Here is a 121,532-nt window from a genome sequence, read left to right as displayed (position 1 = left end):
ATTGGCGCTGCTTTCGCTCTGCCCTGTACCGTGCCCTGTCCCTGTTTGTCCTTCCCGCCGTGTGCCGTGCCCTCTCTTTCGCGCGCACGCGCTCGAGCGTGGCCTCTCTCGAGATTCGTTGCTCGTTATTGCTTTTTTGGGAACTTTTATGTTGTTTATTTTCCGTCTCGCCACACCGAGAGCGCGTGTGTGTATGTGCGAAGAAGTAGAGCACGCAGAGCGTGAACGGGGCAACAACAGGAGGAGCAAAAAAAAACTGTGCGGAAAGCATTGAATGAATAAAATTATATGAAAGAAAAACTGTGTACACCGGGAGAGCAACTTTATGTAGGGAAAATAAAAAAGGAAAGAAAAAAGGTTATCGAGTGAGCGGTGATGAAACGGAGTAGGCCGGAAAAAAATGAGAGTGGAAATTGCATAGTGAGAGAGCGAGAGACTCTGGGGCGTTGCGTTGCGTGTGGTGCACCAGGCAGTCCTTGTCGCTTGGTCGCGGGGCCCGAGAGCCATTTATCGGAAGCCAGAGCAGCCCCCCCCACCCCTTCGAAAGTCGGCTTTCGATCTCGGCATAAGACCTCTCGGGGCATGCCGGAGACTAACAAGAGCACGAGCAGTGTGTGTTTGTGTGTGTGTGTGCGGCCTACGAAGGATTATTAGTTGTTTGCTAATATTTTTGTGATCTAATTTCCTTCCCCTCCGCGAAGCATTGGCGATTGTAAAAGCGACAAAGAATGGGGAAAAACGAGCAAAATGATGTGATGTGTGAAAGTAATCAGCTTGAGGTCTAGTTCTAACAGTGTGCGCGAAGTTGCAGAGTGCGTAAAGTGTAAGTTCATAAAAGCGAAGCGAAAAATTAAACAAAACGGTCGCTGACGCTGATAAGCCGGCTCCCTGGGGTGTGCGAGAGAGAGCGAGAGCACGGATTGCCAGAACGTGTGTGTGAGAGAGAGAGAGTGTCCGCGAAATACGCAAACCGCATTCCCGAGCAAGCGAGAAGAGCCCATATTCCCCGAGCCCGTCGGTCGGTCTCGCTCACTTGCACGACGCTCTTACAACTCGCTAGCATAGCAAGCATAGCAACAGAAGCAACAAAAAGGAAGGCAAGAAAAATACAGAGAAAAAGCAACATCAACAGCAGCGACGACCGTTCGCTCAGGTGGAAATACCAACATCAATAGCACATCGAAGGCGGCGACGACGGCGACGAGTGCAAGGAATAGCGGCAGCAGCAACACCAACATCAACATCAGCAACGGCAGCAGCAGGAAGAACGCACCGATTATGGATATCAGGGTGAGTTGTTTAAATGACAGTTTTGACATTTACGCCGAGTCGAACCCGAGAGCGTTGGAGGGCGCAGAGGTTACTTTTTGTGCACTCGTTTCATACGTTTAGCGGAGGGAAAAAAGGGTCTCCTTGTTTGAGGCGTAGCAATAACCAAAGTAGGCATTGTTGGGAATGAGCCCGAGAAAATGGAGGCATTCCACTAATTAGACATTTGTCTCCTCTTCACGAGCGCTCAGCGTTTGATACGCCATTTTGGCGATTGGGCCCCAAAAAACAAGAGGCTCATTACAAGATGCCCGACACCCGATGTGATTCACGGATAATGCGCAGCCATTATTTGCAACAAAGTTGGGCTGGGCGTAATCGGCAGGTTGTTGGCCAAGCCAATCCGCCCAATCTGCGGGGTCGCTTGTTATCAGCTTCCTTTCTCGTGAGAGAAGACCTTCTAATGGCTCACGTCTTATCAACTGGCGGCTTGGAATGTGTGTTAATAAATAGAATAGGCTACGTGAAGAGGTGAACAAATATTTTCCTTTCTAATCTCTCCTTTCTTTGTAACCTTGTCAACCTTGCGGGCGCGCGCGAACTATTGCTTCGCGCACACAATTGAAACCAATATTAAACAAAACAATTAACCCCCGAACGCACAGCATGTTGTCAATATTCGGCTCCCTTTCCCTGCCTGAGCGGTCTGTTCCCGTTGTTTCTTATACCGAAACTGTACGCCGAAAAGCCACTCGCTCGGGCGACGACGCGGCGCGGCCAACAGATGAACAGATTTTTATATTTTACACCATCGAGACACGAAGTAGAAAAAAAACAAGTTCCTTCTTCTCGCTCTGTGGGCTTGCGGGGCGCGGGTCAAGGTGAAGAAACAGCGGGGCCGACCGCCGTCGCCGCCACCAGCTCGGGGTTCTGGTTGAGAAATCTTTTCCTTGGCCTTGGCTTGGCTCCTCTCTCGCCGCCTATGTTCCGAGTCGAGTGCTGCTGCTGCTGCTGCTGCTGGTGTGTGCCGCGTTGTCTAATCATCCGGTCGTGTTTCGTGCAACGTGTGCCACCCGGGATCGATGTGTGTGCCCCGGCTCTGTGGGTTCTCGAAGCCCTTCAACAGCAGCGCCCAATTTCAGTGCCCGTCATCTTCGTCCATTTTGATGAACTTCTACCGGCCGGGGTATCATTATGGAACCCCGTGGAATGCCGTTTGCAAGGGCCGAATATATTGAAGGCTAATCTTCCTTTCTTTGCTGTGTTTTAATTGATAAACTTTATTATCGATTTCACTTGATACGAACATTGCGTTCTTTTTGTTAAGTAAATGCGCAGCACAATGGTCGCTACGCAGCGCGCCCCGGTCATGTTGTTGGTCAAACGGGTACTTCGTCGTATATCTTTGCACTTCCGTTCGCGCGGACCCTTTTTCTGGGGTTTGTTTTTTTTGCCCAACCAGAAAAGGGCCCTGCGCTGTTGGGAATGGGCCGTTTAGCGATCTGTTTTTTCGTAGTTCACTTCTGCGTAGGGTTTGTACAACGTACGTCATCATTCGTAAGCAGAACCGGAATTATTCGACAGAAAAGACTGATGCTTTTTAGAGCAGTTCCGTTAGGGCCTGATTCGCATGGTTGAAACATTTTTATATTGCTTTGTTAGAATAGCATGGCATAAACATAATATTCTCGTAATGTCTCGTAATTGGAACGGGACAAGTTCGTTTGTCCCTTCGCTCGCTAGACACGCGGCAGCATCTTGCGCTCGAGTAAGAAGAGACGAGAGCTACAGTTGCAGCAGAGCGCAGCAAGGGGCCGTCGTGCTTAGGAAGTTATTTTCAGGATTCGACAAATACAACGCGCCCCACACAACAGCCACACCAATTGCAACAACTTTTTGATCGAACGCCCTGCTAGTCGCCGAGGGCCATTGCACAGTGAGACGGCACGTCGGCTGGCGCTGGTTAGAAAATGGATGCATCAGTCCAACAGAAGGACAAAGAATGTTTGAAATGTAAATGTAACAATCCAATTTCGGATACGCAAACGCAATTCACGTAACGAAGTTCTGCTGCTGAAGCTGCGGTCTGTCGATGGCAGGCGCCTCCGCGTTCTGCTCTTTGTTTCGCAATCGGAACGAAATAATTGATGGCGAATGGCATAATGTTGCACATGAAATGTTGTGTGGCAAAAGCCACTTAATTATTAGCTTCCCGGGAAACCACTGCCGGGGTGCGGGTTGAAAGAAAATCAGTAAAAAATCAGTCCATTGGCCAACAACAAGTGGTTTAGAGGTTTAGTCCGCGTCCTCCGCTCTCTCTCTCTCTCCGATGTCACGCGCTGCGGAGGTAGTTAGCCACCTCGAATGCAGATACACATTTTTTTTCCAAATGTTTGCACCGAAAACCGACCGAACCGCGCGTCCGTTTGTGGGGGGTGGCAAAACATAATCGATTTCATTGCGCGTTATGTTCATTTAATTACAGCCAGTGCCCAAAATGTCCTGGCGCGCCGGTCGTTGGGTTAATTTTGAACGAAACTCAAAATAATGCAATCAGAGAGATTGTTCAGAGATGGGAAATGTGTAACGGGCGGCCAGAAACACACGGATATCTGTTCCATTGCGCGGCGCTCCTTTCTGGTCTGATAAAGGTTGAAGGCCACAATGTCAGAGGCTATTCGTGGCTATTACAAGCGCCGCATACAAACACCGCGTTTTTTGCGGAATGGTTTTATTACCAACTCCGGTCGATTATTTGCGCCTCTGGTTCGATACTTTTCTCCACCGGTTCGGTGCCGGACCAAAATGCACTTTTATGCCGCCCGAGAGACGGCCAGCGGGACGAATGTGCCGACCGTTAAACGGTTGCTGATGAGCAGAACAGAGCCAAACCCGTATCATCGCGCGGCACAGAGGATCACCGACGACGATTCTGCATCGCGCTCGCGGTACAAGCCCGTGAAATGCCCGAAATGTGGCAAAGAGAAAGGACTGCTGCGAGACCCGTGGGTCGGCCGTCGAGGGGCACTGAGCCCTGGGCCGGGCACAATTCACAACGCGCCATTAAGGGTCTTTTGATTTTCAATCTCTGCCAACCATCGGTGGCATTCGTTACGCTTTTTTTATCGCCGTGATTTTATGCCACACTCCGACGAAAGTATGCTAAGCGAACCGAAAGGAAGAAAGGAAGACACCGCGCACCGCGCGGGTCGTCCAGGTCGTGAGTCTAAGAAATGTTTCTCTCGCTTCTCTGAACCGCCGTAGAAGTCGCCGTTGCTAAGATGCGGCCCCCTTTTGCGGTCTTTTTGCCAAATAAAAGGCTGTTTATTGCACACTTCCTTCGGGTCGGCATATAGCGCTGTGCGTGACCAATTAAATCGTACGTGTGTGACGAGAAACGGAGAGCACCGACCAGGAAGAGCGTGTCACATGGCTAAACATCTTCATCTTGCGCTTGATTTTGCATTTTATCACGAATGATACTTTTCACCCGATTCGAGTCCGCGATGATTCCCCGGCTGACGTATCGACTCCCTTTCTCACCGATGATTTAACCGAGCGGTGTGGTTGGCCACCACCCCTTGGGCGCGGGTATGAACCGTGTGCCGTGCACGACGACGAGCATCATGTTGCGTCCACACGATGCGGCGCGTTCTACGCGGCACTTGCGGGTTGCTTTCGGGGGTTTCCGGAGTGTGTGGCTCGCGGTGCTGCTGGTGGTGGTGGTTATTGTGCCGAGTCTTTCACAATCTGGCGAGGTCAAATGAGGAGTAAATTCATAAATTGATGCTGGTATGGCAGCAATTTGATGTGGATGTGCTGCGCTGCTGCATGCTTTTGGCCCTCTGCGAGCATGATGCGCACCTCCTGCTCCTGCTGGTCCTCGGTCGGCTGGCCTCGGTTTATCCGCTCCGTTTGGTTGTGTGCCGGAGAGACGTGCGCGGCTCTGTAAAACTGTAAAAACGGAATTATAACTCTACCATGACGGCTGCGACTGCATTATTCCTTACCCTAAAAACGGGGCCCTAGCACGACCGTGGAATCTTTGCGGTGCCCCGAAGGTTGCAAAGTGATGTCACCACCGATTCTCAATCGTCACAACATCGGCTTTTTGGTCGGTCCACATCTTTATCCGAATAATCATCGTTTTGCTATCGGTTGTTTAGTTTGACATTTATCACGTTTATTAGACGCGAAGAAGGTCGCGCAGGTGCAATACGGCAGGGCAACAATAAAACACTGGCCACCATTCACGGGGGGATGGGAGCAAAAGCGTGATGAATGCCGCTACATTCACAACTCCGTTCCGGGTGCGGCAGTAAAGGCAGTTATCGGAAACATTAGGTTGACGGAAAAGAAATCCATTATTGTTGCGTGAAATGGAAAACATCTTTTAAGGTGTTTCCGATGGTACGATTTGGGTTTTAAAGGTAACTTCATAATGCCTTTCTCATAGAAGTCTTGGTTTTTATTGGTGAAAGACTTGTTAACACCCTGTAACTGAATGGACTAAACAAGAAACAGTAAAAGACTTATTTTTTAGTGTCACCACTTGAAATTGTTTGATCAATACTTACGCGAGACCTCGAAGACACTAGGGCCATCTACCGAGCAAATAATGGATTTCTTTTTCACAAACCTAATATGTCCCGGAACAGAGTAAGTCTGTCGAAGTGTGTTTAAGAACTTCACATCTTTATATAAGCTAAATGGGGCTTCGGTTCGATTCATAGGAAAACCGGAAAAAAAAATCCCGTTGGCGTTATTCCGACCAACCGGAAGCCTACGATTGTTACACGCCTCAAAGAGGATAACGGGAGGACCCAGCAGTAGTCAGCGTGAGCAAAGCGCCCCAGAAAAGCGGGGGGAAAATGGCCTTTTTAACGTTCCTCGGTGGCTTCCGGGGGGGTGGTAAAGTGAGAAATGCAGCCACCAGGATGAGAGGGAAAATACTTTTGATTCTGCGCTCAGTTTTTCCAGTTCCCCCCGGCGCGCCACGCGCCACGGTAATGCTTTCGATAACTTCCGCTTTTCCGTTCTCATAAATAGTTTGGGGGTTCTTCTTACTCTTCCTTCTCTGTCCTTCCAGCGCTCTCTCTCTCTCTGTCGCTGTCGTCCTTGTGCAATGCGTGTACCGTGCCACGGCTGTGGCCTCTGCGCAACGGCGACGGATCTATTGCTTATTGCTCGTGCTCTTTCTGGTCCGTGGCCTTCGGGCCAGCACACACACACACACGCAAACCGTCAGCAGTTGGGTCGTGGTGGAACCCATGGAATTGATACATTTTCCTTCCTCTCGCCCCGGGTTCTCTCGTTGGCTCCCCGCCGGTCGGTCGTGGTTCAATTTGGCTTTCGGATTCCTATGGAAAACTCGTTTCGAGTGCGCGCCGAGTTCGAATGGAGCCGCTGCCACCACCGCCACCGTCGCCGTCGTCGTCGCCGAAAAGAGGATGTCCCTTCGAATGACAGCTTCCTGCTTCCGGGCAGCAAAGGATGAAATTCGCTCGGGAAATCTGGTGGAAAATAAATCAATAATGCACACACACAGCATATAGGGGGCAGGCAAAGGAACATATTAAAGGGAAACGAAGGAGAATAGTGTATTTTTAGCTCACTTTAAGAAACCTTCGCTCCTCCATTGTTGTGGTCAGTCTGGATTTCTTTTTGATTTCCTTTCAAATAATTCGTGATCGAAAATAATGATGGGCGGAAGAGACGAGACCCACTTGAATGTCCCAATCGCTTTGAGTGTGTGTGTGTGTGTGTGTGCAAGACCCTTCAACACTTATCCCTGGGTCTCCTGGATGGTAATCGTAACAATTGTAAAACATAAAATTTGTTAAGTTCACGCAAAATGAGAGCAAATGTCACTTTTTGACATTCCGTAGCTGGCTGTCAAACTCTTGTACTCTACCTTCTTGCTTTTCTGCACAGCAAGCTTTGGTTGCTTTTTTATGCTTCTGAAGAAAGCACAAAATAGACACTCGAGCGGAATGGAAGGTAATAGGCCAGGGAGCGGAGCCCGGGACACGGCCAAGGCACCAGTGATGGGATGTTTGCGCAGAAATCCATTTTTTCGGGGTTCCATTTTGCTGCCCCCTCGACAAAGTTTGGCGCAAGCCGGCGGCGGTTGGGCGGATGGGCGGACGGGCGGAGGACGGGTGGCTGTGTGCCGAGCAACGTAACCGTTGCTCTACTGTGTGTGTGTGTTTGCCCCCGACATCCATACTTTTGACTTTATTTATTTTCCTATGCTGCCATTCTCTCGCTCTCTCTCTCTCACTCTCTCTCTGTTTTATGTTTTTTCTTCCCTCTCGCTTGTTTCGCTATCGCTCACACGTCTATTACACTCGGTTTTATGAATCTCTCCCCTTCTCTTTCGCTCGCTGTTTGTTGTTGGTGCCTCGTTCCCGCGCGCGTGTGATGATAAACGGTTAAAGTTTTCGGTGCCTTCGTTCGCTTTTCGGAAAACTCTCCGGCTTCTGCTGCAACATAAAAGAAGAATTCATCTATCCGTCCGTTCGTCCACAACCCCCCCCCCCCGGTTGTGGAACACATTTTTTTTTTTCTATGGCTGGTCTCCATTCTAAGCGGGGGAACACGAATGCAGCTGGCTCGTGTGGTGAAACTTTTCGAAAATTGCTTTAATATTTTAATGCGATCGATTTGTGGGTGTGTTTGTTCATTTATGTTGAGAGGGGGAGCCTCAGTTATGTTACTACCTGTGGCTGTTTCTTAGCGGGGGCCCCCTTGCACTTCTGGCCGCGTTTTCAATATCGATTACAATCCGTCTTGTAGAATGTGTGCATATTAGCCTCCGAATAGAACAGAATTAGCTTGGCCATCGAGTATGATCGATTTAATTAGTTCAACTGCAAAAGTTAATATGCAGTAAACTGAAGCGCGATCCCGCGATATCCCGGTGAGACACGTGACTCCGCCACATGAACATGGTCAAAGAAAATAAGTCAACTTTTGTGTACAAGCCCTTCTCCGCGCCGGTGGCGCCACAAACTTTTCGGTAGCAACTTTTGGGGCACTCCGTGGCGCAAATGTTTTTCCCAGAGCCATTACGGGGGCTCCTTCCAGCAACTTCCAGTCCCTCGCCGAAGCCGAGAAAATCCTCAACGACAAGCAGCAGCACCCAACCCATCTCTCTCGACCAGATGGCATTTAATGTTTCACCGTATTTTTTTATTTTGTCGCCCATCGTTGGCCTCCTAAAAAAAAAGAAGGATGATAACATTACCGTGCTCTCGGTGGTTGGTCGCGCAAAAGGCACGGCATCGTCGTCGGCACTGGCTTGGCTTTGCACCACCAGATCGGATCGGATCGGTGCTGTGCTCTCCTTCGTATCGATTGTGGCAAAATTATTGTAACCCATTTTCTTCGCAAACCTTACGTTTTGTGTAAAATTGTCAGGAATTGTACTCGACAGTTTCGTTGTGATTAATGCTAAAAACTTGTGAACACGTTAAACTTTATATTTCAAAACTAAAGCTATTAAAAACTTATCATCAGATTAGAAAATTGTGCATTTGACCATTATCGGGGAGTGAAGAGAATGAACTCTAAAAACCATAATTAATCAGTACGTCGATAAAGCAAATAAACGTTCAATTGGTGTTACGGAACGGAATAAGGTTCCGGATTGTGTGAAAGTTTATGATAATTTTAATACCTAAAGCAACTCCTTCTTAAACTTAAACGGCTGCCGTGTCCGTGGAACTGGCAGCCTTTTTTGGGTTGAGAATCACTTTTGAAGAGCTTCTTTTTTAACGAAGCAACAGTTCAGCTCTCTGTCGTCGTCATCGTCGAGCAACAAACACACAACATTTTCGGTGCGCTTATCCTCGTCCCGTTATTCCGGCTCCGAGGACGAAGGATGCACACGTACAGTACGTACTCCGGTGCACACTAACAAGGAGCCTACCCACACACACACACACACACGCCAACATCGTTGCGCTCCAGTGGGCTCTGGTTTTGACGTAAAATGATATCGATTTTTCCAATCTTCGCTCCGGTCGCGCGGCGCTCCAACACGGTCCGGAAAACTCACTGCTGCTGCTGCTTCTTCCTTAACTTGCGCGCTCTGTGGCCCCGGCCTCGTTGTGTAGTTGCCGCCTTTCGTCGGTCGTTCGGTGGGGAAAACTAGAAAACGCCGACGACGACGACGACGAGGACACGGCGCGCGGTGCGACACGAGGAGTTTTGTTTCCTTGTTATTCCGCACACCACACCAGTGCGCCTCTCTCTCTTTCTCTCTCTCTCACTCTCTTGTCTTTATCGGTGGTGGGGACCCCGCCCGACGGGGGGACCCCATCGCAGCCCCCAGCCGTTCGTTCGTCGTCTTTCATTCTGATTTTGCACATTTTCCAACACAATTTTCCATTCGATTTTTTCTCCAAACTCCGGCGGCTCCTTTCTTTCGCCGTCAGCCTCCGCGCTTCACTTCTCGTCCTTTCGACGTGCCGTTGTGCTGTTGTGTGTGCGTTGTGGGTCGGGAAAATCATTTCGTTCAACAACGGGCCCGCCGTCGTCGTCCCGCAAACGGCTTTAGGAGAGAGTTGGGTTTTATATCAAATAAATTTGCTAACAGAGCGTCGTCGTCCCGGCCCTGGCGGCGGCGACACTGTTGGACATTGGCATAAAATTGTGGCAATTTGCAAGAACAATAACGCCTCGCGGGGGGACACGGCTCGTGGCGTCACCTAATATAAAAGTAATTGTTTCGAATTAATCCCTTTTTTTTGGGACGGTCTAAAATAATTTTTTGGGAGCCACCATTTTCCTTCGAACACACATATTATGGCCACTTTCGCGTGCTCAAGTAATGTGTGTGTGTGTATGTTTGCCGAATGAAACGAATGGAACACGACACGCGACGCTCTGGAATGGATGGATTATTGATTTATGTTCACACAAAGTCTCTCATACACCCACTGCGCTCTCCGACTGGCCAGGCGGAGCTGGCGGGTTGTGGCTGCTGCGGAAATGAAGCGAGGCGCACGGACGGGCGGGCGGGCACTCGGAAGTTTTCCATTACCATCTCCCGGGTTCGGGTGAATATGAATTCAGAGATTATGTTTCCGAGCTTTGCTTTTCCGGTGCGTCCGGAGTTTCCGCGCAGGATGGGATTTTTCCAAAAATTGTTTTCCACAACACACACCGGCAGGCCACCGCCCGCGTGCATTTTTCGCTCCCCCTTCGCACCGGGTCACGGTGTTTTCCAATTTCAGTACACCACAGCGCGCACCGCACACAAAAAAATAAGTTGCCGAGAGTTCTCAGCGATTGAATGGTTCGTGGGTGATGGCAGCCGTTTCCCCTTTTTTCCCTCTGGTGGAAAATGTACTCTTTTATCCCATTTTGTCGACCGGGAGCCGGTCACACGCAGGTTGTGGAAATCGCGCGTGCAAAGAGGAGGAAAATCATCACACCCGGGCGCGCACTTCCCGCTTCCGCTTGTCGGTCGAGAGAATTGATGGTGAAAAGAAAACCTTCATCTTGACGGACACTAATCGGAACTGGACGTTGTGTCTTTGGGCATATTTAAAAGGTTGGGAAGGCGTCTTTATGAAAGGTGCATTCCGGGAAAACTGATCCCAAATTCGAACATCGAAAGTCTTCGCCAGAAGAATGTTTTATGAAGGAATCAATAGTTTAGTCACTTTAGGATTGCAAATTTCCTAACTTCTTAAAGTGTTTCTTCATTCAATTTCGCTGGGCTTTTGGGGTAAGATCACTGTAATACAGGTTAAAGCAAAAGATATCTGGATTCGGCTAGGTTCGTTAAAATATCATTAACCAATTCCAAGAACTGCCTAAACAAATGCTTCCATCATCAGCATTGAAATCTATTTTCATAAATATACAGCCACTGAGGGCAATAGATAACATAAAAAGTTCGCTATTAATTAAATCAAAATAATGGTTGTGCCACATCAGAGCATAACATAATAACATAACATAACAGGACACACATGTTGGTGAAGACGGAAAAAGGTTCTTGGAATTTCGCCAACTATCCATCTTTTCACCCAACGTTTTTTTTTTATTGGAAGTCCAGTACCTTTACAAAGTTTCGTTGGATTGATATTTCTAAAAATTATAATCAGAGCGGAGTTATTTGACATTTCAATCTTTGGATCGTGATGGAACACCCTGTACAAACAGACAATCATTCTTATATGTCTAGACGAAGGTGAATTCCGGCCAAACAGCAGTACGATAATCGATTCACGCTTAATAATGGTGTGCGTTGGCTTGACCTTTAGCTCCAAAAGAATCCACCATCTAATGATCGGATTTCGTTGGAACTCTTCGGAAGTTAAAGTTGCGCTCCAAAGAGGCTCCCCTTACGTTTGCACAATTGGACACTCCTAAGATAAGAGGTCATTTGCAATACATCACCTCGTGGGTTGCAGAGTTAATCTACTTGAGAAACAATTGTATAATACCCTGATAAGATAAAGTTCTTATTAAAATCTCTTTCCGCTCTATCGCACTCCGTGTTTGAGTGTAGTATTTAATGTGTAAACTCTACCTGGCTACCTTAGCACTACTGCGCTGACCTTAAAGCCAATTTCATCAGCCTCTTCCCCTTAGGTCTTGTTGCCGCTGCCGGCCCACAAGACATTCCATCCCCAGTTTGATAATGCAATAAAGCGCGCTGCACAGGTTGTTGTGTTTTTTCCCTTGGCCTTCTGCCCGCTTCCGCTTTTCTGATTCTCTGAGAAACAGCACCTTTCAGGTTGCCGAGAAGCTGCCGCATTCTGCAAATTCATGCAAACGAGACACCCCTGCGATAGGAACGAGGGGCGCGCTAGGCCAGGCCCGGGTTGGGCTGGCTGGGGTTGATCGAAGTGCACCGAAAACCTGTCGACCTTTTCCTCTTCTGCGCTGTGTGTGCGCGGGAGTCTAGGACACTTTGAAGGCGGCAGGCAGGTGGTGCTCCTGTGGGGAGTTCTACCACCCATTCGCACACATCCCTCCGGAATGCCATCTACTGCTTTCTCTTTATCTTTCGCTCGCTCTCTGTCTCTCTCTCTCTCCGCCCGGGTATCGATCGAATATAAAGCGGACAAAAGCGAAGTGTAGAAGAGATGTGTTCTGTGGATGCACTTTTCTGTGCCTCTCGATGGCCACCGTCAGTCCCTTTATGTGAGCAGGAGCGCGGCGGCAGCAGCAGCCATTACATATAGTTTCTTTGCTTCGATTTAAATTTCCCAACCCAATGCTCTCTCTGTTTCTTTCTCTCTATCTCTCTGTCTGTCTGTCGACGGTGTGCGGCGGCAGGTCCCCAACATGATGCTCCACATGATGCTGGCTAGAGAGTCACCAGCTCTGCGTCTTCTCCGACGTGTGGTGTGGGCTAGACTCCGACCGTGGGCTCTCGGACAATGATTCCGGAGGCCGCGGGACCGGTTCTGGGTTCTGGAACGATCTTCTGCCATTTCGCGCTCGAAATGGGCTTTGCCGCCGGCGCGGCGCATTATTCATCGAAAAGTTTGCACGTGCAATTTCGGCTGCCAACAACACCGATTCCTGCCGCGATGGCTTTGATTGTCTGTCTGCGAACACTGCAATGCCAGCTTTAAGTAATGCCCTGTTCGAAGGAATCGATCAGCAGCTTCTCGAGGGACGGTGGAATTTTGGCAATTTCCTAATGCATTGTTTGGTTTGAACTTTCCAATTTTCCGTACGAAACAGTGTTTGATAGCGCCAGATAGTTAGATTGTAAATTGCGAGTCCGTGGACCTTTCGTGATCCCCAAAATATGCTTATTTCCACGCATGACGGCAACGTCACAACACTTCCCCTATCCGTTTTCCATTTATTATTTAATCCGCTCACTGTTTGTGGCCGACCGGGCGCGAGTCAGTGCGCCCCTGGGGCTGTTGGGTGTTTTTCCCGGTCCCGGTGAGATACAAAACTAACAAATCGAACTCCGCCGAGAGAGATACTTTGTGAATAAAATGCGTTCGCAAAAAGCGAGAGATATTTTCGCAGAAAATAAGATTAAATTTATGTGTTTGGTTGTGGCGATTGGCGAGAAACATTAGTCGCACACCGATCCGATGGCCGTGTCCTGGTGGAGGTCCGAAAGAAAGCGTAACATCATTTTTAACAAACGATAACCCACCAAACAGAGAGAGTGAGAGCGAGGAGAGGCTGGGTTGGTTGGTTTGGCTTTGATGTTGTTGCTGGCAAACCCTGGTCGCCGCAACACATTGCGACAGCAGCAATCAGCGCGAATAGCGAATCATGTCGCTTCTCGCGGCGACCCAGTCCTCCCACCCACGATTTCCCACGCGGCCGCCGGAAACGGTTTCGGCAATAAATAAATTTCATTTTCAACGAATTTCCACGAAATCGATTTCCAATGCAAATGAGTCTCGCGCTCAGTCAGCGGCTGACTCTGTACTCTCTCTCTCTCTCTCTCTGGTTTGGCGGTGATTTTCGTGCTGTTTTTCTGGTTTCCGATTTTGTTCCGAAAACGGAGCTTACACCACGCGTGCCCCGGAAGCCCCGTTAAATGACCGATACAGGCTGGTCGAATCGGATCATAATCATCCGGCTTAAAACATCCCCAAACGGCGTGTAGTCTCCGGATCATGGGCACGCAACGCCTCAAGTTTGTTAAAATCAATAATGACACTCGGTCGGCTCTGGACGCGTCGCGCCGCATCCCGGGGAATATGTGGTATGGTGGCGGCCGGGCGCACATATTGCCTTCGTCGAACCAACCCAAATCCCTACAACCCGATGGCGCAGCGAGAGAGCGAGAGGCTGCCCGACGGAGAGACAGAGACGAGAAAGAACTGAAATAAATTGAAGCAAAAGAAAAGTATGTACGGCAGCAGCAGCCCGGAGCAGGGTCCGTCGTCGTCGTTGGGGCCGCCGCCGGCAGACGAGACGACGGCGAAGAGTCGCTGGGCAGAGAGTGAGATGAGATGAATGGTGGCAGAAAAGATGGGTCGCCTTGCTATTTCGCCAGATGAAATGGACAAACCGGTGCAGAGTGCGGCGCGCGGAAAGGGAAGAAGTGCATCGCCGTCGATGCACTCTCTTCTCCTGCACGGATGCAACACACGGATCCGAAATAGAAGGCGCGCACTCGGGGCGAAAGCAAGAGGCCCTCTTCGTCGTCGTCGCCATCGTCGTCGTCGTCGGGGCTCCGTGCTTGCATTATTATTACTTTTTCTGTTATTTTATTTTATGTTCGGTGCGAGTTCTTCTGCGAGGCGGGTTTCCACCTGGATTGCTTCGGGAAATGTCCGCGTCCGCGTGTCCGTGTGTGTTGGTGCGCATTCTTCTCCGACTGGTTTCGACTGTTTTTGGAACAGAAAAACGATGGGCAAGACGGGCATTTTCACCTTTCCGGAGAGAGGAAGTTGTTTTATTCCCTTGCCGTCATCATCGCGGATGTTTGCGCGGCGGTCATTATGCTGTGACCGAATCCCATTCAATATTCAAGGTTCCCGGTCTTATCGGCTAAAGATTGTTTATCAACTCCCCAGTACAGTTTAAATGTAGAATAAACGTGGTGACATGAAAAAAAGACCAACTGCGCTAGAAGGAACTGTAGAAGGACAAACGACACGATTAATGTCCCAACAGAACGGCGGGTAGCGAGAAATGGAGAACATAAAAAATGGAAGAAAACTTTAAACCCATAAACGTCGATTGGTAACAAGAGCGAGCGAGCGAGAGAGACAAAGAAAGGGAGGGAAATAGAGAGCTAACGAAAGAAAGAGAGACGTTTTATCAGCAAAAAGTGTGATGGGCGTTAGGTGCCGCCGTTGGGATTATGTTGAAATTTTTCAATCATGTTATCGCCTCTTTAGGGCCCCAGAGAGAAAGAGAAAACAAGAGCGCAGGAGAGTTAAACAGAGAGAGAAAGAGAGAGCCATTGCTGCTATTTACCCGGGTTGAACACGAAGGGATTAGACCGCTCTGCGGATCATAACGGGGCGATGGCCACGATGGAACGATATGATCGGGCGTGTTGTTCTGTGACGCGCCGCACCAAACGGCGGATATGCGTGTATTTAAAACAACGAAACCCAACGATGAATTGGGACCCTCAAATTGGATCAACCCGTTTTGGAGACCCTTCATTATCGTGCTTTTCACCGAGAAGCCCACAAACATTATGCTCGGTACGTGCGCACACTCAGCGCAGCGATAAATAGTCGTCGAAAGAAAGTCCCAGCACCACCAACGTATTGTGTTTTAAGGCCCCCCCTAGCCGAGAGGCAGACCTTCTTCTGCCCTCCGGATGCCGGGGACCAGACCTTCCGGCGAAAGACGCCTCTTCTATGCACACGAACTGGAGCATGATCTGATGAAGCGCTTCACTCTCGGCGAACGAGAAAGGAACACAGATGCGACAGAGGGGTGTGTGTGTGTGAGCAGGCGGACCCTATCAGTTCATCAGCAGCAGCAGCAGCTCATCATTATCCTCCTGGCGCCCACTACCACCCTGCAAGGCCCTTGGGGCCAGATCCATCCATCCATCAGTGGCGATGCTCGAGCATTATTTGCACTGGAAACGATATTGAAAATGTTTTCCCAATTTCTCGGCCCCGAGCGCCACTGGAGCGGGAGATATGAAGGAGCTCCGATGGCCCTCGAGCCCTCCCCGGCAATCTAAGGCGGAAGTGTTGAAATTAGTTGTTAGAGAAAATGGACGGACCAATCGACTGGTTTGCGAAACACACTGGCGTGCACAAGGGTTTTACTGCGGTGCTTCCCGAAAGATGCCACAAAACCGTTTTAGGGTGTGTCTCGAGGTGATGCAATTGAAAAGTCGTTTAAAAATGGCTCAACGGCGGAAGCGTGCGTGTGTGTGTTTGCCGCCATCTTATCATCTCGCATCACGCGCGGTCGTCTCAAAGCTCTCCGGTGAAGAAGTCATCATCATCCGAGTAACGAAAGGTTAGCTGTGGTCCCCCGGTCGGTACACGCGGAACTTGTTTCGGAACCGAACGATGCTCGCGTTTTTTGCCACTGCTTTCCGCACCGGGCTTGGAGAGGACTCGATGACTCGTGTTACGATCTCGCCACTTGCTTTCTACCCGCTTCGGAACGCTTTCCTCTGCTCTTTGGCCTTCGCTCGCGGCGGGGACAACGCGCGTAATGTCGTTATGCAGAGCAATTACATTCCACGTTGAGCTCTCCGGGACTGGCCACGAATGCGCTCGGCGGCGAAATTATGCGTCCGCTAAGAGTTAAATAAGTTTGCACAGAATGTTAATCAATGAGCAGCCAAAGCCATTTGCTGACAACAACGTGGAATTGAGGTCAACAGTTATGTTGCGCCCAGCGTGTGGTTTTGATCCGGGAGAAGGCTAGATATTGAACTGACGGACACTACTCAGCTGTCACTACTCTCAGTGTGGCCGCCAAAAACAGTGATAAGATAACCACCATTATTTGTACCATAGGAGAGGCCTAGCGAAAGCTACGGAAACCGGCAACAACAACGCGTTGTGTGTCAATTGTGTTGTTGGCCGCGGGTGAGACAGAGAACCCACCAGACTAGGCGCGCGGACATAAGATTCTGACAAAGAACCCCCTAAACACTCGGGGGGAGCACCGACCGAATTCTCTTATGCTCGGCTTGGATCCCTTTCTGTGTGTGTGTGTGTCTAAAAATAACGGCCCCCAGCACATTGGAGCATTCTCTCTCGCGCCCTTATCGTTCCGCCTTACACCCCAGAGCATCGAGTAGTAGTTTGTCGATTATCTCGCGCTAATCGCGGGGAGTAACTCAATTACATTATCTCGAGTGCGCGGTGTTGTTGGTGTTTTATTGGTCTAAAGAAAGTGAACATCTAATATTTTTGATGAGTCTCTTTCGAACTTTAGTTTTTAATTATTAACTGTACGGCAACCCTACACAACAACGTGCGCAACACAACCCTGCCGCCAACTGACTGACAGCTGCTGTGTTAAGCTCGCGCCCGCGAACCATCACAGTAGTCTTTGCACCTAAATCGGTCACGAATTGGAGCAGCCATTTTGCTGTCTGGTCCCCCAAAGACGTAATTTACAAAAGTTTATCCCGCGTGTCACACCCGATTGCGCGATAATAGAATATTTAAGGTATTTGGGGTTTGACACCGAGTGTCATCGTGTTCGACATCTTTTTATTGCAGGCTAGCGATGGTTTTCGAGGCCGCGTGCGAGGCTGAGGTTTACACCGGAATTAAATATTCATCTTCCACCGAACGACCCGTCGACGCATTTTGGACTCGACTTTCTCTTTCGTTGTCGATTCGAATATGTTGTGTCGCGCTTTACCTTCGATGATGGTCTTCTGGCGAAGACCAGAAAGTCCACAAAACTTGAATCCACCCGAAGACTGGTTGACATATGGGTGTTCACCTTCGCAAAGGTTAAGCCCAGGCGGTTGGCCAGAGGATCACCACCAGAACCAGACCCCGGACCGGGTCGAGCACTCGGATCTGGTTGTTGTGCCGTATCGCTTGCACATTCATTAGGCTTTAACTTTGAACCTTTTATAAGGTGTGTGAATTAATTCTTGCCGTTTTTATTCGACATTTGTGACCTAACTACAACAACAAAACGTATGACTACTTTCATGAAAGTATTGTCCGTCGTTAGCTACTACTTTCTGCCATCTTTTAGGTAGTTCTTTGATGCCGTTTCGATAGAACTTCTTATCTTTAGGAGTGATCTACTCAGAGTCCCATTTTTCAACAGTTTCATAAGAAGTTAACTCCTGTGCTGCCTGTAACGGAACAAATACTAGTCCGAAAGAGCAACATTTGGACATTTTAGAGATAGGTTTTGACCGGTTTTGCGATAGGTTTTGACCGGTATCATGTCTTTTATCCCATTCTCGATGTTTTATGGGCAAAGCATTGCTTCAAATGCATTAATTGTTGTCGATGGGATTGTACATCAATAATTTTATTAGGTTCTGAAAGCTCATAGTGTACCACACCTTTCATATCCCACCATATGCACAGCATAACCTTTGCGCACTGAATATTTTGCGTTTTTGCTCACCAGGCCTTTTTGGGTTTAGAATTCTTGTAATAACTCCCCTTTTCATCATCAGTGACAATTCGGTACAAGAATCCTTGTTTTCTGCCGTTCAAGCAGAATTGAAAAGTACTCCCAGCTAAAAACACTTTATCAGGAACCAAACTCGACATTTTCGGATGCTTAAAACAGGTGTTGTTTAAACTTTTACCAAACATTCTATACTGCGTTAGATACGTAATGACAGTAGCTATCAAACACATATTTCATTTCAAAAAATTTGTTACATTTAGTGAGTAACGCCCCATCTATTGTAAAACGGCAAGAATTAATTCACACACCTAAAAATAATGCGAACCAGTTTTGTTGCCCTTCTTGTAATGGTTGCCTCTAACTATTGCTAAAACTCTGTGTCACTTTGTTGTATGTTGTGTCCCGGATTTTCTACTCTTTTCGGGTGCTTCTCGAATGCAGACACTCCGCGATGGTGAAGAAGGTGAACAGAAAAGAAAGTTAAACGCGCGTGGTTCAGCCGCCGGACCCGGGCTGGAAACCGGGTATTTATGTCGTATATCCGGCGGACTTCAATTATTCATATCTTCTGCTCACTTTCGTGACCCAGCACCACTAGCGGGAACGAGACGGACAGAGAGATAGAGAGAGATGGGCGGTCGGTGGTGCGTTACTATCGTTGGAGCGAAGCGCAGGATCCGGAAATCGATTTAACGAACTCAACAAACGTTACCCATCGCGCGGAGCTGCACTGTGTCCGCTGATAGCAAGCGGGGAGTATCTCTAGCCGGCCTCTAGCAAGGCCTACTAGTAAGAGAGAAAGAGAGAGAGCGAGCGATGTGGCGGATTCTTTTCCGTTGTTGTTGACGGAAGAGAGGAACGTGAAATACGAGGTTTGGCCGCGCGCAAGATTACGCCCAAGACTGGCGGCGGGCCAAGGGGGCGGCCAGGGTGTAGCCCCCCACCAATCATCGAGTGGGTAAATTGGGGTCCGTATTTGCTTAATTTGAATATTTTGTTCAACAACTACGCTCTTTTCTAGTACGCGTCGCGCGCGGGCCTCTATTGTTTCGAGAGGGCCTTCACTTGGAGTGGTGTTTTTTATTATTTAACAACAAAATGTTATCAACGCGACAACGACGACGACGACGACGAAGCCGCGTCACTATCAGGCGTAGAACATCCACCGCCGGATCCAAGTCGGAACGACACTCGCCAAATGGTGAAATGGAATGCAAAAATAATGAACCCATTTATTTGTTAAGAACTTTTGGCTCTAGCGCGCGCCCCGTTGTTGCTAAGTTTGTCACACACTGGCCACCCCCCTGGAGAGGGGCCGGACGCAGGGGGGGAACGCTAGTAGAAGCTCACTGGCGCACTCCCGGCTCGGTGTTACATAAAGCCGCCGCTGCCGCCGCCGCGTGTAGCATAAACCCCGAGAGTTGTCGAAGGCGAGCGAGCTCCCTGGTTGAGCCGAAACGAGACGGAACGGCCCATGGGCCCGGGCCTGGCATGCGTCAAGCATGGGCAGAATGAATGAATAGAAAGTGGAAATGTAGGTGACGGCGGTGGTGGTGGTGGCCGAACGGAGGGCGTCGGCCTTATGTACGCGTCGCGGCCGTGTGATGCAGGTATGCTGCTCTCTGTGCCTGGTACATAGAGGGCAAAGAGGCCCGGCCCGACACACACAGCACACATTTGCACATGATTGGGAGTGGAAATTAATGTCCAGAAAGAAGAAGAAGAAGGGAGCCGTGTGTGAAAATTGTTTGCGGAAAGTGCAGAACTTTTGCGCCCGTCGTCGGGTTTGATTAGGATCCACTTTAAAGTGGTCAAGAAATAGAAATGTGCGGTGATCAACTCCGAATGATTAATTTGCTAGCCTGTGGCCACCCAATCCCTTCACAAAGTCACAACATGGCCGCTGCTGTTTAATGGAGAGCATCATTTCTGAGGGTTCGCACCGAAAATGGGACAAACAGAAAGAGTAGTCATGCTTTATTATGTATGCGAGGCGCGCGCACGCCGCCCGTGCCGAAATTTATTCACTTTTGGCAAGTGGGCAGTCTTTCTTTTAATGTTGTTCCTTACGCGCGCCGGGCCTTGACAGATGCGCTCCACCGTCGTCTCAGAAATGGTCACGAAATACTCTCGGCCGCCGTTCGATTATTTTGCTCCGCTCGGTGCGGGTTATTTTCGATCGCGGGGCCGTGTCGCTGCTTTGGGTTAATGCTATTTGTTTCTAGCTTTGCACTTTTTTTTGGCAACAGTTCCAAACCATGATGATGATGATGATGATGATGATGGTGGGTTATGTTCGGTTCGGTCGGTTGGTCGGTTGGCCGGGTTGGTAGAATCGAGTTGATCGGTTTCTTGCTGCGTTCCTTTCTCCTCGGACTTTGTGTAGGGTCGTTATGCTGGGGCCCGGTCGTCGTCAGCGACTAGAAGAGAGCGAGAGAGAGACAGAGCGAGCGAGTGAAAAAGAAGGAGGATACAAATACCATAATAGTGAAAAATGGTCCGCCTTATGGTTCATTGTTGGCAAGTGTTCGGTGTGTCTAAAGCGCCGTTTGTGTCGCGTTGGGTGAGAGGGTGTTTGTGGCTTTAACATGGCGAAGGTTGCCGAATGCGCGCTTTTGATGTGCTGAAGTGCCTGTTTTTGGATAACTCTTAGGCGCCCTTCTCGAGCAATTATTTGCACAAAAAAATTATCGAAAACTCACTTACCTTAAAGGTTAACGATTGGCTACTTTTTAAATCAGGATTATTCAATCATTTATAAATCTTTAAAAATGTTATCCATTGCACGCTTTTTATATAAACCTTTAGATACACCGTTAATTTGTTACATGTTCTCACTTTTCCCCAAAAAAAAAAAACTATCCCATTTCCCTTCGCCGAAACATTTTTCCTTTCCCTGGACGGACTTTCGGAACACAAAACCGATCTGATTGGGAAACATTTCAAGCATAAATGGGAAACACAAACAGAAAATTAAATCTTTTCGTCAATGCGCCCCGCCACCCCAAGTGTGGCCGCGGGGCGTGTGGTGACGGCGCGCGCGAGGAGCCTGTAAATGGACAGAACAAAACCTTGAAACCTTGAATCGGACGCGCACACACACGCACACGGGCGTACGCGCTAGAGCGAGAGGAGCGAGAACGATTCGTCGTCGTCGTCAAACAGAGATTACTACCAAACGTGGCAATCCGCATTTCAAACCAGCCTCCCGAGATCGAACCAGCGAGAGCATGATGATGATGATGATGGCCAAAAGGGCAAACATTAAAAGACACACACAAAAAACCTGCCGCTGCTGCTGCACCGTTGGGAGCGGAGCGCGAGGAGGAAAAGGACGAAAGGCCCAGGGGTGTGTGCGTGCCTGAGCGGGATAGCGAAACGAAAAGGAAAACAAATCAAACGAATAATGCTCACTCTATCGTTGGCGCACTCGGTGTGAGAGAGAGTGAGAGAGCGAGTGTGCGAGCGCGTGCTTATGTTGCTCTCACTCTCATCTCATCTCGCGCTTATGATGAGATGTGTGATGAGCTCGCGCTCGCGAAGAAGAAGCGTTTTAAATCGACAAATTGGCTCTGTGATCCTCTCGAGGGGGTTTTCGACCTAACAAATAAGAAAAAGAGCAGAAAATGGAGGTGCCCCCCACAGCGGTCGCCACCGCCGTTGCAGGTGCGAGAGTCTGCGGCGACTAATTTCTTTCGCAATGCTCACTACTGGGTGATGGAATTTACGGAGCGTTTGGTTTGTGCGATTGAAACTTGCATAACTTCCCCCGGTTACAGTAAAAGGAGAACGGCATGTTAGATAGGATTCGATTGATAAATACACTGTCAAAGTCCTGACTTCCAACGCTCGCAACCCGCGCACGGTAAAGCATAAACAAACTCCCTGCGATTATTCGGTGAAAAATATTCTCATCCACAAACGGGTGCGTAATGCGAGAGACTCCGTGGTGGTGAGGTGAGAATGAGTTGGAAAATGAAAAATTATTTGCCGTAACTCAATAACCGAAAATAACCCACCACAACACAACACGGAACGGTTAAATATTGATAATTTGTGAGGCACAACCAAAAGAAGAAAAAAACGGTGAAAGGTAACACTTCTTTTGGGTAAACAAAGTCTCTCGCTTCGGGCGCGCTCTAGAGATCCGTTCTCGATCTCGATGAGGTAAGCAGCGCCAACAGTGACTCACGGTATGTAGCAAAAAAGGGTCTTTTAGTGCCTCTTTGCCTAGCCCCCACCCCCCGAGGTACGTCATAAAGGGACTCTTTAAGACCCGAGCATGTGCGCTGCCTGAACCCCGAATGCTTATCAACGGCCACTTTTATTGGGATGTGGCGAATCAAACGTGTAAGCCCCGCGCAACACCAACCTCGGTGTGACACCTTTTTTCAAGTTTAAACCCCTATTTTCACTACGCGGCTCACCGTTCGCGCCTCGCCTCCCACAGGACGGTGTGGTTCGTTAGTGATTTTTACGCAACCCGCCCAGAAACGTGACACTTTGCACTTTTCCGTCGAATGTGAGACATGTGCACACACACACCGACCGCGAATGCACCACGAACCGCCGGTGGCCAGGGGTTGGTGCGTCGCGGAGGGGACATGGAGACTATAAAAATAAACCACCTTTTAGAGAGATGCTGCTGGTGGTGCATTCTCGATGATCAATTTTGTTGCCGTTAGACGGAACGAACATTTTACGGAAAGGTTGAGAACATTAGTGGCAATTTATTTTAAAGTAGTTAATATAGGGTTATTTATTTTCTAGTTTAAAAAATGGACTTTAAAAAAGGCATTAAGTTTTATGATTTAAACGAAATGTTTGTGTATCATAAAGTTTGTAATTTAAAATGCTCTCAAGTTGCAGGCTTGTCAGCATAAGCACGATATTTTGCGTAGCCCCACAAAAAGTGCCCCAGATGCGGCTATTTTGCTTGTTTTGGTAGCTGCCAAGTAAAAAGTTATCCTCGTCGCTGAAGAAAATTTTGCTGAAAAAATGAGCTTTTTCGAATCCCCATTTTTGTAGTAAGTTTTAATAATTGTAACACATTGTTCTGTTGTTGAGCGATTCATTTACTACAATGGCAGACATTCAACTAAAAATTTGACAAAATGTAAAGTGCCAGCCCTGTTATTTCGAAACTACGAAATGCATAAGATATTGTAGTTAATGTCTAAAGGTGACGAATGAAGGTGAATCTTTTGCATAAAAATGGAGTAGTAAATAATGTTAGAAGACGCTTTACCAACTTTAGAGAGTAATTTTAAACCACTTTGTAACTCTAACTAACAGTTTTGTTTGAGGTTGTTCTCTGTTTTGCTACCTTTTGATGATTTTTCATTTTCATTATTATTTTTCTACGTGTTTCGCCATTTGAATGGTGTTTACCTATTTCATTTTAAGTTATCAATATTCTTGATATACTTTGTAACTCCCCTCCCCCGCGTGTCCGGCGTTTGTGCAAAGTTGCACTCGCTGCCAACCACCACCTGCTGCTGCTGCACCACACACTTCACCAACCGACCGACCGAATGCAGCGCTACATTTGCGTGTAGCAGCGCCGTTTGGCCGGATTGTTGTTTTGTGTTGTTTTACGCGAGTCTACCCTTGGGCGGGGGAGCGTCGTGGGGCGGGTGCTTGTGCCCTCTTGCCGCTCATCGACGAAGACACACACACACACTACACTTCGCTCGCGCACGTCTCAGGGTCGCGCGCGCGCTTCTTGCTGGACCCTCTCGCTTTCTGCCTTCGATTGGCTGGTGGAGCTCCACGCCGGTGCCCCGTTCCGGCCGAAACCGAGAGGGGCCTCTGGTTACGCATTTAAGACCCCATAAGGGATCTTCTTACGCGAAGATGACAGAGAGATAGAGAGAGCTAGCGATATAGAGACGGCGATGATGACTCCTCTCAGGGGCGAGGCGGCCCAGGCAGGCAAGCCCCCTTAGCCACGGGTGATGAGTCTCTGTCTCTCGCTGTGTGTCTCTACCAATATGTCAATTTTTTAATGAAGGTTAGGAAACAGGAAGAAGAGACCCACCCAGAGAGACTCGTGAGAAACGATGACACTCAAAACGTAAACGGGTAAATCTTAATTAATCGAAACCACCTTTGGTTGGGTTCGGTTTGGTCTTCCTTCTTTCGGCAAATGATTCATTGTTCCATTGTTCTCCGTCACTTTAGTTCCACTCGTTTCATTCATTTTGCGATGCTTTTTGACGATTTTCGTGAAATTGTTTCATTTAAAATTCATTCCATTTGTTTGAGTTTTTGCCAAATTTATGTGTTCATGAATTTGCTTTACCTTCCGTGAACAGGGACACCTCACAGAGTTTCACTTTTTCTATATTATTAATCAATTATGTAGGCTCTCCACCCAACATAGGCATGCATAATGATGGGCGTCATGCACGCCTTGGGCCTTGAGCTTTTATTGTCCCTGACTCGCCTGTTGTCCTTCGAAGCATCGCCCCCAAAAACGCATTGCCCTCACGCGTCGCCCCGGATAAGAACAATTTAAAGCCCAGCTTTTATTGACGCAATTTTCTCGGATCCACACCCGGGTGAGAGTTGCAGTGGAGCATGTTTTGTTGCGCGGGGGGTCATAAATCAGGGCGAGTGCAATCGATGCAGTTACGGCTTTAAAAAGAGACCGAGAGAAACGAGAGAGCGCCCGAAGGGGACCACCGTAAACGGGCGAACGATGAATTTCCAGAAACAATCCGGGCGAGAAATAAAATCACTGTGACGCGTCAACAAATCAAGCAACAAATGACCGATTCCTAGCACACACACACACACACACAGTCACTCGGAACATGCAAATTGCAACTTCTGCCGCTGGCCGCTGGCTGGTGTGTGGTGAAATATCGTTTTTTCGCTTCACTTTTTCTTCGGCTTCTCTCGTTATGACTTCTCGCGGCCGTCCGGCCAGGATCGATTATGCATTGTGGTGGCAAACACAATTGTTTTGACTAATTGGCGTGTTAACGCGCTCTCTTCCGCTCTCTTTGGCTTGCGTGGCATTTAATTGTAAAATTGCTTCTCGATAATGGATGAGTGAGATCCGCACGGACTCGCCCGGGCGGATTATGATTACAACCCGGGCCGCCCGCCAAGCTCAGTTGGTCTGTTTTGGTGTTTGTTTGCGTTGCGCGTGACGTGTGTCCGTCCGTCTCGGGGGCCGTGTGTTGGTGCGTATCGTATCCGCTTCGTTTGTTCGCGCGGATCGCGGTCAAGGGTCCAACTGATAGTGTTTCCGTTCCGTTTCTCTTTTTTTCCGCGAGCATATTAGGAAAATCATGTTTAATGAATCGGGTTTTGTTTTGTTGCGGAATTTTTAACTGTTTGAACCGGTAACCGCTTTGAATTACAAGTTTTTGTTGTAGCTTCTGGAATGGTGTAATGTCACTAATGAATACTTTCATGAGCAGTTTCATGCAAATGAAACGGCTTGCAATGTTTTCATTGTGTCTCATTTCTCAACTCCAAGTATTTTCCCGCTTCAAACTTTATTAAAAGAATTTAAAAATAATTGAATTATTGATGTAATTGTTTAAAGTTGCTCGATCGCGCCACCAGAACCGATGCGCCGACTGATTTATCAACCGATCAGACGGGTTAACAGTGAAACATTGCTCACCGCAGTTCTTGGAGCAGCAGAGCTCCTCTTGCCCGCACGCGCAGACCCGCCAACGTGGCATTGCAACATTGTCTCGGGGTTCGGTTCGGCACCAATAGTTGCTCAAGAGCTCACGATCACCACCACCACCACTATCGATCGATTGCGTGCCTTCGGGCCGCGGACCGTCTGAGACGTTGATCGACCATTTTCAACATAACTAGCGCCGTTCTAGGGTAAATATTAATTTATGCGACAAATCGCCATCGATCGGCCGGAAATTGGATGCCCTTCACTCGTCCTGCGTGGTGATGAGATGCGCCCGCACAGATGATCATTTGCCAATGGTACGACGTCTGGCTGGCCTTAAGACTTAATGTGTCACAATTAGTCTTAGGAAAGGACACACACCAGGGTAGAAGTAGACCCGAATCTTTAGCGCGCAGCGCGCAGTACGAAAAGACGGCAAGCAAATGTTCTGAATTTTTAAGGGGCGTGAGACCGTCTCTCTCTCGAAAATTGAAGAAATAAAGAAATTCCGAATCGCAAGGTAGGAGAACTAGCTCGGTACACGAGGTACAAGGAACTGTTAAAGACGCTTCAGGACTCTTAAGGAGGTTGATAAATGAGCGTGTTCGGAGGTAGAAGAAGATCTCTCGATGCTGGATACGATTTAAGGAATGTCTAGACATCGAGTCCATTTATCGATTCCTACATTTTGTTGTAAAAGCAAAGGATAATGACGCGTGTAATACCCTGAAGCGATTAATCGTCCGAAGGGATTAATAAATCGTTTCTCGCGCAGAGTCTTTGCTCTGCCCTGCCTTGATGGCCAAGATTCTCGGCGCCAAGTTTTCGTGGAATCAGACTGTGATCTGTGACGAACTAACAAATAGCCTTGTCAAGCGAAAGGTACACAAAACTCCCTTCGAAGCTACCGAGGTAACAAATCGGGCATTGAATTTTAATGTACATCGAACTGGAGCTCAAAATTGGGCTGTGTCCATCGGCGACGAGGACTACGACGACGCGTACCCGACGTGCTTCTGAGGGTTAATGGGTTCTCGTAAGCCATGGGGTAAACAGTTACGGGGCCGTGGCTGAATTCTTATAAAATAAGCTATCCATTTGGCGACCACCAACAGTTGGCCCTTTGACGCGCCGAGGATGCGTCCGCCGCTACTAGCTGTGCTCTGCTGCGGCGTTCTGTGGACTCAGGGTGCGCCAGGATACGTGATTTCGCGTCGTTTGTCACCGGGCCAGCGAGAGCTGACCAGCGCCGAAGCCACCGGAGAATCATCGGAGTCGGAGAATTGGTACGATGTGGCAAGCGCGTCCGAAGAAGAAGCAGAACAAGAAGGAGTGGACAGTGTCCGGGCGGGTCTGCAGCGGTTGCGCGCGGAAAAGATGATCCTGCTGGAGTTGTACTATCTGGTGAAGGTGCTGCGGGCCTACCGCCGGCCCTGGACTCCCGCCAGTAGCCCTCTGTTGGAGCAGACGGTTGCCCGGTTGATGCAGGACGATCTGCTGGAACGGCTGGAGCACACCCTGCGGCTCGATAAGCGGCTACGGGTGCTGCAGCTTATCGGCACGTACGAGAACTCGGCCCAGGAGCGCTTGGCGAACGACGAACGGTTGCTGCTGCCGGTGTTGGTCCGAACGCTGCGCAAGGTGCTGACCCTGAAGCATCTCGGCGGTGGGCTGCAGATCAACGACAAGGACGATGTGATCGGTGGGCTACAGCGTGGCAAGCAGAGGCAGTGGCGTGAACTGTGCGACGCGCTGGAGGAAACACTGGTGCTGACGCGTCCGGTCAGTGTTCCCAGTGGGGGGTTCCAGGTCGACAGCGTGGGCAATCCCTGGAGTGTCAATCCCTGGCCTGAAGAAGTGGGCCATCCGGAGGGCTACCAGTGGGCCGACGTCCTTGAAGGTGGCCACACTAAAGTTCCGCTCGGGTGGAGTGATGCTTCGAACGCCGAATGGGATAACCAGCAGCCGCTGGAGCACCTCAACGAAGTGCCCGATTTGGACGGCCTCGTCGGTGATCAGTATGAAGTGCACGACGGCGACAACATTCCACCGGACATGACGCTCGCATCGGTGTACGATCACGATCATCATCTGGACGGCGGCGTAGTCGACGAAGAGTCCGGCTCGGTGCCGCCGATCGGTGAAGATATGGTGCTACAATCGGTATTGGATCATGGCCACTCTCTGCGCGAACTCGCATCGAAAGTAAAGGAGGAGAAGGCTCCCGAGGTAGACATTCGGATCGGTTCAGATGACGAGCGGAAGCCTGATGAAAGCTTGGACCCCTCGGCGGCGGTGGCTCCCACGGAAGACATTGGCCCTCTCATAAACAACGAGGACGAAGATGAGTTTGCCTGGTTGTACGAGAATCTGCCCGAAGTGGACGGAGGAGACGAAAGCGTGACAACTGAAAGTAGCTCCTCGTCGACGGAGCCGACGGCCGAACAGCAGTTTGAGCTCGACGCGCAAGCAGCAGGACTGACCGCTGATCTAGAGGGGCAGGACCAGACAGCGGTCGGCAGTGGCGAGGACGAACCCAAGCACATCGACGAGAGCAGACGATCCCGGCCGAACCAGCAGGTGCCGGTGGTCATCATTCAGCAGCCAGCACTGCAAACTCCAGCGCCGGTAACGGTCCGCGTTCCGGTCCGTGTTCCGGTTCACGTACCGGTGGAAGTGCCCGTCCGCGTTCCGGTGCCCGTTCGTCCCATCTCGAACTTTTCGCCGGTGCCGGTCCGCGGCTCGTCTGGTGCGGCCGCCCGACGACTGATTGCGGTCGAGTTGGACAAATTTTTGCTGCTCGTCGAAGAGCTTTCCGAAGTGAACGGGCTGGCCCGGGAGTTTGATCGGTCCGATCGACTGCGGATGATCGGATGGGTCGAAGAGGACTACTCCCCGACGACCGGGCTCGATCAGCGCTACTTCATCGATGCACTCACCAAGATGTTGAAACGCAAGGAGCTGCGGCGGGGCTACAACCGGGTGTTGCAAACCCTCGATTACCTCCAGTCACAACTCGATTCCCGCGAAAGCACGCGCGCCGAGGATGACTACTTTGCGCGGAACTACGGCACAGGCAGTAGCGACGGTGATGGTGATGGTGCGGACAGTCCACCGGCACCGGTAACCGAAAACGGGATCGATCCGCGAATGCAGCCGCCAGGAAACGAAGAGGGGGAAACGGAAGAGCCATCGGCTACTCTAGAACCGGACACCGCGAGGATCGCTGACGACTTGCCGAAGGAAGAGGATTTGAAAAGTAAAGACGACGACAGCTAACGGCAACGGCACTACGGTGGTGCAGCGGAAAACGACGGAAGTCGACCGGCGGAGGGTTTCGTACGTGAAGCGCAACTTTTGGAAGTGGATCGGGGCGCTCGTGGACAGGGTCGTGTCTTGACAGGATTTTGATGTAAAATGCGGAATGTGGAATGTAAATAAAAGAATTGAGTAAATAAAAGAACAACTGAACTGAATTTCCGCGGGCTACGTATATTCGATTTTCGATGCTACTCATGTCACTGTCATGTTGACAAGTGATCAGTCAATTTTTGACAGCTGTTTTGCTTGCTCGTGTTTTGATTCATTTTTTGATTTTTGTCTATTCCAAAAAATGGATCAAAGAATCTGTATCAATTTTTGTATTTGTGACTTTTATGAAATATAGAGTGCAGAAGCATTCAGAATGTTGACTGTGGCCTATGTTGAAGCTATTATGACCTAAAGCAGCGTTTATCGGTGGTTCAAAATGTTCCTAGAAGGCCGAGAAGATGTGAACGACGAAGAGCCAAATTTCGACGGTCGTATGTGAACAGTTTTGCCTACAGTTTTCTACGATTGCATCATGAGTTGTTGCCAAAAGATAGAACGGTCAATAAAGAAGGTCAACAAATCACAAATAACACCTGCAAGTTATGCGCCATTTGCGATCCGTCACAAACGCCCGAATTTGTGGAAAGCCCAAAATTGGCTCAAACATCATGGTTTCTGCACGAATTTTCGGCCAAAACAACACACTAATGATGTCAAAGCCACGCTATTCCCCAAATCTGGCCCCCCTGTGATCTTTTCTTGTCCCGGAAACTGAAGGGGGCATGAAAGGACGATGCTACGGTAAAATTTAGAAGATAAAGATGTCATCGAAGGAGCTGAACAAGATCACAAAAAACGGATTTTTTTAAGTGCTCCGAGGATTGGAAAAAGGCTGACACAAGTGTATAGTATCTGCTACAGATTACCTTTAAAGGGTACAAAGTAAAAATTCATGACTAAACCTATACACGAAGTCACGATTATTTTTTTTAACAGACCACATAGTCGCTTGTAATGGGTCGAATCAACAGCGGGGGTTTGGGTTGGGACACTACATGCCATAATTCAGGTCTCGATACCGTCCAGCAAGCCGATCTAATCCGATTCGCTATTTCTCTTCTCTGTTATCCTTCAGGTCGTCGGTGGACCCTGCGGCTACCATGGCTCGTACACCTTCTACAAGGGTCTCAAAGTGTCGTTCGGGTCGTCGCACGGAGCGGAACCCGGAGCGGCCTGCGAGAGCAACAGTACTGCCACCAGCACTACCTCCAGCAATGGCACTGCTTCTTCCGTCGACATTCCTAGTAGTGGTGGTTGTGGTGGTGGTGGCGGCGATGGCACAGAACCGGAAAAGCCTTCCGAACGGACACAACACCACCAGCGGGAGGATAAGGGGTCGCCACAGCAGACCGAAGGTGCTGCGGCTGGCGAGTGTAGTAACCAAACCAATATCACCGCCGCCACTACTATCAACAGCAACAACAACAGCAACAACAACGGTGTTATCAGTAGTAATGCGGACGCCGCCGTCGGCAGCAATGTTAGTGTTAGTAACGGGAAAGACGGCGGTAGTGGTGTAAGTGACAATAGCAGCAGTAGTGCGTGTGTGAACGGGAGTGGCAATAGTAGCAGTAATAGTAGTAATAGTAGCAGTAATAGCAATAGTATTAGTAGTAGCAGCGGCAAAAGTCAAAATGGCAATCAAATGCCAAAAGTGAAACAGATGCAACGAAAATGTGTTACCGAAGCGTCGGGTGGCGGCGGCGGCGGCAGTGGCAGTGGTGGCACCGGTGGTGGTGGTGGTGGTGGTGCTGCTGCCAACGGCACCCGCGGAGGCAGCATTAACAATAACCTGTGCGGGGGCATGATGGCCCCGGCATCGGTCGATCGAGAGTAAGTATCCCGATTTTAAACATTCTTTACAAAGTGTTTTCCACTCATTCTTGGGATTCGTATTAAACCTGGGCTGAGATGGGTTTCGGGTGTAAATTTTCTTGCTCCCCCCCCATCGTTAAAGCGGAGCGCGACTCCTCTGCGTAACCCTCGCCCCTCGTTCGCTCGAAAAAGGGCTAGTTTTCTGCCTCATTAAACCTTTCACCGAGCGGGCGCGCCATCATTCGCTAATCGAACTCTGGGCTGTGTGAAAGACATTCTCAAGTGCATAAATCAGACCAAGAGAGCGCTAGGCGGGGTGGTATGCGTGTATTTGGCCCCCAGGATCTCGCCCCCTTATTGTCGACCAACGAATTGTGCGCAATGCTGTTGTGGGGGCCCGCGCAAACACACGTAACACATGGGCCGGAAAGTGCCGAGTCTAAGAAAGAAAACGTAATCGCCATCAAGAGCCACACAATCATTTTAAGAACGATTTATCTTTGCTTTTAAATAGGCCCCTGAGGACCACTCGAAGCTCAAATCATGTAGTTTTCGAGTTCGATAGTCGATGTGTATTACATCACGCACATCCCAAAAGATCGAGGCCCTAAGATTTCCACTGAGGTGACGATCATTTTATTCGGAGTTTCTGCATTTCAGTTACAGTCTTAGGCGTGGACGTGGACTATCTGAACATTTTTCCGATACGCATTTTCTGAGAATATGTTGTCGCTTTTCTGAGGTGTGTCTGAGGCCGTCTAAATGTTCGGGTTTGTCCATAACCGAACATTAGTATTCTTCGCGAATACGTTGGTGATAAACTGACCGTCTGTTTTGATTGCGCACGTCGGAAGTAATTGGTGTAACTTATCGACAGTAGACTTTCGAAGACACTTGCGCGAGTTCATCAAGTTCAATCGCTCGAGCCGAGGGAAAGTTTCCGGCAGCCGAAGAAGGTCATCTTCATCGTACTATAAAAATCAGGAAAAATATTATTAATATTAGTTGATAAGAAGATCCAAATTTTAATACCTAATTCACAATGATCGCCTCATACGATTCACTTACTTGATAACGGAGGCGCAGTGTAAGGCGGCGAACTTTGTTTCGAGGAACGATGCTGGTAAATAATCCGTGTCTAGCAACCAAGTCTAATTCCAAATACCCAAGATACCGTAACCGGTCGATTCCGGAGAGATAATCGCGCGGTACCTGAAAAAGAAAGACAAACCGAAATTACATGGCACTGGCATGACAATCGATGAGTCTTCTTACCTTTCCTGAATATGTCAGACACAAACGAGTGAGTTGTAAGAAATTGATGCAAATGAAATGAGCGGCCTTATCACTCATTTTGAAAGACCCTAATTCCAAACACCTCAACTGCGGTGCAATTTTGAAAACATCCTTGAGGAATTCAAGCGTGCCTTCGTGATCAAAGTCTATCAAATCAATAGACAAAGATTGGAGCGAGGTGAGCGGTTCACATCCGAGAAAAATGGATGTGTCCAGATTTTTCAACCTTAGATGCTGCAAGAAAACACAACATTGAATATGATTACGTTGGAACAGAAGGTCATACATTATTACATGCTTACCTTCAGCTCAGGCAGTTGCGCCAGTGATTCAAACGATCCTGGTTCACTGTTTCCTGGTTCAAAATCACGAAGGAAACCTATGATTTCTAAAGACGTCAACTTTTTACTGTGGTTCGTGATGTCCTTAACTAAGGTTTTAGACAGGTAAATGTCTTCGAGGCGAAGAAGCCGCAAAGAGGCGTTTCTTCGAAAAAACTCATGGAGCTTAAGTAAAGAGTGTCGTTGAACGAATGTTACATATCCATCCCAACCAAAAAACGATCTTATTGACAACTCCTCTAGAAGAGGGAATGTTATTTCGCAAAAGCAATTCCATGCATAGTCTTCATGGAAAGTAACATCAACTTGCTGTAACTGGCCACTTAAAAGTCTCCACTGTTGCAAATGGTACACAGAACAATACATTTGCAGACTTTGTAAAGAAGGGGCGATCGTATGCCAGGGAAGTGCACGTTCTGGAGGATTATAGTCGATCACCAAGTGTTTTAACATTTTCATAACCGGAAGCGGTTTAGTCTGTTTGTTCCTTTCGTCGGGTTGACCATCCATCGACAAATACTGAAGATTAGGGGACCCCAGCAAAATCGATCGTAACGATGAGTGTGATAAAAAAATGTCTTTTATACGCAATGAGCAAACATTAAACGCTTGGAATAATTCTTTCACGTGCGCAGAGCACTTTTCAGTTTGCGTGACTTCAAGGTGGCGATATTTTCGGTTACTGTGGAGCAAATCCGACCATCGTTTGCACACGGACGACGCGTCCTTCAGGTCGTACACGTTGAGGTGGTCAAATATGACCTCCAGGAGCTAAAAAAACTAGTTTTTGAGCAACTTTACTTAAACAAATCACAAACCAGAATCACTCACTTCGTTTGGTAGGTCGTTTATCGTCGGATGCTCCATGATTATCGCAGGAATTTTTACCATAGCTGGCCGTTTACGTCGCCTTAATGTCGGCATTTTGTGGCACGTGGTATTTAATTTGACTAAAATACTGTTCAACTTTTCTTTTTTACGGTAAATGTATTACCGTGTGTATTTTTACTGTAAATAAAAAATAAGCTCAGAAATTATCACCTCAGAACGTCCTGTTCCACTTGTAGCTTCTAAATGACAGGACAGGACAACGTGAAGTGCTTTTTATTGTGATTTTGGAATATAAAACCCGACCTGTAAATCTATCTTGACCCGACGAAAATACGAAAGTAATTATCGTAACAGGGTATAAATTATTATTTTAGAATTAAGCTGGTACCTTAACATTACAAACCTTACGGGTAAGGTTTATTCTAAAATGCAAGAAATGAGGTTGTCCGAATATGCGGTGTTGGTTTTGGTCAAGTATCATGTTGAGTCGAGCTGAGTGGAAAGCTTATGGCAGTGTCAGGTAATTTGAAAGATTGAGTGCCGCGCCTACTTACCTCTGCTACCCAACTAAAGCACCACAGTTATCGCAACACATTACCAAAGCTGGCCCTGTAAACCGTGGCAGTGATGCGGAAAACGCGTTTTTTTGTCAAAGTTGGTTTTATTCATCTACGAAATCTCTTTCAAGAGCGGCACAATCTGTCCAGCGCCACTCTAGTCCATTGCAATATCTATTTTATTAAAACGATGAATCTTTTGCCTCAAAATAGGCCTCGGTTTCACCCATTTTCTCTTCATTCGATTGGTGAGTTAACTTTTTAACCGGTGTGCATTTTTTTTCGTTTCTTTGCAATTTCGCTCTTCAAATGCTCTAATAACGCTATATTTGCTGTTGATGGTATTTCCCTTCTCAAGATAGTCGTTGGATATTACACTATGCAAACATTCCAAAATATCTAGGCCCTAAGCTTTCCACACTGAGATGACGATCGTTTTGATTCCGGAGTGAAGTGATGAATACACGTTCCACCTATTGTCACATGTCGGAGCGGAGTCCTTAGAACACTTTTCAAGCCCTTACTTCACTTGAAAGTATTTTCCCCTTCGAGAAGCAGTATGAGGAGAATATGATGAAATTTTAACAACTTTCTTTCGAAGATTAGTACCAACTGAAAAAGCGATGAATGCAATAAGACTAGCGCCATTTGCGTGTTAGGCTGGGGACTTTTCAGCCCACGTGTTATGATCCCTGCAAAATCCGTTCGTCAATGGGTGGATTGGGCAGTTTGTTACTGGACGCGAATTTGTGCCGATTCAATCAAGTGCTGACGATGACGATGACGATGATGACGGTGCATGCCACACAGGGGGGTGCGCCCACATCATTACGGAGTGTGATGGGTTTGTTGGGAGCGTTGTGGTGAAAGTCACAAATTAGAAACGCGCGATACGCGTCGAGAGAACCGTTGGATGTAGGATGTTCTTGTCTGTAGCCGTTCTTTGTGTCAATCTATTTAAAGTATTAGAAAATGGGCAGCGGTCTTGTCTGACTAGTTTTCTTATTCCTTGACCTTTTCGATTTCTCTGACGTTTGTTTCATTGCTCCAGCTACACGTTCTTCATTTTTACCAAGTGAATTTGTAACTCAAAACAGTCAGTTTAACGTTGTGCCAATGTCAATCTTTATTTTTCGTATCTGTTCCGGTTCATTTTGCATTGGGCCATTTTCGACGAATATGAACATCTTCATTCCAACGCGCTGGAAAAACGTCGTTGTGATGCCCATTAACTTGTGTGCCCCGATCGTCGTTTCGGATGGCCGGTCAATTTACCGGTATTGGCTGGCTCGACCCTCTGTGTGTGTGTGTGTGCGCGCGCCACGGAGAGATGTTTACGAGCTGTGTCCGAGGAGTTATGCTAATTAGACCATAAATGTTGTGTGATCTCTATGCATTCGGATTGTGTTCAACCTTTTTTGCACCAGGGGGGCACCACATCGGCGGGATCTTCGTTCGGGACCCCAAATGGGGAAACTTCTTCTTTGCCAGGTATGTCCAGAGTTCACCCGAGTTTCTCCCGTCTTCGGACGCGTTATTACATCTCTCGAGAACGCGGCCGATTGGTGGATGGATGATTTACTTTCGCATATGTGCTTAAGTTGTCGTTTGTCGCTTCACCAGTCGGCTCAAGAAGACGTGCCAGGGGGCAGTATCGAGCAGCTCTCCGCCACAAGATTAAAAGGCGACATCATCACCCGGCTCTGCCGCCGTGGTCGTCCCTCGGTGGCCGTCTATCGATTTGTTTGTGCTTCGTTTCGCGCGAATCGCATTACTCCCTTGTCCACTTGGTCCTCGTGTTTCTGCTGCTCCGGATTGTCTGTGTGTGTGTGCCGTGGCCTACATACAGAGCATCATCTCGCCACGCCACAATGTTGTTGTTGTAGGTCCGTCCGTCCGTCCGTGGTGGTGATTTATTGAACACACTGCTGCACACGCATGCGACGAGTCGATTTCTGTTTTTCTCAATCTCTGGAACCGATCGGCTTTGTCGTGTGCCGTGGTGGTTGTCCTCTTCTTTTGCGTGAATTAGTTGCGTGAACTGTTGGAGTTGGCACAATCGCCAAAAGTGGTGCGATAAGGTGATTTACTTTGGGGTCTCTCGCTCACTCTCTCTCTCGGTTGAGTTATGTTATCGATCATATGCTGGGGCTTTATTTCAATGTGCGACACGTCCAGCGCAACACCACACAGCGCAATAATGGAATGTGCAAACAGCAGCATGATGTTTTGATCGGTGCTTTGTTTTTGCGTCCTGTTGTTTGTTCTACATTTTTCTCATTCAATCATTTATCGCTTTGTTTCGGGACGCTTCGGGAGTGCGTATTTACTGTGTCGAGTGCGCATATTAGTCTTACAACGTGGAATAAAACATGGTTCTATGTGTTTTATGGATTTCGAAATAATAATTAACAAAAATACACATCATATAAATATTATTCTTTTAATAATAAGTTTAGTCGCTCGAACTTTATCGTCTCTCTGGCGTTGAACTGTATCTTGACCTGTCCTGTCCCAATGTATGCTACCTTCGCCAACCAACAGCTGACCTAACTAGTTACAAAAATGGGTTTTCTTTTATCTCTTCCATTCTTCAGGGCCATACCTGGCCATACCTGGCCAAACAAAACTTCTCAATCCGGTTCTTCGCCGGGGAATTCGTTTAGTGAACGGAAAATTGATTGCTTCTAATACGCGGTCGTTTATGCTTTTTTTTTCTTGGTTGCAGAAATCTACAACCGCTGGTGCTGGCACTCGGCGACTGCATTCCGGTCCGCCCGTGGTCCGACTCACCGATAGCGTGCCTGGCCGAGTTGCGGATGGTGTGGCGGGACCGGAACGAGCAGTGCCTGCTGATAGCCCTGCGGCTCTACTTCCTGCCGGAAAACACACCGCTCGGCCGCAACTGTCACGGCGAGGTAAGTGCGCCCTGCATCGGTTCTCTTAAATCATTTTCCAATCCAAGCTCTCACGCAGTGCGACGGGGAATCAAAGCGAAATCATCCCCCCACCAGCTCCCTCTGGGCTTGACTTTGAGCATGATCACTATTTGATGATGAATATTTTGCGCTTCGGATGTGAGAATCGTTTGCAGAAAAACATTCGCTCTGACGAATGAATTCGGTATTAAGCATTTTTGGACAGCTCCATACTGCTCTACCACAGGGTGGTTCAGTTGGGGCGTGTCCCACTCTGTCCGACAGTTAGAATATGAACGGTGTGCTGGGTCCACCCGTTATGGCTGTCATTTCACGCATTTGACGTTTAGCAGTGGCGAGTCGTCAAAGCAACCATCGGCCAATCTAACTCTGTACTGAGTTGCTCTCGTGAAGCTGACGACGTGGCGTGTAGTACGTGAATTCGGTTTTTGCCGTCTACTTTACCGTCTACGGGACTACACCACACCCCACCGCAACGCAAAGAAAAGTTCATCGCACCGTTTGAGGACAATCGAAGCACTAGAACCGTGCGTGCCGAAAATGTGCTATCCTTTGCACGCACACACGGGTCTTTTTCGAGTTGGTTAGCGTCTTTTTCTCTCTTCCCGCGCAGAGCAGCAGTTCTTGCCGCGACATCTTGCGAGGCAGAAGATCGGATTGCGTTCCTCCCAGCAGCCCCCAGCGACCCGAGAACAAGATGTTCGTTCCGGTTTCTTTGGCCTTCTTTCTCACACATGCTTTCTGGCCATCGAGATCGAGTAGGCACCGTTTTTTCTTCAAGCATTAGAAACATAACCTCCTCGGAACGGAAATAATTTATGCAATCATCGGCGGAGGGTTTTTATTCTTCGCTGGAGTTCCAGGCTGTGATATGGGATTTTTACGATCGCGCTTTAATAATTCGAAGCCTATTAGACTGTGGTGGCCCTTCTTTTTTGCCACATGGCCCCCCGCGCGAACATAATTCCTGGCAACAAAATTGGCAACAACAAGATTAGTTAGATGGGTATTAGTTTATGCGCCTTTGACTAGTCGGGGAAGGTCTTCTTGGGCTACATCGACTTGCCACACTTGCCGCGTTATGATTTTTGATAATTGAAAATAGGAACCAGTGTGAGTCACGAAGGCGTGTCATAACTGCGCGCCATCAATTACGTCAATAGGTCTGGCTTCGTGTCGATGTATGACCGCTACTTTGTCCACGCTGGTGGCTGGTGATGTAAATCTGGACCCCGATAAGTCGCACCGAACGCAAGTGGTTCTCTGCTGCTGCTGCTGCTCTGCGGTCCGGATCCCGGGCTGATGTAATGCTTCCCTCACATTTCGGAGTGTGCCTCTGTGTCGTCGTATATGTTGTCGTCGGGTGTGGGTCCCGTGGTGGTCCTCGGTCCCGGGTAATGTTGATAAACTTTTGCAAATCGTACAGTCCCCGGTACACGGAGAACGGATGGGGCCCTGATAACGGGTGTTTCCTCTTCTTCCGTGTAATTGCTTTTGGGATTGGTGTTGTTGGTGTGTGTGTGTGTGTGTGGCGCAAGCCAGGCCGGGGTTGAAGGAGGTAATAAACATGGGCAACATACGATGCTGCTGCTGCTGCTGCTGGCCGCCGTGTCTCGTCTCGTCGTGGCCACTTTGATGGAATTTGCAATGAGTTTGGCCGGGTGTTTTGCTTTTGTGTTTCCTGCCTCTCTCTTTCTGGCCTTCGGGTTTCTTGTGTTGGTGGGGTCGGACGGAGGGGGGCCCTAGGCACACAAGTTTCGTTTCTCATTATGAAACCGTTAAACAATGCCCGTCGACCGACGTCGGATTGCGCATTTATCAACCAATAAACGACCTCGAGAAACGGTATCGGAACTGCTGCCGGTGCTGGGGCCACGAATTTGAAGTGGTGTTAGCGTATGCCCTCAAGTCATTGATTGGAAGTGATGTGTCTAGAATCGATATTTTAATTATCAACTATCTTTTCACTCTTTTGTGAGACGTTTAACACATTTTTCTTGTTATTAACTGACCCATCTACCTACTAATTGATTAGCTGATTGATACCCATTATGGTCTTGGATCACAATCTTTATTACAACAAGTATTTACCATCCCGAAATTGCCCAACAAATGGATTATATCACGTATCTTTTATTAAAATCAAGTTATTTGCACGCTGTGGAAGGTCACATATTTGTTCCGGTTAAGGGGTCCGCCCATAAAACACACCGTTACAGAAAGCAACAAAGATTAACATTGTCCTTCTGGTGCAGGCCACTCTGCGATTGTAGCCGGATAAGAAGCCAATGGAAAACCCCCTGACCCCCTTCTCAACGTACCGCCATTGTGGAGGGGCTTAATTTTAAAACGAGGTGGTCATTTTGTCACTTTTTTGAGGTCAAAATTTCTTTTTCGAATTCATTTCGCTAAAAATTGTACAACTTTGCCCACCGTTGTCGCTGGTGGTTGTGGTGTCCACATTAAAGCGTTGAGAGCGCATCATCCGAGCCCCGTGGACAACAATGCATTAGATAAGGGAGGGACTGAGAAGTGCTGCTGCGATAGAAGAGACCCGGACACCCGAGCCAGAGCGAGGATAATTTATGTTTGCCTTCCCCGTTAGGGCCACCACCGCTGGCCGATGAAGGTGAGCGATAAGAAGGCATTCACTAATTTATTATCGCATTCGCAGTCATTCAGCTTTTTATGGCCTCTCCGGGCGGGCCGTGGCCGTGTGGTGTCATCCGGAGAGGAGCTGCTATGCTGATAACGATAATTGGGTGTTGCGGGGTGGGGGTGGTACGGTGTACCCCTGCATCATGTGTGTGCTGTGGGTGCACTTCTTGTCATGGCCTAATAAAAACACCGATCCGCGCTCTCGGTGCAACGTCGGGGAAACTGGAGTTGATAAGTTCCTACGCTCTGCGGCCGGGCAGGCAACGTATCTGGACCCCGCCCGGGGACTATTTTTAACCTCCGGCCCAGGCGAAGTACAAATAACGTAGTGAAATAAATGTACCACAAACCAACAATATGAAGCAGATCAACAACAGACCCCCACTGGTCGAGTGTGGAGTCATTTTGCATGTTTTTATTGACTGGCGGCCGGTCGCGCGCGGGTGTGTTGGTCGCGCGGGGCCGACGGAGATCGCCTTCGGCTCTAATTATGGTGGTGCGTCTTGAAAACAAGTTTTTTATCGTGTCAGAGAGAAGACTGGTGGGGTGGCTCGTCTAAGAGAACGGCTTGTGACATAAATCAAATTTGCTGTGCGAATAAACGCTTTTATTTTGTTATTTTCTGCCCGTCGCACGTCGTGCCCTTGAAGGGAGAACAGCGAAACATCGATCGCGATGTATCATCGTGCACAACAACACACGTTTTACGTCCTGTTGTTCTCTCCCTCCTCCATATTTGTGGTCAGTTTTTCCTGTCTTTTGCGTTCATAAAATGCCTCAGAATGTCACATTAAATTTTGTTCCTGCTTCCCGCGAACGTGACCGATTTACTTTCGAGAGCCCGCCGCCTCACAAAAGAGGTGATTCTTATTCGCTCGCCGTCGCGCCGATGACGTCAGGCGGCAGGCGTGACGATGACGGTCGGCAAAAATCGTAAGATTCGACATTGCAGCTGAAGCAGGAGACGTTTTCGCATTTGCCATCATCATTGAAGGTGAGAATGGTTCGGGTCACTGTTTTTGACGTTTGGCAGTCGCGCAACGCTCGGTTCGGTGTGTGTGTGTGCGTAGCAGGCTTTGCAGTGCAACCTTCAATGAGGAAACCTTGAAGGTCACATTCATCTGTTGAACTATTAAACTATACGAAAAGTGTTCTCATCATAGAACGAACATCGAGCCGTATCGAACTTCATCTAAGTGTATGTTGCAACAATTTCTTTCTTTATTCGGCAACATTGTTAGCGAAGGTTGTGCCACAGCGCCCCTCTCAACCAACGGCAGCGTATTGCCATTTAGCAAACATTTTTAAGTGCATTATCCTAGCACCGCGGGGCGCGGCCGCCGCCGCCCCCGGAAGAGCGTTTAATTATGGATGAGGATGAAATTGTGTATGATAATATCGAAACCACCAAACCCAGAGCTCTCAGGGCTCTTTGGCCGCGAAATATTTATGATGCTGTGCGCCCGCTTGCGCGCGCCTGCTCCTTCGCTAACTAATTTGCGTCATTTAATGTTGTGTGAAATCGAAAGAGGAAAAACAGAAATGCATCATAAAATTTAACGCAAATTAATGCCACTGCGAGCGCGAGCGCGTGAAGGGAAATGCCGAAAATATCGGAAACACCAGCGCAGCAGCCCCCCAGGAGAAGGATGCGTGTGTGTTCTCATGCCCTCTCACTCTGTCTTTCTCTTTTTTTTTGTGGGGGACCGAGGGGATCGGTGAAAAAGCAACACTTGCTCTTGTTTCACATTGTTGCCTTGCCTCTAGCGCCGCGCGCGGTGGTGTGTATGTCGGTGATGATGTTCCTCTCGCACCCCATCCGGATTTAAGCGGTTGTTGTGGGGTGGTAGAGGGTGGGTGGGGTGGTTGCACATACCGCGGATTGTGTGATTATCGTACCAAACGGGTGTTCGAGAGAGCGAGAGCGAGAAGAGCCGATAAAGTGGATGTTTAGCGGAAGAGAGCGTAGCGATTTGAAGAAAGAGAGAGAGAGAGAGAGAGCGTACAGGCGTGAGTATTTAGAGAGAGAAATATCACAAGTGAGAGAGAGAGAGAGCGAGACAACCGTGAACAATGAATTTGTCTAAAATCTGGTTTAGTTCGCAGCCGGAGCTGTCGAAAGGAAATGAATAAAAAGGAGGTGTTTGATGAGATTGGCTAATGGCGGCCGCCCAGAGGGTTTTGGGGTTGGGGTGTGGGGGGCTGTTGGCACACATTCAACGATCGCCGCCGCCTGCTAAGGACCCCCTTGAGTGTGTGGACTGTTTTTGAACACAACACAGACCGCTCTCGAGTCACGGGAATAAAAGTGAAAAGCGAACCACTCTCGGGGCATATGCTGTGAAGGGAGTCATGTTTCGGAGCGAGAGAGCGCGCACCAAAGGGAGCATTAAATTGGCCCACTGAAAGAATTGTCCGTTTGCCCTGAAAAGGTGCTGGAGAACATATTTCGCGTTTTATTATTGGCCTTCGGTGCTGACCTTTTTCGTGGGCGCGCGCAGTGAGTCGCCTTTTGCTACAGCGCCCCACGGAAACACAGATATCTGGCCAATTTAATTACGCTTTTAACACCGAATCCCTTAACCCTTCCGCGGGGTGGTTGTTGCTGTGAGGTGAGGTCACCGCCGTGCGTGATAAGCAGAGCGAGCCGCGTGCGATGAGCGTGAGAGCGAGCGAGTGAGCGAGCAGTGAGAAGAAGGCGCGACGTATTTCACATGTTTTGTGGCGGCGGCACACGGACGATACGATTCCCCGGGCCTGCGGGGCACGTTTTATGCTTTCCTCCTCGCTTTTTTTGTTTGCTTCTCTCTTTCATCACGGCCAATGATGCGTTTGAATGAATCAGAGATGCATTTGTGTTTAACATTATGAAACTGATGACCAACTTTTTGGGACACCAAGAACCAAGGGGCAGAATAAGAACTGATTAACGAGACTAGCCTTTTCGTGTTTCAATCACCATATAAATCGCTTAAGCATGATCAATCTCCGGTCACCGATCGGGCCGACCCGCCCCCCCGGACACAGTGCAGTAAAAGTGAGAGCCAACTCGACCCGCGATGGCCAACATCAGCATAATTCCACCCAGCGATAGCGATCACCACTCGCGCGTGTGTTGGTTATGCTTTTCCACACTTTCACATGCTGAAACCTGCCTGCCGCCGACTTGTTGAACGGGCGTAAGATTGATCGCGCCGGTGGCCGGCCGCGCAGGGATGATGGTGCAATGCTCCGTGGTGAGCAGCTAATGAAATGCGTTAATCAGCGTGCAAGTTGTTCCTACTTTTGTGCTACCTTTCCTTGTATGGGCCACTTTCCTTACTGTGTTGTTCGCTCGCAAGTGAGAGGAATCGAGTTGAAGGCCGCGCTGCCAATGCGACATGCTTTCGGGTCACTAAAATGGACTACTAATATAGTGACAACTACAAAAAGAGGAAAGAAAAGTGAACTACATTAATCCATGCGATATGATGAGGATCAAAACGTGACTGATTTAATTAAACGTTGCTACAACATGATAAGCCGCCAGCCAGCCACACTTGGTCATAAAACATTCATGGGGTTATCTTATCTGGGGGAGAGATAGGAACAAGTATTAACACTGTAGAGTATATTTCCATTCACAAATGCTCCCCACCAGGTTAGTATCAGCGCTTAACCCGGAGGTTTAAATGATACCGAACGACGTGAGGTGAGTCGTTATGGGGGTTGCATTCTGTTGGGTCTATTAATCAGGCGCAAGAGAAGCGCGTGCGTTGTCCGACTCGACCTGTGTCCGCCACTGACGTCCAATGCGTTGGCCTAAAGACACGCAACAAACACACCCAGCAGCAGCAGCAGCAACAGCAAAGGCGTATGATTTAAAATCCCGAAATGCGGTTCGAGCGCGCGCGGGGACGAAGGAAGGCAGACACGGACGCGGGGGGGCACATTGGTCATGGTTGTGCTGGCCCCGAACGAAACATACCGCGTCGCGCCGCGCACCACATCGGGGGGTAAAGGAGCGAGAAACGGCAAAAAATGCTGATCAGCTTCTGTGTTAGAAGGAGCTCTCTTCTCGCAGACGAGAAGAAGTACTTGGTGGTGGCCAACCGGAGGCGGACCGTTTTTTTTTTGCTGCCACAGTGAAGGCCAGCAACGGGTTGAGAAGTGTACGAGAGAAAGAGAGCGAGAGAGCACAGTTACCCACAAACCTCTTGTCCGTTCTTGTCCGCCATGTTCCGATGGTGCGCTGCTCGGAGGCCCTTGCAGGGAGGGAAGAACTAATTTATTGCGCTTTTCCGTCGTTTCCGGCGGCCTCCTGCCGATTTTCCCTCAATCTCTCTCTCTCGCTCGCTCCGGAGTGCCGGGTGCGCTAGAGACACGTTGCATTTGCGTCTCAAGACGGGTTTACACGCGGACGCGACAAACGGGTGGTAGATGCATTACGCCAAGATGAAGAAGAAGCAGTATGCAGCTGCACATACGACTGGGGTTGGCTCACTCAGAAGTAGATAACGAATTTTGGCACGGTGCCAAGCGGGAAGGGCAAGTAGGAGGTGGTGCTTGATAACACTTGCTGCGCTGATAGCGACGACGACGATAACGAGGGTACTATTTATGTGGATGTAGGTTATCGGCTGGCGAGGACAGGATTTTAAAGGGTCGTCATGTGTTTTCATAATTTGGGGTTTCAACTCTCTTATCTCCGTGATCGCTGGTCGACCGCTGGAGGGTTGTTACGTGTCCCGTCCATCGAGATAAGATTTAAATCCATAACGCACGGTTAACAGGTTTTTCTAGGGTCGAGATTTGAGAGAATGACCCAAAGCCCCGAGAGGGCAGCAGGATGAAAATGTCCAAATCGTACAAATATAGAACAATTTAAAACGAACGATCGATAGTAAACAATAGATAAACAGATAACATAAACATTCGATGAAAGAGGGTAAACAAACAACGTGCCCCGTGCGTCCAACACTTGATGTAACGGGAAAGTTCAGGAAATGGTCCAGAGGCGGACCCCCGGACTCGGTCGGAAGGTCGGTAATTTGAACGACGCTCGCGCAACGGATGCTCTCTAACTTTGACGTGTTCCTTCTATCACACTCCTTGCGTCGTGGGCCGTGGCTGCATTTTGTCTCCTGTCTCTGCGCTCGTTTCCGACATATGCTTTCCACCGAACCGCAGAAGTTCACGACCAGCTCGGAGAGAAGAGACCCCCCGGCGCGGCGGGTGATGATAACAACGACGACGACGACGAGGACAATAATGCACACAACTTGTTCGTGTTCGCTGCGATTTGTTGCCCGCGCGATGGATGACGTGCCCTCGGGGATGGCAAAGTAAACATTCCACTTCTTCGGTGTGTGTGTGCGTGATATTGATACTTTTATGCTCCGTTACATGGTGCGCGTTTGGCCCTTTCGCTTGCAATTGTTTGAAGTAGTGCGTGGGGCCTACTAAGACGCTGGGTGGCGCTGCGGTGGTGCGCTCGTTTGACAGTCTTACATTTCGATGACGTCACCGACTTTGGGTCGGTTCTTATTCTGAAACCGTTAAGTAATATTTAATTTAATAACAAACGGCTATTGAAGGTCTAAATGATAGGCATTATCATGAGCATTGATTAAACACAATCATTCTGATAATTTAATAACTCAGTGGAAAGCAAAAAGATGTTTAGTTCAAGAACACAAACGATGTTACGGAATATGAGGAAGAAAAATTTACTTTAGTCATTCAAAAATGAATCAAAAATATTATATAGGGCGTGTGAATGATAGTTTTGCTATATTTAGGGATCATTTCATACCAAAAATATGTTTTAAACCTTGATATCATCATCGTTGACGTGCATGGCTATTTTTGGCTTGTGGATTGCTGCACTGTCTTGTCGTAGGGTAAAACGTTCACCAATAATACTTGTTCCTTCTTGAGTGATTTTTGTTGATTAGGACCCCAAATACCAAACCAGTTCAACTCATCATAACGATAGTTGAGTCATACCGAAAATTAATCACTTCAGAGCAACTTTTCCCGCAATAAGGGATGTTTCAAAACATACCGATAGTAAAATACCGTTCGTTTTGGTTGGCCTTGATTAGGTGCGGAACAAGGGCCTTGTTTTGAAAACAAGCCAATATTTGTCTACATTCCATAGACTACAAGGAAGGGAGCTCTTTACCTTCTGATTTTAGTTGTTGTCGAATGTTTTAGGCGGGGATTGAAAAGTGTTTTTGGAGGACATATTAAACTCGTTTTGATGTTGAGCTGTAATGTAATGACTGACGACCGTCGTTGCCATAACCCTTGATTGTTTAACCGATTGCTGGCTCACTTGGGTCGAATATTTTTGTAATATTATCGGTTGTTTCAAGACTAAAACTCATATTAGGGACCATTCGACATTCTTCTTCCGTTAGTTTACAATATTTCACGATTTTTTGCCATCTTACAAGCTGATAAACAACATAATGTCTTGTGAACTCTTCACCGTGCGTTTCTCGGCCTTAATTTTGCATTTTGAATATCAAAACGTCCTAAAAAATAAAGTTATTATTGCTCATAAATATCAAAATCTCCTCCAGTTGCTTTAATGCCGAGCAAAACGAAGGAAATCGGCGTGAAAAGCTAAAACCTTGAAGCCTTCAACTTCAACGAAACTCGTTTTCGCTATCCTCTGTAAATTTAACATTCAAAACACGAATATGGGAAGCTGATCTGGAAGAATCTGCCGTTTGTCTTAGGCTTCGGCGTCGTCGTCCCCAAAGACACAAGCTGGGGGCCAATGTGCGTCGCCAGCGGCGGCCAGGAAACGGCGTCATCGTGCAATTTTTGGGTCAAGGCGCAAAAAGGTTTATGTACGCGCCGCGACACAAACACTCCCAGGGGGGGTTTGACGGGAACCGGAACGACCGAGGCAAGCGATCCCCCTCTGATGCACCACTGCGCGGAAAGGGTTTCGGGGTAGCAGCGCTCAGATGTCAATATGCCGGTGGACACGACGTGGTGGAAGTGAAACATTCTAATTAAGCGTGAAATTTTCGCCAAACACACCGGCCACGTCGTCGTCGTCGTCGTTGCCGAAGTCTTTGAGGTTAAGGTTGCGGGCCGCGCGATGGTAACCAACCATTATTACCGCTTCATCGTCGTCGTCGTTGCCGTTAGTTTTCCACAGTTTCACTTGCGTGTCTTGCGGGGCCGGTGCTGTGGGTTAGTAGCGGAGCGTGTGCCGATTATTCGACGAGCTCTCTCGGTGGGGGATGTTGGGGCGACTCCGCGCATAGATAAAACCGAGGCAGCATACCGGGGAGCATAACAACACATTAACGCGCGCCCCCCTTGGACAGGGGGAAAGAGAGGCCTCGTGGCTTCTCGCTCACTCGGACGGACGGACGACGAGTGGCCGCTCAAGTGCTGCTGCTTTTCGCTTTTTACTGAAACGGGTTTTTAATTGTGGCGCAATCTTCTCGCCGCCGCCGCCGCTCGCCTTGCCCACCGCACGCCCCAGAGAAGGGTTGAAGTTTTCTATTTTGCACCGAACAAATGATCGCTCAAACGTCATCACTTCCATCGCGGTGTGTGTGTTCTCTTTTAAAGGTGTAGCGCGGGTTTTTTGTTCCTTTTTGCCGTTTCGGTCTTGAGGCGCGCAGAACAGAACCGCGGATTGCGTTCGCGGATTCTTCTTGGTGTCTCAATTTCGCGGTTCGAATCGGACGCTTGCGAATGGATACTTTGTAAACGTTTTAATTGCTTTTAACTTGTTAATTAGACTTTAATTGAGGATCGTATTTAGTCTCCCCGTTTGGTAATGTTTGATTTAATGCCAAACATTTATGATTGATACTCCAGCTGCTTACACAACGTATTTTAAGTAATGTTATGTTAATTACATTCGTAAAAAAGCGATTCTTCGGCAAATAAACCATTTTTTATCGTTCCGTTATCGCCTTCCGGCAACTTTTTAATAAATCTTTCCGTAAATCGCTCGCTCCAAACACACACGGGTTTACCATACACTCTGGCCCTTCTTTAATGGCCTCCGGGCGGTGCGAAATCAGGAATGCAAATACCATAAAAAATGGGCGCACAGAGCGAGAGAGAGACAGGATCAAAACACGGAGATTTGCACTAATGATTAACATTCGCCGCCGTTGTCATTTGCATAACTTATCCGTTCTCTCCTCATCGATACCCACAACAACCCACATACCGCCGTCGCCTGTGGGTCATCCGGCGGATCCATCAAACCGCGCGATGGTCGTCGCACACACACATTCGCCATGGAGCAATATAATGTGCGCGCTGAATTCGTAAACATATTTTCATTGCCTCCAGTCCAGTCCGTGTCAGTCCATCACACAAAAAGAAGGAACACGCGGAACATAAAACCCCCCAACCCGGGTTGCCCACGCCCGTTGGCCATAGGGCAGCTCTCTCAGAGAGCAGCCAAAGAGCGAGCGATATTATGACGAATGTTCGACATCCCGTGCGCTTTTCGAGCCGTGGAACGAAAAGGGAACTCTAGTAGAACTGAAACCCGAGGTCCCGAGGGAATCATAATTGGTTTCTTTTTTTCGGGGCTTTTGGTGACGATGGTTTTGTGGGCGCCTCCGATGTGCGCGTCTTGTTCCGCGGCCGCGGGACAAGACGCGCACGAGACTCGCGTTCGGCTGGAGCGGAATGATTTAATGCGCGCTTGCCTCGTGGTGCGGTGGGCGGCGGTTAGGGTCCCTGTCGTGGGGCGGTGGTGGATGCAAATATTTATTGTGCGAGTGTTACGATTGTTTTTTGTTTGTGTCTGATGCGCGTGGGATTTTCCGCATACCTTCCGCGCGAGCCCGTCTTGAACGCCTCCTTTTATCTAAGCGCTGCACTTTGGTGCCGTTTCGCCAAAGAGAAAGAATCCCCCCTGTATGTGTGGGTTGCGGTGCATCGGGAATGCATCGAGAGTGTGTAAAAATAACTGCAACTGCGCGCGATCTTTTGTGCAACTGATAGGGGCGCGCGGATGCAACGCGGGCAGAGAGCTCTCGCCACTCGCTGCATTTAAACTAACATCGTCGTCGTCGTCGCCGTCTGGGCCCGAAAGGGCGACCGTCTTGCGGCCATCGATTGGCCCCAAATGTTTGCCACTAAGAGCAGAGTGAACTGTGAAAATAAAATGAAACATTACAGTAACCGTCTCGCTTCCAGGTCGAGAGTCCCGAACATGCGAACGCCCGGGACTTTGATGTTCCGTTATTTTCCCATCATTTTTTTTTATATATTTTCTTGAGGCCCTTAGGCAAATGTGGTTTGTTGTGGTACTGCCATCTGCCGCTGTTGTTCGATTGAATGTGAGGGTTTATTTTTAACATTTTACGTTTTGCGAGTGCGTGGAGAAACAATAATATCGGAGCACACTGTTTCGGTGGTATTAAAACGTGTGCAAATTAGATCATCATCTGTCGATCGATCCCTCTATTGATTCTCTCTGAGACCGAGAGAGCCCCAAGCCGAGGGCAGTATTTTTGGGTAAAAAGTCTACAGTTTGAGGTTTATGTTTACTCAACTGTTGTTTGGGCGAAGAAAAGTTTGACTAGTAAGAGTTGACAGCAAAATGGCCGCCTCCAGCAAAATCCACTTTCAACACGCACCGTTCAAGTTCCGCACCAAAAAATGTGGCCACGATTTGAATTTTTGATGTTGCTTCACTTTTTATTGGACGAATTTTCCTGTCCTGTTTTCCTTCCTTGGAATGTGGGTTTTTACAGCTTACAAAATGTGTCCGTACAGTCAGTAACACTGCAGCTTTTAATGGGTTTTGTTTTCTCTAAGTTTGTGCTCCTCCGGAGGGAGTTCCGTGCTTGTGTGTGTGTGTGTGTTGCTGGCAACTGTATGTGTGCCGCGGTGCGTGCGCTAAAAGTAAAAGTTAAAAAGACGAACCAGACACACGAACGATAATGTTGATGTTTTTCGGTAAATCGTAAATTACGCGCCCAGCCCAGCTTTTTTCGGCCTCCGTGTTCTCCGTGACCGCGGCGCGGCGTGGCATGTGGAAGAAAGCAAAACGGGGTCAGCTTTTGCTCTGTTGTGTGCCTGTACGTATGTTGTTATCAGACACGTGTGCTCGACGATGTATGGGTTTTGGGAAAGTTTTCTGATTGAATAAGGAAGTGAGGTGTGCTTTTGCGCTGTAGGAAGAAACCCCAGGAACTTATTAAACAGGACCATAGTTTCAGCTTCTTCATAGTCTGGCTCCAATTGATTGGAATCTGTTATCAAACGAAGCATTTCCCTTCAACTTCCTTTCCTGTTTAGTTCGCCTGTTTCTCCGCTTAGGGCGCGTACTGAGCTATTTCCAGCTATTTCCAGCTATTTCAAGCTACTTCAAGCTACTTCAAGCTACTTCTTCCTACTAATCCCGTGTCCCGTGGCGCGTGTCACTGTACTTTTCCTTTTGTTCTGAGCATTTTCCTTTTCTGTGTGTTTGTGCAGGGCCAGGTTTCTGGTTCTTTTCCATTTCTCCGCCATGGACATTCACTCATTTTCCCAACCGCCGCCTCCCAACACACTACCGTTGGGCGCACGTCTTGGCATGCAACAGACAGCGCCCCCCCCCCCGGCCCGGCGCAGGGGAAAACTATTCGGTCCAGTTTTTTTTCTGTTTCTTTCGGTCGCATGTTTTCCACGTCCGGAGGCCCCACCCGGCAGGAGGACCGCAGCGCCCCCTGACCGACGATGATTCGCGTTCATTTTCCAATGAACGTCGTGTCTCGGTTACGACAGCGAAAGTGGACTTCGTCGTCGCCCTTTTCTTTTCCTCCCCGAATGGCCATGGCCTCTTGGTGTGCGGAAGGTGGGTAAAAGAGAGAGATTGGTTGAAAGAGAGAGAAAGAGAGAGAGGGGCCCGTCGCTAGGTGAGCACAAAACTGTGGCCCTGGAGTTGGCAGCATCATCAAGCGGATTAAGAAGTATCGATTCGTCGTCGTCGTCCTCCTTTGCCGACCGAGTTTTGTAATGTGATTCTTAATTTGAACAATTTAATTGATAACTGTCCGAGTTTATCAGTTGATGAAAACACCCAGCTAAAGAATTTGAATAAATAATTTTTTCACTTCCTGTTCATTTCCTTATGGACATTTATTCTTTGTTTCAATAATACTAAAATTTTTAGTAGGTTTTCCAAACAGTAAAACGATTATGTGGTGTTTACTGCAAAGAGTGTACGCGCGATCCTTTCTTCGCGTGATGGGAAAGTGTGTCAATGAACCGACGGCAAGCCAGTCCCCCAGCGTTCCGAGCCTGAGTTTAACCGAACTCATTTTAAATATTCAAAACACTGTTTCCGCAGCTACCGCGGCCGCGCGGAATACTAGGACGCGTAGGTTGGTAACAGCAATAAAAAACGCCATTAAACGCCATTCGCGTTTTGTGGACCAAATCTGTTGCCTTTTGATTTGTCGAATTATATTTGCCGACCATATGATGTAACGTTAATCAGTTTCGAGTTAACTCGAATGGATATAAAATAATTTTACATTTTTATTCGCAACAATGTAGCAACAGCATAAAAAGCGCACTTCACCCAGGACAACGCGCGATGGCACTGCGTTGTGTAATCCGTCTCCGCCCGTGACGGATCGGAAATCGATGGTGCTCGGGGTCGCTGTATTTATTTGCCAATAGAAGGGCCCTGGCGTGAACTCGAGCGGCCCAACAGTGAGAAGACGACAATTAAGCTGCCATTTAGAAACGATATTAGAGATTTGCTTTGCGCATTGACTCAACTCGGAACTCTCTCTTTCGGAAGGGACATACTACGTAGAAAAATGCACCGACCGATCATCATCGAGTATCGAGTGCGTGTCTGTGTGTGTCTATAATTAGATGAAATTATTTGTGTTTACTCGCTCACTTCTCTCTCGATCTCTCGATCATCATGTGTTTCGCGGTTCGGGGCCCGAATCCACCCTTTGCTTTTAAGTTCCTCAGTTTTATCGGAAAAATGGATCTAAGTACATAGATCCATTTTTGGCCGAAAGGATTGTTGTTCTTCCTCTGTTCCTCTGCCAGCCATGATACTCGACACGAGCTGGAAGTCAATTGTCCAGAGAGAACAATTTGGAACTTTCACTCGGGTAATACATAGCAGTAACCCCAAAATTAGTTCTATTACATTGTGTTATTCTTTAACGGAGTTTTTTCCAACGTTTTTGTTTTCTTTGCATGTGTTTTGATTAAATTCAACATTTTATGTATGATGATTTATCGTTGCTCGGAATCAGTTTTTTAAATCATACAGTGAATTATTAGTGTGATAAAAAGCCAGAAAATATCCAGAAAATAATGAAATGACCACAAATACCATTAGAATTTTTAGGGGGTCGCTTTGGTTTTTGCGGTTTGCGTCTTGGCTTAACTTTTCGCTAAGCGCGGTTTCGGCTAGCACCCGCATGGGGGCGCTGCTACAAGTTTGAATTAATTTCGATCGTCCGTTTTATGTTGGGTCACTCGATTTATTGGGCTGCTGTGGGCGAATAATAGTGGAGCGGGGTTAATATTTGAGTTTGAGTAAACATTATTAACAATTATTAACTCTCTCTTCCGCAGGACGAGGTGCTGGCGATCTCGGACAAGGTGATACTGCGCGCCGAAGACCTGCTGAACTGGATCGTCACCGAGCAGGAGTGGACCTGGGGCCTGAAGACGCTGTTCAACGAGGGCAGCGCCAAGGACTGTCTCCTGACGACGCGCCATCTCTGCAAAAACTCATCCCTCGACTTTGGTGACATCGACCGGGAGAAGCACTCAGGTTGGTGGCGGGTGCATCCTTTGGGAGTTAGATTTCGTTGTCGCTAGCGAACGACCCAGCACCATCGGTGGTGGTGGTGCCGGTGACCGCCGGCTTCTCGCTGTTGGACTCGTACGCATTCTCCAGCAGCTCGCAGCACACTTTTTCCCGGTGATGGCAATCGTGGCTGTGAAGTTGCAGAGCACAAATCAATTAACCATCCGTGTTCGTCGCTCCGACAACGACGACGCCGCGACGCTCGGCTATAAATACTGGGACCGACCGGGGAGATGACTTCATTTTATCACGAATTTGTTTTTGGCCTCCCGAATCGATACACACACACACACACACAGGCGGCTCTTACTTGGAGAGGTAGAAGATGTTGCGGGGCACCCGGCACCGGTGGCGCAGCATACACTCGCACTGCTTGCGCAGCAGTATGTCCTCCTGGACGATCGTCGTCACCTCGTACAGGTTCGGGCCGATCTTGCGCTCGCCGACCGCGTTGTAGAAGGTGCGGTGGCGCGGCATCGGTAGCGCGTAGCCGGCGTAGATGATGCTGGCCATCGCACCGGCCGCCGCTTCCTCCTGCTGGTGGTGGCCGGCCAGCAGCGTCAGCAGCGACACCAGCACTAACAGAAACCAGCCGCGCTGGCAGCAGGGAGCCACCGCCATCAGGGCAGCACTAGAGAGAGTGACACAACCGCGGGCCGCGAACCACAAACACACTGCGCGGCGTTCGGCACCGAACTGACCCGGGCTGGGGCCGACGGGCCGCGAAACGCTCTCCAGACTCTCCGAAAACATGCGGAGGACGGTTTATGCTGCTCGGTTTCGTTTTCATGCCTGACGGATGGCGAAAAGATCACACATTTCACTGCCGCGCGAGATCTTTGGCTTGGCCTTGAAATGCTCGATGTATGCTCGCCCACCCGCGGGGTCCCGGTGGCCCACTTGCTAATTTCCGCGGGGATTCCGCACTCCGAAACGAGCAGAGAGACAGAGAGAGAGGTAGAGACCTTCGACCGCTAGAAGACCGCACGGAATTGGAAGCATGTTCCCTATTTGGCAACCGTCCGTTCCGCGCTGCGAGCGCGCGTGGCAGTCACAACATCGCTCCTCCAGCGACTGCGTTGTTGGTGTGTGTCTGTAATGGGCCACGGAACCGAGTGCTTGGTCAGCAAATTTTTGCGCCATCGCGCACCCCAGAAGTCGGAATGTTTATTTAACGTTTTGGTGCGGGAAAGTGCGCGTCCGATGGTGATGATGATGATGATGGTGATGATGGGGTTTACGACTGCGACTGTGTTGACCTAGAGACCCGTTGAAAGATAAGTCGGCGGAGAGCTAATGAGAATGAGTGGCTGTTTAGACAATTGCCCGGCGATCCGCCAAACCTTCCCGTGTGGTGTAGGGGAGCGTGGTCCAGGACGGATCGTGGGGTTTCGTGCGCGAAAAGAGCGATCCACTAACCTCAACTATTGTCTCTCTTACTTTTAGGTGAAAACTTCTCCTCGAAGGTGGCGGTACTGAGCTTCTCGCGGTACTGTCGCTACCGGGCGATCCTCAAGCGGCTCGAGGGTGTTCAAGATGACTGGCTACGGAACGTGCTGGTCGAAACACTGGGCGGCTTCGTGGCCCCGTCGCCCAACATGCGCATCATGTTCTGCAAGGAAACGTTCGACTACCCGGAGCTGGAAACGCACGAGCTGCTCTGCAACCACCTGGCGCCGAAGCTGAAGGGGCGACCGCGCGGCAAGCGGAAGAAGACGCTCTCCGACTCGTCGCAGTACACCAAGAAGGAGGGCGCCGGGTCAGACGAGACCGAGTCGAACGAATCGGACGTATCGGACTACTCCTACAGCAAGGTACCCGCGCGACGACGGCCAATCCGGGTGTGTGTGATCGCCCTAATGCTTCCTTCCTCTTTTTAGGTATCGCCCGGAAAGAAGGTGATCGATCTGCAGCCGACCCCTCGCTACAATCCGCGGCCATCGCGAGGCTCGTCGCAGACGAAACAGGAACCGCTCAGCGTCGTCATTTCGGCTTCGGCCGGCACCGTCAAGTCGAGCGCGGCCCATCACAACCACCACCAGCAGCAGTCGCCCGCCGCCAACCACCTTTCGCAGCGCAATCGTTCCAAATCGTCCTCGAAATCGATCGTCCCGAAACCGCCGCCACCGAAGGCGAAAACGAAAGCGACGGCCACCGCTGGCGGAAAGTCCGGGAAGAAAGCGGTGGCCACGAAGAATGGTGGTGGCGGCGGAAGAAAGGCGGTGGCCCAGGAGGACTCGGACGAGGAAGAGGATGAGCCGGACGACGCGGACGGTGAGGGAGAGGATGAGCGTTCGCCGCCACCACCGCCGCGACGCGGCCCCTCGAAGGGTCGCGATCGATTGCTGCTGCTGCGGCGCGGTGCTGCCGGTGACGAGCATGCGGTTGGTGACGACGACGACGGGCGGGAGGAGGACGAGGATCATGACTACGAGGACGATGACGACGACGAGGAGGAAGAGGACGATAATCTGTTCCGGGTGAACGATCGGATGGGCATCACGGAGCGGGAGTTCCTGCAGCGGTTGCAGGAGTTCCTCGACCCGCGGGCCCTCCAGTACGCGGACAGCCAGGCTTCGTCGCTGAAAAACGGTCAGTACGCGCCGTGTGGAAGGCGTTTCCATTTCCGGCATTTTTTAACCATCATCATCCTTCTATCTTCCAGTGAGCCTGTACGCGGTGTACGCGAAGGTGCAGAAGATCGGTGGGTACGGTGCGGTCACCGATAAGGACGTGTGGAACCAGCTGCTGCAGGGGACGGGCGGTGAGAATGGGGTGCTGAGCCGGCGGAAGTACGAGAAGATTGTGTTGCCGTTCGAGAAGCACCTCCGCGAGCTGCTGGCGGCGGGCGACGAGGACAGCGGTGCCGATCGGAGCATGGTGAAACGGGAGTCGGTGCTGCTGCTGCTCGGGGACGACGGGGAGCTGGAAAGCAAGATCCGGATGTTGCGCGACGTGAAGGTGGAGAAACGCGATCCGGACGAGCGGCATCAGCCGCCGGCGTCGCGCGTCCTTCACTCCTCCGGTCTCGATTTCTCCGTCAAGCGCGAGCTGGTGGAGAAGGACGAAGGGCCGCCGGTCGGCAAGGGTAGCCCACCGAATGTGCACCTCGGCATGTCGCCCGTGTCCGTGCCGCTGACCGTGATCGTGCGGCCGAACCTGGACGAGAAGGATCAGCAATCGTCGCAGATACAGATTAACCAGCCGCACACGACGATCACCGTGCACCAGACGACGATCCATCCGGCGCACAACAACCACCACGGCCACCATCATCACGGCCACCATCATCACCCGCTGCTGCACCACTCGGGGGCGCAGGGCGTGAACCATCAGCCGGGCGGCCAACTGAGCGGCCAGAGCCCGCCGCAGCACATCACCAACCAGATCCAGATCACGAACCAGATCCAGATCCAGCAGATTACGGTGCAATCGAGTGAGAAGGCCAACGGGACGACGGCGGCCGGTGGTGCGAATGGTCCCGGCACCGGACCCGGTTCCGATTCCGGGGGGACGCCCCAGTTTAAGTACAGCTTCAAGCAGGACAAATCGGGCCAGGAGCTTAACATCGAGCCGGCGGCGATGGCAGCGAAATCGGCCACGGCCACCACACCGCTCGGGTCGCCCTCGGAGGCCCACTCGTCGTCCTCCGCCTCGCTCAGTCTGTTCCCGCAGCTCGGCAACCGGCCCGGCACGGATCCGGATCTGACCATCAAGGAGGTGTCGGTGTGTCCGACCAGCGGCACCCTGTCGATCACCTCCAGCGCCTGCATTCCGACGTCGGCCGCCAACAGCAGCAGTCTGCAGCCGTCGAGGACGAGCTCGCTGAGGCACGTGCGGATGAAGAACGATCGCAAAACGGGTGCGTCCGCAAACGCCGGCGATCACCATCACCATCACCACCGTGGTGGTGGGTTGCTGATGGACGGAAGCTTCCTGAACTCGGGCCCGGGCCAGAAGGGGGGCGCACCGTACGAGAAGGAAAACATTCCGCTGCTCGTTGCTGGATCGGCCAGTCTGTTCGGTGGCCAAAGCCTGACGACGATCACACCGATTCCGGCGAATCTGATGATGGCCGGCGGTGGTGGCTATCTCCCTGGGGGAGGCGGCGCCGCCGCAATGGGAGGGGGACGGTCCGGATTTGAGGACCACATGAAGCAACAGCACGGGGCGGCGTCTTCGATGATGCACCCGTCGATGGTCGGGCCCTCCGCCACGACGGAGGTGATCGACCTCGTCGATAGTGACAACGAGAGCGATCAGTCGCCGACCCAGCAGGCCAGCAGCAGGAAGCAAGCGGGCCAGGCGATGCGCCCGATCCCTTCGCTGCTGCCACCGATGAAGAAGCGCAAGCTGGACATTTTGCGCGAGGGAGGCCTCGAGGTGACGCCGATCTCGAACGGCGCTAGCATCTTCTCGGCCATCAGCAAAAACGCGCAGCAGCAAGCGGCGCGCGTGGCCCCGAACCCGATGCGAATCAACATTACGGCCGAACTGAACACCGCCGCTCATCCGGGCGCTGGCCCGGAGCGGCGGCCACCGGAAGGCCGGCGTGAGGCGGCCCGGAAGTGCATTCCCACGCCCCTCGAGTTCCAGACGCACTGCATGTACACGCGGACGGGCAAGATCTTTGGCGACCCGAAAGAAGTGATGCCCGTACGAGCACCGGCCCCCATTCCGGAGCTGCTCGATCTGACCGGCCTGAAGGGAGCGGTGGGGGGCGCTTCGAACCTCTCGTCGAAGGGTCCTCCCGGGGGTCTGGACTTCACTTCCCGGCAGAATCGGACGGTCGGAGCAACAGCAGCCTCGTCCGCAGCCTCGCGGACAGCTTCCAGTCTGCAGATCACCCTGGTGTCATCCGGGCCGCCGAACGGGGCTGCCGGCCCGAGCGCCGTCGGGCTTCCGGCGCCCTCCGTGCCGCCGCTGATGACACCGCTCAACATTCCCGTGCCGGTGCCAAGCAGCCATCAGCATCACCAGCAGCAGCAGCAGCATCAGTTCGCGGCGTCCCAATCCGCGCCCTTCGGCCATAAGAAACAGAAACCGTACGAAATTGTGCCATTGCGAGAAGGCGGCCTGCCGGTGGGTGGTAGCGGCGGTGGCGGTGTTGGGTTGGTGCCACCGTCCAGTTTGATGCCGAAAGAACCACCGAACCCGCCGAAGGTTACGATCGGCCCGTCGTCCTCGTCATCCTCGTCGTCGTCGTCGACGACGACGACCAATGGAACCACCACCAGCGGCACCCTGCCGCCCGGAGCGCCCTCGTCTAACTCGCTCCTCGAAACGGGGCTCATGCTGGCGAACCTGCAGAAAGCTAACCCCGTGCTGGTGGCCAGCATCCTGTCCTCGTCGGGCCTCTCGAAATCGTCCATTCCGGGCCTCACGCAGCTGCTCGGCACGCTGGCCGATCAGCCGCCACTGGCCGCGCCAAAGAAATCGCAACGACGGCGGTCCAACTCGCAAGCGGCGGCGGCCGCGGCAGCGGCAGCATCGGCCCTCAACGTTCCTCCTCCTCCGGTGACGGCCGGTGGCCAGATGGCGCCATTCTCCATGCCAGCGCCACCGGCGGGCTCGATGTTGGGGCCTCCTCCGCCCGGTTCGATCGGCTCTCCTCAGCTCCACCATCCGCCGCAGGCCGATTCACCGACGTCCACCAACTATCCGCTCAGTCAGCAGATTAAGCTCCTGCAGCAGGTGCAGCTGCAACAGCAGCAAAAACAGAAGGAACTGTTGGCCCAGTTCCTTCCGCAGCCATCGCCCCAGCACCTCCATCAGCAGCAGCAGCAGCAGCTGCATCATTCTGGTCATGTTTCACCCGTGTCACCATCGCTTCCGACCAGCGGTGCCGGGGCCGGCTCGCCGCTACCCGGCACCCCACCGCTGTCGCATCCCTCGCCACCGACGCTGTCACTAGCCCCGGTGCAGGTACCGCGACTTCCGCCCGGCGTCGTTGGCCCGTCAGCGGCGGCTGCAGCCGCAGCCGTACTCGCCGGGCTGCCACCGGGAGCGGCCGCGGTGGCCGCAGCCGGCGGCTTCCCGCCACCGTTCGATCCCCTGTACCTGCAGCTGTACGCCAACTCGGGCCTCTACCTGCAGAGCCTGCCGCCCGAGCAGCTGCTGCAGCTGTACAAGAACCTTCCCCAAGGCATTCCAATCACCAAGAGCTAGTCGTCCGGCCGGCGACCATCCGACGACGGAGGCGGCGGTGACGACGGAAGCCCGATCGTCACTGGCTAACGGGAATCGTCCACCCCACCCCGAACTCCCCAAGTTGTTACTCTCAGCCATCCGACCCCGCCAGGGCGGGCTAGGACTTCCTCCGCGGAGAGGCCGGCACACTCTAGGCTTAAGGGCTGTGGACCACCGGTGGTGTCAGGCGAAGGCCGTTTCTGCGGCCATTCGCTACTCTTCTCTGCCTTTCCTTTTTTTCGCGTTCACTTACGTTTTTCCCTCCTTTTTGTCGTTACGTTTCGCAAGCCTCTATTATTTGTTCTTTAAGCGATGGGACAGCATGCTGCAAAAGGGTACGATGCACGATCGGTAGACAATTAGACGCTAACGGTAGCTGAAGTGAGCGGGCAATTTGCTGTGTATACAATGTAACAAACCAGAAACGATGAGCAGCGGGGCGACAGTAGCAATAGTAAACTAATACCGAGGATTAACGGTCTCTAGCGTGTAAGCATAACCTACGGAGATAGTGTGTGAAGCAGCATTTCAACGGAAGGAACTCGTGAACAGCGATTGAGGTGCGCGCGGATATCGGCGGAAAGCGGAACTCCCATCCTAACCGATAACAGAGTCAAGTAGAGCCAACCATGGATCAATGCATTACCGAGATCCCGGCGACCACGTGGAGCACACCGAGTCACAACATTCGGCTGCAAACGATATTAGCCCCAACCAACCGCAAGTGTGAGTCCGCGCTGTTCAGCAGATCAGTATACACCGGGGAGGATCGTTCTCGATCCTCTGCAGCAGTCCCCTCGTGTAAGTAGCAGGAGCGAGGGTGGCCACCAGTTGTCTATTTGTCATATTGTACGAGTGGATAATACAAACAAAATATTGAAACCAAAAAAAAGATCGTTTGGATGTTTGTGTGTGTTTTTTATTGTTTCAGGACAACACGTGTGTCGATTTACCGGCCACGGGAATGGGTTCACCTTCGTCCAGCGATCTGTTTCTTTCTCTTCGGAATTCTCCGTGCAACGATCTCATCAACGTACGTGGCTAGTCGTTCCTGCAGAACGAGGGAGAAGATCAGCACCATATTCAGCCAATATACCATAGCATACCATACCATATTGAGCACCGTTATACCTCTACAGTTGGTACCTAGTAGCCTGTCTTCCGGTTTGTGTCACTCGATATCGATCGATTCTCTATTGCCAGCTACGATTTAAGGAATCTCGTGTCCAACTCTTATGAGTTTTATTACAAAACTTTATCTCCTTCCGAAGCTGCACCTTCTTTCCGCTCCGAACGTATTTCAGTCCGCCTTTCCATCGTCAACGGGATAGAATCGTCGGTTGTCGCAGTCTATTCTACACGAGGGCATCCATTCGTGTATATTTTCGACAACAGAATCAGACACCGCGCAGTCTATGAGGGTCAATCTCTTCAGCAAAGGGAAAGTGTCCGGTATCTCGTAAAGATCGTCTTCCGTTATGTCCTCTAAATAGTTAAGCTTTGGTTATGAAAGAAAAGGGGAAGGATTTATTCGGTTAAACATCCCTTGGTTGGTCTCTTTCTCTCTCTCTCTCTTTATCATATAATGCACACTAACCGAACGACTGTGGAATGTGAAGCAGCGAACGTTGTTGGGATGAATGATACGAATTTCAATATGGCCCGTTAATTTAAGTTCCTGCAAATGTACCAATCTATCAAATCTGACTAAATCGTCTGCTAGTGGCGGAAGCTGAAAAAAAAGGAACTTTATATCGTCGCAATCTGGATGGAACGTCTGGTAAAGGAAAAGAAAAGATAGAATTAGTGCATTTGTAGCTACCATTCACATTTCAAATTACCTCACGATCGATGCACAGTTCTAAGCGTCGAAGACAAGAAAACTTCTCGCAGATGAAGTGTATATCATCGCACGATATGGATTCCGTGATTTTCAAACAGCTCAATCGTGGCACAACTTCGAAAAGGTTCTCGAGCAGAACTTCAGGATAACCTATACGCAATCTTACTGATTCGAGCGAGCTCATAGGTGCACGAAGAATCTTCCTATTCACCATTCCTTCTAATGAAAGGTGCTGCAAAAAATGTTATATTCAGTAAAATATTCCTTTTCGCTTTTTATTTGCTTACCTTAAGATGTTTTAGCTGCACCAGCGACTCCAAATGTCCTTCTTCCGGCATTTTCACATATAGGAACAGATACGTCAGCTCAGGACAGTGGCGAGTAATGATTTCAACTAGTTCTGCCGAAATCAGCATGGAAAAAGAGAGTCGTCGAAGGAATGGGTGCCTTCGAAAAAAACCATGACTTGCGCTTGCGGCTGTTTCTCCAATCGGTTCAAAACGCAATGTTCCAAACATGTCCAAATCCTCCAGAAATGGGAACGTTAGCCCGAGAAAAGAATGCAAATATTTTTTATCAAAACAGTTTACTTGTACGAGTTTCAACTGTCCACTCAGTATTGTCCATGCTGCCAGTTCAAGATCTGTCGTGCAGGGCATGTTAAGACACTGTAAATTTAGAACATTCGTACGGATGAAACTAAACAGCTGTCGCCGATTTGGGCTCTTTAGCTTTGGTAAAACTCGGTAAGGTGCATTTTTTTTGCGGTGTCGTCGATAGCCATAAGTATCATTAATCGACAGATGTTGTAGTGCAGGAACTTCCCGCAGAATCGGTCCTAATTGCTTCGAAGTTACAGCAAATCGAATGTCCAACATTCGTACGTGTGGCTTTATCGTGTGCAGTAACCGTACTAAGCTTTCGAACAGATCATCGTCCCGCAAACTAGACGTTAGACGAAGGTTGCGATAGTTCCTTTTTGTGTTGGTCCAAAATGTAGGATAATAAAAGTTCCCCAACGCCACACGGTCCATCCTGCGCCCAGAAAAGGTAAGCTCTGACCAGCGACGGCACACAAGGGACGCGCGCTTCAGCTCGCGCACATCGAGATGGTCGAAAATCGTGCATAACATCTACCGAAAACAAACACTTGTTAGTCAGTTACATTTGCTTGAAATTGTGAATCACTTACTTCATCGGGCAAATCGTTTAGATTCATTTTTTTTACGAGTATTCTCTGCGCAAATACGATTTGTGTTGAAACGATCGGAAGCGATGCCGGCTAGATCAAAACAGTATTAACCGCGCTGTCAAGAATGAATGTCAAAAAGACAGGATTACTCTATCGTCAGCTAATTGGCTGAGAGTCAATGGGAATTGTTAATTATGTAATGTTTTCCAAATCAAAACAATTATTTTAGCTGTAAGTTTTCGCTGCCAAATATTTATTAAGCAGTTTTGGATTAATTACTAGACGGGGTCTGCTAAGATCATTTCCATGTCTATGACTACAACCCTGGAGTACGGTCGCGCAATCCTGTCTTTTTGACATTCATTCTGACAGCGCGGTTTTTAATATAGTTTGGATCTAGCCGGTATCGCTTCAAAACAACACAAATCATTTTTGAGCAGAGAACATTCGTGAAAGCCAACATTCCAACGAGAAACATTCGAGAAAAATGAATCTAAACGACTTGCCCGATGAAGTAAGTGATTCACGATGAAAAGTAAATGTAAATGACTAACAAGTGTTTGTTTTTGGCAGGTTTTATGCACGATTTTTGACCACCTGGATGTGCACGAACTGAAGCTAGCGTCGCTCGTGTGCCGGCGTTGGTCCGAACTTACCTTTTCTGGTCGCAGGATGGACCGTGTGTTGTTGGTGAATCGTAATTCCAAATGTGAATTTTTTATTTACTCCAAAAGGAACTATCGCAACGTTCGTCAACCGCGGGAGTACGATGTTAAGATTGAAAGCTTAGTACTGTTACTGCACACGATAAAGCCACACGTCCGAATGTTGGTGATTCAAACTAGTATTTCTTCTCAGGAATTAAGACAGGTTCTGTTGGAAGCTCCCGAACTACAACGGTTGTCGATTGGTTATATAAATGACCATATATACAGCGGAACTTGGGCGCCTTTCCGGCTTTTACAGGAGCTAAAGAGCCCAAATCGGCGACAGCTGTTTAGTTTCTTCCGTACGAATATTCTAAATTTACAGTATCTTAAGATGAACTGCAGGACAAATGTGGAACTGGACGCATGGAAAGTACTGAGTGGACAGTTGAAACTCGCTCGTGTGGAGTATATAGAAGGAAAATATTTGCATTCTGTTCTTGAGCTAACGTTTCCACTTGTAGAGGATTTTAAATTGGGCGTAATGCAATGGACTTTTCATATTAGAGACCAAGGGATGCTTTCACGCTTAGGTGGTGCTTTTATTCGAAGACACCCCTTCCTTCGCCGGCTGTCCATCTCCGGTATGATTATTTCGGTAGAATGGGTTGAATCTATAAGTCAACACTGTCCTGAGCTGACACATCTAGAGCTTTCTCTAAATGATCCGAACGAAGGATTTTTGGAGTCCTTGGAGCAGCTGAGTAAGCTGAAGGTAAGCAAATGAAAGGCAAAAAGGAATATTTTACTAAATATGTTATTTTTACAGCACCTTACATTGGAAGGAAAAGTGGAAAGAAATGTTCTTCGTGGAGTTATGACGTCGCTAGAATCTGTTGAATTGAAAATGAATCCTCATCGAGTACTGCTCGAGAACCTCGTCGAAGTTGTTCCACAATTGAGCTGTCTGCTAATCAAGGAACGCATACCTTGCGTTAAATTTCAGTTCATCTGCGAGAGGTTTTCTAATCTTCGATGCTTAAAAGTAGACTTCGATAATGGGGTAATTTGGAACGTTGGTGGTAGACCCTCATTGCAACAAATGCGCTAATTCAATTCTTTTGATTTCATTTACCAGCCTTCACCAGCAGATGACTCTGTCCGATTTGATAGATTGGTACATTTGCAGGAACTTAAAATATCGGACAATATTAAAATTCGTTCCATTCATCGTAACAAGGTTCGGTTCTTGACAATAGCCCGTAGATCGGTAAGTGTATATTATATCACAGAGAGAGAGAGAGAGAGAGAGAAAGAGGGGGCAACCAAGATATGTTTAATCAAATAAATTCATCACATTTCTTTCATGGCCAACCGCTACATCTTCAACTATTGAAGATAACGGACAATTATATTGGCTGCATACCGGAAAAGTTCCCTTTGCTGAAGAGATTGTTCCTCAAGAACTGGACGTCGTCTGATTGTGTTGCCGAACGGCTACATCAATTGATGCCCTCGTGTATAATCGACTATGGCAACAAACGCTTCTATCCCATTGACGATGTGACTGCGGACTGAAAGACGTTCGGTGCGGAAAGAAGGTGCAGCTTTCAGAAGGAGATAAAGTTTTGTGATTTGATTCAAATAAAACGACCCTCATGTAATCTCTTTCAATACAAATTCCCCTCGACGGCCTAAGAAGACTTTGGGGGCTTCGTTCGTCTACTCTTATGCATTCGATTTGCAGCATCAGCCTCTCGGAAGCGGCAACGACGGCTTCGTCAGTTTCGGACCTCGTCCATTTTTAGATACGTGTATGAGTAGCGACAGGTATTGTAAAGGTGTATAACCCTAGCTTCGGCACGAGATGGGATCCAAGTAGTTTCTTGCTATTGTATTACACACGGTGGACGAAATAAAAACAAACCAAATTGCGAGCCTCACACGCCGACGACCGCTTGCGGCAACTTGAAGAGACCCAGATGCCGAACAGCTTTGGCGGGAGGCTTTTCGAATTTCAGCTAATTAGGTTTTGGCGGCAAACTTAATCGCGGCTCCATCGTCAAGAGGTCGCTATGCTCGGCACACAGTCTGTTCTTGAGGGCGCACCGCGGCAGTATGAGGATTGCAGCGCTGACGACTTTCGTTCCGATTTTCGGTCTCGGGATTGCGGTGGTTCACGGCATCAGTTCGGTGTTTGGCGAGCGGCTCAATGTTGATTCAGCAGTTGATTTGTGTTCCTATTTTGTCATCATCCTACCAGATACCCGGGGCGAAGGCAGTGCCGCGAAACCGGGCGCCTTCCCGTTCATGGTGCAGCTTCAACGCCACTACGTCATCAGCTACCTGTGCGAATGCGGCGGCGCCTTGATACGGCCCCGGTGGGTGCTAACGGCGGCTCACTGCAACCCGTGGCGGTCAAGCGAGCTTCAGGTGCTGGCCGGTACGATCCGGCGTGACGATAGGCACGGCGGACAGCGGCGACCGGTGGTTCGCTTTTGGGCGCACGAAATGTACGCGTTCGGGGGGCAGACCGGCCCGTACGATATAGCACTAGCGGAGGTGGACGAGCCGTTCTCGGTGGACGGGCGGCAGAGTGTGGCGACCGTACCGCTGGCCAACGCGGAAACGGTTGCCAGTCCGGGGGACAGCGTTTTCGTGCTGGGGTTCGGAAAGATCGATGCCGACGATCGATTGCCCGACGTTCTGCAGGTTGTTGAAGGGCGCGTCGTGGGGAGGGAGAACTGTAGCCGCGCCCTATCCGTCGGGGCGGTTTGTGTGGGGGGTCCGCGGACCAGCGCGTGTCAGGGAGACTCCGGTGGACCGGTGGTGGCGATCCGACAGGGCAGGCTCGTAGCGGTTGGACTGATCTCGTACGGACCGTGGAACTGTGGCGTTGGGCCGATCGTTTGCACCGACGTTGCGGCATACGGCGACTGGATTGAGGCGACGATCGACCGCTCAGCGCAGGCCGAAAACTAGGAGAACCTGACGAACGCGCCAAATGAACGTGTGTTTAAAACTGTTCCTCAAAATGCATTTTATTGTAACAACTCCTTCTCTGTACTAGACTAATATTAACGGAAACGAATGTTTTTGGCCATTTTCAATCAAACTGGTTCGGCACAGGGTGAGTCTTTGAAGCTTCTTCAACTTCAACTTCAAGCTTTCAGTTCAACAGAACGATCTCCGATCCGATCAGTCCCTTTCATGACATAACATGAGCTTACAGAACTTAAATGCAAAAGGACCCTATTGTTGGCCACAGTTTCACTGAGTACAAATTACATTCAAATCTGAAGCAAGAAAGGGTCTACTATTGGGGGTCTCAGAACGCAAAAAATTGGGTTCAATACTTTTATGCTTATTTGCCACTTTGCCTGGGGCGATCGTGTTGATGTCCCAGCTGGTGACCTGAAGTGTTGACCTTTGAATATTCAATTCAATTTGAGAAAGAGAGAGAGCGGAAAAGGACACTGCTAAGTGGCGCAATTGAGTTGAGGGGGTTGATTGGCTGCGGTGCGCTCTGTTTGGGCTGCGTGCTGCGGTTGGGTTCCTGGTTACGGTCTTAAAAATAGGTTAAAAACGGTCCACAAAACATCGGCAGCAATGCAACGAAAATAACAAACAAGTGACGCGTAGGTGCCGCGGTATGAGGGCCGGACATTCCGTTCAAATAAACGAATACCGCGGTTGGGTCGTTGTTGTGGTCCGCTGTGTCGATTCCTCGCCAGGGCCACCGCTCATCGTCGCCGGGTCGCCCTTGATTGGTGTCGACTGTCCCAGGGTCGGTCCCTGTTGCGCGTCCACCGAAAAAGAGAGCAAAAAAAAAGAACGTAAAAGGATAAGCGGAATCTGCGGCCACAAATAAACTGGCCACCGGGTGCGCGTTAATTAGGTTCATTATTTGGAACACAGTTTGCCCAGTTCCCCTGTCCGGTAGCCCGCCCCTCCCGTACCTGTGCGTACGCCGCGAACGGGACGGAACCGTTCTTTAGCCCATCGCCCGTCGTATCTGCCGGGTTGCCGTGACTGGCAGGGCCAACTGGTGCGGCCGGCACGGTCGCCAACGTACCGGCGGTGGGTTGATGGACGCGCGTCAGGGCGAACTTTTGCTGCTCGTACGTGCGGCGCATCGCGAGCGCCCGGTTCCGCTGCCAGCGGAAGTAGACGAACGTGGCCAGCCCGATCACGGCGAGCGTTACGAGCAGGATCAGCAGCATCAGGTTGCTGTTGGCGGCGAGCAGAAAGACGGGAACGCAACCGACGAGCAGCAGCAGGATGATGGCCAGCGCGAAGAAGATGCCCGCCTTGTAGCACCCATAGTGCTTCTCTGGTTCGTGGCCGAAGTGGACCGGAAAGTAAGATTTAAGCATTAATTTCTTCCTAGTTTCAGTTATTGAAATTACGCTCCACGATTGATTAATCGATCGGTCGTTCCACTGTCGTTCACAATCGTTCATCATCAAGATCGTCAAATCGTGTGGAATCGTCAAATATCTTCGGGTCACTCAAGTGGTCACAATTTGGGCCGGAATTGGAAACACTTTTCTCGAGCGTGCGGCCAGTGAACGCGCCCCGCACAAAACCTTCCAGGAAGATGCATGGCGCTCTGGGAGATGAATCAATTTGAGCGACTAATCGTATTACGGATTCACACAACATTAAACCCGCCGCAACCGTGGCGCGAATATTAATCAACATCAAATTGAGTGAAGAATGTTACCTCTAAAAGTGACACCGTCCTGCACAGCACACGGTTCTTTTTACGTTACTTCAAAGGCCGGGTCACTCGATGCTTATTGGCTCGACATTTCGTACGTCGCTGACCGAACATATAATTCGTCCTTCCCGATACCCTTGCGGCCCCTCAATCCGTACCAAACCGAATGCCTTCTGTCCCGAGCGCCGCTAAATCTACATAAACGTCCACCGACAACGACCGCTTCCGACGTGTCCGGGTGTGGCTCTAATTAAAAGCCATATTTTGTCGTCGGCCGGTGCGCAAGCTACCGGTTACCGGGGCGGTGGCGGATGTCGAATTACAGAAGATGTCCTTGTTTTTTTTTGCTTGTTGCTGGCCCACCAACGACGGGCCAGCAGAAGCGAGCATCCCATTAGCCGCTGACCTGCGGCTAGAAGTCGTGCAGGTCTATCGATCGGTCCGGCATCCGGGTGCGAACTCCCGTTTCGGCGAGATTCATGCTCACCCAGACGTCCCTTTTCCGCCCAAAACGGACCAAATTTATTCTTTTCAATATTCGCAGCGTCCTCCGGTGCCCTAGCAGAGGATGCTCGTGTGAGCGAGGTTTGCTTCTCTTCGTTTTTCGCTGGCCAACCAAGGAAGGATCAAACGGACGGACGGACCGGAGTGTCGGCGGGGGGGATGAGCTTTTAATTACAACCAAACTTACATCCGGGACATGCAGCCGGTGTGCACAGTCCTTTTTCGGGGCGACGTGGCTGTTCGGCGGCTGGTTGAATGGTGTCCGAAAACTGGGTAAAAGTCTCGAGCCCGGTTGGATTGCAACAGGATCGCTAGGTGAAAAGATAATCGAGCGAAACGGAGGGAAGTCGAGCCCCAGAAAGGAATCATTCTTTGCGAGCTACTCCCAGGATGCCGGCCGTTGTTCATTTGGTCTGGTGGGCAAACTTTTGCAACTATTGCAACTCCACCACGTTGTCGTAGTTGTCGGTCCGTCCGTCCCAGTTGGAGCAACAGACAAGAAACGGGATAATTGGTGTCCTTTCGTCTATCGTCGTAAAAAAAACGGAAATGGCTGATGAATCGCCGACATCTGTTGATTTACGTCCGTTCCGTTTGTTCCGTTAGTAACCCGTTCCGCGCGCGGAGGAAGAACTTTATCGACCACCGGAACGACGCCCACCACCGTTTCCGTTCTTGGACCGACCGGGCGAAAAGGGCCGCAACGGGCAGATGAATTAGTCGTTCATTACGGCTAGCAAAATGGCGCATTATTTAGTCGTCAGCGAGCCGTTGGTAACTTTTTTTTCGGTGGAAGGAAAAGTAATTTTGTGTTAATTTCGATCACACAATGAAGGTTTTTCTTACTTTGCCGATTAAGTTTCGATCAGGGCCCTGTGGAGAGTGTTGTTGTGTTGGAATTTTGCGAACGACGACGGTACCGGAATAGCTTACATAATGTGTACTTTTTGTGATAATTTGCAGATAAATCTCAATTAAGAATGCTACATTTGTAACCAATTATTTTAGATTTGTTCAACAAAACTAAACAAACTTTTACTAAAAGGTGACAATTTCCAGAATGAAGTATGACGTTTTAAACGTGAAGAAATTAGTGCATTTAAATCCGAAACACTTGAAGTATCACCCTGAAGAATCATCGTTAAATGGCCGATTTTCTAAGTGTTTTTAATTTCTGTTTCGTCTCCCTTTTTCGTTACATGATAAAGTTTTGCTTTGAATCATTAATTTTTGTTCACAATTTAGTTTCTTTCTGAACGGTTCCCAGCCGTCCCCAGTTTTCAAATAGTGGTCACCGCACACGAATTCGAAGCACTCCATTCGAAATCGAAGCCAATCGCCAGTCGATGAGATAATGACCAACATATGCCGGGTCCGGTGCTTACAGCCCAGGGCCCCCTATGGGTTGGGCCCAAGACCCAAGGAAGATCAATTGGACTGGACTCAGACCGCTGCGACGATACATGTTGTCGTGGCGCAATGTGGCGTTAAATTTGCATTCTCACCGCCGAGCCGAACAAGACGCTACCGGGGCCGGCCGTCGTCTTGGCGACTGCAAGATGCCGTTTGGCGTGCGCGTGTTGGGATTATGATGACTCTGCATCGGCCGTCGGCGGTCGGTGGCGGTTGACCGACTTTCAGGGGCACCTGACGACCCCCCGACTGACTCTGACAGTTGCAACTGGAACCGGTACTAATTTCGCTGACTACATCGGGGCCACACTGGGGCCAAGTGGTGAGGTTTCGGCGTCATCAGAGTGCATCCGACCGTCGTACGACAGCGGGAATTGGTTTGTGACCGGGAAAGTCGCACGCCGCTCTGACCTAGAGACGGATGCGAGACTTGCGACGAGCGGCCGATTATCTCGTTCCCCAATTCCCAGCACCCGTTGGAGACCGGTGGAGTTGGAATTTATTGGATAACGAGAATCGTAAGGTGGCCCGTGTCGGGCTTAGGCTAGGTTCGGTTTAACAAGTTTCTAATCAGCTCCCTCGCTCCAGCAGGCCTCAAGCCAAGAGGAATTGCCGGCTCCGCGTGGTTGAAGGTTGAAAAGTAGAACGAAAAGGAAGGTTTACGGCGAAAGTGTGGGTTCTGCTTGTCACAGGGCACACGATTACCAATTCATTTGACGGTGTAGTGTCGGCTTCGTGGCCGCTAACAGGTTCTTCTTCACTAACCGCTTTACACTATCCAGTTCTTACCTGTCACGTTGGCACTGTCCGAACCGTACGGATATCGGTGACCATCGGCGCGGTCCGGTTCGCCGGAGCTGAAGGAACAACAGGACACCGCACTGGGCATTTTACAGGATGCGCTGTCGCCGACTTGTGTAATAGAACTCGAACTCGATTCGGCCGGCTGGCCCGCGGCCCTGGAACACGCTTCGAACGTGTACCGCACACGTTTTCCGCACACGCTTCAGCGCAGGGCTGTTGATGTTTGCAATTAGCTGGCGCCGACACTGACACTACTGACCGTTGGCCGCCCAAAACTTGGCCGGGATCTGTATGGTGCTTGTAGTCCACCGGGAGCCGGTTTTGCTATGAGAACGCGAACCAACAACTAACACCTTTCGGGAAGTCCAATTAGTTCGTCGTGTTTTCTCAGGCCGCTCGCGCCGCTAGTCCGGCCGGTAAGCATAGAACCACATTTCACTGCCAGCACCCAGCCAGCCACTAACCGCGGTGCCTCAGCCGCGGATCAATTCAACGGTCAGCTAATTAGCTTTTTGGACGGGATCCGCGGATTCGGACCGTAAGTTTTGTAGACCCCCGATGTCCGACCCGATTGTCCGCACCATGGTACTGCGTACTTTCTACCCCCCAGGCACACACACACACCCCCAGGGCTGCTTTGGCAAAACTTTGGCACTTTGTTTGGACGGTTCACGCCATAGTGAGAGGCCTCCTCTGTAGCTGTTTCCACTTGACGATCGCACGCTATTTGAATGTGATTAAAGTCTACGCCACGCGGCACAACCTGACGCGTGGAACCGGCTGCCAACACTGGACCAGAGCCGCGTCCTCGATTAGATAATTCCCGCTTCCCCGCCCCTGGGGGGTCGCCTTGATCGTTTGCGTGTCACCTGCGAAAGGCCATTATCCAGCCCACAGCTCGCTCTCCGGGGCTCTCCCTGAGCCCGTAGCAAGACCAGCGCCGGGTTCTCCGTCGTGCTCCGTCGTTGGAGCCCCTCGGGCTCTCTCGGTCGACGCTCTTTTAGTGTAGAAACCGAAAGAAACTAAAACTCGCGGGGCCTATATCTTGAAGATCGCGCACGATCTCTAACAGCTGACGGGTCGGAATAAGCGGCGCCCATTCCCGCTCTCTCTCTTTTGCTCAGCTCCCGGGGGCCATCCAGAAGTGCGCCGGATACTGTTGACGTGGGCAAAAAATCTGAAAGTAAACGAAACGGCTCGGCCCCGAAAACGCCTCCAGGGTGGCTTGGGACGAAATGGAGAATGGAGAAAGAGTTCCCTCCCGTTTTGGAGCGAACGTTTTACGCACCTTGCTTTTTGGGTTAGAAGGGTGAGTGCGGAGTGAAGGAAAACAAACTGGCCACAAACACGATGCCCGTGGCTGAAACTTGAGCTACCGTGGGGGCTGGGCGTGGAATGCTACGCAAACTCGAAACCGGAGGCCACGCAACAACTCGGAGCTGTGTTCCCTCCGGGGGGTTGCAATGTTTGTGGGTCCAAATAAATTGCAATGCACCGAATCCCTGCTTTATGCCAGATCTGCTAAACTAGTTTGTTATTAAATTGTTTTGAAATTTTCAAACTTTGTAGCTTACTGTAAAATCGCATTTTTCTGTATGATTCAGACCTGCACGCTCAGCAGCAAAACAAGAAATTTCATCTCAACCGAATTCCACGATTCCAAACATAACGGCGTTTAAAGCTCCGGCCAAAGAGGTATGTATTTGTTTCTCTTTCGCTCTTGGGTAACGCAGCCCTCGTTCGCGGATTGGGTCAACAAACACAAGATGCCCACACTCAACCCGACACTGAAACGGTAGAACACTGGCACAGTGAGTCGCCGGTGGTCGCCCCAATCTCGTACGCAACTCGCATCATCTTCCGCTTAAGTGGGACACCCGGTAAAAAGGGGGTTTAGCAAAGGGGTACGGGATTGTAGGGAGTGACCGGGAATGAATGTAGCATAACTTGGCATAGTCAGTTTTTATTTTATTTCTCACAAATTTCACAATTTTTACATCGAAGTTACTGTACGCTCGTCATTAATAGAATAACCACCCGATACAACCGTTACTTAGGGTGAAAATGAGGCGCGACTTAAGTTAAACCTAGCGTCCGTAAGGGTTAACACTAATCCGAAACTTTATGAACAGAGCATAAACCTTTTGGAGATTTGTCTTTTAATTTTGAAACGATTTAAGTTACCGGCTATTACATTATAATTAATTACATCCTATTAATCGACTTCTTACGCCTTATAATTAGGACCCAAGGGCAATACTTTAGCATACTTTAAAGGAATGGCTTTCTGCAGCGTTTGACTTAACCCTAACCTAACCTACCACATGTCGGGTCCACCGCGTGTTACAAGTTTTCGGCCTGGTTCGGTTCTATCGTTACCCGAGCGTACGGACTGTTTTCGCCTACCTTGCGCAGCTGCACATTCGAAGGTGGCCGGACTGCACGCACGATCAGATAGATGCCCACCCCGACGCCGACGACGAGCAGGATCGCCAGGATCACGTTAAACACGGTGTAGACCCACGACTGTTCCGCCCGGCACTCGAACTGGTGCGGTTCGATCGTACCGAACGGTCGGTGGCGCAACGTACTCGGCTTCAGGCAGATCCCGACCGTGGTCAGGTTGTGCATCTCGCGTAGCCACCTCAGCTGACAGTCACAGCGCAACGGCGCACCACGCAGATCCAGCATCCGGACGTTTTCGAACGCGAACGCCAGCGACCCGTTCAGCGTCCGTATGTTGGTACCCTTCAGGATGAGGCGCTTCAGGGCGGTGTCCGTTTCGTTGCGCACCACGCCGAAGGTGTGCGCGTGGATGACGGAGAGGTTCCGCGAGCCCTGCAGATTGAGCAACGCCAGACGCGGCAACCCGTACAGCGAGTACGCTTCGAGTGTGTACAGAATCGGCATATCCTGCATGACGAGCGTTTCGAGGTGCAACAGATGGGGCAGGAACTTGGGCGAAAGGCTCCGGATCGGCGTCCCACTGAGGTCGAGGTACGAGAGCTGTTTCGGTAGCCGGGTAACCTGCTGGAGTCGGTTGTGCCCGAGAAAGGCCTTCTCGAGACCGGCCCCGTTCGTGAGGCTAATGTCGATCAAGTTGCAGCGCTCGAGCTCGATCGTGGCGAGGCGCGTGGTTACCCCGAGCCGCAGGTACAGGTCGGTCTCGGCCGTCCGGTTGAAGAACTCGCCGAGGGAGTTGTTGGACAGCACCAACCACTCCAGATGGATCGCACCCGAGAAGGCGTTCACTTCGATGGCGGCGATGTGGTTGTGGCTCAGGTCGATCTTCTTGACCAACCCGAGCCCGGTCAGAGCGTCCGTGCCCAGGACCTCCAGCCGGTTCCAGCTCAGGTCTAGTTCGAGCAGGCTGCCCAAACCGGCGAACACCTTATCGGGCACGGTCGCAATCTCGTTGTGGTCGAGCAGCAGATAACGGAGCGCTTCGCCGATGAGCCGCGGAATGCGCGAAAGGGAGTTCTGCGAGAGGTCCACCTGGACCGTTCCCTGTGGTAGGTACTCGCGGCCGTCCTCCGGCCAGAACGCGTCCGTGAGGTTGTGCTTCCGGCAGCTGATTTTCACCACCAGCTCACCCCAGGGGGGAACGTTCTGTAGGTCACAATCGCAGTAGCCATCGCCTTCGGTGTCGGTCGGATCGAGCAGTGGATTCTCGAAGTTGCACAGATGCGACACCGCCTGCTGAGGCTCGACATCGTCAGCACGCAACCTGCTACCAGCGAGCAGGAGCAGCAGCGAAAGAACGCTCACTTTGGTCCACATTCTTCGGATTCGGTTCCGTGACCAAGAACGTTACAATTACGTCACGCCACCAGTCAAATATTGGCAAACGGTGTCTTCGGCAACGATTCGCGTTTGCGTTACGTGACCACTTCACGGGTCACTTCCAATTAGTTGATGTTCACCACAGTTTACAGGCACTGTTCGTCACTTTGCTTCGGAGGTCCTTCCAATTAACTGTAACATTTTGCGGACCTACTAGTCGAGTCTTGCTGCATGAACTCTGAACACTATGCCCACGAGGTGATAGGAATCGTCGATGCAAACCGATGACATATCGTTCAGCGAACGGCCGGGAACCAACTGGAATTCTGATAAACTAGCTCACCCGGGCAAGGGGTGACAATTTGAGGATTGCGATATCACCGATCCGTTATCTGGAACCCTAGGCGGCGAAAAAGGCGACACAAACACAGAGCCACACGCCGCCGTTGCACTTGGTCGTTACTTGGTCGCACTGGTTATCAGGAAGTAGAGGCAGTCTTATCAGCCCAACGTATCGCTAGACTGGCTGCCAGTGTGCAGCTGCTGAAGTACCGCCAATTACTTCTCGAGGTGTACCTTCCTTTTGATCGTTGTACTGTATTGCGGAGAAACTGACTCACGCCGCTGCAGATGGCCAGTAGACGCGCCCGAGTTCCGGGAACCGATGATTCCTCACGTGAAGCTGCCTTGACTGTTGAGTTGTGGTTCCGGTGATTTATCGATTCCGATGAAAACTTCAACCCCAAAACGGGTGCTTGAGTTGTGTGTGTGTGTTTGTGGCCTCCATAGCTTCGATTTGCAAACACTAACACCGACTCATCTGTTGACCCTCCTGAAAGTGAAATTTGAGGTCTCTTATCAGTGGGGCCACACCTTGAGTCGCTTGTTTACGTTTCTTGGCAATCGGCACGAAATAATAGTTTCGACAACTCCAGCGCCAACAAACAGTGAGCTGTTGAGAATTACCTTGGCAAAACCGGGCACTGGATGGACATTCAAACGGTGACACTGCTTCTGAGTTAAGCGCTTCCCACAGATTTTGCTTCATTTCCATTGATTGCACAACGCCATTAGTGTCGTCGCCGAGCTTTTCTGCCGGCCGAACCGATAACACACGCCCCACGCAACAATGGCTCAGCACAAAACTTGTCAATCTGGCAGCGCACAAAAACGTGACCGATTGTCATAGGCCGAAGCGTCCTGATCGGGACACGATACGATTGATGTTAATATTGGCCTGCTCCATCTGTGAGCTGTGTCGAGGTGAGTTTTAATAGGTTACATAAATAAGCGAGACCGAGACAGAGGGGGGAAGGGAGCAGAAAAACCTCGAATCAATCCGGTGTCAGTAATTGGAGCACATGGCGGTGATTGGACTGACAAAACATGTCCTGTTCGGTTCGGTTCGGCTCCGGTGGCTGTGTTGCGCAAGAAAATGGTGCCATCTTTTGTGTCCCATCTCTGTCAGAAAAGCCGGTTACACTGTGGGTCTCTCCCCAAGGATCAACACTACGACGTTATAAGAGAAGATCCTTCCGCTTGATGAATCTTGCTTGACATTCGATATAAACTCATAAATCAATCCGGGGCCTGTCTCGGTGTCGGTGAAAGAAAAGGACATCAATGGCCGCTCTGGTAGTTTGTGGACCCTAGCCCCCCGTATGGGGCGAGGAGCGGCAGTGGTCGGTACGTAGGTGCACTGATGAATAAGCGCCGGGCATGTTTCTCCGGATAATGCCATACAACCGGCCCTGGCCTCGACCGTCCGTGTGCAAGGATTAAAATCCAATTATTAATTACTTCAGCTTGTTCGGGCTTGTCTATGCCTCGGGCCCCACCGAGGCTGATGTAATCTTTCATCCCATTGGCTTTGATCGACCCCAGTGATAGTGACCGGCAATCAACACACACACATGCACTTGGGCCATAGAAGGGACGACAACGATTTGCAAGATATGGTGTCCTCCAACGTGATCGGGCGATACTGGGGCCGGAGCAAAATAAATCAATGAAAAGCTTGCCGCTTGTTTCTCGGGAAACACAAAAAGGACCTGTGGGCGGCACCGAGAATGGGAACCGATTGTCATAATGTCATCGTCGGGTTCCTACAGTCTGCCGACAGCAACACAAACGATGCCATCAATTGTGACTGAGCAATGATATGTTGAGAATAGAAAGTGGTCCACAGATTGTGAGCCATTGTTTTATGAATTTTTAGTACTAATATTTATGTAATGGCTTCCACGGTTTCCGAAGTCCGAAGAAAATTCAAATGAACATAAAAAAATTAAAGTCTTTTCGAGGGCTAATAAAGATCCACAGTTAGTTCCGGGTACTCCAGACAATTCATCACTGCGAACACCGAATCTTGGGACGGAACGTTTCTGTCGGGCTTCAGCACGCGCCGTCTGGCCACGTTCCGTCCCAAAAGTCCCCAGTCTGGAGCGCCGGCACGTTCTCGTTGAGCCTATGTCCTTTTTGGGTGAGTCTATGCTATGAGTGGCCTCAGACTGAGACATTCCGTTTGTTGTTCAGTGGGTTTTTTCTTCACCGTGTGAGGGCGTTGCCTGAGCTTTCTACTTTCTCTGGGCGAGCGTCCCGTTTGAAGCTGTGCACCGATGCGAACGGCAATGCAAATAGTGCATCTACAGGGATGCGGATGTGTCTGGCTTTTCGGGAGCGATTGTTGGCAGAAGACCGAGACAAACCGGATGCCCAGTCGAGGCACACGTTGCTTAAGGCTTCAATCACGGTGCTTGTGCCGCGAAATTTCCATAGATGACTGTTTAGCGACAAAATCGCTCTGGAACATCCGAAATTGATGCAAGCATTATTAATTATTTCCGCCTCACCTAATGCCATCCAACCTTCTAGCCCACGGTAAAAATGCTCAAACAGTGAACAGCTCAAAATAGCGAAAAGGTAAGTTCCCGTTCCCCGACTTGCAGTTCCGGTTCCGCTGCGAGGCAGATTGCAAGATCGCAGGTGATAAATGGTGCACTGCAATGGGTTTGTAGCGCCACTGCTTCTTGACGCCGGCTTGCAGTGTGCCAGATGCATCGTCCGCCGGGTGCTGACTCTGTTGCAGCAAAAGCCCGAGCACCGAGAAACCGTTCCCTAATCCCACTGCATAATCACAGCACAGTGGCACCGGCATGTATGAAGTTTGCTATCTTGCAGTGTAGGGTCAGTAAGTGGTTGCTGTGTGGTTTTGGCCGGGGACCTTTCCCTTCCAGTTCGGTTCCGGGCGGCAGATGATAAACGAAGCCGCTTATTCACGCCACCGTTCACTGCGGCCCGTAGAAATCCGACCGTTCCGACTTGACATTTTGCATTTCCGACCCGTGGGACCCCACCGTTGCCGCGGAATGATGTTATTCATTCATAATCTTCAAGGTCTCTTGGTAAGGGCTTTTTACTGCGAGTGCTTTGAAGAAGTGTTGGCAAATGTTGGTTCCCTAGACCTGCGCCCGCCCGGAAGATAGTGCGCAGTGTTACAGGAAACTTATTTTAACCCGATTTTCGAGGGACCCAGGGTGTGGCGACAGGATTTATGAGAGGAAGATTTATGATTATGATTATTGCAGCTCAGCCGTTTGCCGTGTGACTTCCATTTATCAACCTGGGGGGGATGCCGGCAGTGTCTAGGTCCTTTCGAGCTGTGACAGACCCTTGATGAGCTTCGATGTCGTCGTCGGAAATCCGTTTTTTTGTTCGATTTGCGCGACTGAAGTTCACTTTATTCGAGGAGTACACTGCCCGGACCGCTAGGCTGGGCATTTACTGGGACCGAGTTACAGGTTTTGATAGTAATCGTGGTAACACTCGTACGCATGGAACGCAGTCTCGCACGGGTCTTCCTTCTGGACACCGCACTTGACCAGCATCTCCTCGATCTTGGCCCGCTCGTAGTCCTTCTCCAGCGCCGCGGTGATGTTCTCCAACTGCAGGAACCCTTCGCCGTCGATGAAGTTTTCCTTCTCGAAGAAACACTTCATGAAACATTTTGCCGCACGATCGTTGGCCGCCCCGAGGTCGCCGTCGCGTAGCTTAGTAATTGACGCCACATCGATGCCGGTTTCGGCCATACACTCGAGCGCGTAGATGCTGACCATTTTCTGCTGGCGTAGCGTAAACGCCTTGTGGTGGGGTTTCGAGGATTTGAGGAACATTGGGTTATTAGTTACCGCGCGCGATCGATGGCGACTGCATTGAACTTACATTGATTTCTGCCAGCAGCACCAGCGCAGCAGCAGCCGTGAGGGCGTGGACGAAGAAGTTCATCTCGGAAGAATGCGTGTGGCCGGCCTGTCGGTTGAAATCCGTTCTGATAACCTACTGACCTAATCCGAGGCGTTTTATACTCTGGAAACTACAGCCAGCCAAGTGCCGATGGAAGGGAAGAGGCACCGAAGTTCCCCAGATGCATCCCCAGCCAGCTGACTGCACTCTGGTACCTGGGAATCATTAATTACTGCACGCTGCTGCACTGCGAACCGGTGCGAAGGTTTGGGTATGCACGAGCATGAGAGCGATCCGTCCGCAGCAACAACGGCCAGACCTCATTTCGCATGCATTCGTTTTGCATTTACAAAACGGCCTTCTGGTTTCGGTGCGGCTCTGAAGGGTGTTCCGGTGGCGATACATAATTGATCGGAGTATGGACGGAATGGAAAATCGGGTTCGGCACTGGCTCTGGCTTTAATTGGCGTGGAAAACAATGGTGCAGCGCGTTGGGGTTTGGACGACTCGGTGGCTTAAAGTGTTGGTTATCGGTGCAAGATTTACTTTCAATCACTAATTAATGGTGCCTTTAAATACGTTCAATTCGAGACAACATCAAGGGATGGTTTCAAAACTTTTACAAAACTTTTGCCCTACATTTGTTACAACTTCTCTTTCGCGAAGGTTTTGGGCAAAAGCACCCAATTTGGGTAAGACCATCAGGCAACCAGACTATGCAACGAGGGTTCGCCTCCAGACCCCCTCTAACTGATGATCTAACTCTTACGTAAACGCATCATAGTTCGACTTTTCCCATTCTTTGCACTTCAGCGTTGCGACGCTCATGCTGATCGTCGAATGGCTCCGCTACCGATGCTCCCGGTACCCGGTTGCCGTGGAATGCTTATGCAAAAAATGCTGCACATAACAAAACAACTTTGCCACAATATTATCGTTGGTGGAGCCGGGCTCTCGGCCACCAAAGGTCCTGCTTCGGGTGCTGCTCCCCTCGAACAGCGATGCATTAGACCTTCTGAAGGTTGTCAAAAGTGTCGGTGGTTGAAGCAAAACTTTCGTGGCCCCCGTTGTGTAGTCTACAGAGAAGGTGGAATGCATCGTTGGGCCGTTCTAAACCGTGGAGGATGCACCATAACAATGGTAAAGGTTAAGTTGAAGCGACTCACCGAGTTACGGTACAAAGTTTGAAGAAATCCTTGACTGCGCGTGTTTGTTTGTTTTACTGTTTATTTAAACTTTAAGACCACATTCGGTTGGAAAATTATCGTGTACATTAAGTCTTTGTATTACTTTTTAGAAAAAGGTCGTATAGTTTGACCTTCCGTTATTTAAAAACTGTGTGCACTTTTATCATCAGCTGCAAATTAGCACAGATAAGGCTAAGATTGGCCGCTGGTAAAACTTCCACGGTAAATGTTTCACATAAAAACAGCGAGGAAAGTATTTGAACTTGAGACCACCACAGAAAGGTGGCATTCATGAGCAACTGGCATTTCACTTAACGGACCCCTTGGCACGCGACGGTGGCCGTGGCGCAGCATAGGGCTCGTGCCCGCGTTCGTTCAAGGGCGGCCTGGCGGGGAGAACTGAATGAATCAGCGCGAAAAATGTTTGCAGCGCCCGCGAAAAATGCCAACCTCGGCCGACCGGGGCGGGTCGGCGATGGTGGCCTATAAGTATCGTTGGCCCCGCCGTCAATGGCGCTAAATCCGTACGTACGTGCGCCCCCGGTAGAGGTTGTCAGGTTGATTAAATCATTCTCGCACAGAGATGCAGATGCACGGCACGGAACTAACCCTCATCGTAACCCTCGTCGTTGGGTTGCTGCTGCCCGTAGGCCCTTCGGAGGTAAGCAATCATGCGGCCGGCATACCGGGCTCCCTCTACAAACCTTTCCATTTCCCGTGTTTGTAGGCCGCGCAACTGGAAGCGGACCAAATACGGCGCATCCACCAGAATGCCCGGGAGTGCGTCAAGGAAACGGGCATACTGCCGAAAAATGCGTTCCGCGTGCTGAGCGGTGACTTTTCCGTGGACACCCTCAAGGCGAAGGTTCGTAGTGGAGGGGTTGGGATGTAGTTTCGCGGGCACATCCGTTCGTTAGTAACCCCTTTCCCTCTTAATTCCCCGGGCCGCAGTGCTTCGTGAAGTGTTTCTTCGACAAGGCCGGCTTCATCGACGACGACGGTGCGTTCCAGCATGACGTCATCCGGGAGAAGCTCACGGTGGGGATCGAGGCGGCCAAAGTGAACGAGCTGATCAAGAAGTGCAACGTCGAGGGCACGGACGTGTGCGACACGGCCTTCCAGATGTACAAGTGCTTTCTGAGCAACCACAAAGTGCCGAAGGAGCTTTTCCAGATGCGGAAAGGCATCGGGCGCCGCAACATGCAGCAGTGACAAGGACTCTAACGAGTACCTCTGAGTTAGTTTAGAATTTAGCACGCTAGCGAAAGTAGGGTAATTTATTGAACAAAACATATCAAACATCGATAAATTCTTCAATCGTATTCTTCTGTGTGACCCTTTGACACCTTCTCCCAATGGCGTGGCCCTCGGAGCGTGAAGCCATCGAATCGAAAAACTCATTCGAATGCACATGAAAAAAAACCCGGTTGGTGATTTCGGGGCGTCCTGTTGACTGCTTTGCTATAAGATATCGGAAACTATCGCGCCGGAAGCAGCACTGCAACACCGGCGTCCTGTCCGGGTGTCCCCCCGTCGACACCCGTGATGGGTGCGGTGATGTTCGAAATGGCTTTCCACCGAATGCACCCGAAAGCCACCCGAAAGCACACTTTTATTTTCCTTTGCCAGAGAACTCACCTTTCCGGTGCCACTCCGATCCGTGGGAAAATTGATAATGTTATTCACAGAGTGGAAAAAACCAGGAAAATTGGACGGACAGGCGCATTGCCGATAAGGTTTGCCGATCTTTCGGTGGTGGGCGAAAAAGCGAGAAGCAGAAAAACGTGACATTGGGCAGGTCGGCTGTGGACCGACGACAGCTGCATTGCATTGTTTGCCATTGCGTCCGTTGTTAGCGGTCGGATATTTGCTTAAAACAATAGAGGGTAAGCGTGACCGAGCGCAGCCGGGGTGGACGGAAAGGACACATGCATGCATGCTGATTTGAGGCTCCCGAAAATTGGCTACTGCCCGGTAAAAAGCTACCGCAAACCAAACGGAACCAGGCGTCTCCATCTCGGAGGACCCACAAAAATCTTCAGCCGCTCTTCAGCCACCTTCAACACGTCAGCGTCGGCCCCGCAGCGTCCTTACAAAGGACCCTAGGCGAACCGGCAAAAAACTCCGCCATTTGCCGGGTGGGAAAAGTGCATCCTTTTGTGTGGTGCAAAACGTGACCCCACGTGTTTTTGTTTGGCTTTTGGCCGCCGGATCGAAGCGGGATGTGCGTTCCGGAATAAGTATGTGCCACCGTACCGGGTCCCCCGCAACACTTTCCGACCTTCTCCGGAAAGAAAAGCGGGCCCTAAATAAGAAGAAGATGAGCTGCCCCAAAATGTGTTCCTAATTTGAGTGACTCGTTTGTGGCGTGAAAGTCTCACGCTCCGAGCCAGGTTCGCCTTCGGTTTCCGCCCCCAGGGTTCCGGTGTGCACGGAACAGCTTCACCGGAAATTGGTACGAGGATGCGATCTCCAAGATTGCGTTTCTAGTCCGTTTTTTTTTTCATTCCGGGCGCGCCCGGTTTTTGTCAGTCTCTGTTTGGTTTCGTTCCGTGGCCCCTTCAGGGCGGAGACACGGAAACTGCACAACCCAAACAAACTGGGAAAATGAAGGGAACATCACAGACACACACACACACACACAGAGGGGTCGGGACAGGAAATGAAAGTTGAAATGAAAAGCGGAAAGCTCGATGACAGGAAGCGCCATGAACATCTGCAATTTATTCAAATTTTATTGCCCAACCAAGCCGCTCGCTGGCTGGCTGGCCCCGCGGGCCATCCCCGCTCCACCCCGCCCCACCACGGGGTCAGGTTTGTTCAGCTTTCCTTCGCGTGTGCCAGAGCCATCGGCCCCCCTTCGGCGAGGGGTTTGTTTTCGGCTCCGCTCCACTCCGGTGGGTTGTTATTGTTTTTCCATCCTATTCATCCTTTTCGATTTCGATTCTGACGTACTTTTTGTGTGTGTGGCGCTGTCCCTAGTGAAACGTGCCAAGCCCTCCCCTGTGTTGTTGTATTTTTTCGGCCGCTCCTTCGGTAGCTATTCTGCTTTGCTGCCGTCGTTTGAAGAGAGGATCCCGTTTTCGGTGTTCCGGTGGCAGTAAAAAATCGAAACACAAAATATGCTTCAGCCTTTAGCCGCACCACTGGCCGTCCGAGGGGGGAAAAAACAGCAGCGCCACTACCATCACAACTTCGGATAGCTTCTTCAGAAAGGAGGACTAGAGTGCCCGGGGGGCTGGAAAACTTCGTATGACAACCGCACGCCGCACACGCCAACGCCAAACGTCACGTTGCATGCGGGAACTGCGGCATAAATGGTGCATTGAAAGTTTTATTCCACATACTTTACGCTACTTACTGTGCCCCGTCGTGCCAGGCGTGTGTCAGGACATCGGTGCGCCACGGGACAACGCTCCCGGCAGCTAACGGCCGGGCGGTGGGGCCCGTCAGCAAGGACAGACGCGGCAGACAGAGACCGTTTAGTGCACATTAGGAGGTCCGGGGTTGTTTTTTTATTCAATTTACAACCTTCAACCCACAGCCCACACGAGCCACTACGGAGCGAATGGGGTAGCCTCCTGTCGTGTGCCTTTTTTTCAATTAGAACCTATCAATGCCATGTCGCTAGTGGCCGCACTTCGACCTGAAATGATAAATGATGCGATAACTGCGACACTCAATGGCAACAAAGGGCAAAATAAACAAGAGAAAGACAAAGCGGACAAATGATATAAATTATAAAGAATTTCTATTGAAAAATGTGCATAACGCTACACCATTGGGAAAGGATACTCGTAGCGAACGGGGTATTAATCCGTTCGAGGACCGGCACCGGCATCTCTGAGTCACCGGGCTCGCGAACGCATTCCGAACGCACCAGCATCAGCAGCTCCAAATGTCCGGCCAAATGAAGCCGTTCCGTTTTATGGGCTCGTTGTCATGTTGCCGCCTCCTGGACGGTCGCCTCCGTTTTGCAATGTTCTCACCAAACATTATCCATTCCTTCGGGACCGGCGATCGGGAACGGGGTTGACGGGCCACTCGCTCACGTATTCCGGGCACAGCCCTCGTGTCAGTTGTGCACCGGATTGGTATGCGCACGGGCGTCACGCCGTGGAATGCGGCGTCCTGAAGTATATTATTACACTCCCGATTATCCACTCCGAGTGTCCGAGACCAAAACCGGACCAAGCGGGGTGGGAACCCCGTTGGTGGTGCATCGGTTCCGCTATGATTGCGTTGCGTCCGGTGCACGTTTTTCGATTCGCTGCTCGCGTCTTTGTCGCCCGGTGGCCGAATGTTGTTGTGCGCCGGATGTGGCCACCACCGGGTTCCCGGGTGGACATTTCCATCCTCGGTTTCCATCGATGTTCCTCGCTCGGTATAATTGATTTGATAGAAAGAGTGAAAAACTAGACCGTTCGTGAGCAGAAGAATGATGAGCGCAACCGAGGGCTACTGCTGAGAACGAGATTTTGCTGTGCACCAGTAAATACGGGCGGCGTAGTAACTATGTTTTTTTTAATCGATAAGTTTCTGCCATGAATACTTCGCAGCATCGGAATCGACCAGCGGTACGATGTGTGTTAACTATTCAGTTGGACAACCAAAAACTGGCACTTGTCAGGTATTGGTCGTTCTTAATGTTTTAACTTAATTGGGTTGATTTCAGGGCCTCCACCATTCTAGGCACTTTTCAACCCAGCCAGCGAGTCTCCTAAGCCCGGCCGGGTGGGGGCCGTTTTTTCCGACACGATCAACAAATGCCTGCTTCGATTACGCTTATCCATGCTTATGGGTAGCAATTTTCGTTTCTTTTGCCTCCCTTTCGAAATAGTTTCCATTGACAGCGTGTAGTCGCAGGTTGCAGAGGAAAAAGTGCTCCGCAAAGTGCGAGTGAATGGGATTTTTTTTTGCAAACAATTTGGTCCACCTAGTCCACCAGTTACGACAACCGAGAGAGGGGCAACGCAGCATCTGCGACAGGAGCACACGCAGCCCCACACACACACACAGCATTGATGATGTGTCCGCGTGTATGTGTGTGTTGCCGCCTAGCACGGTATCGGTAATGGAAAAATCATACGTGACCGGAATGGAAGTGGCCTTTCGTCAGTTGACTGTTTTAATATTTACTCAGTGGCGTGTCCTTCCATACCGCTCTCGCGGGGTAAGCACGGGTGCGGAAGAACCGCCGTTCACGTTCACACCGAACATTGGACTGCTGAAAGGGCGCACTGTCGTGAGCCAAATTTATGGACCTCTGCCCGCCGGCCGCCATCTGGCCGGAGGCGCCAGAAGTGAGTAAAAGAAGTTTTCCTTCCACTTTTTTTCTCCGGTCGAAAGTTATTATAAAAGTTGATGATGTTTCTGCAAAGAGATAGAACGAGAGAGAGCGTGAGCAGAGCACTCTTCTCGAATAAAACTCTTATTTAATGCTTAATCTGTCTGGTTTCCGGGCTCCAGGATGTGTGGCGACAATGTATTTGCCCGACAGCCCACAATGGGAATTGGCGTTTTCAATTATTTGACCACGTCCGCCCGTAGGTTGCACCTTTTTTCCCACCCTCTATCGGATCCTCCCGATTCGATCGAAAGTGTTTCTGTTCGAATTAAGACAACGGACGGATGCCTTGCTGCGGTTTCTCGTACTCGAATTTTCACGCCCTTGCCTTGCCACGTTTTTTGCCGGCGTTTTGGTTTCGTTTTCTTCTACGTGGCCGTGAGAAAAGCATCCTTTTCGGGCCTCGCGTGGCCCAAGACGCGCGCAGCAGCAGCAAGACACTTTCAATAACAATAATTTAATTTAAGCGTGCCATTTGCTGAATATTAATCCTGGGACCCAGCGCCAGGGAGCGGTTTTGTTTCGTTTCCGTTCCGCTTCGACGACGGAAATCTCGTCCGCTCGTTGGTTGGGTTAGTCGAAATGGAAAGAAAATCCGGCGCCAGAGGGAGCAGGCGTGCGCGGGAAAGGTAGGTAGGCAACACTTTCGTTTCGGCGTTTCAATCACCGTTCCGCCCGTTGCTGGCAGCGACCGCGGCTAATCAAGTGAATGTGAATAAATTTCATGCCCTTCCGAACTGCCCCGGAGGTTGCTGGAAGGCGTTCTCGGCACGGCTCGCGGGGACTTGTTGAAGGCACCACTATGGGCGAGCTGAGAGTATACAATGCTTTCCCTCTTCGATTTTTCTTTTCCCAGTTCTTAAGGTTTTACTCTCCATTAGAAGTCGATCATATCATCTTTAAATTTAAAAAATTAATTTGATTTATTCACTGAAAAATAACCAAACGACAGTAGCGAAACTGACATCACTTGCCCGCTGTGGACTACAGAATCAATGCTACGCAACCCTTTCAGGTTGGAATTGGCATTCCTCGCCGAGCGGAGCAACATGTACTTTCCACGCTTGGTTCCTTTTTGTTAAGCAAATCAGCTCCCTGGGGCCCCGACGGACTGAGTGTGACTTACTTCTTAACTATTCCTTCAACCAACAGAAAAGGGAGTCGCCGGAAACTTCGTCTGTTTGTGAGATTAGTCTAACTTCACCGGAACCGACCGGAAGCCGGATACAGGACGAAACTAACCCGAACGAAAGCGAACGGTATGCCACGAGGTGGTTAATTGAACGTTGATTAAGTGGCACCGTGTTTTGACGTGAGTGCCGGGGCCACAATTGAGCTGTCGCCAATTCTGATAAATTCTGGTCCTCCGTCCAGGCCGGACCAAGCCGCGAGAGCGATAACGATTTAACGACGGTGGCGGGCGACATTGCACAGAATCATAATGCTACACCGGCCCCGTCGGAGCGTCGTCGGTGACACGAGAAACGTGCATTAAATTCTAATTTGCTTGGCGGGTTGTTGGTTGAAAAAATGGTGCAATTATGATGGAACACGCTTTCGCTCCGGTCCGTTCGGCTTGTCCGATTGAGGTGCCCCTTTTTGCACAACCGTGAAGCGTTTCATCCAATTTGAAGAGTTTTTCATTTTTCACACTTAATCAAAACGTGCCACAGAATTGCACCATTAATCGCGTAACAAACAAAAAAACCGGCGGCCGTTTGGGCCTTTTGCGACATTTGCGACCAAACGGTGATTATGCTTTCGGCGTGTGGCCGATAGCCTGGCCCGGCGCATTAACCGGGGGGGGAGCTGAAGGAGCTCTATTTTTTCCTTGTTCGCACTTCACCGCAACTGGATTGTGCATGATACATTAGCGAAGATAAACCGAGAGCCGATGCCTAGCGCCGAATGCGCCGCGGCCAGCGTGCAAAATAAAAACAGGATACCCAGATTATGGCCACACTCGCGCCTCTCGCCATCGATGATTTATTTGCTAATGCTCCGTGGAGCGGCGCCATTGGTGCCATTAAAGTTCCATTTGCAACGACGACTGGCGGCGGCTACTAATGGTTACCATGGCTGGGAGTTCCGCGGGTGTGGATTCGGTGGGCAAAAATCTAGCACTGATTGTGACGTTACGTGCGCCAACAACAAATGACTAAATTAGCCGTGGCAACCGAGGCGCGAACGAGTCAGAAATGCGACATAAACGACGGATGGAGCCGGTTGGAATTCGATGTGTTGTGTTGAGTTACCTGAACTTTTGTCTTAGAACTTCAAGCATTACGCAGATAATTTGTGGCCCCGTTGAACTGCTCCGTTTCTTATGCAGACATAAGGAAGTTACTAAAGGGTTCCCGGGGTTCCAAATCCCAGTCTTCAAATCCATCAACCGGTGCAGAGCTAAAAAATATAAAACGATGCGCGATGCACAGCGCGGATATGTTTCGGTGGGTCGGTGGCCGCGCGGCTGTGTCATCCATTTTCATAATGGAAAACGAATAGCTCATAGCGATATGTGTTTGACCTTTGCCCTGCAGCGCACTCGGTAGCATATCTTCCCATGCCCGTGGCCTCCAACATCCGCACAAAGAACATGCGCATATTGCAACAGGCATCCGACCCAGGACAAGGGACGATGAAAGATCGATTTGGAGCATCCGCGATGCACTTGGTGCTGAAAATCCCAGCTTCACCCGGATGTTTCGAGTTGTTTTTAATCACTTTTTCGCGGAACGACACAGGAAACGTTAAGACGCAGCGCTGGAGTGACTGTGAGGAGAGAGAGTGCATCGCGCAGCTCGCGAGAAGCAAGAAGGACTCCTCGCCGCCGGAAATACGGAAGGACAAAACATGCTGTAAATGTTGAAACATTAAGCAACATGCTGTCGACGGCGCCGCCCGTCTTGTCGGGTCGGGCCACTCGACGGCCGAACGGAAACAAATGACTTTATCAGTAGTTTGGTAGTTTTATGAAACGGTGCAACATGACCCACCCGCGGTGGGCTGCCAGTGCTCGGTGCGGTGCTCTAAAGCGCGATTTATGGAGCCTGCTCCTGTTCGGCTATGTGCGCGCGCGCCATGGTGACGGGATCTTCAGCAGCAAAAGGAGCATAAAGAAAGACACCAAAAAAACGCTCACATATTTATGGCGCGCTCATAACGAGCGCAAATTGAAAGAATTCCAAATCCGAAGGCGAGCACGAACATGTGCCGGCCAGCGGAGCGAACTTATATTGTTTGACAAAATATTTATGAATTTTTCGGAATTCATTTCACCTTTCCGGCGTTGCCAGGAGCGTGCACCATATGTGTGAGCTGGCGGTTATCAAAAGGGTGTGCTTGCCAGCGCCGGCCAAAGTCTGGAGATTTATGCTCGGTCGCATGTTTGATAAATATTGCCTGCCCTGTCCGCCTTCGAGCCAAGGCGTTAAGTTTGACAAACAAGCGCTCCTGCTGGGTAAGCGCTCCAATGGCTGGTGTCGCTATCTGAGCCCCTCACGGTCCCACCCGCCCCGGGCCGTTTGATGTGTGAGTATTTATTTTTTTTCTTAAATCCAAATTTAATCATAACTTTACATCCTTCGCCCAAACACATCCCAAACAAACATCCTGCCAGCGTGCGCCAGTGGCCGGGAAAGTAGTTTTCCCTCCGCTCTGCCAAGGAACTATTGAGCCTACCCGCCCGTGGCATAGTTCGGCTGGTTCCGTTACAATATTTAACTTTCCAAGCACTTAACGGGGACCCACAGTCCACGGCGTTTGGTTGCAAAAGTTATTACGTGCGTCGGTGCGTCCCGTCCCGAGGCTGACGAGTGTGTCCCGGTTTGAGCCACTGGCCTTTTCTTGAAACGGAGGATGGTGATAGTTCCGCATTACCGTTGGCGCTACGGCCGCGTTAGTTGTTGGTTTTTTTAAACACTAAATTGGCAAACGTAAAGATAGGAAATCGAGCGGAAGTAAACAAATCAGCCGACGTTTGCTGTTGCCGCATTAGCGGTGTAATCGCTCTGCAGAACGAAGCTAACGAAACACGTGTTCGTGTATTCGGTTTCATATTTAACTGGATGTATAATCTTCAAATTTGTTGCTCAAGCATTGATGGGCTGTATTGAGCTGCAAATTTACAACTCACGAATGATGGTGTTCAGGCGTTGGCAAAAGTGTGTAGTATCTCATGGGGATTAATTTGAAGGGGACAAAATAGTTATTCATAAATAAATTAATAATAAAAAAGCTGGAAATTTTAAACAGACCTCGTATGCGTATGCGAGAGTGAAGACATAGCGATAGCGAGGACATTTAAGGACATAGCGATGCTAAAACGGACTGACTTCGCACCGAGATTACCTAGCACCAACACAAATGCATTATGTGTGTTGTACACACGACACTGACGCATTCTGAAATAATATTTAGTAACAGAAAGAAATGTTGCAGGATAGCGGAGCTGAGTAAAAACACGTTCAGTTAGGTTAGGAGGTACGACAGGAAAGAGGTTTATTACGGCGGTAAAATGAAACTGTCAGAAGAACAGTGTTGCCTGTTACGATAATACAACTGTCAGAAGGACAGTGTTGCCAATTATGCAATCCATGCAATTCCAGTCAGTATTGCCAATGTGAACACTAACTCCAATACTCCAACAAGAAATTCTCTTTATGAAAAGGAATGTTAGTTATGATGTTTCTCAAATCAAAACAATTGTGTTTGTTACGTAAAAATAGAGCAGCACTGTACACCCGACACCAGTGCACCTGACAGATATACCGGGAACTGGGGCACACGCCCAGTTAAATCCTACGGCCAGGTGCAAAAAAGAATAATTGATCGGGAGAAAACTTAGATCAAAAATGAACTGATATTTATTGAGCCCACGAATTGAGCCCTCGCATCACGAAACGAAAGAGAAGCCTCTTTTTTTTTTCGTTCGTCACTAACTCACGAGAGGAGCAAAGACGATTACGACAGAAAATAAATTTAACAATTTTAGTTGTAAGTTTGGCTTTTAGTTGTAAGTTTAATTACTCTTAATCACTTTTTTTTTAGTTGTGGTTCAATTACTAGACGGGGTCTCTAACATGATTTCCATGTTCCTGACTACAACACTGGACTGCGGTTGCGTAATCCTGTCCTTTTGACATTAATTCTGACAGCGCGGTTTTTAATACAGTTTGGATCTAGTCGGTATCACGTCAACAACAACACAAATCATTTTTGAGCAGGGAACATTCGTGAAAAGCAACATTCCAATGAGAAACATTCGAGAAAAATGAATCTAAGCGACTTGCCCGATGAAGTAAGTGATTCACGATGAAAAGTAAATGTAAATGACTAACAAGTGTTTGTTTTTGGCAGGTTTTATGCACGATTTTTGACCACCTGGATGTACACGAACTGAAGCTAGCATCCCTCGTGTGTCGACGTTGGTCAGAGCTGACCTTTTCTGGCCGAAGGATGGACCGTGTGTTGTTGGTGAACCGTAATTCCAATTGTGAATTTTTTATTAACTCCAAAAGGAACTATCGCACCGTTCGTCAACTGTGGGAGTACGATGTTAAGATTGAAAGCTTAGTACTGTTACTGCACACGATAAAGCCACACGTCCGAATGTTGGTGATTCAAACTAGTATTTCTTCTCAGGAATTAAGACAGGTTCTGTTGGAAGCTCCCGAACTACAACTGTTGTCGATTGGTCATAACAGTGACCATATATACAGCGGAACTTGGGCGCCTTTCCGGCTTTTACCGGAACTAAAGAGCCCAAATCGGCGACAGCTATTCAGTTTCTTCCGTACGAATATTCCAAATTTACAGTATCTTAAGATGAACTGTAGGACAGATGTGGAAATGAACGCGTGGAAAGTACTTAGTGGACAGTTGAAACTCGCTCGTGTGGAGTGTATAGAAGGAAAATATTTGCATTCTGTTCTTGAGCTAACGTTCCCACTTGTAGAGGACTTTAAATTGGGCGTAATGCGATGGACTTTTCATATTAGAGACCAAGGGATGCTTTCACGCTTAGGTGGTGGTGCTTTTATTCAAAGACACCCCTTCCTTCGCCGACTGTCCATCTCCGGTATGATTATTCCGGTAGATTGGGTTGAATCTATTAGTCAACACTGTTCTGAGCTTACACATCTAGAGCTTCCTCTGAAGGATCCGAACGAAGGATTTTTGGAGTCGTTGGTGCAGCTGAGTAAGCTGAAGGTAAGCAAATGAAAAGCAAAAAGGAATATTTTACTAAATATGTTATTTTTACAGCACCTTTCATTGGAAGGAAAAGTGGATACAAAAGTTCTTCGTGGAGTTATAACGTCGCTAGAATCTGTTGAATTGAAAATGAATTCTCATCTAGTACTGCTCGAGAACCTCGTCGAAGTTGTTCCACAATTGAGCTGTCTGCTAATCAAGGAACGCATACCTTGCGTTAGATTTCAGTTCATCTGCGAGAGGTTTTCTAGTCTTCGATGCTTAGATCTAGACTTCGATTATGGGGTAATTTGGAACGTTGATTTGTAGGTCCTCATTGCTACAAACACGCTAATTCGGTCTTTTTGATTTCATTTACCAGCCTACACCAGCAGATGACTCTGTCCGATTTGATAGATTGGTACATTTGCAGGAACTTAAAATATCGGACACTATTAGAATTCGTTGGATTCATCGCAACAACGTTCGGTGCTTGACAATAGCCCGTAGATCGGTAAGTGTATATTATATCACAGAGAGAGAAAGAGAAAGAGAAAGAGGGAGAGAGAATGAGAGCATGTTAAATCGAATAAATTCTTCCAATTTTTTCATCCCCAGAAAGAATTTAGTTCAATGCAGAATATGAAGGAAGATGAGGTTTACCAGCTACCTGAAAAGTTCCCTTTGCTGAGGAGATTGATCCTCGTGTGTCCTCAACATTGCGGTGCCGGCTCGGTGTCTCCGGCTGCAGTCGAGCGGCTACAACAATTGATACCATCATGCAGAATCGACCGGTATGGCCAACGGTTCGATGCCATTGCCCATGTGACTGCGGATTGAAAGACGTTCGGAGTAGAAAGGAAGTGCAGCTTCGCACGGTCGTACAGTTTTAACAATTAAATGTAAAAATTATAAAACCAGTTTCGTGTAAAAATTCAAAAATTTCGCTAAAGGATGCCGAAAGTCCGTTTTAACGCTTGATGGGATACGCGAGCCAGCTAACCCAACTCAGGGTAAGTACACATTTTACACAATAATGTTTCGACTCTCGCTTGTTGGATTCGACTTCCCTTTGGCAGCATCTTGAAAATGTATTTTTAAAGGAAAGTGGAGAGTTTCCTTCGCCCGAAAAGATCACTTTAAAGATTCTGATGCTTTCGTTCTTGCTTATTGTTGCTTTCGATGCTTATTTACTACTCTCGTCCAGATTGGGTTAATTTTGAAATATTTGCGATTCAGAGAAAAAGGCATGATCAGATTAAAGGATTTAAGTAAATTGTTTTGGTCATATTTTTTAATAGAAAGGCTGTTTAAATAAATAATTCAGTTAGTAGGTGAGTGGGAGCAGAAAAGCGAATCAAATTAAGGGTAGCAGATTTATACGAAATTTTGGAACACGAATGTAGTTTCTCTTATGGCTGCAAGAGTCGTATTTGTATGTAATTCCTTAATTCTAGTCGTGGCTGTTTTGAGTTGATCAATTCCACCATCAGGGATCCAACATCCGGTTTAAAGGTAACAGAATAACTTGGGACTCGAAACAAGATACAGTCACCTTCACTGCACATGGCTAATACTGTAAACCTCGCGAGTCGCGGAGGACGAAGGGTCGACCTAAAGACATGTATAGAGCAACACAGAGAAAGCGGCAGTTAGAGAGAGAAAAAACGGGCCAGATCGATACAACTTATCTCGTTACACCTTGTACGGTTGCCCTTGTGGAACGCAAGTCTCTGGCCGCAGGGCTCGTTGCAGTTGGCTAGGTAATCGTCTAGGGACGGACACTGCATGCGGGCCACGACCACGTGCGACAGATTCAGGGCACTGCGGCATCGCCAGCTCTAGTGTCATGAATCATCGAGCCCGAAGCCTTTTTAGCTTGGTTACTTCAGCCCACTAAGAGGTACTGGCGATTAACTCCGTCCCAGGGCTTGGGTCAGGAGCGTAGCATCGGGGGCTGTGGTTGATTGTCGTGGTACGGATATTGAAATTTTTACTCCTACCTGCAGTGTTCGGTATGTGCTACGATACCGTCGTGGAAGCGTCCAGCTATCCTAGGTGTGTCTCTCGACCGACGGAGCCGGTGGCTCCACAGTGCATGGGGAAAGAAATGTAATTTCGTAAATAAGTTTCATAATTTTATCGTTTATGTTTTTATCGCAGAGAATGGTCTCGGTATCTGGCCGGGACCGATGCTATGAAGCACACAGTATCACATAACGTAGTATACTGCCTGCAGGGTCCACCAAGGGACACTAGGAGAGTTTCAAGTCCGCTTTTCGATGGAGGACCGTGAAAAGAGTGGAACTATGAATAAAACGATTCAAATCGATAAACCAAACTTGAGAGCGTAACGTCGGGGTCGAGTGTCGAGTGAACTTCGAATATTAGTTTGGTTTATTTATTTTGCTTGCATATGCGAGCAAATGGTTGATAATAAATACTTCCAAATATTTTCAATTTCATATTCGCACAATAATAGTATGGTGAAGTCACCAGCGGTAGACGAATTGGCGTTCGAAAATGTTAAAGGACTTAAAAGTATTCCTGAAACAGTGAATGGTTTGCTCGTGTACGATCCACTTCAGTACTTGGCGGCTTCTAAAGGACAAGATGGAAACACTTTCTTGAGATGTGTACCCGGAATCGGATTCTCATGCGTGATGTTAAATTTACTTGCTGAAACGCAATTTGCCTGAAGACCCACCTACGACGGATCGCCATGTGAATGTGATGCGGGATGATTCGATGGACCGGAACACGCTGACGCCCCGTCCACGAAGCCAGGGCAAAGAAATCCATTCCGTGCGGCTCACGACCGCAATAGGGGCGAACGCGCATTGTTTGGCTCGTAAATTGGGTCTCGCCTTCGAAGCGTGGCCCACCGCCCGCATCTCAACATACTTCAGTGCATAATTTCGCTCTCGGTCGCTCCCACACACACGGCTACCGACCGCCAGAATTCCGGAACCAGAAAAGAACAACAATCGCGAACGCACCGACGTGTCCGCCGCCACTGCCGCTGACAGTGAACCATCGTGTGATCCATTACCGGAAGCAGTCGAGCGCAAAGATGACTCCCCGGATACTCGCTGGATATTCGCCGACCGTGGCCCCGAGATGGGCCACGTTACTTCCGCCGCATGTAATTGGCAGGCGAAAAGCGGGGGACAGAGAAATCATCAACGACGCCATCGCAAACGTCAATCGTCACCGTGTCACGACCGTGGTGGTGCTGATGGCGGCCGGAGGGAGGGCACCGTCCCCCCACCGACTCCGGCAGTGCGCGGCCGTTTAGCGGTGGACCAGCACCAAGCGTAGGAAACACCGAAAATCAAAGGACCCACAGCCGGGACGAGCGGCCAGGACGAAGTATGGCGGTGTCGCGTGGCTGATAAATTTCTGTTTACACTGACATTTATGCAGTGTCCCGTCGGGGCGAGGTGCCACCGCGGGCTCCGGGCCCCTTTTTCCATTGTTTACCAGTGCGAAGGAAATCGTCGTTTCCTTCATCCGGCCAGGCAAAAGTTTGCGATTCATTAAATTTTCACTTCTGATGAATTGCAAATACTCATTAAAATCGGAGTCTTTTGTTTTGCTGTGGGTGTCACTTCGGTATAGTTGTCCCCCGTGTGTGTGTGTGTGTTAGCATGGCGTGTCCTCAGGGAGGATCCTATTCGTCACGGATTTGCGCTGATGATGGATACCGCCAGCCTGTAGCGGGCCGCAGTAACAGGGCGACCAATGCTCGGGAGTAGTGCTGCCAGTCGGCACCGTATCTGCTCCGATGTCTTGTCGCGTCCGAAGGATGTGTTTCGTTTTGCTCCAGTTTAATGCTCTTTCTTGGCCAGTTGATGGACTGTTACGGTTTATTATGAACAGGGCGGACATTGCCGGATGAACCGTAGAAGCACAAAAGGCTTCCACAAAATGGTATTGTACAGTGTTACTTGTCAACCGTTTCACCGTTCTGCTTGGTGCGTTGGGTGGACCAGCTGGGAGTTGTTCACTACGAGCTGGGCGATCGAACCGAACAAACCGCCAGCCACTTACGCCCAAAACAAGCGTATCGCGAACTTCTGAACTTCGATTTTAATGGGCAGCATTGCCGTGGGCTACGATGACGCACCAGGACGCGTGCCACGAATTTATATGTTTATTTTTCTGCAACTCACGACCATCGGAAACCACCGGAAGCTAAGGGGACCACGGGCGCAAGGCGTAATAAAGTCCAATTGAAACGAGGAACAGGCCTGGGGGGCAAGAAACGGCCTCGCAGGGTTTACGCTTATCATGTTCGTTACGGCGTGACGCGACGTGGTGCCGCATTTTTGAGACCGCGGGTTCCGCGGTTGACGCGCCGACGACAAAGGAACCGCCGTCGTTGAGTTAGATTAATGAAGTGCGGATGTGTGGCTGTGAGGATGTGCGGGAGGGCCATTGTCTTCCCTCTCTCTCTCTCTCTCCTGGCGGTGTGGGGCTAATTTTTTCGCCAAGCCGCGGGAACAAAGCGGCAGTGAAGGCAACGAAAAACAGTGTCACCGCATCAAATCATCGCTCGTGAAAAATGGGCTCCACTTTGGCTTTTCCGCCGTTTTTCCGGGCGCCGATCCAGGTTGATGCAGCACGGACGACTTAAGACATTTACCACCCCGAGATCACAGGCGAACGATATGCCCCCCCCCCGCTCATTACGATCGGTGCGTGTCGAGTCAGCAACGTCGTTTATTCGCTCGTTTTTTGTCCTCTTTGGCCATCGTGTCCTTTGTTGGCGTCCTTTATTCCGTCCGGGACTTGGGGTGTTTATCTTGCTGCCGAAGCCGACAGGAAGAGAGGACGATTTTAATGGCCATGTTTTGTGTGTGTTTGTTGTTCTTTCTTTCACTCGAAGTTCGACGACGATGAAGGAGGTCCTTTTTGTGGCCTGTTCCGTCCTGGTGGGTCGTCGTCGCAGGATCGAAGACCGCGGCGTGGCGCGAGTTTTGCTTCGCCACGGTGTCTGTCACGAATTTGAAGCCAATTAATGGCCGGAAGTTGCTGATTAGCGCTTGTTGCCAGTTGTTGCGTGTGAGGTTTTCGGGCGACCCGGGTCGTCCGTTTGATGATTGAGTAGCTTGACGATGAAGGAACGTTGATTGGCCCTTTGGGTGAGGTTTGAGTGCACTTTCAAAAGGACCCGTTCAGTAGTTTTATGGGACAAGGAGGACTAATACAAGAACCTATATATTTTAAGAACGGAGAGAAGATTGAATCAGGTTCAAGGGGTTAGCAACACATGGTTGAAAAGGACCTTTCAAATCAAGCAGTAAACGTACTGGGCCAAACATTGGAATGTAATTGAATTTGTTTGGATCGAAGTGAACTCACCGTGGGGTCTTAATTTTCCCTAATTTTTAAAACGTCACTTTCCATCACGCTCGCAGGCCAGCCGAGGACACTCGACGGCGAGATAATGATCGCATTATCCCCGAATCAATCACTCAGCGCACCCCGGGCCGAGTACGGAGGAGTTTTCATCAGTTTACATACGGTTTTCCACTCACGACCCACGGCTTTACACACTCCCGTGGTGTGTGTCAGAAAAGGGGTTACACTCCGGAAAACTCACGGCCGTGATCGTGCACAGCACACAAACTATTCCATTCATCCCATCCAATTAATTTCCCCCATTAATTGTCGATACAAATTGCGCCGCATTAGTCTCGCTTCCTGCCGGCTCGCCACGCAACCCGCCATCATCATCATCCCCGGTGACGGCAATCCTTGTAACCGCCCCACCCAACACACGGCTTCCGAACCCCGACCAGCGTAGGACCGGGGCGTTTTCCATTCAAATCGAGCGAGCGATTTCAAAGTCAACGAAATGGTGAACCCTTTCCAAGGGGACCACCATTTTCCGCGTACCGTACCGGGGAAATTCTGAGGCGGCCGCAGGGCGCAACGAAACACTTCCTTAAGCACTCGCGCCCGCTGGCCCAAATTTAATCATTTTCTTTTTCAATTTTCCATCCCCCGTTATCCATGTTGGCTTGCGCCACCCCGCCCCGAGGTGGTCAGTTACTGCTTGGGCTTGGAATTGCCGCGTGCAGTGTGTGTGCGGCGGGAAAATTAAACGCCATCCACGTCGAGTTTAGTGGCGCGCCACGTCATGCGTCACTGAATTTTGTATGAGTTTCCACCGAACCCGGTGCCGGTGCCTTGCCGGTGGGCTGGGATTCCGCAATCGCAATTCTTGCTGGCTCGGCCGGAAAGAAAGGGGCAAACCGACAAACCATCGGCCATCGGCCTTTGGGCGGGATCTTTTGACTTTCCCGGTGACCCACGGGAAAGGCAAAGTGCAAGAAAAAAGTTTCCGGGAAAACTGGGAAAGGCCTACCGGAAAACGGGGCGTCGGGACAATGGATTTAATGGGCGGCAGCCAGAGAGAGAGAGAGAGAGAGAGGGAAGGAGATAATGCACGCACCATTAAAGTAAATGAGCGGAAGAATTGAGTGAGGGCCGAGGGCACTCGGTGGCGTGCTAGGAGAATCTTCCGGTCCGGGACGACGAATCTGACGTTAAGGGATTTTTTTTCCAATTTTCACGATTGCTCGAAACAAGTTGAGGCTCACTTTAGGGTGCCGTTGATGGTTTTATCGACCGTGCGCTGCGCCAAAGAGCAGCAAACGCGCCTTAAACCCGGAAGTGGCCAACAAACTGCCGAAAGTCTGCCGGCCCACAAACTCCGGGTGGCCGTCGTTTTCGCTCTCATTTGTGTTATTGTTTTCCCCAAAATAAAATGCAAAAAACAAACAACAACGGACAAGCTACATAAGGGGATCGTTCGTGATGGCCACTTGCTTGCCGGCCACGTCATTCCGGATCCGGCGACAATGGAGAGGAAAAATTAAATTTGCTCCTTGAGATAATAGGCCTGATTATCATTCTCTAATTGACTACTCAAGCGGTCATCTGAGTTCACTTTGGTATTATCGCACCGTTTGAGTTCTCAAACGCTCAAACGCAAACTGGATGAACGCTCTCTGTGGAAAGCTTTCGGCTGGATGAACTTGTTCACTCGATCAATCGAGTTGTCACGGCATTATGGTTTTCAAACGGAGACTCGAATTTGACAATCGAGTTTCCGTCAACTTTTCGTAACGGAAAGTGCTGTTCTGTTAGGATGTCTTCGATTTTATCAATTATTTTGTATTGTTTATGCTGCGCCGTGCAAAGATAGTGATACTTTCAAAGATAGTTTGTATTTTGGTAATGAAAACTTCAATTTGTCAAATTTATGTCGCAATATTTTGCGATGAATTTTCAGTTCCTTTACTGCCAGTGTCGCTAGTCCAAAGTAGGTCTGCCTAACTAAGAGCCTGCTTTACAGCAAATAGGATAAGTGATAGGGAACTCAGCGTCCTAACCCAGTCCCAAGAAAACAAAATTAATGCCTTTGAGAGAAAGATCCTCAGAAGGATACTAGGCCCAGTGAAGGATGGAGAGCACTGGAGGATCAGGCTTAATAGTGAAATCTATGCAGTGTTCGATGACCCAGAGGTCTCCACCATGATAAAGAAACAAAAATTGCAATGGGCGGGCCACATTATACGGATGAACGAAACAAGGCTACCAAAGAAAACGCTATTGGGAACGGTACACGGCAGGAGACCAGTCGGTAGGCCAAGAGCCCGATGGGAGGACAGCGAGGACCTGCTCGGTGTAGCAGACTGGAGAGGCAGGGCAGTAGGCCGAGACAGCTGGAGGGTCACGATACAAGCGGCCATAGCCCGAATCGGGCGTTCGCGCCACCAATAGATAGATAGATAGATAGATAGATAGATAGATAGGGAACTCAGTAGCTCACACATTGGTGTACAACAAGAACAAATAATCATGTACACCGAGAACGCGTTATTGTAAACGCGTAAACGTTGAACCAACAAGTGTCTCGTTATTATGGCCGGCGACAGAGCCGCACCGAATCCGAACGTTGCTTGCCGATCACCGATCACTTTCATCGCGTTGGAAAACGGGACCAGCTAGCAGCCGAACTCGCTGTGCGACCCGGAACTAACCACACAGGCCGTCGCGCATTTCGTTCGCTATTTCGTGCGCAAACTTGTAGTCGTGATCTCGGTGATCCGCCAGCTTACAATATTTCGAGTTACAACCTTTTACACATCTAAAAATTTCAGAAATGTAATAGCAAAAATGTAATGTAAAAATTGCATGCACAGCTGAACTGCTACCTGTGTATGTGTATCTGTGTGTGCAATGTTTACAAAAATGCACCAGAAATGACAGTTCGTACTCAAAGAGCTTGACAAGCTTTCACATTTAAGCTTTTTAGCACATTTTAGCACATTTAGCACTCGGAGCTTCTCTAATTGAAAACCGTAATGCCGACACTTGAGTTTGCCATTTGAGATTGACAACTCAAGTAATTGAAAACCGTAATCGGGGGGAATGTCTGCCTGCGCTCGTTTTGTGCGAAGGGATTGCGGCGCACCGTTTAAAGCAATTAACGGCCGTGGCCGTCGGAATCCGGGATACGCGCTCCACCCGCAAGCGAATCGGATCGGATGACCCTACACAAATACACGGGTGCATGATTAAAGGTGACTCGGTGCAGGGGAGGATACTCGTGAAGACGATTGGCGAACAGTTGGCCTGCCGTTGCCACCATTCCGCCAACGGCCGGCCGCCAATCGATCCGGGGCCACCACCCGGTTTGTTGTTTCACTTTAGGAAAATCAATATTTGCTCTGCTCTCGTCCCGTCGGAGCCGAAAAATTTACATTATTCATCGGAGAAGGAAGTGTTCGGCAACACGGGGTGATTATCCGGGTGGTGGTGGCCCCGCTAGCGAAGCGTAAAGGTGGTGATGATCAAATGAATTTCCGCTTCCCGTTTCGGTACGGAGCACGTGTGTCGTTTGGCCCCACGGAGAGACTTGGGGCGATGTTTTAATTCTGATTCCCAATTGTGTTCGTCCACGGTGCCGAGATGCGGGACTTGAGCAAGAATATCGAAACCGTATGTAAAGAACGCTTGAAATGTAATGAAGCCCCGAGCATGTAATGCTAACTGTGCACTGCTTACGGTGAATTAATAGTCTTTTCCAAGTGTTTTTCCTGCTCTTGACACCAATTTCTATTCGTTTCTCCACTGTTTCCAATCGTATTGCTTACGCCTCTGTGTTACTTTCGAACACTTTGTTTGCCATTTATCCATTATGTTTCTTCCATTCGTTTGATTTTAATATAGGATCGTATTTTCGTTCATATTGCCATTTGTGGATGGGTTAGTTACTCTACACTCGTTTGTCAGGTTTCTTTTATTTGTGTTGATGTGATATTAGTTGTAATTGAGTCACAAGAACTTGATTTCGTTGTGCACTCGAATCAAAATTTTCTTGAACAACTGAAATGATGAAATTTCGATTTGATTAATCGGGAAAACATTAATTCGCTCTCGTCTTACATTTCAATAAGCCTTCAGCCGATATGTCTTCTCCTGGGCTCCCGTCGGATGCTGACCATCCTTTTCGTTCGTTTCCTCGATGGACATTTGTGCACAATTTTTTCTGGCTTTCGCATTCGAAGGAAGCCGCACCAGGAGCTTATCTCGATCCACGAACCTGGACGGAACGGCGGACGTTTATTTTCGCTCTAGGCTTTTCCGGAAAATTGAGCTTATTTTACGAGTGACCGGATGCTGCATTGGACCGATCGCACCACAGTACGCTAATTTACTTACATTTGCCGAGCACAGGGTGGACGTGCGCATTTCGGGATCTTTTTATCGATATTTTTTTAACGACCCCGTGGATGTTTACATGTCGGTAATCTGAATGGTCCAACTGGTTCACTGGTAGGCCTCTGCTGGCATAACTCAATAAACGGGGTTTAGTTTTGCACTGCGTACAGCTCGGAGAAGCGATTTACTTTCGTTTGGAAGGGAAATAAAGCGATCTTCAAGCATCAGCCAGCGACATTCCACTAAAAGCACGCATGTCAGGGTATAGCTTTATCCGGCGATCGTGATGTGCATCTTCCGATGACCGTAGCTCGGAAAGGCTAGCCACCGCGAATTATCACCGACCATTTCGTTACTGCTCTTCACTTCGCGTAGAAATGAAGGATGAAGCTCCAGACCATTAAGCTACGCAAACGATGATGGAGGGCCCCGGAAAAGGACAAACTGCAAGCTGCCTGCAGCTTCCGACATCCGCGCGCCGAGAAAATTCCGACCGACCAATTGGCCCGGACCGTACCGGAAGCCGGTGAGCTGAAAGTGAAAAGGATGCCGCAGGATACGCGGCATGGCAGCGACTAAGTGAAGCAGATGGTCGCTTCGCAAGAATATTGCAGCCACGGGAAAATGCAAATGGTGGTGAACTGGCGAAAAGTAGTTCAGCGAACGCCGGGCGGGGCGACGGAAGGTGTTAAGTGGCCGGCAGAGCAGGCACCGGCTGCGGCCGGATACCCAGAAGCCGGTTACAGCTAGTTGGCTGCCGGCCGACCGACCGACCGCCCGGGAACCACCTTTTGCGGAATGCGGACAACACCGCGCCCGGAGAAGGCTGAAGAAAAACGAAATGCATAATTCAAAAGTTTTCCAGCATTTCCACCCCATTTCCGACCAGCCTTCAGGCCACCACCGCCCATTCAGTGGAAATGTGTTTTCTGCGCCGGTTTTTTGTTTCCTTCCTCGCTCGGTCCCGGCCTCCGCGAATGCACTTGAGCTTTTCTTTTGAGGCCGGTAAAGTATCTCGTTTTCGGTCCGAAACCTTTCCGCTTCCCCATGGTTCCTGGATCGCGATGGAGGCGCCTTTTCTACCTGCCGGGCGCGCAGTATAAATCGTTGGGTTCGGATGCTGGAGCATGGTGTTGGCTGGTCTGCGTTGCGTTAAAGTGACCCAGTCGGAATCCCGTTGGACGCTGGCTAGGAATCAGCTGGTGTTTGTTTATATTTGTTTCCTCGCTGTACGCTGCGAGAGCGGTGTTCCTCGTCGTTTCAAATCGCACACTGTGTATCTATCTAGTGCTTAGATCCGAAAGTATCTTTTCTACAACTCCAGCCAAGTAAAAAGACGTGGAGCTATTGAAGTGTTACAGACAGAAATTGATCTTGGGCTCATGACACGCTGCCCAAAGGTATATTTGATTGTTGCTTCGTTTGAATGTGGCAGAAAGCATGAGATTTGTTGTATAATTTAATTACATGACACAAGCTTCTTGTCGTATAAAATATACACTTTTATCTATTAACTGCGCTTTTGATTCCTTCCTAGATTGATTTGATTTCATCATTTATGCCTTTCCTACTAGTTCTGAACGTAAAAGCATAAATGATGGATAACATTAGAATAAAGGCTTGGAACAAACCGAGGCCAGACGACAGGCTGGGAAATATTAATATTTTGTCCGAGAAGTACACCGAAACATTTTTTTAATTTTCTGGTAAGCCCGTTTTAAAAGTTATCATGTTATCAAAAGAATCAGTATTGATATTCGAAAAAGAACTATGGGTTGCTGACTGAAAAAATCGATGACGCATTTCTGAGCGGGTTTTTTAATCTTAGAAGAACAATTTGAGAACGGGCCAATGCCTCAATGATTTGAACAAATGTTGATATCTTTGACAGGCCATGGATTTTTACGTAGGTCGATTTTACATGATGAAATCATGGCCTGGAGCGATGCCACCGTTTCCTCTTTTATCGTACAGTGTTTGATGACTAGCCTTTGCAGCCTAGGGAACGCTTTCGGTATCTCCAAAAGCCCACGATCCGTTAGCTTCACTTGCCGAAGATGTAACGGTTTGCCGCCATGCAGGTATTCCGAAAATACGAAAAAATGTTAGCTCATTAACCTTACAACCATCAATTCGTATATCCGATCAACTTACCACCCTCATATATGAAAACTTCAAGAATCGAACGGTGGGTAGGTGAACTTTACTAAAATCGTAAATACACACCTTGTCAAAATGCAGGTCACGTAGTAGTGGTAGCTTTTCCAAGATCATGAATCCATCATCTGACTGAAACATGTAAGAGCAAAGTAATTGTATTGGCCACCTTTTCGCCGGCAAATGCAGTAATACAGCTTGTAAACCTTACATCACAATGTTCTAGTGTAATTGAATCGATGTGTGGACAACATTCGCAGATCACATCGAAGGCCTTAACCGCCCTATGGTCGTCGAAGCATGATCCAAAGAGGCACAAACATTTCAATTGTGGCGCAACCTGCTTGAGGTTCAATAAATTCCAATGATCAAAGTGGTGGAGGCGATCGAACGAGATCTTTTCGAGTGAAGAAATCACTCTACATCCATCAAACAAATCGATGCTCACGCCATATGTCCCCCTGTAAATGATTTCAAGATGCTGCAAGGAGTTGTATCGAATAAGGCAGGGTCGGAACATTGTTGTGCAAGTATGTACTTACCCTGAGCTTGGTTAGTTGTTCCAAGTACTTGAAATCGCCTTGCTGAAGGTATAATGTATTTAGCGCCAAATACGTAATATTGCGACAATGGCTCGTGATGATTTGGAACAAGTCTCTCGGCATCGCGTGGAAGATCGCGAGCTCTTGAATGGAGGAGTGCCTTCGAAAAAAATCTAAACTTAACTGAGGAATGGTCGTTGTTATGTTGAGCAACTGTAACTCCCTGAGTCGAGGGAAGTTCAGTAGAAAAAACTTTTCGGATACACGGTTAACTTTAACCACTTTTAGCTGAGGGCTGAAATTCTCCAAATCGTTGAAAAACGCTCCCTTATCCTGATCCACACACAAGTGCAGCTGTTCTAAGCGCGGCGAGTTGGTAGGCAAATTAAGGGCATCTCTGAACAGTGGCATATGGTCTACAGAGCGTAGATTTAGATATTTCAGTTTCGATAGAACTGGAAACGATTCAGTTGTTTCGGTGTCGCTATACGGCAAGTACATGTCAATCGTCAATCCCTCCAGATTCGGGACTTCCAAGAGGTATTTTCCAAGCATGGCTCTGGTTACGCTCGAATACGACAGGATCCGTAAACTAGAAATCGATAAGCCGAACTTGTGCAATATCTTTTCTGGCATTCCTTCGGGATAAATCGGTGCACGGCAGTGGACAAATTGTAAGTAAATGTGGCGATAGCTACGTTTACTATTCATCAAAACAGAGCATTCATCTGGCCTGGGTCGTAGCAACACGCGATTCATTCGGCGACCCAAAAACACCAGCTTAGACCACCGTTGGGAGACAAGAGCAGCTTGTCTCATGTCGACCACGTCGAGATAGTCGAATATGCAGCACAAAACCTTAAATGAAAGACAAACACTAGTGGCACTGCTAAACTACAGTTATTTTCAACTATTGCTTTCATACCTCATCCGGTAAATCCGAAAGCATCATTATGATTCCTCACAAACGAACTCGATTCGCAGCGCGGCAACAGAAATTCTTGAAAAGCAGAAGAGCCACTGACAATCGATTGACTCATGTCAAATGTAGCGACCCTATAAGTGAGACATGCGCGAACAGATTATCTTGTTGTTTGGGTCACAACGCTTCACGCTGTAGCTATAGCGTAACTTTTCGTCAACTCTAGCAGTGGGCCACTGGATGAAATTATGCCGTTAAATCAAAACATTGATCGCGTTTCTCTTTCTGGATTTGATTGCTTTCCAAACACATAGAACGTTATTCGAACAATCCGGTGCAATATTTCCTTAATCGTAAGTACAGTAATCAATGGAACGTTAGCGATAGTGTAAAATTGAATGAACATTTAAACTACATTCTATCTTTACCTGCTGTCTCCTATGCCTACCTGCAAAATAATTTTGTTTTATAATAAGCTAGATCAAGTATTGTCAACAATTAATAACTCAAAATATTTGAACGGAGCTTGAATCGAGTCTAGTTTCCGCTATCTTCAATTTCGTTTATTTCGATTAGAAAGTTTGCAATGAAATAAAAAACTTATTTATAGATTTACGCCAATACGAAAGGAAAACGCTAATCAGTAATTCAGTAATCTGCATCTGTGACTCGGCCATCGAATGAAACATTGAAGTTTAAAGACCAACAACGTCAGCCGACGCAACCACGTTCACTTTGGGGTCATGTTATTTTACGAATGCTCTTATCACGCAACATTTACGACTCACAAACTCCAAAGGCAATTTGCACACGTCGATTAACGGGTTGTGTGTGAGGGTCGGAAATTAAGAAATGTCACCGCTTCAACTAGACGATACCCAAATCCATTCACAAAATTGGCTGTTGACAAATGGTCCCATAAGTGGAAAATTATGCATCAAGAACCGGTGCGGTGCCACCGACGCCGACACTGACCACCGGTAATCAGCAACGCACTAAGGCTCTGGCGCTCATTAAACTATATGGACGGATTCAGGATCATGCGAATCGATATTTTGGCCCAAGCTCTGCTTCCGTGAGCCAGGATCCACTTTCCGTGCCTGATCTGCATTAATTACTCATTATCAGCCCGGCGCTGGGTGGCCGTGATTTGTGCCGTCGCCGACGTCCGGCTGCGTGCATTGGTGGTCATAATTTATGGGGCCACCTCAACACAGCCAGCCAGCCGTACACTACTTCTTGACTTATCACGTTCACGTGTGCGGTGCGAGCCGTTAATGCCACCATTTAGTTTGTTTCATATTTGAAACCAACGGCTCTATTACGCGGACATCCCGGTCGATTCAGTCCCACGCACGACACTATGGCCGGTTTGTGAGAGTGCGTGAATGCCAGGGAGTCATTTATCATGGGAAAAAGAAATGGCCCCACGACATTGACACGCCAACGGGCCCAACATTCGCATAATAAACCCATTCCCCGGCGTTGATCTAAGAAAGGATTAAAAATGTTGGACGCTTGCGTTGCCAAAGGAATAGTCAATCTTGTAGCTCCTGTTTGAGGAAGGTCTCCATTCTGCGTGGTTAAAAGGACCACATTACTTATACATTCCGTAACCATTCCAAACACACCGTTCGCGCGCTTTCCGTTACTCGAGCCACAATTAGCCTGGAGGCTCCCGGGTGGCGCTTTTCACCAGAGAATCGCACATGGACCTTCTAGCAACAAAAAGTAACTATGAAACTAAAGTCAGTTTTGCAAGAAAAATAAAACATTTCCCGCGTGACGTATTGGCATTGATCATGCACGTAACGAGCGGTGCGCGTCAGTGAAGCAAACATTGCGCCATCATGCCTTAGAATCGCAGAAACCCGTACATTTTGCTGTTTGCCTAGCAATGCCCACTTTCTTAGGGCTCGATCGTACTGGTCCAACCCGCATCCGTATTAGGAACGGTTGCCGGTTGAAAGCACCGGCCCGATAGTGGCAAGGGCAGGTGAAAGAAACGAATCACCCAGCTATCGGTGGTATCGGACAGGAAGTAGCCTAAGGTGTTTATATGCACGTTATTTTAACAAACATTTCATGTGAGCCACTTAACCACTCGGCCGGCCAGTCAGGTGGCTTGGTTTATGAGTTTATTTTTAGCACCGAATGTGGCTGCCGGTTACGGGTTGTGAAGGGTGCGATGGGTCCCTATGGCGCCCAAGAAAAAGGAAGGGCTCCGTGAAACCAACCCCACAGGGGCCGGTTGTGCCGGACCCAGAAAGCGTCACTAAAATGAGTGTAATTTATGTATTTGTTTTCGTTTGTGGCCTGGCCTCCCTTCGAGCCGGTGGGCCGTGTGGGCCGGGGCGGGATCTATCCACACCCGCAACGGAAGGTGGCAAAATATTTCTGAAAGTAACTCATTTCTTTTTTCCTTCGCTGGACGGTGTGCAGTGGCAGTTGGTTTTCGCTTCGTTTTCTCATAAATAATACATGGGTCAGTAAGTCCAGAAGATCGGTGGCAGACGTGGCTTGCCGGTTTCAACCAGCGACGGGGATTTCGTTAAAATTGTGCCATCCTTCGGACTGATTGGTCCACGTGCCGGAACCGGAAAGGACCCGTGACGTGAGAATGAATTTCTTGGTGGTGCGTTATTTTTTTACCCTTCTTGGATCCCTTCTTGCGGCCGTCGACATCGGAAGTCCTTCGTTGGGTTCGAAACCCTGGACAGGCGGTGAGTGCGGTGAGTTGGGTTATTTATTGGTCGTCCCGTGCGTCGTTGCGTCGGGCAGCGTTGAGGCTAATTCTGAACGAACGTACGTACTTACCGCAATGCCCATAATCAGTCCAGACGGCGTCGGTGGCCGACCGGTTTCGATTTGGGACTGAAAAGTGGGATCGCCAAACGGAAAATGCGCCAGCCAAGCGGGCATGCCTCCGGGCTCCGGAAGGAAACCGGAAACCGTACGAAATCCGCAGTAAAGCGTGGGGCAAGTGCCGTCAGAAGGTGCACTGGCCGGGTGGGGGGTTTATTAATTTTATGTCGCAGACGAACCCGTTCGCTTTGCCTCGCTTTGCGGGCTGCACAACGGGTTTGACTTACTTGCCGGGTCCCTCTTCGGTTACGTTCCGATGTTCGATGATAATCGAGAAAACCGAAACTCGGTCTGCGGTCTGCGTTTGCTCCGTGAAGTCAGTGTCGGCCAAGATTCTGGGGACAAATTTTGAAAATGTTGGGCAAAATTTTAGCCACTTCCGATTTCGTCTTTATTCCAAAAGAACATTCACCGTCGGTTGGGACAACGCATAACCAGGAACACCAGACAGGAGGTATCGAAAATCCGCTTCCAATAAAATGCAAAAGAAAGGTGAAATACGGGTGTCCACGAGGACGTGGCCAATTTAGGAGGGGTGCCAAGGAGAACCACCCTTCAGCAAGAGGAGTTCCCGAGCGGGGGGTTCCTTGCAGCAGGCGTCACCCTAAGAGCAGCCTATCTAAATATTTACCAACCGATTCCGAGCCGCACCAAGGACACTGTTTGTCGTGTAAAGCGTCGGGCGCGCCTGGCGCGCCTTGTAGTCCGTAGGCGATGAAGAAAAAACTGTGCAGATGTGGCGATGTTTTTGACGTCGGACACACGCTAGTCGTTACAAATGGCCGTCAGCGTTTATGCTATCCTCATTTACCTATAACAGAGCGCCCCGCACATACTCTGGCGACGTCCGCGCGCCGTTAGCCATCTCAGGGGACATCTCTCCGGAGTTCTTTAACAAGTGGAAGAAAAGAGTAAAGATTCGTTTCTTTGGTGTCCGTTCGGCCCTCAAGTGGTACTGAAGAGAGCTTCAAGGACATTCAATGCTGTTCCCGCTTGGTGTCCACTAGCTTTGGTCGTCGAAGGGAAACCGAATAATGGCAGGAAAAATTTAAAATTACTTCAAGGTTACCCCAAAATAAGGAAAGCCATCGAATACGCCAAACCCTACGCGAAGACGCTCGCACGCTGTTTGCGTAATAGTCTACGCAGTTGCGCCCGGCCACGCCACGGCCAGCGTAGGGTCCGCGATAATGCTGTTAATAATTTGTTGACATACCCGAGCGTTCCGCGAAAGCCGCACCGTGCCGGGAGCCGTCACTTTTAAGGACGTAGAATTTGGCGTAAACAATTCGAAACTAGTGCCGCCCGCGAGGCTGAGATTTGGAGTAGACCGATAAAGACGTCACATCCTCTAGTGGGACGGAAATAGGGACATTTACTAGCATTCCAACCTGGCAGACTTGGGTAGTCTCACCGAATGGACTCTCCGCATCTTCTGAAGGCGATACCCTTCTTCAGCAGCACGCGTCTGCTCGAACATATGACTCGTTGTGGGTTGTGGTTTTATGTCGATCGTGCCGTGGCTGTCGTGGTTGCCAAAAAGGACCGAGACTTTCCTAGTGCGAGCCTCGCAAGCCGCCGCCGGTACTTGAGGTCTACGGTACGGGCGTTGACATGCCATTATTATTTACGCGTAATTTATGACAACCGAACCGGTGAGCTCCATTCGACGTTGGAATCACTAGAATCCTTAGCAAACCGGAAAAGCTCGAATGTGATTGCTCCGCCAACCGGGCGGATGGTAGCTATGTCCTCAGCACGATTTATGTGATTTTGAGTCTCGCAACGTCAAGGCCGCTCCGGTGCTGGATGCTGTGGGTATAAAAGTTTAATGAAACATGCGGTGGGGTACTGCTGGCGTGTGATGGATGTGAAGGATTCGTGGAGATCGAAACAATTCCATTTCCTCAAAGCGACCTGAGGCGACTGAAAGTGACACACTCCGCGACAGATTGTGTCGCATCACTAATGAATTCATATGCCGCGCCGCCGTAGCATTAGTGTTAGGAAATTGAGATATTAGGTCGCATTACGCTTATTGCAGGTGTTTCTCGGTCGGAAGTTTGTTTGGCAACGAGTCGAAGGGCTCGCCGTGACGCGTAATTCCTCAGCACAACATCGTCCTTAAGCCAGACTTTACGATGCTTTCGCACCGTGCCCGATGTTGAGTTTCTCGTTCCGGCGGCTCTGAATCGTCCTATTTGCCTTGTCCTCTGAAGGGCATTTTTCTATCGATCATAAGGAAAAGTATCGTGAAAACGCCTCGAAGTATGCAATCGGGTAAGCAAAATGCTTCACGCACCAGTTTCGATTGACTTTCGTTTTGATTTAACAACCACATCAATTATCTTCGTTTGTTGAACCATTTTAGGGAAACACGGTCCCCAGACCGTGCTTTCCGAACCTTCACTTCTCCCGTGACGGTAGTGGGCCAAGTTTTGATCGATGCTTGAATGGCAACCCAAACCGTTCCCCACACACGACGGTTCTCAATCAATAAACTGCCAAACGGATGACAAAAGTTAACGCCGTCGATGACACACCGTCGACTGGGCGATCCTGGGCGATGGGACCAATTTGTCATGGACTCCTGTCGTCTCTCGTGCCGGCGTGGGCCGATGGCCAATCAATGGAGTGAAAAATAGTAATCGCCCAACCGGCGCGGCAGGCGAACCCGACGAATACTGTGTCCCCGCAGTGTTCGGAAGCCGGTATTTCTTCGGAGCTCGGAGTCTTAGGGAAAGGCTTAAATCACTCCACTGCCGTCATCAGAAAAGGAGGTTGGTTGTTGTCGGTGTCTGTCTGCCGATGTTTGCGTTGCTGTACTTTTCCTTCTTTCCTGGTATCCCTTGAAGCGAATCGTTTTCCGGAAAGACGAAAGAAAGTTGTGAAAAAGGCGGATCGATCGGAAACCGAGCTCTCGGATGCGGAAGAGTGACTCTCGGAAGCAGCCGGAAGCCGCGCAGGGTATTGAGAGAAATATTTTTCCCAATCCGGTCCGTGGACTCGGGTCGGCCGAGGGGTGTATTAAAACTTTTGAGACCTGTCAAAATTGTTCGGCTGTAATGAAAAGTATTAGAATTTATTGGTTTTCATCGTTATTGTTATCGTTTCGGAGCGGTTTATGTGCCGGTTTGTGGGGCGGTTGATGATGATGATGGGTTTGCTTTCGTCCGCTCTTCTCCCGACCGGGTGTAGTTTTTCTTCACACCATCATTTTCGTTTTTCGTTCGCCTCTTGGGAAGCGATCGCGTGCTTTTAACGGCACAAAACACCGAAGACGTTGTGCCACCAGGTTTGGGAGTGGCAGATCTTTTGACGAGGAAAAATAAAAAAATGCTTTGCATTAATGGCACGCGGCAAAGCGGCCCGAAGTGGGAAGCGAAGCAGAGAACGAAGCAAGTGGCAAAGTTTATTCAATTTTCCTGGGTTTGGAAAACTTTTCCATTGCAATCGCTGCCCCTGAAGTGGCTCTGGCATGGACCGTCCTTCGGAGAGCCTTTCAAATCCCAAAACGCTCAAAAGCAGACCAGAGACAGGAGATGGAATTCCGGCCTACGGAGGAGCAAACAAGATGGCGGCTCTGTATCGATCTATGGTCGCGCTTGGAAGAAACTAATATTTTTGTTTAATAAACCATAGCGCCGTAGTGTGGTTGTTGTTTCGACTGCAAAGTTCTCAATCTTAGACCCGACAGCGTCTGGATCGCAACGCACCGACGCAGCAGCGTCAGTCCCTTGAGAGCTGGAGTCTCGCATGGTCCCCAACTGTGACTGGCACCGGGCACCAGCAGTCCCCCGGGAATTCCTGACTCCTTCCAGCGGGGCAAACCTTGTCATCGTTTTCCCTTGCGAAACAAACCATAAAACTTCACCCTTCGTTAGCGATCGCATTCATCGGCCAACAGGCCCGGGTTTGGTTGCTTAAAGTCACGCTCCACAACAAGAAGCGGAGTTTGTTGTTTGGGCGGCCACCGGCAGCCCGTTTCTGGCTTAAAGGTTCTGCGCGAGTTTCCGCAAATAAATGCACCCTCGTTGGAGCAGCCATCCCAGATTTTACAACTCCGTCGTCAGCCGTCGAGGGATGCGTTTTCGTGACGTGACGTCGAGGCACGTACGGCACGGTAGCATTCCGTAGCGCAGGCCGGGGCGCGCATGAATGAGTAATAATAATACGGTTTCGGTCCCTCAGGAAGAGACACTTCGCCCGCCGTGTGGTGTGGTTTATTGGAAGGATTCCTGCCAGGATCCGCCGCTGCGCCTTTATCCGGTACTCTCTCTCCCGGGTACATCGTGCCGTGCGTTAACCACCTGCTTACGGAGCCCTAGAAAGGGTCAGCGTCCGGACAGTGCAGAGCGCGAGAAGTTCGCAGTTCCGTTTTGGGCTTATTTTCGCCGTGAAAAGGGGAAAACTCGGCTCGAGTGAATCTGGTCGAAAAGGAGTGGAAAAAGTTTTTCCCCTCCTTGTCGTGTGCCGTTCGAAAAGGGGTTGCGTGGCCACGTGGCCTGCGTACGCACCACAAGGCCAGGTGTGTGTTTGTGGTGTTGGCGCCCTGGGCGCGCTCGCTTCTAATGCGATTATCCCCCCTATTATGGATCTCGAACGGAAATTCTACCGTTCGAGTGAACACAACAAGAGAGAACGCCGAATACAGCAAGAGAGAGGGCAGAAAGAGAAAGCTATAGCAAAATGAACTCAAAATGAACGGAATGAACGTTCGAGGACTCGAATCGAGTTCTATGATAGGGGGGTATGATGAGATTTAATGATGATGATGATGATCAAATTTTCCAATGGAGGATTCAATGATATTTTGGCGAACGAATGAAGGGTATCGTGGCCCGGTTTCTGCGTAAAAGGAAAACTTATTTCTTTTATCCCACTTTTCTCTCGCCCTTGGCGATGGCGAAGAATTGATAGGAAAATTGCAATCCGATCGCAGTTTTCCCGCAGCTGATGGGTTGGAAAAGTGAAAGAGATTGGAATTGATTTTCTCACGTCTCGAGCCGAGTGCGTTGGAGGTTCGTCGTACCGGTCGGACGCTCGGATTGGCAAGTTTGGCGTTGCGTCCATTTGGGTTCCAGCTCAAGATGTTCGTGGAACGATTCTTTTGGTGAGTCGAGTGTCGGATTGATAAAAACTGCCAAGGAACAGGCTTTTGTGGGGAGATAAAATTTTGAAAAATGTATTCACCCATCGTCCTGTGGCTGACGATGACGCGGGGTACCCGGAAATTGATGATGGCATCCGGTCAGGTCGTTTCCAGTATTGATGTTGTTCTATTTGTCTCTTGCTCTCGAGCGCACCAAAACCCCGAACTAGGAGTGGGCTCCACATTTCTGAGGCAAATTACCTGAGATAAGGGGGACAATTTCTTGGTGACAGCCGAGATGCGTTGTCAGCGACACGGGAAGGGCCCGGATAAGTAGAGATTGAAGAAAGAGTAATCGAAACATTAGAGTCCGTGGAAGTCACAGTGGCGATAACACAGATTGCCACACTTCCGAAGCCCACACCAAAAATCGAATCTTACGCCCCCGGAAAAACACTGTTTGATGGCTGTCGCACCGAGAAAAACTGTCACTCATTATTCGTTAATTGGCCAACGGAAGTCGCCAACGGGCCTACGGTCGGTTGAGCCGAAGACTTCCGTACGGCAAACGAGACGGAATTACAATGCAACACCAGTGCCAACGGGCCCGAGCCCATACTGGGCCCAGCAACCTAATCCCAATTCATCTTCGCAATTACGGAACATGTTCGGTTTGCATTATGACGGAGACTTTGTTTTTCCGGCCTCTTCCGCTGCGCATCAGAAAGTTGGCCCTTCTGTGCCGATCGACGAGCCGAATTGGGCGAAGTTGAGAAGTTTTTCCACCCTAATCCTGCTCGATTTTCTCCGGGGGGAGACCGGGGGAATTTTGATGAGGCCAAATTTTGCCAGCCAGTTCCTCCCCGTCGTACCCGAATGCAACATGTCTCGTGTCTCATTATCATCAGCGGAGCGGGAGCCGGGAGATGGATGGGGCTTCATCAATTCTGGTGCGACAACACTGAAGGATGCGTGTCATTTGTTGTCGTCCTTATGAGTCAAGCTCGTTCCGCTGTGGGTCCCGGGACTACCGGGATGATTCATTTTCACCTCATCCGTTCCGACTTCCAAACACGGAAGCACAACGACGACTCATCCTCGGCACCGCAACGGATGAAGCGCGCTGAAGACGGTGGACACTTCGGTGTTCTCCGAATCACCTGCTTCGGTCTTCGGAGGGGGCCCCTTTTTTTCGGGGCAACCAAGAAACTGATCCCAAACGGGCGGCACGGGCTCGTACTTTCATTATCCGTAACATGAATTAGCTTTTATAAGGGCCGCCGCCGCCGTGTGGCTTGGTGAGTTTTCAGCGTTTTATGACTTCCATTAGATAAATGCTTCCATAATAAAGTTTCAATTAAAATGATTCTTCTCCGGGTTTTTTCGGGTCCCCGCCAGGCGAGAAGGGCGGTGACGGTGTCGTGTTTGTTTTTGGGGGGAAGGCTTTTCCGGCCGTTTGGGATTCGGGTTGTCCAGCTAGGCCGTGAAAAGGGGTTCCGATTTAGTGGTCTCGTGTTCGGGGTCCGGACGACAATGGTGGTGTTGGTCAAGTTCACCAGACGGGAGTGTCCTTGCCGAGTAACGGGGAAAGTATGGGCAGCTTTTCAGTAAGATTCGGCCACATCGGTGGAGATTCGAGTTGCTGTTTTTAGCCGGAGTCGCAGAATGAAATCTGACCTTTGTTGTGGCCATAAATTTCGGACATTGGGCCCGTCCAAATGGTCTGGCTCCGGGCTGTAATCCGAGCGCTGGGCGCGCTGGGGAAGGAATGATTTTACAGCTTTAAGTAGCTTCAAAGTGCTTGTTGCTGGAGAGATATAGGCTACCCGGCCTTTCCGGTAATAGCTGTTTTCATAATGTTACGCCATAGAAGTCATATTGAATTGCCAATAAGGTGGCCGTAAACGAGTTAGCATCGGCCGACAGGAAAGAAGACTATTTTCGGAAGTTAAGGAAACCCATTGACCGTCCAGGAAACAGTTTTTTTAAACTCTTGTTTGATAACTTTTTGAATTTTATCGTTTGAATTATTGCTTCAAACTCGTTTTCTACTTATTTCAGGTTGTTCACACAAATTAAATTAAAACCCAACACATTCCCAGCAGTAGCACTGCAGCCTAATCCTAGTTTCGAACGTAACCAGTGTCGGTGCTGCCTCTGGTTGGTACACGATAAAATCCCAATCCACCGTACATTAATGGCACAATTTTTATCTGTTTTACTATCCCCGCAGGACTAATGTCCGGCACCGCCCCAGGTGCCCCTGCTCCCCATTAACCGTGCTCCGAGGCCGGGATTTGTCTCTATTCCCCGGGGTTGGACGGGATGTCCGCACGGTTTATCACATGTAGCAGTCGTAACAATCACTTCCGACTGTTGTCAGCCATCAGCCGTTTTACGGCCACCACCGACTGGCCGACTGCCGACATTACACGCGCGCCATTCCTGCGGGATGATCGTGATGACAAATGCAATGCGATTTTATCGACTTCCGACTACGAAACCCTGCGGATCCGGTGGCTCGCAAACTAAACTGAACATCCGCAGCGCAAAGGATGTAGAAGTCGAAGTTTGGAGACGCTGGGGTGCCCGCTCGAAACACGGAGTGGAGCTAATTCCCGGAACCTTCCCGGGGTTCGTGCGGTACAATAAATCGGTAATTGAACTACTTTCGGTGGGTCGGCGGGTGGGTTCTGGCTCCACCACCAGTCCTCTCATTTGAGATTGCGCCGGCTGGGGTCGATGAGTGGTGAGTTTGTGGTGAGTTTGCCCAAAAATGGTCGGGGTCTCCCGAACCGAATCAACCCCGATTTTGCTCACAACAGCAGAGGAGCAACATTGGCAGAGGAGTGAAAGAGCAGACACGGCCAAGAGCCACGGCATGGAAACAATGGGCGGCAAAGCGGGCCGGACCGGACAGAAAATTAGACCAAGAAAGGAAGATGAAAAGTGCAAACATAAACATATTAAATTTGAATAAATTTTTAGGTTCGGTCCGTGCCCGGCCCCAAAAACCATTACCAAGAATCACGTTCCCACTGAGCCATTATGAAAATCGAGAGAACGAGAGAAGATATTCGATTTCCACCGTTCCACCCAGTGGCCGTTTGGAAAATCTGGTCGGTTTCGGGAGGGCAAACTTTTAATTCGATTTCGTCCGCAATACTCATCAACGGATCCTGCGGCCCGACGTCTGACTGGGGAGCTCCTGGGGTGGCTAGTGGAATTCGGAAAACTCTCGCCTTCTGTGGGAGGGGGGGGGCGCATCGCCTGCTTTCTGGCCGGTTTTCTTGTGCGCCCGACATCTTTCGAACGTCTGTCGGAACGATAAGCTCCGACCAAACAAAGCGAAGCGAATTGATGCCGTTGGCGAAAATGAGAATTTATGCTATCTCGTGTCCCTATCGTCCTCTTGGCGGGCGGACCAGGGGCACCAAGGGTTTTGCACAATTTTGCACTCCAGCGAGGCTTCCGGTTCGGTTGCAACTTTTGCCACCGGTAAGCCCTGGCATCGAGTTGCACCGAGTCCGCGGGAGTAAATGAGGCACCGCGGCGGTCCTTGGAGCCGGCGCGATGCTGCAAGGCGGGGTTGCGATTAATTTGACATCATTTGTTTGCGGTTCCGTTGATATATTGTTTATTACATTCGGGAGTTGCGCCGGAGCCGGGGCCGGGGCAAGGGCCATCGCGAAGCGGATTCGCTTCTCCGCTGTTCGTGCAACTCATTAGAACTTTACACACACCAGGCGGGGGCCGAAAGTTTCCGCCGGGTTTCCGGGCCGGTACTGGGGCGGCACTCTTTTCTTCTTTTGTTTCGCCAGAAAACCCCCACCCGGTCTCGCCGGGTTCGCGGAGCATTTATTTGCCGGATTCGTGGTGAACGTTACGGAGAAACACGGCGACTGATTAAGATACTTGTTACTACTTGTGCCACGTTGCCGGGGTCTTTGTGTGCACCGGGTATGTGTTGCTTTTACGGAACACGGAATGGACTGGAAGTTTGGAGCTTGCCACCTCACCCGCCGCGGGCAGGTGCCACCGATTTGATCCTCATTTTAGATCGAAACTTTGTGTTAGATTTATTCGCTTCGCTGATGCTTTTTTTCTGCCAGCAGCGAGCTAATGAACGCGAGCTTTTGAAGCTGCCAGGGAATTAATTGTAAATTAAAAGCCACAAATCACGCAGCGTGACAGGATGAAAATGTAACACACGGATCGTGTTATTATCCGACGAAAAGTTCGCGCGATTGGAATGGCTCAATCGCGAACAAAGACTCGAGCAAATACGTTTCTCCCCAAGGAGCCACGAATTTTCGGATCGTCAGTTCGATCCACGGGAATGGTTGGTAATCGCAAGGTTGTCTCATCATTCTAACATTGTGATCTTACCCTTTTGTAGACACCAGACCGGCAATTGAACGCGGAACGAACTCTTTGAATGGAAGAAAATAGGAATCAACGCACGTCAGTGCGCGGAAAATCGAAGTTGAAGTAAAACGTCGTGAATGTGTCTCAACGAATACGTTAACGCTGGCGGTACGGAACTAGGCAGTGGGAAACAGGCCAAAAAGCCCGAAATCAACGAGCTCAGTGTACCAACGGAACGCAAACCGCTTGTGATACCACCATCAAACTCATCTATTTCGTCGGATTTAAAAACATCGTCGATTGCCAGATCGTTGTTGCTTCTCTGATGGGTCATCCGAACCCACCTCTTAACCGATAGATTGTATAGATTGGATAGATTGTAATGCGTTGAGTGCGTAGCAATAAGATTGCAAACCCGGCGATTGTACGTTCGTCGCTGGGTAACAAATTAATTTTGTATTTTAAAAATAAAAAAAAATATCAAAAAATAATTTTACTGGTTTGGTATAATTTTTTGAATATTTTGCATGCGCTATAATTTTCAACAAAGCGTTATAGCAATAAAATACCAATGCCATAAACTTAGCTTTTTTGACAACCGTCTGTTTTACCGTCCGTTTCTGCTGTTTCAGGGCGTTCGACGGACAGTGAAACGGACGGTGAAACGGACATAGTTGCTCCTTGGGTCTTCAGGCCAAAGAGCAACTATGTACTTTTTAGTGTACGTCGTACCGTTCGAAGACCTTCCAGAAGGAGCAACTTTGCGTTCTTCGTACCGTATATTGGCGTCCGAAGTACCGTATCGCGTACGGTATTTCGTACACTCTCCGTACGGTTGTGACAAAGCTCTTGGATTTGCTATAAATCTTTGTTGAAAATTATAGCTCATGCAAAATTTTCAAAACGATTATAGCAAAAATACCAGTAATTTTTTTTTATTATTTACTAGCAGACCTGGCGAACTTTATTCGGCTACAAAGGCAATAAGTAAGCAGGTTGTGGATTTTATCTAGTTCATTTGTTTTATAAGGATTAGGATAAAAGTTATAGTCGTAAGCTGGTCGTAACCCTAACTAACGCCAATTAACTATATTAGAAATAAGTTAGGCGCATCAGGCGCAAGAACAAACAAACGCAGATGGTCTTCAAACCCGTGAACATGACCATGGGAAACAACACAATTGCCCATGGGAAAAACATTGATTTTCCAAATTCAGACCACAAACTTTCAAGTGATGTATTCAGATGTATTAAGCAATGCAATTCTAATTTTTGTTGTCAGCTGAAATTTCGTCAAATAGCGCCGTCAAATTTCCGATACCGTCGTAACAGGACCCCAAACCAACCGAAATCGAAATATAAAACACTTTAGCGAAGCGAAGCAACTGCCACTCCTACGGTTCAAACGGTCAGCAGTGGTAATGTACTGTGGCATTCTAGTTGGTCAGCTGTGGTACAGGCGCGGGATTCGAGCTGTCAAACAGCCTAACCTTGACAATCGATTTCCGGGTTTCACTTTCCATCCGTTCCGTTTCGATTCGCAGAAAGCGCACACACTCGATAAATTGTTCATTACGAAACAAAAACGGTGCCGGGAACTGGGCAGCCATTGCGAAAGAGTCGAAGCAGCGACAAGCGTGAAGTTTTAGCACGGTGCAAACATTAAGCGAGCGACGCTACCGATAAGTTCTGCACTAATTATGGAGCGTCCAACGATAAACGATCTACCAAACGAAGTGAGTGATTTTAGTTAGTGGATTTTTCCGGTAAAGTTGCTTAAAAAGTGTTTGTATTTTAGCTGTTGGAGCTGATATTTGACCACCTTGACTTGGATGACCTGAAGAACGCGTCTCTGGTGTGTCGAAGATGGTCGGATACGGCCTTTTCGGGACGGCGAATGGAGCGTGTGGTGCTCATGCCAAAATTTCCGTGGGACAACGATTTTGTCCAAAGTAAACGAAAATATCGCCACCTTGACCTCGGAGATACTGAAAAATGCCCTGCGCATGTGAAGGAATTATTCCAACCGTTCAATGTTTCTACATTGCGCACAGGAGACTTTTATTTGTCACACTCTTCGTTACGGTTGATTTTGTTGGAGGCACCTAATCTTCAGCATTTATCGATTGTTCATGAACCTGTTGACATGAACGAAATTATTGAACCGCTCCCAGTTATGAGAAAATTGAAACGCTTGGAGATCGAGTATGGCGATCCGGAAGGACTCCGCCTTGGACTCCCGTGGCATACGATCGCCCCTTCTTTGTTAAGTCTGAAAATGTATTGTGATTCTGAGAACAAGTTGGAACAGTGGAGACTTTTCAGTGGCCAGTTAAAGCAAGTTTATGTTACTTGTTATGATGTCAATTCATTCAAGTCATTGAAGCGCTTTTGCGAAATGACATTCCCTCTTCTAGAGGAGTTGTCAATAAAAGCGATTGCTAGTTATGATAGCTGCCAACACGATTTGTTTACGCGCTACGATTTTTTTCAAAGAAACACCTCTTTGCGGCGTTTTCGCCTAGATAACATTTACCTATCTAAAACGTTAGTTCAAGACATCACGAACCACACTAAACAGTTGGCGTCTCTAGAAATCATAGGCTTCCCTCATTTATATGAAGGTGAGGGTGAACCAGGATCGTTTGAATTCCTGGCACAACTTACTGAGCTAAAGGTAAACAAGTAATATCTGACCTTGTGTTCCAACGTAATCACATTCAATTTGATGTTTTCATGCAGCATTTAGGATTGGAAAACCTGAACTCACTTATCTTTCTCGGATGTGGAGTGCTTACCTCGCTTCAATCTTTGTATATTAATTCAAACATGATTCGTGACGAATTCTTCAAGGATCTTTTCAAGATTGCACCACAATTGAGATGTTTGGAATTAGGGTCCTCCTGGGTCAGAGATATGGACATTCAGTTCATCTGCAACAATTTCTCACAACTAACTCGTTTGCAGCTGACACATAGGGAAGAGGTAAGAAGACTCATCGATTTCCATGCCAGTACCATTTAATCTCGGTATGATTTTCTTTGTCAGCTATCGCACAACTGTCTCTCCGGAATCGACCGGTTACTGCATTTTTGGTATTTAGAATGTAATTTGTGTGAATCAAACAGATTCTTTATCAGCAACATTCCGCAAAACAATGTTCGCTGCCTTACTCTGCACCTCCCTTATGAAGTAAGTAAATGATGCATCTAACGCATGATGCGACCATTATGAATTAGTTATTAAATTATGATCTTTTCGAACTCTTTTTCCCTCACACTTGTAGTACAATGAAAATGACCTTCTTCGGCTGCCGGAAATTTTCCCTATACTCGACCGATTGAACTTGATCAACTTTGGCGAGTTTCTCCATGAATCTACTGTCGATAAGTTACGCAAATTACTTCCGACGTGCGCAATCAAAATATATGGGTATATAATCGCCAACACAGGGGTGGAAAAATGTTTTCCGAGGTGGACCAGAAGTGAAATGATGCCGGTGTGGGAGAAAGAATGGGTGTGGAAAAACCCGGAAATTTAGACGGATGACGTAGCTCAGAAATGCAACATATTCTCAGAAACCCCGCATCGGAAAAATGTTCTGATAGTACGCACGTCTAAAACTGTAATTTACAGAAATGCAGAAACTCGAAATAAATTGATGAGACTTTCAAATGTTTACGCCAAACCTGAAAAGTTCCCGGTCTAGCCCATAAATAGCGCTAGTCTTATTGCATTCATCGCTTTTTTAGTTAGTACTATTCTTCAACTAGTAATTTCCGACACCGGCGTAACAGGGGGGTTGGCGCGGGATCAACAACCCCGCCCGTAAAACCGATCTGTTACAGAAACCATCAGAGATTAACATTGTCTCTGGTGCAAGCTAAGACCGCTCAGTATTTGTTGCCGAAGAATCCAAACTGCACAGCTACAAGTGAATCCGTGCGCGATTTCTCTCATTTTAACGTAATTAGTTTCATTTTCCAGCCTGGCAGTGCGCTGCGGCCGCTAATTTCAATATGCCTTCACCGATGCACGCACTCGCCGCAGTTTTATGTGTGTCTTTCGAAGGCCACCGTAAACTTCAAAGTGAACAATTTAATATTCTACATACAACCGCCGAGTCGCCGAGTTCCGAGTTCGTCGTGGGTACGCCGTCTTAATTATGGTTCTAATTCGAATACGCGGCACCGGGACACGTTCGCCTTGCTCGTGGGGCTGGGATTTAGGAGCCTCCCTCGAGACTGAACATTGTCAAATTGACACTCGCTCCGAGAGCAATGACAACCCCTTTTCTAGCACCAAGACCCAGAGGCCACCCTGAAAACCCTCGGCTCCGCGTCATAATTCGACAACCGACATGAAATGACGAGCGAGCGGTGGCCGGAAAAGCTCATCGCGTAAAAGGCTCCTCGACGGCTCCGGAGGTGAGAACCACCAAATCTGACATCCCTCATGTGCTGGATGTCCCCGAAAAAAGAAGGGTAGCCCTCCAGTTCATCATCCGGTAAAGCACTTCTCGGCCGGATGCTCGGCTCGTGGCTGTTTTAATTAAACGAAATACACGCAAACTTTTGCGGGGGAAGCGGACGGATCGCGGGTCGCCAGCTCGCCGTAGTTTGTCCGGAATTCCCATCATTTTTTCATTCTCTCTCTCTGGTACCTGGGGTGAGCTAGTGACGGGGCGAAAATTAAGAATTAAATTTTAATCACCGCCGTGGCAACAACTCACATTTGGCTAAAGTTTAGCCTCGGAACGTGCCACTGAACGGCAGTAGACCGGAAATAACGCGCGAAGGATTTAGGAAGCTGGAGCTCCGAGGCTGACTCCAAAAGCCGCGCGGCTCGAAGAGATCGTAGATGAGCTAATAAAAGTTTTATGCTGCGAGCGCCTAGGTGGCACCGGGGATGTTGGCTGGCGGGTCTCAAACGTCATCATCATCGTGAACGGTCGCTCAGATTAGAGGCAGCCGAGGTTCGATTTCGGACGACGTTTATGAAGCACTTTCCCGAAGGACATCACGCGAAAGTCTATCACCGTTAAGCTGATACTGCAGGACCCATTCTTTGGCCCATTCTTCATCGGCTCCCTAGAATGATGACATCCATTCCGGGGGAAGAATTTATCCTCGCTCGCTCTATCGTGGATTTATGAGCGATAACTATAAAATGTGTGACAAA

At 49.4% G+C, this 121,532-nt stretch overlaps 8 protein-coding genes across 8 annotated transcripts; 4 read left to right on the top strand and 4 right to left on the bottom strand.

Moving 5' to 3' along the window:
- Window positions 1-27,112: 27,112 nt before the first annotated feature.
- Window positions 27,113-29,254, top strand: LOC128277440 (uncharacterized). The gene has a single exon (XM_053015895.1). It carries the CDS (start codon window positions 27,113-27,115, stop codon window positions 29,252-29,254), a length of 2,142 nt encoding a protein of 713 aa, XP_052871855.1.
- A 1,162-nt stretch (window positions 29,255-30,416) lies between these two features.
- Window positions 30,417-58,766, top strand: LOC128277438 (uncharacterized; the record flags this gene model as incomplete). The annotated part of the gene is made up of 7 exons (XM_053015893.1): window positions 30,417-30,718; window positions 30,776-31,180; window positions 36,916-37,105; window positions 52,361-52,562; window positions 54,045-54,412; window positions 54,479-55,190; window positions 55,264-58,766. Coding segments are annotated over 7 exons (5,682 nt in total), but the record flags the coding sequence as incomplete, so codon positions are not given.
- LOC128277628 (uncharacterized) lies at window positions 52,249-53,354 on the bottom strand. Its single transcript, XM_053016110.1, has 2 exons — window positions 52,909-53,354; window positions 52,249-52,728 (listed from the first exon to the last, which is right to left on the bottom strand). The coding sequence occupies exons 1-2, from the start codon at window positions 53,349-53,351 to the stop codon at window positions 52,590-52,592; spliced, it is 582 nt and encodes a 193-aa protein (XP_052872070.1). The 5' UTR covers window positions 53,352-53,354; the 3' UTR covers window positions 52,249-52,589.
- A 3,584-nt stretch (window positions 58,767-62,350) lies between the features above and the next one.
- On the top strand, window positions 62,351-65,451 carry LOC128277436 (lectizyme-like). Its single transcript, XM_053015891.1, has 2 exons — window positions 62,351-62,357; window positions 64,733-65,451. Exons 1-2 carry the CDS (start codon window positions 62,351-62,353, stop codon window positions 65,449-65,451), a joined length of 726 nt encoding a protein of 241 aa, XP_052871851.1.
- Window positions 65,452-66,031: 580 nt separating this feature from the next.
- LOC128268284 (uncharacterized) lies at window positions 66,032-70,091 on the bottom strand. Its single transcript, XM_053005335.1, has 3 exons — window positions 69,899-70,091; window positions 66,429-66,802; window positions 66,032-66,264 (listed from the first exon to the last, which is right to left on the bottom strand). The coding sequence occupies exons 1-3, from the start codon at window positions 69,996-69,998 to the stop codon at window positions 66,142-66,144; spliced, it is 597 nt and encodes a 198-aa protein (XP_052861295.1). The 5' UTR covers window positions 69,999-70,091; the 3' UTR covers window positions 66,032-66,141.
- Window positions 70,092-72,038: 1,947 nt separating this feature from the next.
- On the bottom strand, window positions 72,039-73,693 carry LOC128268146 (leucine-rich repeat neuronal protein 3-like). The gene has a single exon (XM_053005169.1). The coding sequence runs from the start codon at window positions 73,691-73,693 to the stop codon at window positions 72,257-72,259; it is 1,437 nt and encodes a 478-aa protein (XP_052861129.1). The 3' UTR covers window positions 72,039-72,256.
- Window positions 73,694-77,490: 3,797 nt separating this feature from the next.
- LOC128268094 (general odorant-binding protein 56d-like) lies at window positions 77,491-77,980 on the bottom strand. Its single transcript, XM_053005110.1, has 2 exons — window positions 77,918-77,980; window positions 77,491-77,835 (listed from the first exon to the last, which is right to left on the bottom strand). Exons 1-2 carry the CDS (start codon window positions 77,978-77,980, stop codon window positions 77,491-77,493), a joined length of 408 nt encoding a protein of 135 aa, XP_052861070.1.
- A 1,728-nt stretch (window positions 77,981-79,708) lies between these two features.
- On the top strand, window positions 79,709-80,337 carry LOC128277430 (general odorant-binding protein 56d-like). The gene is made up of 3 exons (XM_053015884.1): window positions 79,709-79,786; window positions 79,853-79,990; window positions 80,077-80,337. The coding sequence occupies exons 1-3, from the start codon at window positions 79,709-79,711 to the stop codon at window positions 80,335-80,337; spliced, it is 477 nt and encodes a 158-aa protein (XP_052871844.1).
- Window positions 80,338-121,532: the final 41,195 nt, after the last annotated feature.

Source organism: Anopheles cruzii, chromosome 2 (assembly GCF_943734635.1).
Source record: "Anopheles cruzii chromosome 2, idAnoCruzAS_RS32_06, whole genome shotgun sequence".
Lineage (NCBI taxonomy): Eukaryota > Metazoa > Arthropoda > Insecta > Diptera > Culicidae > Anopheles > Anopheles cruzii.
Note: the sequence above shows the minus strand (reverse complement) of the source record. Positions and strands in the feature narration are given on the sequence as shown.

What these genes read in the sequence shown, in the direction of transcription:
- LOC128268094 (XM_053005110.1), bottom strand. Translation starts at nt 77,980, where the DNA reads ATGAACTTCTTCGTCCACGCCCTCACGGCTGCTGCTGCGCTGGTGCTG. An exon ending in TGCTGCTGGCAGAAATCAAT is followed by an intron (nt 77,836 to 77,917) that starts GTAAGTTCAATG and finishes CCCCACCACAAG; the next exon opens with GCGTTTACGCTACGCCAGCA.
- LOC128277430 (XM_053015884.1), top strand. Translation starts at nt 79,709, where the DNA reads ATGCAGATGCACGGCACGGAACTAACCCTCATCGTAACCCTCGTCGTT. An exon ending in TGCCCGTAGGCCCTTCGGAG is followed by an intron (nt 79,787 to 79,852) that starts GTAAGCAATCAT and finishes CCGTGTTTGTAG; the next exon opens with GCCGCGCAACTGGAAGCGGA. An exon ending in TGGACACCCTCAAGGCGAAG is followed by an intron (nt 79,991 to 80,076) that starts GTTCGTAGTGGA and finishes CCCGGGCCGCAG; the next exon opens with TGCTTCGTGAAGTGTTTCTT.
- LOC128277440 (XM_053015895.1), top strand. Translation starts at nt 27,113, where the DNA reads ATGCGTCCGCCGCTACTAGCTGTGCTCTGCTGCGGCGTTCTGTGGACT.
- LOC128277628 (XM_053016110.1), bottom strand. Translation starts at nt 53,351, where the DNA reads ATGTTTTCGGAGAGTCTGGAGAGCGTTTCGCGGCCCGTCGGCCCCAGC. An exon ending in AACATCTTCTACCTCTCCAA is followed by an intron (nt 52,729 to 52,908) that starts GTAAGAGCCGCC and finishes GCAACTTCACAG; the next exon opens with CCACGATTGCCATCACCGGG.
- LOC128268284 (XM_053005335.1), bottom strand. Translation starts at nt 69,998, where the DNA reads ATGCCCAGTGCGGTGTCCTGTTGTTCCTTCAGCTCCGGCGAACCGGAC. An exon ending in GGACAGTGCCAACGTGACAG is followed by an intron (nt 66,803 to 69,898) that starts GTAAGAACTGGA and finishes GCCACGAACCAG; the next exon opens with AGAAGCACTATGGGTGCTAC. An exon ending in CGTTCGCGGCGTACGCACAG is followed by an intron (nt 66,265 to 66,428) that starts GTACGGGAGGGG and finishes GACGCGCAACAG; the next exon opens with GGACCGACCCTGGGACAGTC.
- LOC128268146 (XM_053005169.1), bottom strand. Translation starts at nt 73,693, where the DNA reads ATGTGGACCAAAGTGAGCGTTCTTTCGCTGCTGCTCCTGCTCGCTGGT.